General features: G+C 43.0%; 3 protein-coding genes across 5 annotated transcripts; 1 reads left to right on the forward strand and 2 right to left on the reverse strand.

Moving 5' to 3' along the window:
- Window positions 1-503: 503 nt before the first annotated feature.
- LOC135993424 (pre-mRNA 3'-end-processing factor FIP1-like) lies at window positions 504-28,032 on the forward strand. 3 transcript variants are annotated; one of them, XM_065643293.1, is made up of 16 exons: window positions 504-973; window positions 1,746-1,785; window positions 4,779-4,863; window positions 6,130-6,236; window positions 7,317-7,375; window positions 8,437-8,547; window positions 11,167-11,297; window positions 12,066-12,190; window positions 14,204-14,309; window positions 15,734-15,932; window positions 18,072-18,098; window positions 20,573-20,630; window positions 21,193-21,248; window positions 21,953-22,151; window positions 24,082-24,240; window positions 27,015-28,032. In XM_065643293.1, exons 1-16 carry the CDS (start codon window positions 880-882, stop codon window positions 27,145-27,147), a joined length of 1,689 nt encoding a protein of 562 aa, XP_065499365.1. In that variant the 5' UTR covers window positions 504-879; the 3' UTR covers window positions 27,148-28,032. The 3 variants fall into 3 exon arrangements, with proteins under 3 accessions (XP_065499365.1, XP_065499367.1, XP_065499368.1); XM_065643295.1 differs by lacking the exons at window positions 504-973; window positions 1,746-1,785 and adding exons at window positions 3,065-3,090; window positions 3,169-3,216; XM_065643296.1 differs by lacking the exons at window positions 504-973; window positions 1,746-1,785 and adding an exon at window positions 3,069-3,090.
- Window positions 28,033-30,507: 2,475 nt separating this feature from the next.
- On the reverse strand, window positions 30,508-61,724 carry LOC135993356 (ligand of Numb protein X 2-like). Its single transcript, XM_065643162.1, has 10 exons — window positions 61,598-61,724; window positions 48,657-49,119; window positions 45,811-46,037; window positions 44,213-44,409; window positions 42,519-42,887; window positions 40,033-40,212; window positions 38,759-38,933; window positions 38,373-38,583; window positions 33,866-34,024; window positions 30,508-33,416 (listed from the first exon to the last, which is right to left on the reverse strand). The coding sequence occupies exons 2-10, from the start codon at window positions 49,043-49,045 to the stop codon at window positions 33,281-33,283; spliced, it is 2,043 nt and encodes a 680-aa protein (XP_065499234.1). The 5' UTR covers window positions 49,046-49,119; window positions 61,598-61,724; the 3' UTR covers window positions 30,508-33,280.
- A 35,421-nt stretch (window positions 61,725-97,145) lies between these two features.
- LOC135993452 (ras-like protein family member 11A-like) lies at window positions 97,146-107,769 on the reverse strand. Its single transcript, XM_065643340.1, has 4 exons — window positions 107,469-107,769; window positions 105,997-106,053; window positions 103,611-103,693; window positions 97,146-99,868 (listed from the first exon to the last, which is right to left on the reverse strand). Exons 1-4 carry the CDS (start codon window positions 107,611-107,613, stop codon window positions 99,401-99,403), a joined length of 753 nt encoding a protein of 250 aa, XP_065499412.1. The 5' UTR covers window positions 107,614-107,769; the 3' UTR covers window positions 97,146-99,400.
- Between the last annotated feature and the right edge of the window lie 5,739 nt (window positions 107,770-113,508).

The following is a 113,508-nucleotide window of genomic DNA, read 5'->3' on the forward strand; positions in this document are numbered from 1 at the left end:
TGGAAGGGACCTCGAAAGCTCACCCAGTGCAATCCCCCCGCCGGAGCAGGAACACCCAGATGAGGTTACACAGGAAGGTGTCCAGGCGGGTTGGAATGTCTGCAGAGAAGGAGACTCCACAACCTCCCTGGGCAGCCTGGGCCAGGCTCTGGCACCCTCACCGGGAAGAAGTTTCTTCTCGTATTGAAGTGGAACCTCCTGTGTTCCAGTTTGCACCCATTGCCCCTTGTCCTATCACTGGTTGTCACCCAGAAGAGCCTGGCTGCATCCTCCTGCCACTCCCCCTTTCCATACTGATCCCCATGAATGAGGTCACCCCTCAGTCTCCTCCAAGCTCAAGAGCCCCGGCTCCTCAGCCTTTCCTCATAAGGAAGATGCTCCGCGCCGTTCTGTTCGGGGCCGCGCTCCCGCCCTTCCCGCGCGCCTCAGGCGCCGCCGCTCCCCTCGGCGCATGCGCCCTGGCGCCGCGCATGCGCCCCCGCCGGCCCGTCCTGCGCCGCGGCGCTCGCCCAAGGCCCGGTGCGCGGCGGTGCCTTTTGTACCGGCGGAGCGGCCGGCGCCAGGACCCGGCAGCGGCCTCCGCTCCCGCGGCGGGGGGTCTCGCCCTCCTCCGCGCCTCCCTTCCCCCCTCTCCGCCCGCAGGAGCCAAAGAAAGAGCAATGGCGGCGCCTTAGTGAGGCGGCCCGGCGGCTGCGGACCTCCCCGCCCCGTGCCGCCCGCAGCGGATGCGCGCCTCGCCTCAGGCCCCGGCGGGAGCCTAGCGGGGCCCCGGCCGCCGCCGCTTCTCCTCCTCCTCCTCCCCCTCCTCCTCCTGCGGGCGCGGGAGAGGGCGGGCAGCTCGGGGCGCCCCGCTCCCCTCAGCCCCGCGGCGCGGCGGCCATGGCCACCGAGCTGGAGCCGCCGGCGGCTGGCGCTGTGCCGGGCGCGGCGGCGCTGGAGGCGGAGGAGGACGAGGAGCACTGGCTCTACGGGGGTAGGTACCGCTGCCCCCGGCCCGGGGGTGGGGGGGGGCAACGCGAAGCACCCGGCTGCCCCCAGCATCCCCCCGACCCCGCCCGAGGGGCCGGCCCCGGGCTCTTGGGGAGGGATGTGTCGCCAGCTGGTCCCGGTGTCACCCGCCTCTGCCCCAGCCCAGCGGGATGCGGCCGGGAGGGGCCCGGCGCTTCAGCCGCTTTTGGGGGCGCGGTGTGAGGAGGTTATTGTCCTTTTAGCAACGCCGTGATGTAAAGAGGTTAAAATGATGCTTTGTTACCATTTCAGTTTCTTAATCATCCAAGTCTTGTTAGCCTGATCGATGCAGGTGAACCCCTGGCCTAGCAGGGGGGTGTGTGTCTAGGCAAAAGTGTGGGACTTGATTTAAACATCTTTGTCCCCCTTGTAGACTTCCCAACAGAATACTCTTATGTTTCTTCTTCCCTGGTATGTTAAGAAGTCTATGAAGACCTTCACAACTGGCTTCAGTTCCTTATGCAAAGTTTGCCTTTACTGCTTCTGCTCTGAGACTTAAAATATGCATTGTGGATTTTGTTCTGTGTCAGTGGTGTGACACTTCACTTCTACAGAGAGGTTTTGCTTGTTGTTTTTGTCAGTTGGTCTATTTCCAGGTAAACTTTGAAAAGAGAACATTGGGGTTATAGTGTCTCAGTGCTACTGGGTATTTCTGTAGCAGTGGTGTATTTTGTGCTTAAATTTAGCTTGTTTTCTTTCACTTGAATAAATTTCTTTTTTTATTATTGTTTTTGCAGATGACACCACTGGTAAGCAAGAAGATGGACCAATTTCTGGGTGAGTCCAGAGACTCTTTATTCATTGTAACAGTAAATGCTCCTCAGAAGATCAAGCCATGTTAAGCGTAGCTTCATGAATGCTTTAGACCAGTCCAGAAACAGCAGCCAATCCTTTTCCCATCCCGTGGGGTCATCCCCAGCCACTACCCTTGGGCTGGCACAGCATTTATAGATTTGGAAAGTGAACTGGATCAGTCAGCTGATTTGGCTTCACACTAACTTTTTAGCCCTGTTTGCCTCTCCCCAATTAGTTTTAAATCAGATTTGTTTTCCAGTTTAATTCTCTGGAAAAAATGGTGCTTTGAGGATTGGCCTTTGTGCTGACCTGGCATTGGTAAAACTGCAGCCTGTGCTTTAGCCTGGAAAAGCCAAAAACCTTGAGCCTGGGTTAAAATCTCAACACGATCAACAAATTATATGAGATCTATGAAGTATGTGATTTGGGTGAGACTTTCAGATAAAAGCGTTGGGGACAACTCAATGATCAGTTTTGCTTTCTGTGTCTGGAATGTATTGTCTGTCATTGATCATAACGCCCATATATTTGCAGCAGTGTGTTTTATACCAGCAGAGTTTTCTCTCAGCAGAGATATTATCTGTTTGCCATTTTTAAATGTAACACGGTTTTCAGAAGGCTTGATCTTCACTGGACTTCTGTGTGCTCAGCACCTTCAGAAGTTCAGTTTAATATTTATTGTGCTTTAAGTTCATAGGAAATTCAGTATCTGGAATTTCTGAGATTCTTATCGATACTGTGCTACTTCCGTAGTAAGTATCCTGTTCATATGGAATATGAAAACTTGTTCAAAAACAACTTTTAGATAGACTTGGTAAATTTTTACCTAAAACCATCAAATGACCTTTTTGAGAAGCATCAGCTTTTGGTTTAGATAGAAATTTACCGCTAACTTGCATAAATCTATTGTTCCTTGTCACTTCCATCTGAACGTAATTTTACTTTACAAGCAGGATTAAAAATCTGAATTTCCAGCAACTGTCTCCTCTAACTGCAAGACGCACAAAGGAAAAGTATTAGTGGTCATGCTAGCTCTTTTTTTTCTCTTTTTCCTCTTTGTTGTTTTTTGGTTGTTTTTTTTTTTTCCCCTTTTTGCCCAATGAGAATCTTCCTAAATGAAGAACTATGGGCTCTTTTAAGAAAAATGACTTTTTGTTTGCTATGTTGTTGACAGCTGCAGCTCCAGAGATACATTGCTGGCCTGTCCACAGTATTTGTCTCTACCCGCGAGGCAGAAATCAGTGCAGCACGGGATGCAGTGTCCGTTAACATCCCTTAGCCTAAAGGGTGCGTTAAATACCAATGCACAGGGTTACGTTGGCTTTCTGGGGAAATTCAATAGCTGCGACATTTTTTTGCCTGCAGATGATGGCTGTGGACCTGTCAGATTGTTCATTCCTGGGAAGCAAACAGGTTAGGGAAAGACTGTTACTTAGCAAATGTTTCTTTGAACTCCGATTCATAAATTTTAATGCACACCCACAGATACTTCATGTGACTTGAAGCTGAAGGTAATACTTGTCACTCTTCCTTAATTCAGTCATCTTGGATTCTTAAGAGAATTCTGGGGTTGAGGTCAATGTTACGAGTTGCTTGGATTTGGCAAACAAAATGCAACAGGTTTTGGAGCCGTCTGTGAGATTTTTTTCCATTGGTGCATCTTTTGGTCCTTACGTAATTGCCTATGTCTGCAACTTTGAAATACTTTTAGAGGGTGATTGTTCCCTTAGATGTCTTGGCTAAGTTTTAAAACTGGCTAAGTTTTAAAACTTAAAGTGTCTTCAACTGTCACCTCAGGAACTTTGTGAAAATGGGACCTGTGCTTCCTTGGTTAGCTGCTGAACCTTCATCCCTTCTTTTTGATCTTGGCTTGATGGTTGGATTTCTTTGTATATGGGGCTTTTCTAATGTGGGAGCTTCAGTGACTGCTCACATTGTTCCTGTTCATTTGTTCTTTTTTTATGCTCAGTAACTGCTTTCTGAGTTGCCTCAGTGTGATCTTTCGGCTTACTTGTTTGGTGTCTCCTTTCTTGCCACCTCTGAAATGGCTTTAATCTGACCAGTGTTTGGATTCTGTTAGGTGCTACGTATGTTTGGTTTTGAAAATAATCTCTGTACGTTTATTATCCAACATAGGGTTTTAAATTAATAGCAATGGCTCCACAAAGTACTGGTGGCAAATTTGGTTTCCTGGGCATGGTCTATTCTAATTGACTCTTTTGAAAAGACAGAGTTATTTTGAAGTTCTACTAGGTTTTACCTGCGACATTAGAGAAAAATGTTCTCTCTTTGTATTTAGTTTTGTAACACTTAGCATACTCGTTTCTAGCATGTGTATCCCAGTTTGACTTTCTTGCTTGGCTAATGGCAATAAACAATGTTAACATCTGTATGAGCTCTTTAATTGGAGGTAAATTTGAACTGGACCATTGTTGCATCCGGACTAACTCGTAATGAATGAGAAGATTGGGTGGAGAATTGTATCTTTTCTTCTTTGAATTTTAACTACTCATTAATGTAAGCCATTTGTAGAAACATTAAAATCACTTTTTCCTTTATTTCTGTGGGTCAGATGGCCTGACTGGTTACTAAATATATGCATAATTATTAGCATCCTTAAGGACAAAGTGAAGTTTTGCTTACTATGGTCTATTCCTATCAGTTGTGATTGTGCTGAACCACAGCTGAAAGCTTTGGCTCCACTTGTAAATGAGCTGTTGAGTGGTGTTTGGACAGGCAGCCATGCTGTCTGTCAGGTGCTCTTTGCAAGCGCTAAACTGATTCTTTCCAGCAAAAGCAAAGCCAAGCAAGGATGATTAACTTGTCATATAGTTGAGCTAACTGCCAGCAGAATAAACACACTACATGAATAAAGCCATTATATGAAAGTCACCTGGATGAATCCTTTAGAAATGTTTATAGGTGAACCTCTAGATTGGGCTTGTCCACTTTATTTTATCTGTCACGTTTCCTAGACATGCAGAACCCTCTCATTCTTTGCAAGACACTCCTCAGGAGAGCCGACCCGTCAGCAGTGAAGACCGAGAGATGTCACAACATGTACGTGTTCCACTGCGAATGGTAGATGTAGTTATTTTTGTGCTTCTCAATACTCGTGGGTAAAAAGACATAAGTGTAAAGACACTTGTACTGCCCAGTACATTACATTTGTACTGTAGGAGTGTGCTGGTAGTTCCCAGTGGTAACTACAGCCATGGGCTTCCCAGCCAACCTTGTGTGGTGGGTAGTGAACCCAAATTTAAGTGTTGCTTCTGCCCACCAAAGAGGCGGATGAGGGAGGGTCTCTGGCTCTGCAGTCTGGCAGGAAAAGCAGGATGTGATGTTACCTCCAGCTCAGTTCTTGAGGGTCAGTAAAATGTGGGAAACACTGGTATCGAAAGCCCAAAGTGCTGAGAATAAGTTTCGATTTGGCCTCAGACCTTTTAGAATGCAATCTAGTGGCTCAGTGCCGAAGAAGGAGGAAGAGGCTAGCTTCTCCACCCCCTCTTCCTCCAGACTTTTTGATGGGTTTTTCTGCCACTGTGGAGTGTCAAGAGGGCTCACACAGAGTTCTGACAAACCCATGTACCGTGGAAAAAGAGGGAGGGCTATAGGAACACCTTCCTCACGCCCTTTTGTAGCAGTGAGGTGTTAATTCAGCTCATGCATCTTGCGGAACTGCACTGCTGGCTATCTGGAAAGCTTCCTCTGCTTTTCTGCCCCAGCAGTGATGCTGCGCTGGAGTCGAATCGGCAGCTGTAAAGTTCTTATGTAAAGTGAGTTGGGGACCAAGTGTGCTAAATAAGCCAAGCCAAGCTCCTACCACAGAAGCTGTGGTGAGAAAATAGTTGCTCCAGAGTTCTCTAGGTGAAGCCTGGTGAATGTGCATTGGTGATTTTTATTTGTGATTGTATATTTTCACCACAGACCTGTGAAGGAGATGTGTCAGAAAAGCCCTAGCTCTTTCAAAAAGAGTAGGGGAGAGGAACTGTGGCACATGATGACATTCTTAGAACCACGTTAAACCTTCCTTATCTTCGCAAATCTTATCCTGATTATTGTGTAGGGTCACTTCTTCAAAGGACACAGCAGTTTCTTTGTGGGCACCTGTACATTTTTGCTGAAAGCTGGTTAATTCCATGGTTTTTGCCTCCAGACACAACTTTTTATAGCCTTGGAGTGCAGTAGAAAGTTACATCTTTATATCAGAATCATTCTTTCTAATAGTCCTTCATCATACAAGCTTTGTAACATTTAGCTTTCCGTCCTAGGAAATTTATCAGTTGCATGTATTAATGAGCTCCTGCGTGCTTTTGTTGTTGCTAGGCCCTTCCAAGCGGTGAAGATGATGAAGATGACAGCGATAGCGACAGTGATGATGATGATGTGAAAGTTACTATTGGCAACATTAAAACAGGAGCACCATCGTACATGTACGTATTGCTGATTATGGTGCTGATTTTTGATCTGAGGTGGCTCTAGGGGGTTGTTTGGGATTGAACGTGGGGACGAGAGCCAATCTGTCTTCTGGGAGCAATGGGAGTAATGGCTAGAACACCGGAATGGGATTGGAAGCTGATGGGCAGCTCCGTCCTGCAATTGCTTGTTGGAGAATCCATCTGTAAAATAGGAATGGTAATTCATGGGTCTGCTATTGGAAAATTAAGCAAATAATTAATGTGCTTTATTGGCAAAATCAAAGGTGGGAAGTTACATTTAACTCATCTGTGAAAATGTCAAGAACCAAAATCTGTATTGATGAGAATTTGGGTAAGTGGTGAATTTACTGATTTTCAGCTGTCTGATTTTTCATGATTCGGAAATGGTGAGGCTGGATTTGCAAACCAGGAAATTATGTCACCAGCTTAAAATTTTACTTCATTTGCATTGAATAAAAATAATAAGACAGCATTTTTGCTTGCTGCTAGCAGCCCTTCTCTTAAGGAAATGACTTACTGTGCTTTGCAGCATATTCTAATTTTTCCACTTTACAGATAATTGCCTTCTCTTGTTGTAGAGGTGGTTTCAGTCTGATGGATTACTCTGAGTAGCAATGCTCCATCCGTTAGCAGCTCGCTAGATTTTGCAGACGTCCTTTTTGAAATCTGCTTCTCCTACCTTTCTCTCCTCATTCTGTGATCTATGTGCAGCTGTGGTTCCATGTTGCTCAGTTCCATTTAAATAGTAAGTACGTTCCTGGGCAGCATGGTAACTATGACTCTTAGAAATAACCTTTCCCTTCATGTTCAAGACAATCAGACAATCCTCTTGTGTTCTGTTGTTGGTCAGTAAGTGCGTTCGCTGGGTTTGTTTCGGGTTAGAGAAACTTACGTGACAATGAATCTCACTTTTAAGGTGTTGAGACTGAATATTAAAAATCGCAGAGAGGCATGAACAAACCCAAGTGAACTAAGTGCCTTCTGAAGGATGTCAGGGCTTGAATATATTTTGCATGAAAACCTTCAACCAAGTAATTTGTTCAAATACCAACGTAGTGATTCTTTTCCATGTAGGGGAACTCCTATGAATCTAAACTTAAAAACGGGTAGAGGCTATGGAGCATCTGCTTCAGGTATTTCTGTTATTTTTACCCTTTACCTTTTGCAGTATTTCACTTACCTGGCACTGACAGCTGGAGTAGCTGCAAATCTTGGTTTCTGTTTGGAAGCGTATCAAATTAGTGCATCTTATTTAAACTAGGAATAGTAAGTGCATTTCCTAAAGACAAGCACTGCTAGGACAGTCTGGGGCTCCAGGATGCAATGGAATGATTTGATTACCCATCACTGAACAAGCGCATTATAATTCTATTTAAACTAGGAAAGAAAAACCAAAAAACAACAAACAAAACCAAACAAGAACATAGATTCTTACTTTTATAGTAAAAAACCAGAATATTTCTAAACTATATTGTGCGCTGGAGCTAAACATTCTAAATTGTCTGGAGATAGAGCTGCTTGCAGTGTAAGGTACTAAAAGAAACAAACTCTGTCCTTGAGTATCACATATACATAGTTGTGCAGATGACATTTTTCCCCACCATTCAGTTTCATTTATACTGTATATTGTGACTTGGATTCTGTCCTTCCTCATATGTGAGACTGTCCTTTCATGGGCTTCCCTCCATTGATTTCTTTATGCAAATGACTTATCCTCTGATTGGGAAAATAAGAACAAATTCCCCTTGAAGATTCTGTACTCAACACATTTTTGCTGACTCCAGTTAGTACACAATCCACTTCAGACTGATCCTGGAAAAGTCTCTTTACCATGAGAAAATGTGTGTATATTGGGAGGGAGAAATAAATATTTTGCATGAGGAGGAATTTTTTTTTCATTTTTTCATTTGTGGTAAATTTCATGCATGCTCTAATAATTTATTCTGTCTGTGTAGTAGCAATCTGGGTTGAATTTGCTTCTCTGCTATTCAAGTGCAAGTGCTGTATACCCTGGCTATTCATTTAGAGAGTGACTGAAGTAGTTCTTAATAAGTTGATTGTGGTTACCTATGTGCTATAAAGCCAGCAATTAATTCACAGTAGTGCTTTATTTTTGACTGGAGTAATGTGCTCAGCAAATTAGTGGATTAAAGGCATTGCATTAAAAGTAGTAACGGTTTCTCTCTCTCCAAAGCCAAGTTGCAGCCCAAAGGTATTGACTTAGATGCCGCAGGGAATATAAATGGATTGCCTGTTATAGAAGTGGATTTAGATTCATTTGAAGACAAACCATGGAGGAAACCAGGTGGGGCCTCACAGTTTCTTGTGGTAAATATTTGCTGTAGTTGTCTCTCTTTCATTTCACATGTAATTTTTGTCCATTTATTGCTGCAAGGGAACAGGGAAGTCAGAAAAATTATCGCTCAGCCTCTGCCTGTCTAGAAAATCAGTGACACTTACTTATTGACCAAGCCATGCTTCTGCCTAAATTTGAGTTGCCTTTATTAATTTAAGCTCCCTAAAGGGAACAACTATTTTTTTAATATTCTATTTATTAATTCCCTAGTTCCAGAAAACACTGCACTGATATCAATGCGATAACGTTTGTTGGCTTTAAAGTCAACTGAGTAGGATGAAGATTTGGCTGTTGATGATGTGTGATCGCCTCTTCATGTGCAGCAGCTTGTTCTCTCTTGCCATGGCCAAGTTCAGAGTCATCCCCATGCACCCTTCTCGTTTGGGTCCCAGGGATGTCCACTCTTCTGCAGGAAAATACTCCTTGCAGCGGGCAACGATGATGGGAATTATCATATGAGCACATGTCATCATAGGAAATCTGTCTTTTTGTCTTATTCTCCTGCTGCAAACAACTGAATAAAAGGAAGGAAAACACTGTCTACTCTGTCAAAGAAGGCTAGGATTTTTCTTTTAGAAAACCTGCATTATGTGATGTTTAGCTAGATGCTGCCCTTAGGTCCACAACTATGAGTGAGCGGTCCCCACTTATTTCTTCTGGACAATATTATCTAGACTGTGTCCAGACAAATAGTACTTTGCATAGCAGGTTTTAATATGTAGATGGTCTCTTTTGTCTTCCTGATTAGTATCGGGGGATTTCTGTTAATACTCCAAAGCAGCTCTTGCATGACAGCTGTAGGATGCTAGAAATAAACTTGTAGTTTTCATCTGAACTTGATACAAAAGTAAATGAAGGAACCAGAGATCCAAATTTCTCCTGTGCTACTCTCATAAAATGTTCTATGATAAAATGTTAACTGAAGCAAAAAGTCCACTTGCCTCTTCTTAGAAATAATTCTTCTCCCCGTTAGCCCCTGTACTTTCTTTGTCTTTCAGAAATATTGCTGTGCTAAGTAGTGCTTTTAGGTTGTCTGTGGAGTGGTTTTGGTATATCTTGCCCACCTGAAATGAAGGGCATCAGAGTACATCACAGTGCTATTATAATAACTACATTGATGTGTCATGATGTCAAACCAGCACTAAAACACTCTATGATGAAGAGTAGCTGGTGTGGACATTATATAAAGCATAGCCTTTTTTTTGCAGGGGATTTGCCCTTGATTAGTAAGTGAGAAAGAGGGGGCTAGGAAGAAAATAAGTTAGAAGGAAAATAATGAAGTGAAATTTAGAGATAAAGCGTGGAAATCATTGTCATGCTGACATCCTTGCACCCAGATGAAGCCAGCTGGCCTTAAAACAGTGTTGGAATACAAATAGAGGGAATATGTCTGCAGAGGTGTGGTCTGTAAGTTTGTTTTAGATGTCAAGTATCTTGTTACTCAGCAGCCTTTCAGGTTTATATCCTGTACAGTTAATTGTTCGGCAAGTTGTTATTTCTTTTAGGTGAGGGAGAGGAAGAAGAAACACGGTATGGAAGAACTGACAGAGCGATGAAATATAGGCTGATAAAATAGACATGTAAATGCCATGTTGCTGAGTCTGTGGTGAAATTTGCATATTTGGGTGGTACAACAGGAAGAGTGGCCTGCACAGAAGATAAACTTAAACCTTGCTTTATAGATTCAAGCTTGACATGGTCAGAGTGTTTTGCTTAGTGCTTATGTATCAGTTCCCTGTTTTAGAATTGGTCTGTCTAGGAATGCCTGTGTGAGGGAGATGTTTGCGGGACACCATGACAGGGTTGGGAGATGATCCGTGCTGCTCCCCGTTGTGAGGGGTGCCTCACAGAGTTAGCTGCAGCTGTGTTTCTCCTTCTGCATCTACATTTTCTTGGCAAGCAGTTTGCAGCCACCTCTCTTATTCAGAAGTGGTCCTGCTGAACTGGCATTTCACAGAAGACTGTCAAAGCCAGATAACAAACTTGGAAGGCTATAGTTAGAATCATGGCTGAACTGTAGTTACTTGTCTAGTCTGAGATGTATCAGTTAAAAAAACTTCCACTTTAGCCTTGTTTCACGTAATGGGTGAGTCCCAGAATCTCTTCTCAAAACAGCAAAGGCAATGATGATCAAGAGCAGAACGTGTCGGCTTAGCGCTGCCAAGAAAAAGGTTCTGTGGCACCATCCCATTTTTCTGGTGGTAGCTGGAACCATCATTCCTGTGCTCTTCCCAGCACTCAACTCATTTGGACAATTGCAAGAAGCCAGTCTGAAAAAATCTGGTTGGTGAATAAGTGGTTGCAAGCATCTCTTTTAATAGGCTGCATATGTGCTGTATTCTAGGTCCCAAATGGTCCCACTGCCGTTCAGGCTGTAGTCCCCCTCACACCAAAAGATGCAGCCATCTCTGCTGTGGCACACAGTGGCTTTCTGACAGAATGAAATGAAGAGTAAGCTGTGCTCTCTGGAAGATTTTTGTATTCTTAACTCTTCATATAAGCAGTTAAAGGACAATTTGAGAACACACATCTGCTAGAATCTATGTTAACTTCTACTCCCTTTGTCAGGTGCTGATCTTTCTGATTATTTTAACTATGGATTCAATGAAGAAACATGGAAAGCTTATTGTGAAAAGCAGCGACGGCTTCAGCTTGGACTGGATCCTGCTCCTCCCATCAGCACCGAAAATAAAATCACGGTAGGTGACCTGTTACTCCTGCATATGGCTACAATAAAACTGGGACTTTTTTTTATAATCACAGAGATAAGAGTATAAGAGCAGAAGATACCTAACTGTTCTGTGTTCCTTTCAGTGACGAGAAATACAAAAATATATCTTTAAAAATTAAATCTCTCTGCTAAAAATCTTTTCTTTACGGAACAAACAGTTCCGACTGCCTGGCAGGTTTGAACCACCGCAATAGCAAGACTTGAGTGAATTTCCAGTTGCCTTGGAGGCCACCCAGCTGTAGGTCTGGTTGGAAGGTCCTGTGGATGTGAGCAGTGTAGAGAGGGGAGCTGGGCATCCATGGCTGTTTTTCTTGTTGCCGTTGACTGTTGCAGTTGTGTGGCTGCCTTTTATGCTTGGAGGCGGCTTTGACCATCAGCCTTTGCAGGAGTCCATCAGGGGGCCAACAGCGCTTAATCAGAACTTCAGCCAACAAGTCAATACAGCAAATATTAGTATTTCCAGTTTTTGATTTAAGGACTAAATGAAAAACGTTATGAGATTATTAAACTTTTGGAATTCTAGTGGGAGACAGTGGACAGCAGGCTGAGGCTGGAATAGCTGGCTAGTTTACAGAAATATCTGCTGCCTCAACTGAAGAACAGAATGCTTGTTTGCATGTGCCCTCTGATTGTTCTTCAAGGGAGCCCTTTTCCTTTGCTGAGGGTTAATCTCTGATGCTACATTCAGTAGAAAGTAAGGGCATTAAACCTATGTGTTATATATTGCCATCCGTAGGTTCAGCAGGGAAGAACAGGAAATGCTGAAAAAGAAGTGGAAAACAACATCATCAAAACAGAATTCAAGACAGACTTCCTGGCTCTGGTGGGAGGACGCATGAAGGCTGGGCCTCCTCCTAACAGGTAAGAGATGGTGCAGACATGAAGCCTGGCTGCACTGTGCTTTTCACAGGGGTAGCTGGGATCCACCCAGGCCACCTCTGAGTGTCCTCAAACCTGAAACAAGCAGCTTTTAAATTTTACAGGAAGCTACTGTGGTCTTTAGCAGTGCTTATCAGAGGGTTGTGCAACCCCTACCTACCCATTTACCTCTTCTCGGTGATATCCTCAGTATAGTTCTGCATAGGGAGGGAAACTTATCTCCCAGCTGAAGGGACGCACCTCTGGGAGTACAAAAAACAAGGCAAATACCTCAGCTTGGGGGGCTCACATTGCTGGCTGCTTATGCTTATTTAGCTTATTCTTACTCCCACAATGTTTATTTTTGTCTCCTGAAGCAGAAGTGGATTACATTTTTGGCAGCTGATAAGAGAAGCTATTGGTTTCTGAACCTGCGTGCTGCGCTGCTTGGTGTGTGCTGATTAGTTATATTTTCCTGTGAGAGAGAGGATCCACAAGGCTGGACAAAGCAAAACAATTGAGTCATTTTGATTGGCAGCCTCTGCTGGGAAAACAGCTTTGTCCTTGTGACGCTGATGGTTTTTTATCAAAAGCTTCAGAAAAACAAAATTATGTGAAACCAGAAGAGCCAGAGCTTTGGGGTCTGTGTGTTTCTATTGCTTTATTCACATTACATCGTTTGCACACCTGTCTTGCAGAAATCAGTCTAGTATACCAACTTTCCACTTTGTCTGAGAGAGAACCAGCTATATGCTTCATTACAAGCTTTAAAGCTCTACTTAGTCTGTTTGCATTTAAGTATTTTGCTGGCATTTCTGTCCCCCTTTGTAGTACCATCAGATCAGTCAGGTTTGTTTCCAGCTGTTATGTGTATCTCCTGAGATTTCTGAAAATTTACACGACTGCAAATAAAGCTGATGCTATTGTTAACTATACACCATTTTTGTCCATTTTAACTTGCAGTCTGGTTTTGAAAATACTGATGCACAAGACTCTGATCCTGCAGCAGAGCTTTTGGTCAGGACCAGAACAAGTATCTTTATACACTGCAGCAGCATCAAAACCACAGGCTTAGCAATGAGTTGTTTGGGTTGGTTTTTTTTTTTTCTTAAAGTGAGCGTATTTCAGCGCAAAATCTTGCCAACTAGCCAGCATTTTTATATCCACTTTGTCTAAATTTCCTACTGAGATGGAAAATTCTGCAGTCTGACTTGGAAAAGTGATGGCATTTTTCTGTCCTAACTGCAGGAAAACATGTCTGAGGCCCTGCTTACACAAATCCATTGTTGTGTGACTATATATGCGTGAACTTCAGTTGAGGATGCTTCTCTCTCTCACAAACCTTTACTTGTGACCCTACAATGAGCTCCTATAAAAATGTTCTTCCCTGAAGAGTGACCTGGGTATGGAGATAAAAGAACATGGAAAATTGTAGGTTCCATGCCTGATTTCTTGGCTACATCAACTTTTTTTTTTTCAAGGATCTAGCCTTGATTTCATTGAAGACAGTGGAAAAACTTTTGACTATTAGAAACAGAGTAGACCCCGGGGAGGTGGGCTAGAAAGTGTCTGAGAATCTGATTTGTAAATAACTTCAGCGGTATCAGCCACACTTGGAAGATTGGACAGAAAGTAGGAAAAATTTGGGCTGATAACATTAAAGTATTCTGCACTTTTTTGGAGCCTGATCTGGGAATGATTATTCCAATCTGGAGAGTGAGTAAAGGATTTCAGCTTGGAACCAGAGTGTGCAGTCCCTGTTATTAAACCCATTTGTGGTGATTCTTTGGATCTTGTTTCTGGGTGTCAAAAGAGACCTAACTCACCCCTGCTGACAGAGCTCAAATTGCTCAAAAGTGGAAAAGGACTTCTTCACCTCTTGTCCTGTTTGAGTGCTGCCTCTAGAGGTTTGGCCCTGGTGGAAAAGAATGTACAAGAGAAGTCTGTCTAGTAGTGGGGAAAGACTGCTCCTTCTGATGTCTTTGAGTCTAAAAAGATACCTCTACTTTGTACCAGGAAGCTGGGTGGGACAATTGATGTGATCGGTGGCCAGGCAGGCACAATTAGGAGAGTAGAAGGAAGACGTCGTGATAAGCACGCCTCTGAGGAAAACCCCATTCAGGTAAATGTTTTGTGCCCTCTTGACAAATTTCTCCTTTTATTGCACTTCTAGTGACCCCGAAGCAAACATCTGTGCATTCCTGACCTCCCACAACACTGTTTCTGCCTGCAGAGCAGTGGGTAGTTTATCAACCCCATAGAGGCGTATGCATGTATCATTCCCTTCTGCAGAGTGAATTAATCTCTGTGTTAAAAGCTTTTTCTCGCTAGGAGTTAGGGATTATCCTTTAAAGTCTAGCCGTCCCATTGGAATGATGAGGCCCGAGTTCCTTTTCTCATCAGCTCTCCCAAAGTATTCCTTGGGGTGTATAGCTGGGAGGCGCTTATGTGGATTATTCCCTTCTCCTCCACTGTCGGATTGGAGTCTCCAGTCCTGCAGTGGAGGACTTCAACCTGAGGCTTGCGTTTCTTATTACTGTAAAATAACATTTAGTCTAAGCATCATGAGGTGCAGCCCACACTTCAGACTTCAGGTCAACCCGTGTTACTGGATCTTGTCCCTTATAAGAAATAAAAGCTTGGGGTTTAAAACTGGACTTGGTTCTGATCTTGCACGTCCAGTGTATGACCATAATGTCCTGCTTGGGTTCCAGGTAGGAGGGTGCTCTGTGGAGGCTTTGAGGACCATCTGCTGAGATACCTTAACAACATTGCTCCTACCAACCACTCATAATTCACCAAAAAAACCCCAAATATGGAACCATTCCCCTCTCTAGACACAAATCCTGGTTTTGTTTTTATATGTGTTTGTGTGGTCTGGTTTGGATTTTTTTAGTGGTCAGTTTTCCAAATTTTGCCAAAATGGCCCAAAAAAAGAGTTTGCCTAAGAGAAGGCGTTTGCCGGGAAATGGTTGTTGTTCCTCCCACTTACAGGCATTGATAACCTGTTATTTCCATGTCATTCTGGTATCTGCATATTTTTCATTCCTTCAGCAGTAGTGGGTATGTGACCTGCTTTTGTCAGACAGGTGTGAATCCGGTCTTCCTTTGACCTACGTGGGCACAATCTAGAGCAGAATTTGGCCTCTTGCTGCCCTCAGGAAAGATAAATTTGGTTTAAAAAAGGAAGCACTACTGTGTCACCCTCAAATACAGCAGCTTTTAATCTGAAGCCTCTATCAGTAGCCATTCCGTGAACAAAAGAAGTTTGTAACAATGAACTGCCAGCTGCCTTGCCCAGTTGTCTGACAGCTAGAATCTCTTCTCACTGCTCTTCTGCATAAGAGAAGATGCCTTGCTGAGCATATTGATTACTTCGATCAACCTTCCTTCCCAAAACATGTTATCCCAGCATAGCCTGTCCTTTCCACGTATCCCCACACTGCCTGTTTTGGCAATATGCTCCCTTTATGCCAGCGTGGTGAGGTCCTAGCAGCAGGAGCAAAGAGATTAAAACGCTCTCTTCTCGTTTTTCTGCTTTCTAAGGTCCTTGGAGACCACGGCAGTAAACCACAACCTCCCCAGCAGCCCCAGCAGCCGTCACAGCCCCAACAGCCACCTCAGCAGCAGCCGTTCGCTCCACCAGCAGGCCCACCGCCTCCTCCGCTCGCCGGGCCACCTCCACCGCACTTCCTCCACCCTCCTCCGCCCGTTACTTCTGTGCCACCTCCCCTGCATCCACCAGGTACGTGTTCACACAGCAAGATACAGCAGTCTGAGCCTGCAAGTTAGGACGTCCCAGGCTTGGCGCTAATCAAAGGTTTAATGGTTAAATGTGATGGTCAGTCAGTCTTAGACCTGGCCAATCTCCATCAGCCTCTTTAACATTTGCCCTTGAATACTTAAAAAAATGACAGCCATTCCTTGAAAAAAATACCTCTAGGCTTTGTTTCCATGAGAGAGCCTTTGGGGGCTACTGATCATTTGCTTTAGTGATAAGTGTAGAGAAAGGGGTTCCTGTTTATCTGTGGAGGAAGCTGAGAATGCAGGAGTTGCCATCCTGTGTCACATCAGTGGGTTGGTTGGTTCAGGATCCTGCCTGGTTACGGCTGATTCCAAATGTTTCAAGGGTGATGCTGGAATTGGCAATTCCACAACAGCAGTTCTAACAAACAACTTTCCTCTTAATCCACCTCAGTTCTTGGTTTATGCCTTGAAATACAACAATTCATATCTCCCTGTATTCGTTTCTGTGCATTTTATTGTACCAGCTGCCACTGCAGGATGATTCTTCCTGCTCCTACAAGAGGCTAGTGTCCAGTGAAGACATCAGAGCTGTGCTTCATTTTAAAAGCAAAATATAAATAACATAAATTAGGCCTTTACTGTGCTTTTCTAGCCCATTGGGTGTGGTCGGCCCTCAGCATTGGCAAGTTTGTGTGCCCTTATTAATAGCCAGATGGGTTTGTACTGTGGTAAGAGCACTTGATGCTTGAGAAGCCGCTGTCAAGATGAGTCCTGTCTTTGCAGGAGTCCCCTTTGCCCCTGCCCTTACAGACTGAGTCCTGGAATGCAGTGAGATAGCTGAGGCAAAATTCCTAGTGTTATTCTTCTTTATTGTCTTGAGCACCATGTTACAGAACTGTTTGACTGTCTCATCTGTGCATGTAATAACCAAGTTTCCAGGAAGTTTCTAAATGCATCTGCACCATGGAGGCCAGTAGTCGTCCTGGGCTCCAGGCAGTTCAGGGTGATACTGGTGGAGAGAAAAAAGAATTTTCCAACTGAAAGGGGCAAATACGCTTTCTCTGAGAGACTGCAAATAATAAGATGTAGACGTTAACACCTCGTGAATACATCTAACTTTTCATGTAGCTATAGCATTATTCAGCATGACTATAGATAAAGGTAGCAGCAAGCAATCCTTGAAGCTTAAAGAACATTTTTAAAATAAGTACCAAGGCCTCATATTTGTTCTGAGACTCTTTTATTTTCAGGGAATACTATTTAGTTTTATTTTATTGATTCATGCGGAGCATTTTCCAGGGGGCACAGGGTCGTTTTTTCTCTTGACCCTTTTCAGTGCACGTCAACAGACATACCGGCCACAGTGTAAGACACGTTTTTCTGTCTTCCTAAGCCTGGGCATCATCTGATCCAGCCTGAGCCATGTCTGTGCCCCTGTTGCTCCTCGCTTAACTCATACATTGAGGCTGAAGCAGAGGCCACGCTCTGGGCTTCCCTGGTCCTGAGAAAGCAGCCAGACTTGTGAGAAGTCACCAGGAGCACCTCGTGCAGTAGCCCCTGTATTTTGCACTGGTAGAAGATAAAAAATAAAAAAAATATAGTCAAGGCTTTTAATCTGAGGAGGATTATTACTGCAGTAGTTGCTGGTGGACACTGGTAGCTTTTCCTCCTGCCTTTCATTAAAATGATTGGCAAAATCAAGATAAATTGTTCACTCATTCTTTTGGTTGTTGACCAGAGTGTCTGATTTCACTATGCAGTTATGATTGACATTAAAAAAAAAATGGACAAGCAAAAGGACACCCTGGCATCTGCAGCAGGTTCTCCTCTCCAGCTCCTTCAGTTATTCTGAAGGCCAAATCAATTGTTTCTGTTGTTGACACTAGGAAAAAATAATTCTTCAGTGTAAGAGAGCTCTAACATTTTGCATTAAAATATAAAAGTAACGAGATCACCATTTGGGAAAATATCGTTTCTAAGCTAATTACTGCCTAACAGCACCAATTTTTCTGCTGATCTGTTTGCTCAAATATGTGAGGTTTATTCCAAAGTGTGCTTTTAGGTTTAGCTTCAGTTACAGAGTTGACACCTTTACCTGTTGTCCTCACTTGTGTTGCTTGCTTCTTTATTTCTGTAGGTCTGCCACCGCCCGGTCCTATTCCAGGTAGGTCTTCCACTTGTTCTTAATAACAGCAGTGATTGTGGGTGCGCAGGTGGCCATGTCTGAGCATTTGGATTAAGTCGCATGAGACAGGACCAAGACCCACACCAAGACCCATTTTAGAGCACAATTAATTTAAGGGTAATAAACTCCAATGCAGCATTGAACTCCAGCTGCTTATCTTATATTCTGGACCTAAATAGAAATCTGTAGGGCTTCTTAATACTATCCTGTTTCATCTCTGAAGACCAATCTAGAAAGTGAAATGGAGAGCTTCAGATGGCAAAAGCCACTTAGTCGGATTTGAAATGGTTTAGTTCTTGTTATGGCATTTGCACAGTGGAAGTCCGGGGGACAAACTGGTGCTTTGTGTAGGAACTTCGGAGTGTGAGACTGAGCAGAACAAATGCCATTTACATCAGAAGTCTTTGCTCCCTGGTGTGCAATAGAGATGGTGAATAGTAATAGAAAAATCTAACAACCAATCTTGCGCATAAGTTAAGAACCCCACTGATTCAGAGCTACTATACAGCTGAGTTTCCTCTAGCTGTAACTTTTTTTTTCTATTCGAAACTCTGCCTACTCCAGGGCAGACAAATTTTGCTGTTTGTGTAGCAGACTGGAGCGACAGCTCTGAGCAGATGCTGTACATCTGAAAATCCAAGGCTGGTGGTGACCACGTACGTGCAGTCAGGCCGCTGCCTCTGCGTTATACTGTGTATTCGATTCATGTACTTGCAAAATGTCTGCACCCAAAGCACTTTGGACTTGATGTGCTTGACCTCACCGTGTGTCAGATGTGTTGGACTTGATTCACAGCTTTTGCGTCCATACTTTTGTATTCATGCTCTGCCCCAGGCTTCCCAAATGGAAATATGGAAAACCCATACTGGGCTGTCCCTCAGATGGACAAAACTCCTGTGTTTGTTAAAATGTCACTTTTCGTACTTCTCGTAATGTACAATAATATTGCAGAGCTGGTTTTAACTGTTATATTAGAAGGAACTTGCTCATAATAAGCTTGGCTTTAGAAGAAATACATCGTAGTGAAACTAGACGCAAAGTGCTATTGATTGCAGACATTGCAGTGCCCAGTTGCAAGGCAAGTGCGTTTAGACTAAAGTAGTTTGGGAGGAACGAGGTAGATGAAATGACCAGGCTGTTGCAAAGAACTTCAGGTACCTGGGTTGGAAAGGGAAATGAGGGAGAATACCTGCTAATTATGGAGATGATCCATCACCATTAGAGTTAGGTGCTCATAACTGTAGTACTTTGAAGTACTTGTGCTTGATGAGCAAGTGTGAGTGAAATGCTCTAGGCGTTGCATTTTATTGGAAGATCTTAGGAAAAGAAAACAAAACATCCAAGAGTGAGAGGTGTTCCCCAACTTGTTTGGAGCACAGATCTCCACCAGCTGAGTTGGAGACTTCAGGTTACCTCTTTTTGCAGTGAGACGCTTCTAGGGTGAGGTTCTCCTGACCCATCTGGGGTGTTCCCAGCAAGAGGTGATGAATTGGCCCAGAGTTTCATTGACTCTGCTGGCTCAGTCTCCATTGACTTGAACCTGGAGCTGCCAGCTTTAATGTAAATGACCGCAGTTAGTCAGTTGTCTCCTTTGTATCAGTACAGTTTGCTGCTTCTTTTTTTTTTGTTTAATAATGAAAAGAGGAATTTTAATGCAAACTCAAGCCTATGGGCGGTTAGTCTGTTCTTGTTGGCATTGGTAATTGCCTATAGAAATCATGGTTGCTTATAGTTATTGATATGAGTTTCAGAAGTTCCTGTAGGAGCAGTCAACACATACTTCTCACTTTCAGATTGGTCAGGTTTAAGGACTTTAGTTTCCAAGGCTTATGTCACTTCTGGAAGTGGCCGTCATTAACTTCTGCTTAATTCTGCTTTCTGAAGATACTGCCTTGTGATTTTGTATAATGACTCTTTGTGTGTTTGACATTGGGCCCTTTTTTATAGTGTCAGACCTTTCAGACAGCTCTCTGCATCATTAGTGCTATGTCTTCTCATGATTTTTAAATGTATATGTGCTCAGAGAATTGGCTTTCTTCAAAAACAAAATCAGGTGGCTGCTATATTATATGCTTTTTAAGAGACAAAGGTACTCACTTTAATCAGTGGAGCAATGTGTCCGCAACCCAAGAACCAAATTTTTTCTGTCTTCCCCAGGACTGTAAGGGTTAACGTTTAGTCCTTGATGACTCTTATGTTTATGATGAATAAGCCAAAATAGAAGGTAGTTCTTCCTTTATTTTCCTTTCCATACCCCTACAGAACTAACACAGCTGTAGGGTTTTAATTTTGGTAGGAAATAGAACCCTGAAGGAAAATTATTCCCTTTCAAACAGGGCCTTGTTTAGACTCAAAAGATGCTTTAACTGCTTTTAACCATGAACAGCAACAAAATCTTGTTCCTTCATGTCAAACAGTGAGATCTTTGTGCTGACTTACGCTTCTGTGTCTAGGGTTGTTCCCGCCTCCGCTGGCACCACCACCAGCTCTCCTCATTCCAACCCTGGATGGGTAAGACCACACCTGGGCCGAGCCATGGGCAGAGCTGCTCTGTAGCGAGGAAGGGTGGAGGACAGGTCGAAAATCAGAGCCAGTACCTCAGTCTTGGGGTGGGGGGTGAGAGCAGAGTCCATAGGGAATCCTCTGTGCATTTACCTTGATTTGTTGTTTTCATGACACTGGAAGGAGTTGATAAAATCTAGGCATGTGCTTAGGTCTAGTGCAGAGTAGTTGATGCATGTTATGTTACTCCAGATGTTTTCTATGAAGGTTCTCCAGGTACTTTGTAAGCACTTGGTGGTTTCCCAGGAAGCCTGCCTGATGTACAGAAGGGAGGGGTGAAGGGGAGAAGTGACTGAGTTACAGCTGTTTGAGAAGCTGTGGCAAAGCAAGTGCACCTGTATGCATTTCCAGTAGTTTGCGGTGCAAAGTGAAAGAGCTTCACTGAAACTGCAGATTTCCCATGAGGATGTTCCACAGACCTTCAGAAAAAACGGGGTGAACTTGCAGCACAGATGTACCTCCAAGCGGTCACTGATGGTAGTGACTTGCATCCTTTTTTCTCTCTCCAAAGCCAGCCAGCCAGCTACAACAACAGGCAGCCTCCTCCATTTGGCTACAACTCTGCAGGTGAGGACCAAAGATAATAAAACTGCGTATGTCTCTGTTCTCTGGTGTTTGGTAGTTCAGGCTTTTCTTAAGCTGATGGACATAAAATCATATCATAGAATTGTAGAGTGGTTTGGGTTGGAGAGGACCTTAAAGATCATTTAGTTCAAACCCTCTGCCCTGGGCAGGGACACCTCCCACCAGACCAGGTCTCTCAGAGCCCCATCTAGCTTGGCCTGGAACACTTCCCGGGATGGTGCATCCACAGCTTCTCCAGGCAGCCTGTGCAAGGGCCTCACCATCCTTGTGGTGAAAAATTTCTTCCTTATATCTCATCTAAATCTCCCCTCTTTCAGTTTAAAGCTGTTAACCCCTTGTCCTGTCACTACATGCACTTGTAAAAAGTCTCTCTCCAGCTTATAGAGAGAGCAAGAGCTGTGGGAGTGCATAGCGCTTGCGTTTATAGGCCGTGTAGGGGGTTGCGGAGATTTTGCAGTGGTGTCTGTAATCATCTGGCCTTGCTTGCGTCTTCCGCAGGGAAGAGGTGTTCATGTGTTCGTAGCAAACTGCTGCAAGTAAAAAGTGAGAGTGAGGACAGAAGGGAACTGGCCCTTGTTGTCTCCTTGGGTTCAGCTCTATCTCCAGGGAGTATCTTTGGAAAGGGAGGGACAGAAAGGATGCTCAGAATGCTCCAGATGAACAAGGATTCCGCTCTCTCGCTGCAGATTCAGGTTTCATCAGCTACCCACCCATCTCCACGTCCCACACGCCCTGGGTGACCACGGTGGACAAAGGCACAAGCAGTTCCAGCAGCAGCCATTGGGAGTACTCGGGCTCCAGGCGCGAGAGGGAGCGGGAGCGTGAGCGGGAACGGGAACGGGAGAGAGACCGAGACCGCACTCCGACCACCAGTGAATACAACAAGTGAGTGCTGGTTTTGGGCACCTTCTGCTCCCAGCTATCCAGTAGGGAGCCCTAGCCTTGCCCTGGAGCACAAGGTGTTTGATCAAGGGATGGGATTCTACCAGTTCAGTTTTCTGAAATGTCTGGGGAAGGGATACTTTGGATCAATAACTAGAGGACAAACTAGGAGCCAGTGTCACTGGCTGGTTTCCCCTGTCTGCTTTTTTGTTTAAATCCAGCAGAACCAGTTACGCTTGCTCTCCCACCTGTAATGTGAGGCCAGTAAATGAAATAGCCCTTCTCTGTTTACTTGGTATTTCACAGCTCAGTGTGAAACATCAGCCAGAGAAGCTGCTGCTTCTTGTCTTCTAAATGCAACTGTCAGATCAAAGGAAAAACCACCCATGCTTTGCTCCGCTCTCCTGGAGAGGCTTTCAGGGCAAGGAGTGCCATTCACCAGGAGTCAGCCATGAAATGGAGATCCTTAACCCGGCGTTTCTGCCGGCGCTGCTGGGGACAACCACCTGGGTGGGAACTGACCGGCTCTGAGGCGACAGCAGCGCTGGGAGCACTGGGGAGAGGAGGCTTCTGGCCTCCTGGTGTTGATCTAGAGAGCTAAAGTGAAGGTTGGCTCCAAAGACTCTTCCTAAACCCATCACTTTTTTGTTCCGCCACACACAGCGTCAGTGTTTTGCAGGCATCAGGCTCGGAAGTACCAACAGTCATTCAAAACATGATCAGAATGCGCATTCCTGGCAGAGGGGTGCTGCCTGCTGGCAAACTTCCCAGCCCAGGGAGTAAGCAAATAGGACAACATTTTCCTAACCTTTTTTTTTCTCCTCCCTTTTTTTTTTTTTCCCCTTAAGAGTTTGTGGGCACTGTGGGTGGAAGGGGAAGGAACAGAAGACAAACTTGGTACAGTTTGAAGAGCTCAGAGTCCCACACTTCCTCAGCAAGCCCATGCTTAGTCCTGTGATCAGCTCTCCTGAGTGCGTTGTTGGCATTTCTGGGCACTTTCGAGCACACTGACCTCTGAGATCCTTCTTGCCAGAGCCGTGCTCAGTGGAGTCCTGTGGAGCACTCCCAGATGATTGATACTGGATGTTATTTGCCTAGCTTGTTTCCATGAGCATTAGGAAGATGTTTCAGGCTTCCTTTCTCTCAGAATTTGAATATTGTTTCCCACAATGGGACTTGTTAACCCTTTAGATTTTGGCTTTCAGAAGTTGATTAGGGACTGTGAGATGTAGAGGGGAGTGTGGGCTGTGTCTGAATTTGGGGTACATCATGCCCACTCCTGAGTGTGGATTGAATGAGGTGCAGGTAGTTTGGTACAGGCAGAGAGACCGTGTCAGCTATACTCACAATTTGAGGTTTTGAACTCATGGAGAAGAAAATATTCCCTTAGTGTAACTCGCACAAAAGAATTACAGGTTGTCTGGGACAATAGTGCAGCGAGGTGACGTCCAGCACCAGGGGAGGCAGAATGATGAGAGGACCATGTTTCTGTTGGTTTTGAACAAGGTAGCTAGACGTCTTGGACGTATTCCAGACAGGTTGTGAGGGTGAAAGCCCTGAGACATTGGCCACATGCCTGCTGCTGAGGTACTCCCTTAGCAAATCCAGAGAACAAATATTGTAAACCCTTGACTTGAGAGGCCAGGAGAAAACCGTGATAACTCAACTGTTTGGGCTTGTGTAATAGGGAAATGGAGAAAGTTATTTCACTGTGGTTAGAAATTGGGGTTGGGTTGCAGTTTGGGTTCAATAAGCAGCAGCAGCTTATTGTTACAGGTATTTCCAGGAGCACCACGAACACCTCAGCCTGTTGATAGAATAAGAGGTTTTGTTGGTGAGGAATGGGGTTCTACAGTCCTGTAAACGTGGCTCCTGACGTTCAGGTCCACAAGTGGTGTGTTCCTCTGCTTCACTTCTCCTTTCTCTTCTTCAGCGATGATGAACGATACCGCTACTACAGCCGAGAGCGCAGCTACGACTTTGAGCGTGACTACCGCCGGAGTCGAGATCGCAGCAGGGAGCGAGAGGATCGTCACCGAGAGCGCAGGCACAGAGACAAAGAGGAGAGCAGCAAACATAAGTCTTCGAGACGGTAAGAGCTGTCTAGGGCAGAACTGGGCTGGTGGTGGGAACACACCTTAGCTGCAGATGAGAAGGTTGATGTTCTCGGGGTGAACTGTTGCCCCGGGTCATACTGGCTTCCTGTGACCTGCTGGTGTCCCCAGATGTGACACCCAGGCAGAGCAAGTGCTCTTGGGCATGTTACCTGGGCAGGAGGCAGAACTCTGTAACGGAGAGAAGTCCTTGGTGTTTGTAAACTCGTAGTAAGGCAGCTGGCAGGATGTCAAATCGCTGCCAAGAAAATTGCAGCACTGATTGACAAAGGAGAGGTTAACCTGTGCTAAACATTACATCGGAACAGCGTAGCACCCCCTGTTAAGAAATCAACACCCAAAGCAAAATGCAAAACCATAACAGAAGCATCAGCTTTCAGTGTTCTTGGGCGGAAGAGAAGAGCTTTCTTCAGCCTATAATCTAAAATTTCCTCTTGGAGCAGGAGGCTGAGCACTGCATGATCAGAGCTCTGTGCCCAGTGCTTCTGAGTGAGGTTGATGATGATCTGGAGAAAGGTGAAACCCTTTTGGAACAGAGCAGAATGTTCTAAAATCCCAGCTTTTCTGGAGAAAATGTGTTTGCTACAGATAATCTTCCTGTGAGAGCATTTCTCTAGCAAAGTACCAGGTCTGCTCTCGGATCTGAGGCAGTGCTCAGTTGCTGGGTCAGTTTACATCCTGGTTATCACTTGAGCAGACTTGCTCGTTTTTTTGGTACTTCAGCTTCCTCCTTTTAAATGAAATCCATGTCAGCTCTGTAAGTAACTACCCTTATTTTGAAATTAATATCAGAAAAACTCCTACATAGTGACAGGAAGCAAGAGGCTGTTCTCATCCGTAAGGAGATGAATAAGTTTTCAAGGACGAACTTATTGCTGAAGAGTTGGAAACAATGGGAAGAAAGAGCAGGACCAAAGTCAAAATGGAATACAAAACAAATGGCAGCTGAACTGATCCCAGACTAACAAGCCAACAGCTTTAAGGGTTATTTCTCAGCTTCTTCTGCTCAGAATTGAAATCCGGTGTTAGATACCTGACTGCATGAACAGGGTGGAGTTCAAAGTGTCAGAATCCGCTTGAGAGCTCGATTTACAGAACTGGGCTGTTGCGAGAGGCGGGAAGGAGCTACTTTTCCTCTGCTCCTTAAACCACACACAGATGCTCTCTGTCTTGCTCAAAATGGTAGGATGGGAAGTGTTCGTTAGCTCAAGCAAATGGAGGAATACTTTCTGTTCAAGGCCACTTCCAGTGCATTTCAGAGTCCCTGCTTGAGGCATGTTGAGGTTTGAGCCTGTTTAAGGCATTTGCAGGAAGATGAAAGGGTTTCCTTGTTGTTTCCAGTTGATTGCAAATTGAGCAGTCTGAAGGAAATCACTGACGCTTGTTTAAATATTAAAAGACAGTCGCATTGCTCAAGCATAAGCCTCTGCCACGTTGCTGTCCACAAGGTGGCTGAAGGTACTGAGGAGACGCAGCAGCCTTTTTCTTTTTTTTTTTCCATTTTAATGACTATGAAACTGTTTATTAAACAAGTCAGAAAACTACTTGAAGCTGGGAGCTTTTCAGGCAGGGCTTCAGTGGTTCAGCCAGTCAGGTGTCTCTGCCACCAAACTGGTCTCCCAGCTGTGGTAAGAATTTGTCTCTACACCTGACTCTGTCCCCACTCATGGAGCTGAGTGTCTGCACTGTCTGACCGTACGTCTTTCCATGATAAATTTCATCTGCTTTTTCTTCTACTCTCTGCTCTGTTTTAATTCTGCCACCTTCACATCACTGTCAGCTCTAGAGACCTCACTTGGTTATCAACCTGTGAGGAAAAATAATGGCATGTTTGAGAAGCAGCAGAAAATCTCCTCCCAGGAGGGGCCAAGAACCAGAGTGAGCAAAACCAGAGCTCCCACCTTCCCCGTGTCCCTGAGGGGAGCCAGATGTGGATCCCGGGGTGTGGGGGCCATGTCGGGCACAGCTGGCTGCGGTGGGGGGCACACACAACCTCGGCGCAGGTACTTCTGGCTGGGATTTCTCCCGCATGGCAGAAATGCTGTATAAACATCCACATATACATGCTGTATAAACATCCACAGCCATCCAGCCGCATCTGGAAAACAATTCTGGGTGAGGAGGTAGAGGAGTTTTAAAGCACAAAAGTAATGAAGTGCCAAGTCATTTATGCATAAGCAGAAGTAGAAACAGGACCTGCTTCCCATTAGGAAATGCACATTTCTCTAGCTACAGTGATCCTGTTCTTGCCTCAAGTCCAGGGATTTCCTTTAGATGCTTAGAGGAGTGAAACCTTCAAACACCGCTTGGATTGAGGACTCTTCCTCCTCTCAGCAGCCTCAGTTTTTCACATTGAAGCTTGAGATGTGACAAAAGTCATTAGAGCTCCCTTAGGAGAGGGAAGGACACAGAGACGTTGCTTTTAAAAACTATCCAAAAATTATTCTGACAGCAGTCTGTCTAGTATGCTTCCTGCCTAGACTGGTGTCAAGAAGCCACCTCCAGCGGTTTGCATCACCTGCCCTTGATTCAGCGTGCATGATACCAGATCGTCCCAAATAAACACGATGAAGCCTTTCAATGGCACTGTGATGCCCTCAGCACTTGTGATCGCTCTCCCGTTTATTGGAGGTCAAAGCGCTCTGTCCCCGTGCGTGTCGCGGAGCCGGCGCGGTTGGGTCTCTCCTGCGGCAGAGCTGCGCTGGCGCAGGCTCCGCTGTCATTTTCTTCTCCCCTTTCTCCCCCACCACAGCAAGCAGCACGAGAGCGAGGAGGGCGAGAGTCATCGGCGTCACAAGCACAAAAAGAACAAGCGTAGCAAAGAGGAGAAAGAGGCCAGCGAAGACGGCGCCCAGGAGGGAGAGGAGCAGGATGCCAAGGAGTAACCCCAGCCCAGCGTCAGCCCTCGGGAGGAACCCGCTCCTTTTGAACCAGCCTGCCATGGGTGATGTTTTGGTTTGGGGGTTGTTTTTCTTTTCTTCTTGTTGTTTTGGTTTTTTGGTTTTTTGTTTTTTCCAAGGGAAGAGATGCTGCTGCCTCCGGGTGAGCAGTGAAGCAGGTGGCATTGGTTTGAAAGCTGAGGCTGCACATGGAGTTAAACTTTTTTTTTTTTTTTCTTTTTTGATACAAGACAAAATACAGCAGTACTAGTACACAAAGCACTGAGCTACTCTACTCATAAACATCCCTAGGGAGAACTTTGTTGTATCAGATCCTATGGTTTCTGATGGAAGATGGCTTCAGCTGAAACTAACACATTTAGGTAATAGTTTTTGTTTATTTTTTGGTCATCATCATTCCGTTTTGAAAAATAGGACAGTAAGTGCGACTTGAAATTTATTGTCCAAAGACAAGTGTGATTTAGATCCTGAGAGCCAGCTTAGAGTCTGGCTTCTAGTAGTGAAGAGTCTCATCCCCAAATAAATTTCTTTATAGCTACAAAAACGTTTTCTGATTTTTCTGTGGCCAGCCGGGCAGCACATGAGGAGGAGCTGCTTTTACTGGTGGGTCACAAGGTCCTGCTCTGGTCTGGTGGATCTGAGAAGCTGTCGTGTGTTTGCACAGGGTGTGCAAAGACTTCAAACCCAGGGGGTTTTTTAATCTGTTGCAAAATAGTTCTATCGTGTATTATACCTGTAAGTGGGAAATGAACAGAAGACCCATAGTACGAGTTTCTCTTGATTTAGTTTTGACTTTTTTTTTTTTAATAAGTATCTTCCTCTACTTTGACATGTTATTTAAAACTGTCTTAAATCTTTGCCATGAAATAATATGGTTCTGAAATGTTACGTATTTTTTGTGTTGTAATCTTGCAAGTCTGAGTGTGACATGAAGCTTACAGCCTCAGCGACTTGAGCCAGGACAGCACTCTGATAACAGCTTTTATGCAATGACACTGCATTTGATGAGTCATTAACTGCAAAACCTGCAGGGCAAAGAAAAAAAAAAAAGAAAGAGGTTTTTTTGTTTGTTTTTTGGTTTTAATGTAGCTTTTTAAGTGTGCTTTGAGATCATGGGAAATGTGTGTGCACTGAACCAGAGTTAAAGGGCAGGGCCTGGACTCAGGCTTCAAAATATTCCTCCCTCTGCAGCCACAGCGGAGTTGTGGTGGAACAACACCGGGATTTAGGCGTGTGGCACCTCTCCTCGGTCGCCTGTTTGGGCACGAGCTGCAGGGATCCCAGCGCTGAGCGAAGGGAAACGTCCTGGCTCGCTGCTGGGCCAGCCGGATGGGGCTCAGCTGCCGGCGCCTGACAGCTTTCGGGAACCTGGGGTGAACCTGCTGTGCTGTGGGCGAAATCAAACCAGAACTGGTGAGGAGGATTCAGGAGTGCTTGGTACAGCCCCCTGGAAACACACTTGTCTGCGGCGCAAGGAGAGATGTGCCCCCTCTCCTAAGTTTAGGTTTTGGGCCCAGTCAGTGCTACTTCTTCCATTTTTGCATGTGAAGGTGTACGTGGTGCCTCTGTATGGGTGATAGAGCTGTTCTGCATCCACTCCCCTTGTCTCTTGCTCAGTTTGGGGAGGTGACAGAAGCTCTTCAACCTGTAAACAGGCGCAATTAATGGTGATCCCATCCACTCTGCACCTGGGCTTAGGGGTGGTGCTGTGGGAGAGGGGACAGAGAATCCTGTACTGACGAGTCAGTGCTGCAGCTTCCTCGTGCGTTCTTGGAATGTTTTTACAGATGAACCCAAGGCCTTCACTGTTTTTAGCAGGTTTATGCTGCCAGAAGCAGCTGTGGATTTAAGGGAAATAGTTTGAAATGGTTTTGTTTTAATTAAATAAGTAGGGGTGAAATGTTTGCCTTTAATGTATTAGAGAAGTCTAACAGTGGGGCTTTGGAAATAATCTTTACTTGCATCAGGTAACTACTGCAGGTTTCATGGTTGTGTTCTCTGGGGAATACTGAATGGCAGCTAATAATTCTCAGAAAAGAGGCCACTTCTTAGGCTGGGGGCATCAGTATTTGTATTGGACTAAAGCTGGAGGTGAGAAACAGGCCTGTGTGCCACTGAGCGCAGAATGCCCCAGGGGCCGAGCACCTCACACTTGCACAAGTCTCATTACGCAAGTGCCAGCTGTGGAGAGAAGGAGTACAGTGTCTCGGGGAGCCTGGGGCAGGTCCTTTAGCTCCTGCCAGCAGGAAACACACATAGCGGTGGGGAGGAGAGAGGCTGACTTCAGTACGGCCGTGCAGCCTACAGGTAATGCCAGTGATGTCTTTCTCCCAGATGTTTTGTGCTGCCCGCACTGCAGCAGTAGAAATCCCAGCAACAGCTGACCCAGCATGAGCGCAGACATGTGATTCCTCTGGCAGCAACAGCCCCAGCGCTGCCTCGGAGTTGCTGAGCTGTGCAGCGCACTGAATCGGGGAGTTAAGCCTCATCAAATAAAGCTTTATTTATTTATTCCTTGGGTGAGCTTTTTGCTCTAGTCATTTCTGAGCCCCACATGCACTAGTGGGCTGCAGACAGGAGCAGGGGCACAACCAAGGGAAGGGCATGTAGGATTTACTGTCATTCAGGGGTTTTTTTCCCAGTCACAGTGTATTTCAGGACAGGGAGAATCACAGAATGGAAGGGACCTCGAAAGCTCATCCAGTCCAATCCCCCCGCCGGAGCAGGAACACCCAGATGAGGTTGCACAGGAAGGTGTCCAGGCAGGTTGGAATGTCTGCAGAGAAGGAGACTCCACAACTTCCCTGGGCAGCCTGGGCCAGGCTCTGGCACCCTCACCGGGAAGAAGTTTCTTCTCATATTTCAGTGGAACCTCCTGTGTTCCAGTTTGCACCCATTGCCCCTTGTCCTATCACTGGTTGTCACCCAGAAGAGCCTGGCTCCAACCTCCTGACACTCCCCCTTTCCATATTGATCCCCATGAATGAGGTCACCCCTCAGTCTCCTCTTCTCCAGCTCCAGAGCCCCAGCTCCTCAGCCTTTCCTCACACGGGAGATGCTCCACTCCCTTCAGCATCTTCATGGCTGCGCTGGACTCTCTCCAGCAGTTCCCTGTCCTGGAACTGAGGGGCCCACAACTGGACACAACATTCCAGATGCGGCCTCACCAGGGCAGAGTACCAGAAGCAATACTTCCTGCCTCACAAGATCACTTTCTTGGAGAAGTGTCTCTTGTTGAGGTGGCTTGTTCTGGTGGTTGTAGCAAATACACTGGAAGGAAAGGTTAAAAAAAACCCACATGGGACATGTTTTTCAGTCATATTACAATAATTTATAAAGGCATCAAAACAAATTCAACATCTATTAACAAGCTGATCTTGGAAACAATACTTAAATTACTAGGACATTTTCGTGAAGTTGAAGGCACCTTGAAACAAGATGGATTAATAGCAAAAATCACGCTGCCTTCTGCAGCATCCTCTTGGCTTTTTCCTACTGTACTTTCTCCGAGCGACATTTGGTGCTACCCAGTAGGAATCGCCCTCTCTCTACCTACAAAAATATTTACTGTTCCATACCAGGCACAGATTTTGCACATTGATTGGAAAGAGACAAAAATTGCTTCAGGCTTTTCTGTTCCTTTGTGTCAGACAGAGGTCGAGTGACTAGTTTTCCACAGGCACCTTTCTGACTTTGGAGTTATTTTGCTTTCAGCATTCAGTAGCAACAAGAGGAGGGAAAAAAGGTCCCAGGGCCCAGCTGGCCAGGCACTGTTCTGCTGTCAAAGTCTACAGCGGTATTTATCGACCAAACAAAGAGGCCACACCATGTGCCAGGGAAGTTTTTGTGACAGTTGGATCCAAAGTTGTTTCTGTGTAACAGGCTCTGTTAACAGGCCCTGCTCTGTGCTGCCTGAAGCCAAGAGCCAAAGAGAGTCGAGTCACTGCATATAAACACCAACGTCATCAAGCAAGGAACAATTCTGCTCTGCAGTAATTGCTAATTACGGAGTAGCCAGCCCTAAGAAAAGCACTGCTTAAGACAACGACAGGCACTTACCTGCAGCCAGTTTACTACAAGAAGGAATTAAACATTCATTCTAAGTAGCATTTTTACAGGAGAGAGAGAAACTTCTTTGATTCTGATAAGCTGAGCTGCCTCCAGAAAAGGGACAGCAGAAACAGCATAAGATGAAAGATCTCTCAGTAAAACCCGGTTTGAGAAAGATCTGACATTTCTACTGCTGATTAACAACTGCTAATAAAGGAGGGAAAATCAGTTCATGTGCAGTTTCCGGGTAGGCGCTCAGCAAATTGTCACAGGTCAAACCAACCTGCCTCGGCTTTAATTCTTTTGCTCTAAATTGTAACAATACTGTGGATTTGACCTGGAGCCAAGCTGGGCACTGTCCTGCAGGTCACTTAGTTCATGGAGTTGGTCCCATGCGGCCAAGGTGGCCAACGGCCCCTGGGGCTCGCCCTGATCCAGCGAGGTGGTCACTTGCTCCAGCTGCAACAGGGACGAGAACAGAACTGCAGGAGCTCAGTGCACGTGCCTGACACTGATGCGTCAGGTATGTCCTCCTCCCCCCGCCTTCATTCTGCATCTGATCTCTGGAAACTGGTAAAAATAAGCATCCTGGGACAGAGGCATCTTGTAACAAGCCTGTTTGCTTCATCATCTGCCTACTGTAGGAAAACTTGGTCATTTTATCAAGTCATAAAAGCAGGGAAATCGAGCTGAGGAAGGGGATGAAAATTAAACAAATTCCTTTTCTCCGGCTACTGTGACGGATGCACTTGATTCCTTAAAAAAACTAGTGGCAATTTGGTAGAGGCTCCAAAGGAGGTCAAGGCCTAAGCCGTAACCAGGCCAAGAACTTCTCTAGTCCCAGGCCGATCTCTGAAACCCCCCAGGGACACCGTGAGCATTGATGCGTATGAGCTTGGAACACCCATCATGTGATTAGCACATGAACAGCAGGTGGCTTTTCCATAACTCGTTTATCAAGGACCAAAGGTGTGGGCGCAAAGAGTCTCACGCGCACCCGGTCCATCACGTGCAATTTGACCACAAGCCAACCACTTTATTCCATAAATACGACATCCTAAGAGACCCTGCTCTGAGCTCTCCTGCCAGGCAGCTGGTGCATGGTGGTGATCGCCCCTGGAGCTGGGACACCTCTCAAGGTTCCTCCTCAAAGCCGAGATCTTTGGGAAGAGACCAACATCACACATAACTTTGTTTTATGAGAACTTGGATTCGTATCTTGGGAACTTTGAATCATTGTTATATCCTTTGTTCAATAAGAATGTTAAAGTCGCACTTATACAACATCAGTGAAACCACTTTTGCTGATACATTTGACAGTGGTTCTTTACGCAGTCTAAATTGCCCATTTGCGACAAATTGGCATATTCAGCGGGATCCTAAATTGGGACTCACAATAGCTACGTGCTGGTAGGACCTTCATTTGGGTCAACACCGCTGCACCCTGCTAACCTCACAGCTCTTCTGCTGTCAGCCCTGAGAGCTACAATTGGGTTTTTATTGTATAAACACATTCATTGGGTGTAAGTACACCTAAGAATATTAACACTGGGGTCTACAGGAACAGCTTAATTAGGTCCCCATCCTTACAGTTTTATTATTGGCTTTTAAAAGCACATATAAAATAACTCATTGTCCAAGAATGGCAGTCAGGTCAGTAGCAGAACCGCATTACACTAGCAGGGGAAATCAGACAGTCGTGCCTGTTTTAACCTGATCATAATATTGAAGGGAAAGCAGAGCTCTAAAACTGAGCAAAGCGCCTCAAAGGCGATTTGTAGAGAAACACTGGAAAAAGAGCTTTCCCTGCAACACCATCCTAAAGAGCTTTAATGAGCCCAGGAAGCCACAACAACTGTTCAGATTAACCGTTTCTTGGAATCCAACCACCAGATTTGTTGATAACCTCAGCACAGCAAAGACACGTTTTCTGCAAACAGGACCCCCAAAGTCTTCCATGGCAATTCACTGCGGAGCAGGAGTTCAGCAGTCCCTTGGTCTGTCACATCTTTAGCTTTGTGGGATGGCCAACTGGTACCTGCAAGTGTTGGGTGTTTTATTTGAGGTTTCACACAAGGCTTCCCGGCCAGGACACCACAGTCAGCGTCACTTTGTTCCGTTGTTCCTTCAGCATTGGGATTAGTTCAGAGTTGCTCATTCCTATCGCTGGCACTCCGTTTACTGCCACTATTTCATCTCCACACCTAATCAGAAGATGAGAAACATGCTTGTCAGGACTTAATTATTGTTAACACTGTGCCCTAGGACCCCCAAGGTCATCTAACCCACCCTGAGCTGAGATCATCAACTCCTTGTTGAAGCAACATTTTCACTTCAGAGTCTGAGATTCATCTCAAACATTCCCTTTCCACTTTTATCTAATTACTCCATTAAAACATTACAGCCTTTTAAAACAACTGTTAATTCCTTTTAGTTGCACCTTTATAGAGAAACCAAAACACTCATTCATGTAGAACTTGTTTTGTTACAACTTTGTAACAGCATTAACTGCACAAGTGAGTGTCTAAGAATTAGAAGTCGTTAACTTTTAGCTCGGCTTGTTAAAAGGGTAAAAGCCAGCCCCTCCATAAAACACTGACATAAATACCGATCGTGTTTCCGACACAAACACCAGGGACCTGCTCATACGTACTTGAGTTTCCTGTCTCGGAAGGCGGGAGTCCCCGGCACGATGGTTTTGATGAAGAACGGCTGGTTTCCTTTGCTCTCCTCAAAGCCTCCAACAATGCTGAAGCCCCAGCTCTCCAGGTTCCCTTTACTGAGGACAATATCCTGACAGCAGTGGAGGTGGCTGTGAAGACAGGCACGGTCAAAACCAGAGAAAGCTTGTTAAGTGTGTTTCAAAGACTGCCTGAGCAGAAATTTATGTTTTCCCTTGTGGAAAGCGCAACTAAGTACCAGTCTCATATTTATTTGGGGTTTTTTTAAGGATTTGAGGCAACCCCTTTGCAGGGCAGGCATCCTCAAATCTAGATATGCCTGTCCTCTGGAAATCTGCTTTCAGTATTGTCAGTGCTAGCTTAAGAGTCAGCAGAAAATTACCATTACCTGAAAGATTAATTAATAACTTCATGAATTCTGCTAATGAACATGCACTGTACTTGCGACAAACCCAAATTGATCACAAACAGCAGTTACACCCATGCAAATAATGAGAACGGAGCTGTGTGCTACGTGCTGGGTACAATGGAGGCATTCAGCAGCTGTGTATCACTGATGGAAAGCAAACACAGGAGGTCCAGCAGCGTTTCCTCTACTAACAAGCAAATCAGAGTGTGAAAGGTCTTTCCTGCAGGACCTACACCTGGGATCGTTGTGTACAGTTTAGTATTGGACTCCTCGGAGATCCCAGGCTGCTGGTTTTGAGCGCCAGGCACTGAGGAGCGTCCTCTCACCAAGCCTGGGGTGTTCTGCAGCGCTCGGGCTGCCTTGGAGAATGCGATACACAACTGCTAAGAGCGCTTGCTCCTCGACTTTGCAGCACAAAGACACGCGAAGCCTCTGCAAAGAGCTCGTGTACTCTGGCTCGCAGGTCACATTCGCTGGGTGAAACTGCTCCCACCGAGCTATTCCAGCAGCTAAACTTCTCCTAATAAACGGTTTTGCCCCAAGGGCTTTGTTTGAGCAGTTCGCAGATGAGTTTCAGATTTCAAAAGCCTTCTCAGTTAACTTCTCACTAGGAGAAAGATCTAATTACCTACTTTGAAACTGTAATTTACTTTTGTAGGAGTTCTTCACACATAAACACTGGAAGACCCAGCTCCAGTTTGCCGACGGTTTTCCTCTGCTGGCACCACACAAGTGTAAAACCACAGCTATGAGAAGTGTATGTGGCAGCTAGTGCAAATAAATAAATAGCCCAGGGAGCAAGAGGGGTAAGCACCAGGCCAGCACAGAATAGACATCAAAACATTTTTCTTCAAGAGTTGGAAAAGGCTGTTAGCTAGAAATCATTTTTCCATGTGAAAAAGGGTTTTTAGGAAGAGAAACATTAATTTATTATATTATGACTGTGGGAAAAGAATTTTAGGCTTCACAGAAAGGTGAAGTTTTGCTCCAGATAAACCTCAAGGCAGGAGGAAAACTGCTTTTCCACCCCCTCGGAATTATCCCTAAGCCACACTGTGCACAGTTATTGTTTTTGAGAGTCAAAGCCTTTACAGAGAAAAGATAAGTTTATCTGTAAACTTAGTATTTCTAGTATCTTTGGGATTCAGCGTGCACTGAGTTGGGATGCACATCCCCTCCAAAACAGCATTTGGAGATGGTATTTCTTACTACCAGTAGATGGGATTGATTTAACGTAATCCTATGGAGAAATCAAGTAAAGTTCATATGCTGTCTTAGGTGACATATACAGTGATGATGATAAACATTCAGCAGCAGTAAGTCCCAGCCTATGATTAACTTTGAACACTCACCCCCACCAATTAATAACAAAGCAAAGAATGGAGAAGGAGTAAGTTTACAAGGACAGCAGAGCTACCCACAGGTGTATTACAAGACCAAAAATGCAAGAAAGATACTGGCCAGCTGGTTCAGTACAGCCAGTACTAGTTGCCTGAGGTCAGACTTTCTGGAAAATATTACTACACCATCCCTCTTATGTTTGTATCTTCATTGGAAGTGTGGAGCACTGGCCGTGGTCAGAGGTGGAGGATACTCCAAGCTTACACACATTTCAGAAACAGCACATCACCAAGAGAGCAAACAGCATTTGACATAAACAGAAAACCACAGACAGGAGAATCAAGACTGGAATCAAACACCGTGGGCTCAAGTGTTGTAATGACCGAATACACTTCCCTGGCCTGGAGCGCTAACTTAACTCCAGCCTTTCAGCAGAAAAGTTCAGCTTCAAACTAGAAATACCTGGGTTTCCTCTAAGGAGGAAACGATGTTTCTGCTGGATCAGAGTATTAACTGCAAAAAGAAGCGGAGCAACCCCAAAATCACACATGCCATCAGCAATAAGCTTTAAACTTTCACGCTGTACTGCCAAATGCTCTGTAATAGCGTTCTGAGGCTACGTCTTTTTTAGCAGGGTAGCCTGGAAGGAACAGCTCGGAGTGAAACAACTGGTGCTGAGGACACAAGGTCCAGTTTGGGTACATTTCAGGGCATTTTCTGTAATCTCGTGTTGCACATGGGGTCTGTTCGTGCCAGACTGCAGTGGGCTTTCCTCTGCAGCACTCCTGGTTTAGTCCTGTTGAAAAGGAACCCTGTTTGTGCAGGTCAAGGCCTCTCTGTAACCTGAACTACAACAGCAAGTGAGGGCATCTGGGATTCTCTCTTCAATGGCACGTTCCTGAGCCAAACTAAAATGCTGCTGTAGAGGCATCCTGAACATTTCCAGGTGACCAAGGATGGTGCCATTTCAGTTCACAGATTCTCAAGCAATAATTGAAAATAATATGATTATGCAAGCCACAATGTCAAATATAAATACTTAGCTGAAAAAGGCAGATTTCTTAGTGGCTTTAGGGAAATCATTCATTCTGTGGATGACCAGCTAGTTGCTACCAGGTCTTACTGTGAGCAGGTGGAAAAATGAGTGAGGAAATAGAAGAATCACAGCAATTTTTATTACTAGAAAGAAGGAGGAAGATTATTGTCAGATTCTGAAAAGAAATAACCTTGCTTTGTGCCTCCTGACCACCCTCACAGCCACTGAAGAACAGCAAATTCAGATGTATGAATACAGGGCAGAGTAAGAAAGGAAGACCAAGGAGCAGAAAGGGCACCTGAAATCATTGCTCCTCCTCCAGCAAGGTACAGTAACAGTTAAACTAAGGGGAGTCAACATGAATACCAGCAGCAAAAGAATTTCAAGCCACATATTAAACAGCAGGTAATGTCAGGATGCTCTTGAAATGAAGGCAGGTGGCAGATGAGCAAAAAGCCTCTGTAGCAGAAAGTATGGTGAAGCTGCAAGCCACCAGACATCCAACAAATCGGAAAAGGAAGAAGGGAGAAAGCACAGCCAGGTTTTGCCGTGCTGTGCTTCCCTGCAGGAGCACCCGTGAGGAGCAAACAGCAGCCAGCATCTGAGGGTTGGTGCTGGGATTTGGGCCGTGCAGGTGCAGCTCGGGCTAGTTCATACCAGGCCTGCACAGAACAGGCTGATGCCCCGGGCGAGCGGAGGAAATTTGTAGGACACTGCTGAGTACGAGCCAAGTTACTGTCGCTCGAGACAAAAGGCACCTTCCCTGGGCTGTTTTGTTTAGCATTAGGCTGCTAAGTAACACAAGGGCAAGGTAACAGAGGCTTTGTTAGTATTTCTTTTTTCAGGTGCCTCAAGAAACAAGGCTGTAAATAATCGGAGCTTCCCACCAAAGGGTTTGGCTTTGCTTGTTCCACGTGCCTTTCCTGCACGATCCTCCTCCAGTCAGCTGGAATGAAAACAGGCTCTGCCTCTCACAGCTGAGTGCAGTTTGATGAAACTGCAAAAGTGAGCAAACCAGAGGTTCACCTCTCCAGAAGGAGACAGAAATTCAGGCTTTCAAAGTCTCAGCTGTGTCGTCTGGAACTTACCATGTTGCCGCTAAAATCTGTGCTAAGTCTACAGTCCAAAGCTTTGCAGAAGGAAAACTTAACTATCCAGAATAATTTCTGCTCTGTGCTATAGATGACACAGTTTTGACAGCCAAAACGAATTAGACTGAAATAATGCCTGCCCCTAACTGAGGTTATCAGATCAGAAACTATACAACAGCACAGGTATCTGTTGGCTTCTATTATGCGATCCAGAAAGAGCCAGAGAGTGATTTCAGTTAATGATAGTTTGACAGAGACTGTATCTGTGTTGACTAAATGTCAACTCAGTGCCTCAAATGCCAGAATCTAAACTTCTTATTTTCTGTGTCAGTTCTCTTAGAAGAAAAAATGGTTTTCAGGAACTTCTGAAATACGGTTATTGTCCAGCGGAAGCGGGGGAATGATGGGTCACACCATAAAAAGCAATGGAAGTTCCTTATGCATTCATAATACTATGATCTCATTGACAAAGAAGGCTTTCCAGTGCCTTAGCGCTAAGTGAGAATACCAGTAATGCTTCCAGGTCAACCAACAAAGCAATTATTTTTAGTGTTTAGTGAAAGTCAACTCTGTGATTGAACAGAGTCACCAAACAAACGTACCTGGGCAATCCGAGCCATGTGATCCAGAGGGGAGACCAGCTGAATCCTTGCTCCTTGATGTCCAGAGACGGCTCTGCCGAGTTCACTGAAATGATTTCCAAGGCTTTCAGTACGACTGAGTGGGAAGCAGCATTAGATTTCAGTGCTGAGACAGCTTCATAGTAGTTCAGGTGAGTCAAATCAATGCCGTTAATGCTCAAAAGTACATCTCCTGTTGATTAAGTAAGATAGGATTATTACAGACCTTTTGCTATGAAGCCCATTTCTGCCTTGGGGTCTCAGGTGGAACCCTGTTCCAGCCTCACTTTAGTGTCCAAGTCCAACTTTCATTAAAAAACCCAAACCAAAGAGTTCATAAAGGATAAAGGGTCTCAGAGCCTCCTTACCTCGCTTGATTCTGCCATCCCTGAAGAGGCATCCGATGGGCTGCACACTCGTTACATATATAGGGAGCTTGTTTTTGTTATCCCTTCCGCCTCCAATTGTTATTCCTAAAGATTCCTTTGGTTCCTTTTTTATTGCAACTGTCTTTTCATGACTTACATATCCCTGAGGTAAATCCTACAAAGGAATGACAGTACAGAATGCAGTTTTGTTAATGCAATTAACATGAGACGCCCAGATCTGGAAGAAAATAACAGAATCTTTATCTATAACAGAATCTGTATCTTTGACCCAGAACATTTCAACAATATTGCTGGGTGGAAAAGTCAGCTTCTCATTTACTTGTTCGGGGTAGAAATACTACCCCGTGTTTGCAAAGTGATACCACGACTGAGGCACTGCTCTCCTAATGATCCACGTTAATTTGCTGTAGAGAGATGCTCACCAGGGAGAACAATTTGGCACTGAGGAACAAGCTATGAATTCATTTCAAGGCCATTCATATCAAGCAATTATCCTCTCTGTGACTACTACTAAATGTTTAGGTTGCAGTGGAAGCACATGTTATAGCATATGCTATAGAAACAATATTCTAGGATTTAAATCAGAGAACCACACTCGAGCCGTTTATGACAGCTACTTACTAAACCCCAGAGGCATTTAGACACAGAAGTCTAAGCAGTTTTAACACGTTTTCTCACTCAAAAGGAAGTTCTAAACAGAGCAAATCTCTCTTGGTACAACAGGCTGGTGATTCTCCTCTTGCTCATACTGTTTCATATAATATGCAAACAAATGGCAGATGCAACACTGAAGTCACAGGAGCACTACGGTGTAATTTGTGTAGTTTGTGCTTCTGTGCCATAAAGCCCTCCAGCTCCAAAGCAAAGGCACAACTCAGTGTCATGTGCAGTACCCTGAACGTGTTGTGCTTGATGAGTGTCAAGGAGTCAGTCCCAAGCGTCTCATGGATGGTATTAGAAAATTCCCATTGCCCTTTCCAGACAAGAAAGGGTGAAATGCTGGTTCGGCATCAACAGTAGAGACATTAGAAGAAATTTCGACACATTTCTCCCTAAAAAACTCTGTTTCCCAGAAGGTGACCAATGTGCAGTTCTCCAGTACCAAAAGCCACAAACCTGCTGCTTTTCAATAGCTCAAGAAGAAATGGAGCTACTGATCCATCTTAGATGACAAATTGCCATCACAGAACAAACATAATAGATCTGCTAGACCAAGAATAACCAGCGCTTTTGCCGTTATTTACCAAACTCACCTTCTGGTAGTTAGATTTTCGTCTGTAGTGATTCTGGTCTAGTCGTCTCCGATGGTGCACAGGGCTCCCTCCGTTGCTACTGCTGCTGCTGTTATTTGATGTGATGCCATCTTCTACCGGGTCTGAGAGCTGTACACCTGGCTGCCTCAGGACCACAAAGTTCACTCTGGATTCAGTGGTCTGCCAGGAGAAACAGAGAGTGTAAATAAAATAAAAAAATAAATTAGGAATTCGGGACAGTCCCTGACATTTTGTTGGGGAGAGAAAAGGGTTGGCAGCGGTTTCTACAAAGGGTCTGAAACGGGGCTATGACACGCGAGGCGATGTTTTTGGGAAGAGCCACAGAATCCTACAGAGAAAAGAAAAAAAGCAATTAGCACATGTTAATCAGAAGGAAGAGGAGCAGAGGCAGGCTTCACTCATGCCTCCCTCACCACACAAGTGCCAAACAAAAAGGGATGATTCATTCCTCCACTTCAGTACAAATAACCAAAATAGCGTATTGTATTGTGATACAAAATGAACAGAGCTAGAATGCTAACTGGTCCACATGATGGATGACCGTGATACAAGTTGGAAGCTTTTTCTTTTACTGTAAAGAAACTTTTAAAGCTCTTTCCCTCTCAGCTTATGTACCACATCTATTGTTCAACATCTCCCACCTTTTTTTTTTTTTTTCCCCAGAGTACCTGAAGACATGACCTTTTGTCTGAGATTGCTGCCAATTAAGCACTTAACCAGCTGGATGTCTGGCCTTGGCAAAACTACAGGGAAAGTATTCGCTATTGTTACTGCTCTTCTAATTTGGTTTGTTCTTGCAGATAATTGGACAAAACCTTATTGTGAAGGACTCCAGTGGGGTGAGGCTTGTGTGCTCACTTGGGGCATTTCCTGCAGCGGATGAGAGAAGTGCAGGCGCTGCTCTCGCTTCTTGACATGGGACGTTGTTCCCCTGGTGCCACCGCACCGAATTCCCTCACCTCTGAAGAGGGACTGCATCAACTGTTTTTTTCTTTTTAAACTAGTACAGGAGAGTTTTGTCTTCTGAAACAGAATTTAAAAGCCTCTTGCCTCCAAAGTCACTTCAGATAGAGCAATTTTTTTTGCAGACAAGTTGGCACACATCCATGTCTTCATCAAATATATTGTAAACATCATGTCTTAAGGTGGGGATTTGCCATGCCCTTCAACCAGGAGTGCCAGACTATGTACAGTGCGTATGGCTGTGCATATATATGTAGCTGTAAATGGTACTTTACAACGCAGGTAGAAGGACTCTTCTGCAAATGGTTTGCAATCAAAATTAAAATATGTTTAACTGAGAATTTGAATTAGTCTTCAGGAGAACAGATAACGTATGGAAGACTGGCACAGTTTTATACAAATGTCACTTGAAAAGGAATTCGATCCCCAAACCTACTGAAGCTGGTTCTGAGACACTGGTTACTAATTTCAGTGGGATCAAGACAGAGTTCCTCCTATGGGAGTTATGTTTGCACATTACAACAGAAATACAGCAACACTTGTGGGATGCAAACAAAATTCTAAGAGGCCATAGAATGGAATCACACACATAACATTAAAAAGGAGCTTAGTGCTGGAACTCTGCTCTTCTGTTCTCCCGTTCCACTGCACTCCTCTGCTGATGACCAGGAAGAGAATGGTCTCTCCCTCACTCTGCTGACCTCAGATCCTTTCCGGAATATAAACAGTATGTGATGAGATGTATTGTGTCAGGATCTTTAGATAAAAACAGAAGCTGGAGGTCACCGCCTAGGGAAATGAAAGAATTTAAACTGATCTACATGATATCTGCTGCACATGCAGCAATCCTTAATCCTTAACCAGAATTCCTTGCCTACTACTCCTTTCACCAAAACATTTGGCATGCTGCAACAGGAGCACCCTTCTATTGCACAGGGAACAACCACCTCTCTTCTACCCATTGAGCATTTTAGAATGTTTTTAGTCTGCGGTGCCTCACATTGTTTTCTAGACTCCTTGCCCAAATGCATGTAAAATGGTGAGAGAGTACTTGAAATCAGTCAGAAGGGTTCTATTTTGTGCTGCCAGCCTATCACATCTCCCAGCAAACATCTTTAGGTTGACTGCTTGAAGCACAAGCAGCTGCCCTGGTCTCTCTTTGTTGCCGCTGCACGCATTTACTCAGGGCACACAAATATTCACTCTGCAAAAACGGCCTCCACCCCGCAGCCTTGGTTGAACTCAAGTGCCATGAGCCACTGCCTCGCTCCAGACTTGTCAGAGATGACTCACGATGGATTCCCACTCTTTGTGTTTATCTTCATTTGGAAGCAGTGCTTCCCACACATCTGCAGGGAAGTAATTTTCCCAAAGAGATATTTGAAGGACTGCAGTTTGCTCTGGTGTGTTCTGTTAGCCCCCAGGTCAGAACAGGAGCCCTGCCATCACCACAGGCAGCTGCACAGTCACTAGCCATACAACCTCACCATGTCATAAATTACCTGGATTATCTGTGCAGCAGTCTCAGGTGTTCCTTGCCTCAAATCCTGGCCGTTTATCGACAGGACTCTGTCATTCCGACTCAGCTTTCCATTTTTGGCTGCCAAACCTCCCTCTAACATGTCTAGAATAAAAATCCCTGCCTCGTCTGTCTTCCTGATCAGTTTGATTCCCAAGGGTTCGGATCGGTCTCTCTTTATTAAGGTAACGTGGATCACTTCCCGATTCATAGCAGAACTGGAATCCTGCTGTGCAGTCTTGTTGGAAAACCCCTTCTCCTGCAAGACCATGAGGTGGAGAACAGGACCTGGGTGGCGCAGGAAGGAGACAGCTTGGCAGTGAGTCACGCTGCTGATGTTGACACCATTCACCTAGAAAGACAAACAAACCAGAGTCACTAATCAGAACCTACATAATTTAGGTACTGTCCGCAGTGTGGAAAATCACAAAGTTGGAGACGGGATGTACGACTCCCTGTGCGACGCTGTGACTGAAGCAGCTGCTTCTGATGCACATTAGAGAGCAGAGCTTTCTAAAAAAGAATGCAGAAGAAAGATTAAATTAGACCATAATTGATGGTGAATAGCTGAGGATGGGGACAAGACAGGACAACTCACATAACTAACAAACCTGAAAGTGCAAAATATTAAATCATTACATCCCCCCATGGCCATGCAGAACTGCTTTCCCTTAACTTCCAGCTTTCAATACACACTTGGAGGAGAAGACTCAAATTGGAGACTACCTGTCCTCACTTTTAAGTTGAGGAGTGGTCCATAGTCTACAAGCTTCTGGAATCACCAGTCTAATCATGCTTTTACCAAGGTAACTCTGAGAAGTTACTTTTCACTTTGTCTGTTGTCACACAAGACTACGTGCAGTCTTCTTTTAGGATGTTAATAGGGCTATTAAGCAAGGGGACCTGCCCTGTTTACAGCCCAGTCAAGACTGAGACATGTACAATTCAACCGGATAAAACAGAATTTAATCTATTGGTCTCTCCAAGAAACCAGCCCAGAGACTGCATCAGCCACTTGTGCACATGGGTCCGCCTGTCCGTACCGAAGTCCACAGTCCAACAGGATAATTAGGTCTTTATGGCTTGTGAAATGATGGGGCAGCCATTGCCAGGAGGTGCTAACAGTTCCCCTGCGTGCAGGCTTCACTGCCATGCGCAAGCCGCTGTCATCCCCAGCAGCCCACTGCAATGCGGCGTGATGAATCTGGAAAGTGCATCTGGCCGTGGGTCAGCACAGTGCGAGGCTGGTGCCCTTCATTACTCACAGTACATATCTGATGCTTACTTCAAGTCGTAAGGCCGTAAACTTTGGACCTGCCCACTGAGAATATGCAGCTTAAGCAACATAGTAGAGCAAGCAATTATAGGACTTACTAACTAGAGCAGAGCAGTGGTGCTACCGGCTGAAATTTATCAGATACAAATCTTTTTGATTTATCTCAAATGGTATAAATCTCAAAAAGCCATCAAATCTGCAAGGTAAATATGACTGGAAGGAGCCTCAAAAATCTGCTTCTCAGCCCCAGCAGATACACAATGCTACTGACATACAAGTCCCATCAGTGCTTTAAAACTCTCAGCTGCAGAGATTTCCCAGTTTTTCTGAACAACTCTCCTCCCTCAGCCCTTATGCCAAGTCAAGAGAAGCAATGGGACTACCGGTGGGGTTTTACATACCTCAAGAATATGGTCCCCAGGTGCTATTCTTCCATCCGCAGCAATGACAGAATCCCGCAAGACTTCCTGAACAACGATGTTTCCTAGCGGGGTGTCTTTACCGCCAACTATCCTCATCCCCAGCTCTTCCTCCAGGTCTTCTCGGTGAATTTCAATTGTGTTCGTTTCAGCCACAAGACTAGTTCTCTGAGGAAGGTCTGATCATGGAAATGAAGCAAAAAAACCCCAACATATTAACAGAATTTTCCTTCACATAGCACCATAATATTTGTAACGCTGGCAGGTTGTGTTCAAAGTAGTGTCTGGAGGGAAAGCAGCTATCAGGAGAGGAAAGAATAGGTCAGATTAAAAACTTTAAAAGCCTGTTTCTTTACAGTTTCTCCAGAATGTTTCCCATCTTCTCTTAGCTTACGGCAAATTTAAACTCTTTCATTATTATTTCTTGAGTTTTATTAAAGGGCATTCAGTGTGTTTCGCTTAACATTTAGAGATTTATTTTTCTACTGTGACAGCTGGACTACCAGAAGCGCACACATAACAAATGCCAAATTCCATGATGCCCATTAGAAAAGGGAACTCCTGAGCTGTAATTACTGGTCTGCTGTTGCGGTGACTTCACTGCAGGCAACTTCCCTCCTCTAATTTCCGTTTCTCCTCTTTTCCCAACCCCCCGTTTTAAAACAGGAGTGATGTTTACCTATTTCACAGCATCCTGAAGACGAAGCAATGCTTCTCAGACACTTTGAAGATGAAAGTCGTTGTTAGCAAGTCATAATAAATCTACCAGCACTGCAACTCTGAGGCAGGCCCAACGCTAACGAAGCCAAGCGTGCTGCCTGTCAGGGTGAAGTGCGGTTGTCACACGGGAGAGGCACAACCTGGCCCGGGTGTACTTCTTGAAAAAGCCAACAGAGAAGTATACTGACCTGTGTATAAAACCCAACACGAGCACAGCAACTGCCAGCTCCGGCACCAGAGCACTTGGAAACTGAGACTAAGTGTGAAACAAAGGACCAAGATTTCCACGCTGCTGCCTTCTAGCAGGGGTCGAGACAAGGGGTTCTACACTGAAGTGGAGATGGTTACTTTTATCTGCAAGGCTTTAATCCAAAAACTAAGTTATGCTATAAAAACACACCTCACACCATTAGGGAGGCACTGACCACTCCAGGAAACTGACTGTATATTTAACTTAAGATTAAGAAGAAGCTGGAACACTTCCTAGTCACTAATTATTTGGCTTCTGTAAGTGCTTGAAGCACTCCATGTTCACGCTGACAGGGACTGCCTTTGTTCCTACAAATAATACTGCAAACATTCACTGCAGTCTAACAGAGATTCTCCACATCGTTTTGCACAGGCAGTTCTGTGCTTGTGAGCAGATCCCACCACACCTGATGTGCGTGAATGTGTCTCCCTTCTGCTCAAGGACAAACTGAGGAAAGAGATTACTGCAATGGCTACTAATGGCTGAATAGCATTGAGGGTATCGAAGAATGTTGGGGGATACTTGAAAAATCGAATTGTCTGAGATAATTACCTCATTTTTATATTATAAAAGTTAATTACGTAATTACATTTCTGTATCAAACTCTCACCTTCTTCAGTCTCCTCAAAAGCTGGATTAACCAGCCCAGGCTCTGCAGTCCCCAGCGACACCACAGCAGCTGCGGAGCTTTCTGCCACAAGGGATGACCCTCCGCTTGGTACCTCTGGGTCCTTGGCTGTGTTTGGCTCCACCTTGGCAGGAGGATCTTCCTTCCCTTTGGAAACGGGATTCTTTTTCCGCTGTAGTTCAGATTTGTATTTCTTGAAACCAGGACACCTAGAGAGAGATTGTCAGGGACTGTGAGAGTTTAGTCTCTGCCTGCGTGGTTAACCCAGCACATGCAGGCTCTGACTGACAAAGATATGTGAACAAGCACGTTCAATCTCTCGTCAGATGCAAAGCTCGTATCATAGATGCTAAAATTTATTCTCATTTGACCTTCAGCTTCTACTTTTATCAGCTTAAGAGCAGGCTTGTTATTATATTACTTTCAAAATTATTAAGCAAATTATTTTTAAAAGGGGAATGCAATAGGAACCAGAGTCTCCCTTGCTAAATATTTACCTGGCAAACACTCAGCGAAGAAAACAATACTTCTTAAAATATAAGCAAATACTTAGCTTGGGCCTTCTAGAGATGACTGTGAACTGTATCTTTATGCAAAGGAAGTGGCTCAAGTTTCAAGCTTAGCCTTGAATCAGGCTTTGTTTTTAACAAACCAGTAACATGCAAGAGCAGCAAGTCAGGCTTGCCTTTTGTTGTTGTTGTTGCTGAATGAGATCTGACCCTCGGACAGCATTCCACCTCCAGTCCATGCAGGTGGCAGCTCTACTTGAATCGGGGCAACTTAGAGGAGTTTATAATCCCACCGACTGCTCCCCACACAGAGGTTCAAGACGTAATTCTCCATTCAACACAATGCGCTCTGTATGGAGCGACACCACAGCCAGTCTATCTCAGCAAAACGAGTGAGGAAAAACAAGCTCTTTTATCAAGAGTACTTATAAGAAAAAGGTGTCAGGTGAGGAGGGTGATGAATGCAAAAGCATCACTTTCAGAGACATGAGTAGTATTGGGTGTTTACCAGAGTCACTTTTCAAATTAAACTTGTCTATTTACATTCTGGCTCAACAAGTCTCATGCTGGTATTACTTCCACTGGTTTATTTCTAGTCATTTATTCTCCAAGCAGTAAGATGACCCTGAAACTTAAAGACAGAAGCTGATTGACTGACTTGTGCACAGGTCCCTCTTAAGATGTCAAGGAACAAATTCATTTTGCAAAGGGCAGAGAAATCCCCCAAGAAAACAAGTTGCAAGGTGCTTATTTCCATAAGTCTCTTGCTATCAAATAATCTCACTTAAAACTAAAAAACCAGGAACACTCAAATCTCAGTGTTTTTTATCTTTTCGTTTGTTTTTTTGTTTTTCAGCCTAACTATTCTTACAGGCCAGGTGAAATAGTCTCAATTTTCAGAACACACTCCCCCCTAAGGATGATACAAAGAACTATGAAACGTATAAGAGCGTGTTTCCAGACAGGTCTCTAACATAAACATTTCGGGGTGCCTCCCTCTTCTGTGTTTAACTCCCCTGCCAAAGGGATTACCAAGTGACAGCAGTTTCCTGGTACCAGGGTAGATTTTTGGAGCAGAGAGGAAGGCTCAGCCCTGGTATGGGCCAAGGCCCCAGCGACAGAACAGCTGCACATCTGGGCAGCCCTGTCCCTGCCATCTGAGCCTTCAGCCCTGCCTGCTAACAAGAAAGCAGCACTTAGAGTTAGCTCAAGAAAAAAGGACATTATAAGCTTTCATAGATCAAGGGAAAAGCACACACAAGCATCTTCCGTCACTTCCTCTGGCTCTAACAGCTCTCAGCTTGTGGGTACCAAAGACGAGCAAGAACCGCAAGGACACATCCTTGGCTGGAACTGCAAAGGTATCCTGAGCGCGACTGCTCCCTGCACACTGCCTGACCTATTTTTACAGTATGTCATTGCCACAAACAGCTACAACACAGCTGAGGGGAAACAAGCGTGTTGCATTTCTCCTTGCCCACTGACAAAACACACAGTGCCAGTGAAGGTCTGCTTCCACCTGCAGCAGGGCTTGCACTTCGCTCCCTCTCCTGCAATCATTAACTAGGTAGGAACACGTGTTCTTCAAGCGCCATGGCGAGAGCTCTTTGTCACTTCTTTGAAAGCTACAATATTCTGCCTGCCACCAGCTCAACCAGCAGTGGAAGCACCAAAACACATCTCTGCTGACAAGAACAAGAAAAAAAGTCTCCCTTCCTCTGCTCAATGGGTGGAAAAAAAAAAAAGAAAAAGTATTTTTCATATGCTTCTCTTTCTCAGCAAAAGAATGAGGGAAGTTAATAGAACTGTAAGTAGATGATTCAGCAATGGCATAACGTGCAGCTTGAAGGGACTTACATGATTTGGATCAAAGATTTATTGTATTGCACATCTTAACTGGACCAATTAAACTGGCAACAGTGCACCATCCCTTGCTTTCAGAGTGCTGACTTTGTACCTGTCTTTCTTCTCTGCGCAAGTGAAACAAGAATAAGCATGTTTGTAATAATTTTCAGAGTCAGGTGCCCCAGATCAGAAGACACAAATTTATACACATTTGATAGATTGTGTGTCTGCGGACAACTTGCACGGCAGTGGGGGAGCACCTCACCCTGCACCTCTGCAGCACGAGCTGCCCTTCCTAACACACACATAATTATGCTGTCTTCACCCACCCACCTTTCTGGCCTCACCCTCTCTCATCTCTGGTGTCCCACCTTGCCCCAGTTTAAGTTCTGAGAATGGATCTTTCTGGTCAGAAGCACAAGAGACAGATGGCATTATACAACGTGCAATAACACAATGTAAATGGGAATGCACCTGTTCTGCAGATGAGCTTCTAGTTCACACCGCTGCATTATCTGCTGGCACTCTGCCTTGAAGGGACACAAGACAACCAGCTTATCCAAGAGGTTTCGTACTAGAAGGCTGGACTTGTGGCACTGCTGGAAAGAGAGTTTCTTCCGATCCATGGGACAGAAGTTGTACTCCTGCATGAAGTTTTCAAGGCACTTGAAACAGTACGTGTGTCCGCAGGGGGTGTCCATAGGCTGGAGCAGAGGCTGAAGGCAGATGTGGCAGATGAGTTCATCATCCACTTCATCCTGGAAGTTGTAGAGGTGATTGTCCAGCAAGAGGTGGAACTGCCCGCACTCGCAGCAGAGTTCATTGGCTTGGGACGCGTGTTCTTCTGCCAGAGGATCAGCCATGAGAGCCAGGAGCGGGCACGCTCGGCCCAGCAGCCGGGAAACGTGTCACGGAGCAGCTGTCGCACAGGGGACCTCTAAGGAAAGGGAGAGAAAGATTTCCAGCCAACTGGCCACTCTAGTTCTAGCCCATTAAAAATTAAATCGTGTTCCTGCCTTCAGTTCCCCCCCGGTATCTTCACCCTCACCTTAGGGTTCTTCCAGAGTGACCCTGGGAATGATCAACCCAGGGATCAGAGAACGCAAGGACCTCATTCAGCAAAATGTTTAAGCACATGGATAAATTGAAGCTTATATTAATATTACTTTATGCCCACCAGTGACATAGACCAGATAAAACCCAGCTAAACACAGGAACTAGAAATCTGAGACAAAAGCTGCAGGTTTTCCAGGAAAAACAACCCAGAGAGGGAAGGGAAGGATAACCAATGTAGTGATTTTTAAACAGACAACTTTCCTCTCTGGCTTTCCACATTATACCAAATAATTCGAAGATATGTTATGGTGAAACATCAGTTTGGGGACTTCTAGCTGCTTGGATTTTTGTTTCGTGTTTTGGGGAGGGATGAGGAAAAAGAAGAGGAAGAAATTTCAAAAGAAACTTAAATCTAAACCACATTTCCTTCCTTTTAAGCCCACTCCCTTCAAAAAAGTTCATTTTAACAAACAATGCATTGTTCCCCACTCATCCATGCCGAAGTTCACCCATGGAAACAAGTTTCCTATGAAAAGACTAGAGCTTCCTAAGTGGAAAAAACGTAAATAATTGTCCACATCATGGTTTGTTGTAACATTACAGAAAGGCTTGAGCTTCAGCTTCTTGCAGTCAGGGAGAATAAAATAAGGGGCAAACTGAGCTCTTTGTAGCTGCCACTCTACTGATTTTATTAATAACAGAGATGTCTCCAGGCACATCCATCTTGAATCTTGCCTATTGTAATTAAATATTAAATTCACTTCAGTTCGCTAGCAGATTACAGGCACAGAGACTAATGCAGGAAGGATTTTTTTTTAACCTCACAGTTATTTTAATGAAGTAGGAAATGTGGTACTAAATGAAGATAACACCGTATTACACAGCGGAGGGTTTTGTTGCGGTGGTGAGGTTTTTGGGGGAGATTTGGTGCATTTTTTTAAGTCTATGTAAAAAATCCCAGAGCCTTTTAAAAGAAAAAAAAAAAAACACAGAACTGTGATGAAATGGAAAAATTCTGAAAGATGACATGGAAAATATCTGAAAACAATTGCTTTGTCTGGAAGAGGTAAAAGCCTCAGCAAGAGCGAATGCAGGTCTGCACCAGTGCCCGCAGGACATGGCTGGCACGCAGCAGCTTTGGAGGAGGGCAGGCAAGAACAATGAGATAGCGAGAACGGCAAGAAAAAATTAGTCATGGGTTTCTAATAAAAATCACACATCACTCCAATTAATTGTAAAGCGTAAGTCAGCTATTTAATTAAAGGGATAACATATCACCAAGAGAATCAAGCCGTTTTAGAGGCTGATTTTTACCTAGCCATAGAAACTTGTTCGCTTCAAAAGATTAAGACGTTACTGTCACGGTTCCAGGTGGGCACCAGGCAGGAGTTGTTTGCTTCTCCTCCTGCTGTTCCTGCGCCAGAAAGCATCTTCCCCCTGAGCAAAGCACTTGGGCTGGACCTACAAACCTGGCTCTTCTGTTCGCATTTACTCCTTAACTCTTGCATGACCGACTTGGTGCGCCCCAAAAGAGAACACACGGTTCACACACAGCACCCAAGCGAATCAAAGCAGCTGTTTCCATGCAGTACCCTCTTAGAAATACCCCTGTTCTTTGGTACGTACCCCATTTGAAACACGCGTTCCTGCTGTTTGCCTTATAAAAAGTCTTTATTTGATCTTGAATGATTTTACAAGCAAAAAGGAAACATTTCGACATCAGACAATCACTGAACGTCACCTACCAATTCTAATCAATCAGCTCAGCACCAGCAGTTAAAGAAACACCATGTTTCCAAGGCAAACATCTACCCATCAGAAATACCTCTGCTTTGGGTTGTAGTACTTGCATAAAACTTTGGCAAGTGATTAAAGGAATCTACTTTCTCAGCAAAAACAAACCCCACGGTAATTTTCCTGATAAACTACTTTTATATGGGGTTTTTTTGAGATTATTTACCAAATTCATTTGCTGCTCTCTGTGTTTAAAGGTTATACAAGATGAACCCTATTTATGAGTAACTTCAAAACTCATGGAAGATAAAAGTATCACCAAGATCTTGCTGCTTTTTTCTTCCCTGTAACTCTAAGCTGTTCCACCCTCTCACTTCTAGGTCCTCGAAAACAAGGGGCGAAGATTTAATTCAAAAGCGCCAAGGTGAATTCTACTTTTACACCACTGTCCTTTCAATAAGGAAGAGACAGACACCGGGGAACCTAATCCCGACACCTCGGTGATGAGAAGCAGCCCACACCCTTCGGCAAGGCAGGAGCGGCGCGGGGAGGACAGCAGGCTCCAACACGCCTGCCGCGTGTTCCGCGGGGCCGTCAGAACACACGTGTTCTGTAAGAGGAAAATTGCAAACATCTTATTCAGCAAAGATGACTACTCCAGCACAACAAGACAGATTTTAAGTGGCTTAGAAGAGGCATCGTTTCAACATAACAGGCACGGTTCCCCTCAGCCTAGTTTGAAACAGATGAGTTTCAAGAGTCTGTCCAGAGTGCCCAGGATTCCAGCTTTAGGGGGGAAGTTGGATATATACTCAATCTTTTGCAGTTTCCAGCAAATTTTGGTTATTTGTTCTAACCTCTGAAGGTCAAACCAACCCCAACAACCCCCCTTGTTCTTGTGTTGCTCTTTTTGTTGGACCATTCCACCTCTCCGGCTTCCTTCCAAAATGCCACCTTAAGTGGCACATTCCCTTGAGCCTCACACATAGTGTGATGGAATCATAAAATCATGTGCACAATGCACATAGTATGAGGGAATCAGAAAATAAGGATCTACCTTGGTCCCGAGTTACTACTTGCTGGCTACATGAAAATGTTAAAGCCCAAAATATACACATGTTGCTGTTCTAAGGGACTCTGCTGTTCTAAAATATAATGCAAGGAGTGCCTCTGGAGTCTCAATTATTTAGAATGTAATACACCTATTCCTATATATGACAAAGGACTGAAAGAAAAACCAGCAGAAATCTCTTTATATTTCCGTGTTTCTTACACTGTGTGGTGCAAAATAAAATATTTCTTTGGGATCACCTTTATCTTTACTGTATTTTTTTTTAATCACTGTTGGCTCTTTTTTTTAAAGTATGATTTCTTGTACTGTAACACTGACTCAAAGAATAGACTTTTTTTTTAAAAAAAGGAAGACTTATCAGGTTGTCTAATCTATTTTCCTGACAATATTAACACATTGTCTGTTCTTGTTTTAACTCTGCTGGGGCACAGATGTACACCCCTCTGCACATCTACAACGCTGGTAACAGCTCTAGTAGGGAGGATGCCAGAACCACCCAACGGTGAACCACCCAGCACCATTCCTCATGGACAAAGTCCATTCAGTTCTCCAAAGCACCTCGGACTTGTAAACACCACTGATGAGATACTCTACAGCTTTACTAGATAATTATGCTTTTTAAAAATTTTTTTTTTAATAAATCTTTCCAACACGGTGCCTTCACTTGAGCTACAGGCACCGAAAAGGAACTGTGTCTGAGGCACCTGGCTGCCAACCTTATCATCTGAAGCCTCAGCATTTCCAAGTGCACCTCGTGCTCCTTGTTTTTAGGGCATTTCACTCTGACGTTGTTAGTGGGGAGTACAAATCAGGGCACAATTCAGTCCAGCCCTGTCTGCTCCTACAATTCCAGCTTTTGATACCAGTCACTTTCAGTCAAGAACATATTTCCCTTGATGACATCTCTGCAAGGTATAAGCATTGTTGCTAATCCCATTTAAAGACCGAGAAATTACATCACCAGGGGATAAAATACAAACCCACAGAGGCATCAGCTCCTGGGAATTTAACACTTTAGTATATCCCCGAATATGATCTCAAGTGACCTACCTCAGATCACATAGAAAACTCCTGGGAAAAACAAACAAGAACAACCAAACCAAACCAACAAACAAAACCCCACAACAACAAAAAAAGAAAATCAAGACCGTTTGTATTAACTAACTGATTTATAAGACAAGTATGGTAAGTGAGCCAGAGCATATTCCTTATTGCAAAATAGAAAAACATGTAGCCAGTCTGCAATAAGGACACAAAACAGAAGTATAAAATTTTTCCTAACAGATTAGGATGGCTAGAGGAATGTCTGATGCTGCTTTAGTTAAAAAATAACAACATCAATCTGTCAAATAACTAGTTCTTAATATTAAAAAAAATTACTTGTACCATGGAAAATATTTTGGAAATACAACGGGTTTATGTTTTTATGCACCTGTAGGTTAGCACTTATAGACTGTGTTATTGAAAACCCCAATATAGAAGTTGGCTTTGAAATTGCAGGGCGCATGCCCCACGTATACTGCTATGTAATAGTGCACTACATTAATTATGCCAGTTATTATATTTATAGCTACATTCCCCTGGGAGACTGGAAATGCAACATTCCAACTAAAGGCTAAACAATTAATTAATTTTTTGGGGGGTAGACAAAACAAAAACCAGGACATTCTGGATTAAGATGACTGAGGGCACGCACCAGTGAGGCACCAACCCCAAAACCATCTCCTTACATAAAAGCAAGTTCAAGATGGGCCGTAACGTAGAAATCTGGTGCTCTAGCAATAAACCATAAGAAAAAGGGGCAGAACTTTTGCTAAACTTTCCTCCAACAGTTTTCACTCAGTTAAGAAGTTTTGTGTTTCACAGAATGGCAATTTTGTTTATTTCTAGAGTTGGGAAGAGTACATTGTGGCAGTGTTCTGTAACAGGGCTTTTTGGCAAATGTCATTGCTATTTTGACTGAGGATTTCACACAGGTGAAATAGGGCAGGTTTTATACAAAACACACTGATGTCCTGAGCAAACACTCCCCGTGTGGCTGCTGCAGCGTTTCACAACCCTGAGTAAACTGTCCTGAGTTTACAGGAGCAGCACAGAGAACAGTGGGGAAATATCAGAGGATTTTTAACTTTTACAAAAAAAGCACAATACCAAACCCAGGAATAGTTTCAGGTGGTGATACAATATCCTGTTATCTTTATTATTTTCTGATTTCGCTGAAGATCGGGCCACTGAATGGGGAAGTGGGAAGTCAAAGCTTCTGGAAATGGTAAATTTATACAGCTAAATAAGCAGCAACCCTTTCACCGACTGACCTTGCCTTCAAGCCAAAGGGTTCCTGATAAGCCACCTCCACGACCCACTGCTCCACACATTTATGAACACTTCAGTTAAGAAACTCTAAATCAAAGCAGCTTTACTGTGCTCAGTACAAAGGAAGAGCAAAAATTTTTAAAGTTTTGATTGCCCACATCATTTATGCCCTTTATTTAACCACAAATTTGAAAATAAATTGTATTTTAACTCCCTGGTGTTTCTGTGCTCGTTGGACAATTTTGTGTCTTCTCTGCTTGGGCTTCTGAGCAAGTAACCGTTTTCTCAACTAGAAAACAGAAAATCAATTGTGTTTCCATTAATTATGATCAGAGACATTATCCTGTTATACTAGAAAAGACTTATTATTCCAGGAAACCCTGTTTGAGAGACGTGCCAAAAGGCGTGGTTGACTAGGGCAAGACTATCCCAAGGAGTTTTCTCCTCAGCAACTTTTGCAACATCAGCTCTCCAGCGTGGCATATGGATTGCCATTTTAACATACTGCCCTTCAAGATAGATTTGAAAAAAAACCAAAACCAAACCTTGTTTTATTAGTCTCTTTGAAGCTCAACATAAGTAATACAAAACTAAGCGATCTTTTCTTATTTTTAAAATCTTACTAGCAATCAACAGCTTAAATTGCAAATATACACCTAACTTTAAGAGGAAGAAAAGCTGACATGAAAAATTAAGAAGCTGGCACTTATAATTCATTTCTCTCACTACCTTTGCTTCTCAGCTCAGTTAATGATACCACAGAACAGTAACTGTCTCACCAGGGACCCAGCAGTGGGATTATTCAAAAGTAATTTCAACAATTAATCCCAATTCTTTCTACAGAGCAGGAAATTCTGGTGTTATTGTTCAATTCATATTATCTAGGTAAGAAGAACCAATAAATTTCCTCTCTCCTCCCTTCTTCCTAAGGAATTAAGTAGTGGTGCAAAATGTTTTCTACCTACACTTTTCTTCCAAGGGGATTAAACAGTAACTATTTTAACATACTGCTCTGAAAAATCAATAAATTAAATGGCCTCAAACAGAAGTGAAGACAAGTGCTGCAGAAAAAGCTGTTTTATTTATATTTCTTCCTGCTTTCTCACCATTGCTAAATGCTTCTGCTATATCCACCATCCTTTCTATACACTGTCTTCCACTCAACTTGATGCTCGCAGGAATTCTTCTGTTGTACCACTCACTTAGATCAACTTGCTTCTTTGCAGAATTTGACCCAAAGACTCCTATGGAAGTTCCACCACTGGCAGCATGCGTGGATTTTCTTCTGTTTCTTCTGTCAAATTGTCTCTCTCTATGAAATTAAATACCCCTACCTCCACCCTCACATCACCTACAGTTTGAATTTGGCAGCTATCTGCAATTTTTATCCCTAAAAATCAGTTTGATGTTTGTGGGAGAAGCTTTCTATACCCAAAGAATCCAATGCTATAATGTAAGCATAAAGGACCTAATCTGTAATTAATAACCAAAATTTCTTTGCAATTAAAGCAAAAAGCCCAAAACCAAACCAAAGAGGGATTAGGAGATTTGATGTTAAGATTTAAGTTCATCTAAATATCTGGAAGCACACTTTCCAAAGAGCTGGGTTAGCTTTTGAGGACAGGAGGCAGAGATCATGTGTCTATTGGCTATATATGAATACTAGATGCTCTTACCACATGTGTCAACCTGTAAATTTCTTGTCTGTAGAAAGAAAATAGCACCATGTCTTATAGAATCTGAAATAAGTATGTGATGTGTAGGGGTTTGTCTCGGGTATAAGGTTCCATAACTAGCCAGCCCTTATAGCTATTATTCTTGCAGTAGCCTGATGAAACAAAACCTCTGCATCATGTCCGTTTGTGATCTGGGTGTTGGATTTGTTATGTAGGTCAGAAAAAAGCAGATGCTTTCTTATCACAGAGTTTCCAAAGCATAGACGGGAAGAAGCAGACTGTGCATTATAATAATATATATAATATATATTATAATAACAGTATGTTTTTAAATGTCACCGTTCAAATATCGTTACCATGGTAGTCATTATCAAATATATTTAAAAGTAATGTGAGAAGCAGGGAGGGGGAAGAGAGAGACTTGCTTTTGGTAGGCATATGGTATTTCTGTAGCTCTAAGCCTTGCCTGTCTCGTGAGAAAGTCCTACAAAGCTTTAATCTCTATCACACTCTATCAAATGTTACTTTAAACTAAAATTAATTTCAGTTTACAGAAACTAATCTTGGCTATTCTCAACCTTAAGCATGAAATCACTTGTTTTCTATATAAGTTAAAATAAAAACCAACCAACCGAACAACACTTTTGCAAATACTGTTGTCTACATAACTTTACCATAAGCGATCCAACAGCATGAAAGCAGTTTCGCACCTGGTGATGAAATATTTCCCATCGACAGACAGGTAGTTACAGTTGTTAACATCAGAAACATCAGACCAGGGCTTTACTGCAGGACAAACCAGCACAGAACTTTTCACTACCCACACCAAGTCAAATTCTGGTCCCAGTTATAGCAGTGCAATTTGGCTTTTTTTTTTTACGGTTCTCTGTTTTAAGTTAAAGAGTTTAGCGCAGTCTATGACAGCATCCCTTTATATCAACAGGCTCTTGGAATTTAAATTCTGCAAAATAAAACTAATAATCAGCAACAAGCATGCAGCACGTCAGAGAGCACTATTCTAGAAGGACCAGCAACTTTCCCCAGTCCTGGCTCTTTTTACCCCTCGGTGGCCCCAGCCTGTGCTTGATGCCGTCAGCAACAGGAGGACATATCACTCTGCTCAATAAATGATACCGCAGACTTCTTTTCATGGGGTAAAGACATTTTATCAAAACCAGTGCAAAGTACTTGCTAGCCCAAACTTGTTCCCACTGACTAAAAAAACTGAATTAAAAGATAATTAAGTCTGTAATTCCCTTTTACGCTTCATCTTACCGTTAGATCGCGGTAAAGGGGAAAGAAATAAAGCAAGTTATCTTCATTTAAACAAAAAAAACCCAACACCTAAATCCCTAGCCCACATCTTCTCAAGTTGCGGCCCCTCGGGGTGTCGCGCAGCTCAGTTTGAATTTAGTTTAAACTCCTGCCAGTGCCTGTGGGCAGGCAGAGCTGCGGCTGCTGCAACCAGTACCTGGATGCCCTTCACCACAGATGACAGCCAAGTAGTTAAAATGCAAGGAAAAAAGCACTATAGGAAAAAGTTTAAAAAAAAACCCAAACAAACAAACTCAGGATTAAGACTTACATTCCCCTAGAGATTTACAGAACAGTATTATGGCTCATTTTTGAAAGACTTGAGACACGTTCTGCTGCTTAGGACATCTGTATTACAGGTTCATGAGCTTAAGTGCAGTTGCACTTGTAATTTAAGACGCCTTTTCATCATACAGTTTCTCCTAGTGTATCTTGTTGACCTTAGACTTAACCAGGGGGAAACAAAACTGCAAGAGGCTTTTTTTTTTCCCCCCCAAATCTTATCCTGATTTAAAGCTGCGTCCGAGCTAGTATCAGAAACAAGTCTTTAAAAACCATCGTTACCTTACATTATTGGGCACACATTCGCAGTATATGTAAATTGAGAATTATATTTTCCCTTGTTCTAAAAATAATTTTAAAATAGGCGTGGCTGCCTCACCAGTTAAAAGAGCTGGAACAACAGACCAAAGTCCTTCCACTATCCACAAATCAGTGCAGCAACCACATTCTTCCTTAGCCACCCGTGAATGACCTTGAGTTGTGGAGACAACAATCTCCTTTCTCTGCTCGTTTTCAGCCTGTTGAGATTAACAAATGGCCTCAGGTGTTGATCTCATAGGGAAGTTTTTTTTTTTAATCATATGTACAAAAAGGCCCAGAAGACCCATTATGTTTATTTTTATGTATCCTACTCGAAATAATCATACAGCAATTTTTGCCCACTACCGATTGAGACCATGTAAAAGAGGATATCCTCAGATCTAAGGTTCCCAGGGCAGGGACTGCTTTATTTATTTATTTTCTATTTCAAGACCTGCAATCATGCTTACTAGGTGAGAAGAATTTATCTGTTATTTATGAGCCTAGAGGTGGTAGGTTAATAAGTCTGAGAACTTTACAAATAGGGCCGATCATGATTTACTGGAGTTTCAACAAGTGCAACACAACTGATGTCACAGGGGAGCCCCTTAAACTTGCAGAGGAGCAGGTCAATTTTTATCTCAACCCCTTTTTAACTGTCAGAAAAATCAGCTTTTAAAGAGAGAGTCTGCTGCAGCTGTTTACAAAACTCACATGAGTTAAAGCCCAGGCAAAGAGCAGACAGAGCTGTACAACACGTTTTTTCAGATACATAATCCCTTGCAGTGCATCACTTCCAGAATATTCAAAATAAGGAATAGTACAGTCTTCAAACAAAATGTGCAGAGACCCTCTAAGCTCATGGCACCACTATATACACAAAAAATCAGCCTTTGCCCATGTGCTGCTGATTGTCTCTCCAAATCCCTCCAGCTTTATTCTGTTTCCCTCCTTCCAGTTTTGAGTGCTTTTTCCTGGACCAGCAGAGTAATTCCTGCTACGCATGTTCATCTAAATCCTCTCTAACACTTCAGATGGTTCATGAAACACTGGCTCACGGGCAAGTTCTTGTCCAAAGTATCAAAAATATTGCCAGATATTTTCATATTTTCAAACTCAATTCATGTCAAGAAATTTCTAAGCCAAGAGCAACATTTTGTGTGTTATAAATCAGGGAACATAAACTGACCAGGGACTGTCAAATACAATTCCTAACAACTGTATGAACAGTCCCACTAAAGTAAGCTGAGAAGGAGAAGCCAAACAAGAGGGTTTTGTATTAAATCAGCAAAACATACTCAGGCCTGTGAGTAAGACAACAGCTGCAACTACTCTGGCAAGATATACACAATCAGAATGAAATGATGCAGCTTGATTTCCAAAGTTAAATCAATATAGCCATCTCAGCAGGATTTTTTTTTTTTAATGCAGAAACAAGAAATAGATAGCAATGCACAAGGAAGAGTAAGAAAATACAGCAGGAGTTGCTTTGTGGACTACAGATACTGTACTCTGGCATTTTTAAAGTTTATTCTTATTATACTATTAAGTCTAAAACTCCACAATGTCATAAGAATGTGTTAATTCATCTATTAGCCATACTTAGGGAAATACAGCACTACCAGGGTTTACAAAACCATTCATTACAATTTCTAATTGAAGTTACAGGAATTGCCATTCAGGTAGCACTAATGTTATCCAAAATAATCTGCAGCCTGTTTCGTCAGGTATCTTTGAACTCCGTGGGGGTTTTTTTGAGGTCATTTAGCTGCCAGGTCCCTTCTGGAGCTTATTCCTTCCACCTTTTACAGCTCTCACACCCCAGGCCATGTGGTTTGGTTTTTAACTCTTGCTCACTTCCCTCACTATTCATTTGGTTAGAAACTTTGAAAGAAACTTGTCTTTCAACAGATGAGGTTCCTTTTTGCTGTATGCCACAGGCCTTCTCTCCATTTCATTGGGGTTTTATGCTAGTGCACCTCTGTTATTTAAATGAGTTACATACGCATCGAGCTTGCATACTAGAGCAGACACATAAATCAGGTGAATGAAGGGGTGGATTTACAGCACAGCTGAGTTTTCCAACAGCTAGAGAACCCCAAGAAAAGGTTGGCCTCCTGTTTATCATTTCACTGCTTCATCCTCAGCCATCTGACCCCTTTGTTTTTCCCTGCACAAGCACTGATACTGTTCTGACTTCATGAGCCGGTTCAGAGAGCAAATAAATCCCTTTGGGGGAGGGAATAAATATTACCACTGCCTTAGGCCCTTTTCAGCAGCAGACACGCTACATCTGCTTAGTTACATTGTAGAAGAGTTTGAGTGTGTAACTTAAGAGAAAGAAGTTTTGTTTTGAAGGAGGCATGTGCACAATCTGCTTTCTCTGTGCTGGGGAGCTGCCAAAAGAGCTCTGGCCTTCAGGAATCAAGGACAAACATCAGTGCCGTCCCTCAAAGGCAGAGCACACAACCGGTGTTGCTGCGGGAGGATAACTACAGTTCTTTAAACTACAGCACGCCACCCAAACCTTGGGCTGCTCTGGAATCTCCAGAGGCTGAAGGATTAGACCGGACAACTCTGGGGCCATGTGACAGTGACAGAAACTTCCCCAGGCTGCTTATTATCTCCGCAGGCTTGTATGCTGTGACCCTGCCCTGACGTACCCTTTGCACAGCACTAACACTTATTATCTGCACTTGAGCTGAAATGGTGTTTCCTATGGAGCATCCATACAGTTCTGATCCTTTTGCCTTGTCTAAAATACTGGAGCGGACAGTGACAATATGACCCGGTTTGGTGAGCAACAGGGAAACACTCATTTTGCATTCCTTACTTTACCACACTAAAGTAGCACCGAAAAAAAATTGTTCAAGGAATTGAAAGTGCCATTTCAAGCATGGCTTAAAGCAAACCAAGCCTGCACTGCCGCCGAAAGGGGCAATCCTGCTCTCCCTGCCACCTCCTGTGCTGGCACCAGCTGTCTGTGGCCTCTTCTCTTGGTTTTCAATCAGATAACGAGGGCAATGTCAGAAGTAGAGCTGTCAAGCGCACACAACCCAGCAGCGAAGCAGAGTGGGACGGTCCCTCCAGCAGCACACAGCCTCACCCGCTCTAAACCCCTCATGGAAAACTTCTAGAAGAAAATAAAAGCATTCCAGTTATATAGCATCCCTTTTTTTTTTTTTTTTTCCAAGCCTCTTACAAGCCTTTCCAGAACATTACCTCATATTTAACATCACCTGTATTTCTTACCTTTAAGGCATTTCCGAAACATCCCTCGCTCTCCTTCGCGTGTTATCTCAGCTCCTATTTATAGGCTTTTCCTGCATTAATTACCAGTACAGCGCCAGAAACTTGCCAACTTAGTACCTCTCCATCCCCCAGCGAAGGAATTTGGCGCGGCCGCCTCCCCGGCCCGGCTGCGGGGTGGCCACGGGGGACACGGCCCCGGTCGCGCTTACCGCCCTGTGTGACGAGAATTATCAAAGCCCGACATTTGCTCCCCCGCTGCGCCCGGCCATGGCCGAGCAGCCCCCGGCTGAGAGAACCGCCCGCCGGGGCAGCAGCTGCCGCCCTCGGCCGCTCCACAGCGGCTCCGCGACCCCCCGCGGCCTCCGGCCCCTCAGCCCGGCGGGGGCCCCTCACACGCCCCCCCGGGTCCCGCTCACCTGCCGGCGCCGGGAAGGGGCTCGCTCGCCCCCAGCAAGGGGAGGGAGGCGGCGAGGGCAGCCCGGCGCCAACTCGGCCTGCGACAGCGGCGATACGCGGCTCCTCCACCAAGTTTCCGGGCGGGGAAGAAAGTCGAAACCTACGTGAGAGGAGGAGGCAGCGCAGCCGCCCAGGTGTCTCCTTCCCGCCCTGCCCGCCCCTCGGCGCCGCGCTCCCCTCCGCCTCCCCCGCCTCCTCCTCCCCGCCTCCCCGCGGCCTCCCGCTCCCCTCAGGCGCTGCTGCGCTGCCTGAGGCTCCGTGAGCCGCGGGGAAAGGAGCTGGGGGCGCAGCTCTGGGAAAGCCCCCGGCCGCTCATCCCGGGCACCTTGGCCCTGCTGGGAGCAGCCGCTCCTTTCGCTTGGGGCCGTCTCCGCGTGGTTTCTGAGGTGATGCCGAGGTGTTTCCTTTCCTTCTGCCGGTGTCCCGAGGCCTCTGCCTTACCAAAAATCCCGTAAAACATAAGAAAGAGCAAAACCTGATTCTGTTCTAAGGAGAAAATTGTAGTTGGGCTGGCTGAAAAAAAAAAAGAGAGGAAATTATTTACATTCTGGGCAATAAACAGAAATACTGACAATTCAAAAGTATCCGGCTAGCGTTTGCGTTTAATTTGTTGGCAAGGCAAATAATAAGAGCCAAGGAAATTAGTGCCAAACCAGGTGGGGTCTAAAAGCGGTCAAGCCGTGTTAGTACCGCAGGCAAGCCAGGGATTCCTCCCGGAGAAAGAGACCTCCCTGGGTGGGTATCGTGCTTTTCTTTGTACCAGATCACATTTGGGCCCACGCAGTGAACTAGAACTGTTTCAGTCCTAAAAAAAAAAAAATAATAAATAAACAAAAACCAAAACCAACTCGTAGTATTTTCTGGGTTATAGTTTCTTGCTCTGGATTATCTCTCAGCCTTGGAAATGCTCTCACTGCAGTCGAGACGGTCATGAATGATAATAAAGAAGATGACATTTCTGCCAATTAAGAAAAAAAAAAAAAAAAAGAACATTAAACCACAGTTTTAGAGGAAGAAGGAAACCTTTGTGCATTAACATAGGTAACAGGAATTGCAGGTGGACCTAGCACACACCTGTCTGCATTTGATCATTTAGGTATGCCCCATATTGAAGCAGACCTAGATGGAGAGAGGAATAAGTGCTTTCAATGCCCTGAAAACTTCGGTAGGGCTGGGGATCTGTGTTACTCAATTAAGACTATTCAAGAAATGTTGGTACAGAGAGAAGGTATTGCCTTTTATTTCAGACATGGGCTGATCTGGCTCAATTTTACCCATCCTGTGTTAAATTTCTTATGTAATCTTCTCGGTTCTTTGCTACCTCACTGAATTCTGTTCCCTCTTTTTGTCTGTTGAAGTCTGTCAGTGAGGGGGTTTGGGCTACGCTTGTTAGCGTGTGAGAAGACCTTTGTGTTGCAAAGGTGAGACCACAGGAGATACACCATGTACCAAAAACGCAATAAAGCACTTTCTTATTTTCATTTTTAGATCATCGTTGGAAATTTAATGGACCCGAGGCACACCAGCAATGCATCTTTGTTCAGTGAGATCCATGTTACCATAGGACATGAAGTGTAAGGTATTTTTGAAGACCTTGGCTGAGAACTTGTGATCTAGATTTGTAAAAGCATTGACTTTGGTTAGACTAAGTTAATTGTTTGATAGGATTTCCTCTGAAGCACCAAGGCTGAGATGGCTGAGGAAGATGGGTAGCGTCACATCCTCAGACCATTCTGAACAAAAAAACATTTTGGCAAGAAAGTTTTGGTCTGAGACTCTCTGGAATTAAGCTCTTTTTCGGGGAAGGAACAGCAGCCAACATCAAGTCAGAGCTGTGTAATGACTAGAGCTTGGTGTGGGGACATCAACCGGTGTCTGTGCTGTCAGCCAACCTCACACCAGAGCCTGTTACTCATTGAAGACTGGCTTGTGTGTAAACCAGCAAAGGCTTAAGCTAAGCTCTGTGGAGCTGGAGCACTTTTGAGGGGAGAGGTTTAAACCGTAGCAGAGAACCAGTCTCTCCTTTGTGCAGCCTGCAGCTCAGTTGGTGAGGACAGGAAATATGTGGGTGAACTGGGGGTATTAGGAAGACAAACCCCAGGGAAATTTCAAATGGATGCAAATCTTTAAAATTAGGAATTCTGTCTTGTTAGCACTCGCTGGAGATTTTTATCGTGTACAATGACCTGTTTTCCTGAGTGGACAGTGTGCCCATATGTAATTAAGATACGGTGAAAGTTTATTGTATGAGTGTGCTGGAATTTTGGTTTGGCTTTGCAATAAAGGAATCACACTGAGTCATGGTTACTAAATGGACTCACGGAGGATACAGGTCTCTTCTGCAGAGGTAACACAAATGTGAGTAACTGAATTAATTTCTTTCCTAGTCTAGGCAAAAGCAGCTACGTGGTAAATAAGGCTGTGGCTTGATGACATGAAGCCTTTGCTGTATTACTGGTTCCTACTCGCTCCTTGTTCCTGCCCTTGCAACACCATGCACCAGCCCTTCGCTGTGTCTGCAGCTCTTTGTGTGGCTCAACTGTGAATCAGATCAGGATACTAATCCACCTGAAAAATCAACAGGGTGGAAATCTCCAGAAACATATTCTATTTGAAAAATATAAACATACTTAAAATAGATGCATATATTTTTAAAGCCGCATAGATCAGTTCTCCAGTCTAGTTTATAATTCAGAGGTTATGGAGGGATGACATTCTTCCCTACTAGAATGGAAGCAAGAAGTTAGAAGAACAAAGTGGCTAAATACAAAACCGATCCTGGTAAAGAAGGATCCCAAACCACAGTAGAATATTCAGTCTGCAAAGCATAAATGGATTGCTTCACTGGATTGTTGTGCCAGCAGTTAATGTGTTGTGTGAATTTGAACAGCAGCTCATGCAGTTTCAGATGTAAACATTTTGCCTGAAAACATCACAACATTTGGGAGAGAAATAGTTTCTTGGGTAACACTCAAATTATAACTTTGGTTAACCTTATGTCGAAGAGAATCTCAGTCTGCTCTCTTCACTGGCATCTCTTGCAAATCCCACAATCTGTTGGTCTTCACTCTCTATTGATTTTGAAACACCAAAGTTCTTCTGCAGAACTCAAGGACTTTTTATTTGCTAGGAGTTCTGTTAATTTTTTGGTAACTGAGAAGACTCTCTATGAAAAAATACAGCAATCTGAGTTGGAGCTTTTATCTGCTCTAACTGCTGATTATTTCCTGTGTGTGATGTTGTCATTTGTACAGTAACCTCTGTGATACTATGTGGAGAAAGATTATGGGTCACATACCTGTTCAATGCATGTCAGGATTAAAATGCCACTTTCTGACAAACAGAATTAGATATATCAACTAAACATACCTGCATGTTTACAGATTTTTTTTTTTTTTAATTTCACATTACGATTTGGAAAGGTTTTTTTAAAATCTGAAAAAGAAAACAGAAAATCAGTAAGCAAACAACAGGAAAAATAACAGTAGGTAAATTGAATGGGGGAGCAAAATCACATCACAAAAAGGTTTACAGGTTAGTTTAGCCCCATTAATGTTGCATAAAACTTAGGAACTGTATGTGTTTCTATCGTCCTTGTGTGGGAAGGTGCAAAGAATATACGACTGCACAGTATTAATTTGGGACTCACCTTTGATGTTTCATTACAAACAAACCTAAATTCTCAACCCACACACAAAAATGTAAACACAATTAAGAAAGAAAAAAACCCCACACAACAAACAAGGAGGGAGAGTCATCCCAGGAATTTATGATTAAATGGCCTGGAATCTCCCTTTTGTGGAAGGCAGAGCAATGGAAGTATGCATGCATGAAGACATAGTGGATTCTGGTAAATCCAAGGCCCTTGGCACCTTATGTGGATTCATTCTGCCAGATTCTATAGGACATTTGTTCCTTTTGCAGTATTTTGTTATGTTTGCTACAAATTATTGCTACATATGTGTTGCATACTTTAGATTTATAGGAAGCGGCTGGATTCTCATTGTCTGAAGTTTATAAATGGGCGAAAAAAGAATATTAAGAAATAAAAAAAATCTTATATGTCTTAGTAATGGCTTAGGACTATTTTACATTATCTTTCCTTGTGGTGTTTTATTAAGAGTGGTCAGTTATTAACAATGTTGGAGTACTTTATTTGATGGATCTGTAGAATGTTTTCATTAGAAGTAAACAGTTTGATTCTCTGCTTGTAGAAAAGCGTGTTGGCAGATATAAAGAGGACATCTGGCTTTTCTTAGGAGAGGAATAACCCATCTGGCTTTTTATAGTGGAGCAGATATGATAATATAAGAAAAAACCTACATGAAGAAGATTGCTTTCCCAATTTGCTGTTGTGAACAATATTGATGGCTATTTCATAATTTTTAAATTACACTGTTGAAATGTTGCAGCTGCTTTGTAGCCAACCCAGATTTCTTTTAATCACAATGCTTCTGTTGCAGCATTTTAAATGAGACTTCAGAAATATAACACCTATCAAGTGTACAAATAGATAAAATAAAATTTCATTAGGCCAATTTCAGGTCCCACTGAAATTTCTGTTATTATTTTACAGGATTGGATTTGATCTTTTGTGATGCTGAGCTGAACTGCCTTGACTCCCCTCCCTCATTAACTTCTTGAAGAAAAGAGATGAGGTACAATCAGGTTTCTAGCAATTATTTTTATAAAGTAAATATGATGTTCAATTTACTTTATAGCCTGTAATTGCAGCACTCTTCTCATAGTTAAAACTGATAACAGGTACTGAGCAGACTTGATCCAATTATCTGCATAATTTTGTGCCGGGGAGGTACTGCTACTCTCTGATATAGAATATTAACTAAATAATTTGTTTCTGCAGCGTTTAGAATTTGACCTCTAACCACTTTTGTTCTGTTAACTGTTTAAAAACAAATGCTGACTCTCTGCCGCCTGTGTTTTCGAACACTGCTTCTTGGGCAGCTGGGGCAGAGGAAAAGGCTGCTTATGTCAAGGGGTATTATCCTGTCCCTAACAGGAAACTCTTCCCCTTCAAGTCCCCGGTGGGACGGTGGCAGCTTGCTGTGTCTTCCTGGGGAAGCAGGAGTGACAGGAAATCTGCAGCACTACTCCTAGTGTATGTAAACTCCCTGCCGCAAGGATTTAGTAGCAGCAGCAGCGAATATGTCTGGGTTGTAGCATACAGAGCATTGGTGTGGTATTTCTGAAGTACGTTCAGGTCTTGCTCGTTAATTATTTCAAGGTTATGGACAGAGCGCCTTTATTTCTCCAGCATAAGTGTAAAATACTTGGTAGATATGAGTTTGGGGATTTTTATTCGCCTTTCATTTTGAATTGTCTGCTTCACTTTGGATAACCATAAGGCCAGTCCCCTTCCACTCTTATGAGGTGTGCTGTCTGCTTCAGCAAGGTTATTTCTAGGACAAAAGCTGTTTGCATTCTGCTTGGCCGTACCCTGTTCTTTGCTAGCAAGACATCTACATCTAGAAAACTAAACCAGAGATGCCCTTGGTCCATGCCACCACAACATCTATCAAATATTTTTCCAGAGCGGTATCTTTCAAAATGTCTATTTTGGTTGTATTTCATCCAGCCGTACAGATGCAACCTACATCTGGATTCACGAAATTACTGCATCAAGTCCTATGTGTCAAACTAGCTATAATCCGTGGGACAATGTACTTCAATAGCTACACAAAGAATGTTGAAGAATAAAAATGAAGATTGTAAAACTCATTAAAATAGGCAGATTACATTCATCAGTTCTCTACCAACAGCTTGCTGCAAGTCGTTTAGCATAGCAGGTGCCAAAGCAATTTAAATATGTATGTAGAAAAGATTTCCATAGGGATTTCTGCATTGTTGCCTGATTTGTACTCACTTCTGGAATGGAAGATGAGACTCAGTGTCCATTTTTTTAATAATATATAACACCACCCTGCAAGAGAGTGAAGAAGCATCTCAGCGTCAGGTGTTAGAGAGGTAAAAGATACCGAGACACCTTGGAATTTATTTTCTCCCTGGTGCTTTTATTTACTAAAATTGCCCTGGAATACCTTCAGTATTTACAACAATCAATTTTTAATAACAGCAGTATACACCCAAAGGGATTGAAAAGAAGAATGTGGGATGGCTGCAAGTCTCATTAAGATCTAACACGGATCTGGACCTGTACTAGTTAAACACACTTGTTCTTCAAAACTCTGTTTGGGCAAAGTGACATATTCTAGTGAGACGCTTCAGTCTACACCAAGAAAAAGACACGTCCTGAGGAAAACCAAGATCCATCTGAAGTAATTGCTATGTGCTGCAGCTGGAGCTCTGTTTCCAGAAAATAGCTAAATATAAACATTCCTAACTGAATGGGTGGGAAGCCAAGACTGCTTTGCAGCAGAGATCCCTAATAAATAGGATTACATATTAACAAGCTAATCCACAAGAATTCCTTCTGCCACAGCACTGAGAAAGAGATCAGAGAAATAAGCAACCTAGATGCTTAAAGTGCAATTATACCATTAATCGGATTTTTCTGAGAGTGCCACTGTGGCATCCAGTGTGAGTTATCCCTCACGTTCCTAGACCAAGCCACTCCGGATCCAAACCATGAGGTTACATTTTTTTAGCTGACAGTTAGGAACTCTGCAGACCCTCCCAGGGGACCTGCAGCTCTAGCTGTTTTCTTCTGCTTGTTGCAGTGCCACTGGAGATGATGGGAGGAGAGTTTATGGACAGCACACACAGTTTCGGTGATCATGTCCCACATTCTAGCTTGGAAAAGACACCACAACCCTGACTATAGGGCTTTCCATAATCTTGGTACTTGTAAATCACTTCTCATTTTTTTAGGTGAACTCTAGAATAGAAATCTATGGTGTCACAACAATAACACAGCTGTGAAAATAGCATAGACCTTTCCTAGGAATACTTTATTTTTTAAAATAATTCTACGTCAACTTGGAACTGTAACCAGGCTGGTTTTTGGCAGACCTAGTTGTTAAGTCCTACATGCTTCTGTAATATGTACTTGAGGCTCTTTTCTGGAGAAATGTAATTCTGCAGAGTTGCCGCCTTAAATTCTGGACCAGATGCTTCAGATTTTCTGAGAGTTTTCACGGATACAGTACACAAGTTTCTTGACCATAATTATGAATCTTTGCAGTAATGGAAGTCCTCTGTTGTGCTTCCCCATTAAGCTGAATTCTGATGCAGGAGATGGCAGTAAGTTCAGTAAAAATAAGATACCTCCATTTGACACAGAATATTCCAATACTAATTATTTTCCAGCCATTTCTCTCCCCGAACCCTCAAGTAATGATTTGCAGAAGCCGACATTTTTGTGTTTCTGTACATAAGAATATTGACCCGTATTTCGTAGGCTCATCTTGTCAAACAATGTCAGCAGCCCTGAGAGACTGTTCTGACCAGTTTTAGCAGTCTGCCTTCGGTTTAAGCTATGCATGACTTAGGGAGAAGAACCTTGTTAAATACATTCCAGTGGTGACTTAACATAAGAAAACGTGCATCTTCCACACAATTTTAGCAAAAATGCTACTAGGTCAGGGGTTTTTTACTATTAATAATTTGCTTGACTTAAGTTATTAAGACTCTGCAGTCTGAACATGATAAAAGAGTTTTGGGTAAGGCATGACTCCCTCCAGCTCAGTCATCCAGACTTGTATGAGCTTCAAAATGCAGGAAGGAGTAAAAATATTTTTATTTTTAATAATAAAATGGAGGACTCTGACCCTGCCATGAAGCAGCTACTTGCAGAAATAGAATACATCTGTGGCTGCAGTCAGATATTTTAAGCAGACCTTCACGGGAAGAGCTTTCATTTGTGTTTTGACAACCACGTTCCTGTGATGGACCTGCCTCTGAAAGGAGGCTGCTCCATGCCAAGTGGTGGTATCAGTCCTCTCCTGAATTAGATTCATTAGTGCATACAGTAAGAAAAATCTTGCTGCCTGTACTCAAGAAATACCTTTAATAATCACTTTAATAAAAGCTCAAGAGATGTCAAGTGAAACAGAACACAGATCTATGGTATAATATTTGTTGAAGTACATACCTTGTATGCAAATTAAAACTGCTTTTTTGGTAATAGCCCACTTATAACATTCACTTTTGTTCGAAATCTGGAGACCTACTCTGAATTGGTAAGAAATGCAATAGCTATACTGTTGGTCCTCCTCAGAGAAGATGTATTTAAGAACAAGCTGCTATGGGAATGTTGCATGGTATATGTGCTAGTGTGTTTTCTGACTTGAAGGGAACTGATATTAAATCTGTTCAACTGTCAAGACCAAAAAACAGGGCTCACTTCTAGTACTATCCTTTTTACATCTTTCAGAAGATTCAATGGTCAAAGTAGTGAACCTTCTATATTAAAAAAAACAGAAAAAGCCAAACCCATAAATGCTGCATCTCTGCTTGAGTGAGGGACATCCAAATTATTTATCTGCATCTAGAGTTTAGCTAGTTAAAAAGAATTTCTTCAAGTGTAGGAGCGAAACATATGTCAAAAAATGAATTACTAGAAACAATAATTTCAACTGGCTGCTCCTTCTCATGGATACAACAATTCTCTCCTGTGGTTGAAGATGCTTCTGTTTTTGCAGCTCGCATGACATCTTTTGATTTCTGGTCTAACTACATTCCTCATCTTCCATGAAGCTCCCTTTTGCTGATGAGTCCACTAGCAAGTTTGCCTTCTGTACTTATAATATGTGGTCCTTCTTTATTTCTTTTTACCTAATCATCAAAAAGTAGTTTGCAGATATTAATTTGCAGATTTGCCTCCTGGCAGTCGCACAGTTTACAATCCATATTACCGATTTAGAAACTGAGGCACGCAGAAGTTTCATCACTGTAACACTACAAAGAAAGTCTGTGTTTAATAGAACTCAAAGGGCTGCTTTTATTCTTATTTACATCAGCTTGTATATTTCTTTATTCTTTTGATAATTGTGAAAGCTGGTCCAGTGGTCATCTTGCTTTCTACAAAAAGGAAGGCTTCCTGAATGGTTTTGTTTGCTGCTGGGGAGAGGAAGGCTTATGTGCGGAATTTTTTGAAGAGTTTGCCAGATAAGGCCCCAAGTCCAAGACAGGCGTGCTATATTTATCTCTGATGTGACTCTTAAATTGCAGTACTGATGTTAGAGTAGCAGTTAATTTGGTGCTTAGGGTTCAAAACGAGGTAAAAGTCAACTTGGTACTCAGCAATTTTGTGTTGTTAAATACTGGTGATGAAGTTTAACTTCTTAAAAGGCTGTCTTGTAAATGTATCATAAGGAAACTCCTTTTTCGGGGGTTTCATGGTCTCAGGATGTTGTTTCCATGTATGTTAGCACATGGAAGCAGTGTGTATCTATCATGTGTTTGCAATCTAAATTAAGAACAAAGGTGTGGAGGAGGAATCCAAGTAGTATTTTGGTTCAAATAAGATCATCATAAAATTAAAAGGGGACAGCTCTATTAATTATGGTTAATTGTCTATGCACAAACAAAAACGCTGATACTAATATATTCCCCTGCTCTTCTTTCCAGTACTGGATGTTCAACAATGTTCTGGTATTTTTAAATTACAATTTCCTAAATTGTTCCATACAGTAGTACCTCTGCAACGGGTATGTTCTCTGCTTGACTAAAACAACATTGCAACCAAGTTAAGGAGCAGGTTAGATACCTGTCCTTATATGACACCAAGCGAAGATAGAAAGAGCCCTCGAGCTCTTACCATGCGTGGCCAGACTACAACAAATTAAGAGGAGATTACTCTAAATATGGCAGCAAAAGTCCAAGTTGGTCTTAAAGGTGTAGATCATGTGATAGTTGAAGCATGAAGTTTTCTTGTTGCTCTCTGCTCTCAAGCTGCCCGTATAACAAAAAATCTCAGTGCTTAGTTTCCCTTTTCCCCGAGGAATGGCTGTCTTTTTGGGGCTGTCTTTTTACTGAATATCCTGTGTATTCCTCGCTCAGCCTCTACCCTTGCGGTGGAAGCGAAAGTCTCGTAAAGACCAAGCGCTGCTCAAAACTCAGGTTTCATAGTGGTGTCACTGCTTCAGCAAAGAGATTTGAGGTTTTGGTTTGGTTTTGGTTTATATCAATTAATGCATGCAAGCATATGCAGGTAAAGTGTGCTTATATTCTATTGTTTATTTTCCGATCTTGTATTGGTATGAGCATGTATACACTGATAATATTACTTATACTTGGACTTCTATTCACTTAGCTGTAACCTTTTAGCTACAGAACTGTAAAAAATATGTTTATGATAGTTTCATCCATCTAGCTGGTTTGTAATAGAGATGACCTTCTGCTTGTCCTGGAAGACTGAGAGTTAAAGAGCAGCTTTTTGGAAACAACCTATAAATCATTGTCTTTGGCAACATTTTCAATGTTTGATTTATGTTCTTTTTCTTGCTGCATTACTCACAGCTGCTCCTAACGAAGCTCTTTAGTGACAGGAGGGTGGTAAGCAGCTATGGGCATTCTTCATGTCAGTACTTCAGTTATTCTTGAAGGTCCCCTGTTGTCCTCCAGTGCTGTCCCTCCAGCCCTCGGGAGCATTACAGTGCACCCGGCGCTGGGATGTTCAAAGTATGAGTACCCTCTGCTGGCATGTTTTTGTACTGGGCTCTGTCCTATAACTCTTCTGTCTGGTCGTATTAGTTGCATAGTACATTATCCAGCTAGCCTTATCTCCATATGTTAATTTTGGAAATTTATTTCAGTAACAAAAAAACATTCTATTGCATTAGTTCAAAATCCTGGTGAAAGATGCCATTCAAAATAATGTGAGTGTTCAGACACAGAACACTGTTAGGAATAGATGTCCCTTCAGAGGCATTTTTATACTTTAGTAAGTTTTACTATTCTACGTAAATTTTCTTTTTTTTTTTTCATCATAACGTGAGACACACAGGTCATTGTAAATAGGTTTTTTCCCTGCTTAGTGTTTAGATCTTTGACATAAATATTTTCCCCAACAATCAGCACTTGGAGGAAACATACTATGATTTGGTTTTAAGTACTGCTACACTTGATACCATGCATGTTACATGCAAATTGATAGTTTGCAGGGATCACAGGTCAACAGTGAGAGTCTTGTGGAGGAATATGGCAACAGAAATATAAGGGGGTGGTGGCGAGTATGATCTTACTTTCTACCAAGAAAGTAAATAGCAAAGAAGAATCACTCTTCTGGAGAAAAGACTGGGAAGAAAAAACTGTCATGGGCTAGAGGTAATATTTGGCTGGTGGATCCAGACCCTGCTTGGTCACACTTAGCTGGAATTCAGAGAGGAGACCCTGGGACCTGAGCCCTTTGGTGAGTCTTGAATGCAACAGAAAGTCAGCACGGATTGAAGAAAGGAGTAACTGCAAGTCGAGACTAGGAATCCCCTGCAGAGCAAGGGAGAAAGAGACAGAGATTGTGCTGACTGCAGTTTGCCCCGTATCTGGTTCTGACCATTCCCTCTTGTAAATGGTTCATTCCATCTCTAGTAAAGAAAAGCCCAGGTTCCCCTGGGCCCCTAATTGTCCTGCTATGTTTAACTCGCCTGCTGTCTATGCATCTGTGGCATGTAGGAACCAACTGCCTTCTCTGGGGCCTCTCACAGATGTTTTGTAGTCTGCTTTATAACTGGACAGCTGTTGGAAGTTCATGGAAACCCACATAAAACCATGACAGTTGCTTTTAAAGCTGTTTTAGTGACCATTGTCTAAAGCAAAACCTGGTACCTCTGGTTTCTGTAAAACATCAGACCCACCTGGAACAATAAAGCTGTCACTGAGCAAGGAGCACAGAAGAGATTCTGAAATAACACTTTAGGCTGTACACAAAATACTAAACGAATGTATTTGTTTTCTGTGTTCATCTCAAATAGTCCTTTGGGACTGATTCCACAGCTTCACCACTGCATCCATCAATTGTGTAACAACTGAAGAGAAAACCAACACAGCTTGGTGTCCTTTCCCGTCCTCGACACCTTGGGGATCCCTGGTGACTAGGGTGGTCCTACTTGGATGTATTTGCAATTCTGACAATAATAACCACTCCAAAATGCTTCGGCATCTACTTTTCTGGAGAAATGAGACCTGTTTTCTTTTCCTGATAGGTCTGTGAAACTGTGAACTGTAGCTGTGAAATACCCATGGTTTGCAAAGTCTGCAGCTGTGTGATTATTGCAGATGGAGAAGTCTGTTAAACTATTATAATATATTTGGATTTTCATTTCTCTTTCTTGCAGGGAAGTTATCCTGTTTGGTTTGCTTTGCCTTGCTGCTCTGATTCATATTTAGAGCCACACATCAAGTATAGCTTGCCTCAGCCCCTTTCTTCTTTCAGGGGTGACCTTGGATTCAAAATCTTCGTCCGTAAAGTTGCATGTTTGTCACTTAACATCATTTGGCTTCTTTTCTAGAGTCTTCTGATTTGAATTATTTGTTTCCAAGAGGCTTTATCTGTCTTAAATTGTACTTGGTAAACTGAGTGGTCAGATCCAGCTGAGATCAAAAAGTTCCCATCAGATTAAGGGAGTAGGTAAATAGCTATTCTGAGAGCCCTTTCAGAATTCAGAGACACAGACAAAGCTGTCTCATTAGCAAAGCAGACAGTTGGATTTCTCTTCTCCAGCCCTAACTATTGCCCCTTTCGCACTTGCATGTGATTATCAAACAGGGGCCTTGTACCGTACTATGATGCTAATATCTGATCCAGTGTCCTGCTCTCATTTCTGTTGGACAATTACAGACTACACGGAGCATGTTCATCTGAAGTATGGAAAATAGAAACAGAAAATACCTGTTAAGATATCAGTCCAATAGTGCATTTATTAGTGGTTTGTCAGAAGAGGGTAGAAAAAAATTTGGTGCATCTTGGCTTGACACTTTCTTTCATCTCTCTCTTCTTTCTCATCCCCCCAAAGACAAGCCTCACATCCAAGTGCTTTGACTGCAAAAATTTGCAACCTTGAAATACAATTCCATGATTTTCACATTTCCATCTTCAAAAGTCTCATCCAGATCACCTAAGCTGTTTCCTAAGCATATGCAGCCCCCCATAAAGTAAATGAATACTGCGGATGTTCAGCAAATTTAGAGATTTGGATCAACCTGCACTTTTCTGTGCTTGTTCACAATATAGTGTCAAAACTACAGTCGATATTTATCGTTCATTTTCAACTATCAAAAGGCAGTCACAATATTTGCCCAACTTTTAAAAGTGATGTGAAATCTTTCAATGCTACGCATTACATAGCTTATTTTACTGGGTGTGTGGTAATTGAAATCTGTGTAACTGCACTGCATATTGTCCAAGAGACTCACATGATTGCCTATACATTAAACAAGTGTTCAAGTGAGGCTTCAGCCCAGAGACAGAAAGCATGTGTGTGTGTCTGGGAGAGGGTGGGGTGGAATATTCATGCCACCGAAAAGACTCATGTTGTTACTTAACAACTACATTAACCTCATGTCACAAGTCATGACCTTGTGCTGACCCTGGCGAGCGAAGCCGCACAGCTCTGAAGTACAAAACATGAAAGTGGGACAAGTAAGTAGCAGAGGAGGAGAAAAGATCAGCTCTTCATGGAAGAGGCTTCCAAACCTATTCAGGCAAAATGCCAGACAATAGCTGCAGCGGGGCTGTGCATAGGCTGTCTCCACCCCATCACTCACTCACTGCTGCAGTATTTTCATGGTGAGCCTTTCATAGCCAGCTGCAGGCTGACACGACCTTTAAACTGTGAGATTCCTTTTAATGTAAGGCGCCTTGATAAAGCAAAGGGAAGAAGCCTGAGAGCGTAGGGACAGGAGCCTTTAGATCTCTTGTTTCTGCCTTTCTCCTTTGCTTTGCAGGAGAGCCCTGTTTGCACAAGCGGCTGCATTCAAAGAGGAGCCAGGAGGCTCGTCCTGCCTGAACTTTGAAAATTTGGGGAAGGGAAAATCTTCACTAACCAAAGATGCTTTTTCTTTAGCTTTTTGGTACCTGGGGTCTTTTTGGTAGCGGTGGTGGGATTTACAAGACCTGCTCTGCAATGTCACTATCAGGAAATGGGCAAAGTGACCTCAGCTTTAAATGAGAATGAAGAAAGTGGGATTTGATTGGAGAGCAAGGGCAGGAGGGCAACAGGAATTTGTTTTGCAAAGCAAGAACTGTTGTGAAAGTTCTGTGGGACCTGTAAAAAGGTACTTTAAAGGCAGGCTGGCAGTCTGAGTGAGGGCTGTGGAGAGTCTGTGGCATGATGAGAAATTTCTCTCGGTGAATGGCTCTGGGGAGAAATATTAACTCACAGAAGCTCAGGCCAAGTGGTTTTTCTCCCTTATTTTCTAACAGAGTAGCCACAGGATTGAGAGGGTTGGCTTCAGAGAGCCTGTCGAGGAATTATTCACACTGTTTTGCTGACCACATATTTTGGTCAGGAGGCACCTTACTGCTTGAGGAACCACAAAGCCATCTGACCAGTGGTTCATTTGCTCTTGTTTGCCATCTCCAGCAGACGTCAGGACAGGGTGTTTCAGAGGAATTTCCATAAAGAGCCTTTCTAAATAACCTACTTCAAAAAGAAGCTCCTGGTGCAAGCAGAGATTGGCTTACGTTCTGAAGCGCGAGGTTTATGAAAATGGATGTTTCTTTTTGATTTGTCAGTGGTAAATAATTACAGGTTTGACACCCTCAAGCTTTTAAGTATCATGAGTCAAGCACCCAACTATGAGATGTTTCATAAAATTCTTGCTAACCTAAAAATAATAAACACTGGGTTATTTTTGCTTTCTTCCTGGATTTGCATCCTTTAGGGTCACAGGTTTTGGTTTTTCTTCTTTCAGCTGTTTCAAGTGTATTCCTTATTACTCAGGCTGAGGACTCTACCCATGCACAGTGAATTCCAGGAGCGGAATCATTCAGAGAAGCCGGTCAGCTCTCAAGAATTGCAACAAAATCCGGACAGCTAGCGATGGGGGTCTGGCACGAAAATCCTCTATGGTAACCTTGTGCCAGGCCAGGAAGTTCCCCAATGTATATAGTCATATATTCTCAAAGGGGCTGTATCTTTTGTTTGATCTCCAGGGACCAGCACCAGATAGACCTTCCCGTTTGACAACAGCCAGGCCAGGCCAGCTGTGCCACGTCCTCCTCCCACTTCCCTCTGCGGATCCTGCATTCGGCTCAAGGCTGCTGGCCCAGCTCTCTGTTTACATGTTTCCAAATTCAAGGAGGAAAAGTGAATATCAAACAGACCTGCGCTCTTTTGAAGTGCCTAAAGGATGCTATCAGGTCTGGAGGGGTGTGCTGTGCCTTTGAGGCTTGTTTGTCTTTCCCTGGTCCTTCTATGCAGGCCTTTAACCAGCCATTCGAATTTTCAAAGCTGCCCTAACCGCGATGGCGCAGCTTCCTCGGAGCTGGCACCATTACCAGGGCTGGGGTGTTTTGTGTTGAACCGCTTTTCTGTGTGGTTTTCAGACATGAAAGTTTCTTTATTCTTTTGAAATAAATAATTGGACTGAAATTAGTTGCTGTCCGGCAGGAAGAGAATAAGGGATTTGTTTTGTTTTCCAAGTAGGAGGTTTTGTCCCTCAGCAGTAAGCTTCCTTCTTTCATGTCAGCTGCAATGTTTGCTATTTGGAGAGCTTGTAGTATACTTACTTATTAGTAAGTGACGGTCTTAAAATGCATCCTACTCCTTTTCTCAGCTTTACCACCTTAATTAACCAAAAGCTTTAGGGCTGTAGCCTCACATTATTGTCAGCGTCTGCCCTCTACTGGTAAATGATTGAAATTGTCACTTGAACACATTAAATCGTGTTGAAAGGCGAAACTCAAAGCACCTAGGATTTTTTGTGTTTTATTTTAGGACCATCTCACTTTGCCAAACCTTTTTTAACGTGAAGAAATCTTTCCTTTTATAAATAAAATAAACGTTTTTGCTAATTGAAAAGTAGTGAGGAAAACAAAATTTTGAAACTCCAAATTCTTGATGTAGTTACAGTTTTGAATATCAATATTAGAAAAAAACAACAAAATAAATATTTTCAATTCATTACTAAGAGCCTTCTTTTGTCCAGGATCTCATTCATTGAGTCTGTTTATAGGTTTTCCAAGAACTGGACGAAAAGCAGCTCAGACATAGAATTATAGAATCATGGAGTAATGTAGATTGGAAAACACTCTTCAGATCATCAGGTGCAACTGTTAACATAACACTGCCACCGCTAAACCATGTCCCTAAGTGCCACAGCTACGCGTCTTCTAAATGACCTCCCTGGATGGTGACTCCTCCACCTCCCTGGGCAGCCTGTTCCAGTGCATATAACACAAAGTTGTGCTCTGCCTATGTGCAACCAGCAAAAAGCTGGAGTACCTTTACTTTGATCTGTGTTGTGCTATCTGCAAAATAAATAAACAAATAAGTTAAAGTTAGTTTTAAAAAATAGTCTGAAAACGAAAATAATCAACAATGTCTCTCCAGCAAAAATAAAAGAGGAGGAAAAAAAATCTGGACATTTATCTAAGTTTCATTTTTCCCCATTTGTTTTTCACTTTAAAAATACCAGAAATATCACTTCTGTTTATATGAATCATCTTAAGTATTTTTGATTTCTAGACAGCTACAGAACTGCTATTTTTGTTTATAGGTCAATTAGTTATGCCTAAAATGGAAAGTTGCAGAAATTTTGCATTCTTTAGTATTCCAGTCAGTGAGTCCAGGTAACTGTGAAAGGTGGCAGGGTTGAAGTTTTAGAGGGACAGATGTTTAGTATCTTATCACAATCACCTTTTTGCTTGTCTGATAGGCCTGGTGAGGGCAAAGCTGGCTCTCAGCTCTCTGTGCTCTGACTTGCCTGATCTGTGGAGCAGCAGAAACCTGCTTTAGATGTGGCACCTCAAAATGACCCCCTACAAAGACATTCTCAGCCCAGATGATCTGTTTATCTAAGTTACTCTTACTGCCCATGAAAGCTTCCTCTCGCTTTGGAAGCTGCATGTGAAGATGGTTTCATCACAGAAGGGGAATCGCCCTCCTTGAGAAAATGCCCTTTTAAAGAATCTGTTTGCATTTGGCTCTTTAGAGCTAATACCGTGGCTGATGTGGCCTAGAATACAGCCCAGAAGATCAGGTCTCTGCCTTCTGGAAGATCATTTTTCTTTGGTTGCCAGATGCCTTGGACACCACTGCAAAGTTTATAGTACAGCAATAGGGGGGAAATCATCTTTCTTTCCTCTGCTAAAATCAGTTTCCACATCCCTTTCTTTATGTAGTAAGAGTTTTCACGTGTTAAAAATCTATATTGGGTACCATTCAGCTGATTTTCATGTAGGAACAATTTTATAAAGGTTTAGAGACCTGGTGATTGGACAGGGTGTCTATGACAGACATGGTCTGCAAGATTCAGATGTTAAAATGGTCAGAAATCTTACTGATATCTTTATGTTCTGGTATGCTTTGTTCTTAGATTTTGGTGCATGATGCTTGGGACGAATGGTTGGAAGCAGTCTGAGAATGGCCAATCTTCCCTGGACTGCATGGGCTGCCCTATATTGAATCCTACAAAAAGTGTCTCCTGTAGATTGCTAGATTTTGTACCTGCCTAGTTGTAAAGAATGGGAAGATTGGAGAGTAATCTTGAATTGGATGCCTTTTAAGGGTGCAAAAACATCGTGTGAATTGTTTTTCCTTGTAAGTATTGTCTTATGCCAACATATCCTCCTTCTTTATCTCCTGTAATTTGTCATAAAATTGTTATCCAAGTCTTAGGGACATGGTGATAATTTCCATGACAACACAGAAAGATTTCAGAAACAAAGATTTCTGACTGAATATATGAAGGCTGTCGAAAAGCACAACTGCAAGATTTCGGCCTACCCTCTGTGAATAACAGACAGAAAAGTTAAGGTTACATCATCTTGTCTTTTGAAACTGAAATTTTCTTAACACCATGTCGATTTTCTTGATGCTGGATTTTTTAAAATTGAGTGAACAAACATTTCTCCAAACAATAGCAATACGCTCTTAATATGCAGATCTACAAAGCCTAGTTATGTGTTATAATCTTAAATTGGTCCTGGTTCCACATAAAAATACACAGAACAACTCCCCACAGAATTGAGGCTTTATGAAAAGATGGCTGGAAATAATTGAAACACTTCTAATCCAAAAGTTGATCCAAACGTAAAACTGTGCTTATATCTTAGCCTGCAGTTCAAATTTCTCCACAATAAGCAAAGTCCTAATGTGTCACATTTGGAAATGTTCAAAAGTAAAGAGACTTTGACCTTGAGCTGTCACTTCCCATATTGGCTGTTCTACCTTGGGCGGAATACCCGCTTGTTCTGACGTCACGTGGGTTCCCCCATCATATTTATAGCAGTAAAATCCTGGGATTTTAACTGTCGTTCTCTATTATATGAACACCAACACTGTGCTTGATGTGCTCCGAGACGGGCATCAAGACAAACCCTGGCTTCAGCAGGCAGCAGCTTAAAAAGAGAATTAAGTCACTGTGCCTTGCCCGGGGGTGGTATCAGGGTCCATGACATGCAAAGCAGTTAGTCTTTGCACTGGAGTTCCAGTGTTGGGTAAGGAGCTAACTTTTTAATAATTTTGTCTATGGATTTAGCAGATCTGTCACTGAAAGTGATCCTGATGATTCTCTGTGTCCTGCACCCCCATGTTGCAGTGACTAATGGTTTCTAATTCACACTAACAGCTCCTCAGAGGAAAATGGAAACGGTTGGCCCTTCATACTGCATTGCTCTTTTATTGTGGTGCCTCTTTATATATCAACAAGCAATGCAATTTAACCTGCTGCGCGTTGCTCCTTGGAGAGAATTGGCTGTTCCTGCCTCTCTGCTGGCTTGATGAATTCTCCATTTGCATGGAAAATAATGCAAATCAGTTGTTGAATTTTTGCATTACTTAATTGCAAAGCTGGTTACTGTTCTGTGTAAACAAGCTGATGGTGTTTTGTTTGCTGACAGGAAAAAAAAAAAAGGAATGGGGACAGTTTATATTTGGCAATGTTTATTTTTGTGGGTGGCTTATGGCCTAATCCTGATGGAGACATTTGGTTTCTATTGTGTGCTCAAAAATAACAAGATTTTAGAAAAAAAATCTGAATGCTCTTGGTGTGAAGTATTTGATTCAGCTCTGACCCCCTGGTTCTTCTTCTGTTATATTAATAAAACCTAAAGTAGCAAATGAAAACAGATTAATTGCATACTGGCATCCGGCAGCTTTGATTCTCTGTTTTCCAAACCTTTCTGTTGCTACTTACCTCGCTAAAAGGCTGTAAAATGCCACAATGCTGTATTGGTGAAATTTCGTTTGTTTCGCCTTTCTTTATAGCATTATAAATAATCATAAAAGATGGAGAAAATGGGACTTTCCCATGCTGGGTTTTTCTGTGTCAAGTCTCACACACTAAGAAAGTCTAGAATCTGCACATCTTTGTATATGGCAGCATGCAGGGACACCAGCCTTCTGTCTACAACAAAGTAAAAGGATACTGCTCAGGTTTGGGACTTGAGGGGAAAAATACCTGGAAAGGGTTCTGGTCTTTGCTGAGTGATGTCCAGTTCTCCTGAATCCTTTCCTTGTTTGTTTTTGTAGCGTGTCTCAGGATGCTTTGCCGTATTGCCCCAATAAGACTTTTCACAGAGTTTCTTTGGAGGTGTCTGCCACGTTCCAGGGCACATAAGCAACGTACTCATTTTCATTGCAGCCTTTGTGTAAATGCTGATGCCATGTGTAAATTAATGAGATTAGCATCTCCTGGTTATCCCAGTCATGTGCAGGGCTGGTAACTGGGAATGCCTCTGCTTATGTGCTTCAGACCTGATCCACGAGAAACACCTCTGCAGTAGTGTTATAAAGAACTGAGCTTTTCCCTCACTCTTTGACATCATTTGTCCTGAGGAGTTTTGTGTGAAAGATCTTTGTCTCCTAAACCCTGAGAACATTAAATTCACATCTAGTAGATCTCTGGAAAAAAAAACTTTTCAAGGTCTTTAGCTCTCGTTGAAGTGACATCAGGACTAAATTCACTATCTTTTCAGCTGCCTGACGCAGCTAGCTCCCTGTCACACTCTGCTTTCACTCACGTTTATCTAGTGATCCCTGCAGTGACAGCAGTGGCTCGTGCAGGTACCTGAGCTGGTGTAATACTAACCCAAGCCCTGTCCCCACGTTAAGGTGTTGTCCAAATTCGTTGGTCCTTGGAACTTGCACCAGCTAGGCTATTGGAAAGGTCAAGTGCTACACACAGTGGGGATGCAGAAGCTTAAGTTGTAATAGCTCATCAGCTGCTAATTCAGTAGGGCTGCTAATCCAGTCTTGCTGTACAGGTAATCAAATCACACTGTGTATCTCAAGTGTCTTTTGAGGGTGTCTGCGCGTTTTCAAGATAACTTGCTGTGAAAAGAAGCGTTGGAATTCTGGCAATTCGTGCAGGTGAGGTGACAGGTAGCGTTATTCTTTTGCCCTTCAAGATGCTATCATCTTAGGTGGCTAGAAAAGTTTTAATGATAATGTGATTTGGGGGAAAAAAAAGAAATCCAGCTTTTCTTAGTACAGATGCTTAAATTGGATCAGTTTCTCAGATTTTCAGTGATCCAGAGGACATTGGCTTAGCCTTGTGACTCCATTCCATAACAGCTTGTGGTGTTTTAGTGATAGCAAACTGGGAGGAGCTACATAAGTCTTGTCATTCTGGGCCAAAAATATTTTCACAAGAAGCGACTCCTGCCAAAGAATTGGTTCTCTGAAGTTGCAGACTTTGGCCTCAAAGTGTTGTGGAATGCCATGAGCTCTAAATGCAGGAGGAAAAACATATTTGCAGGCAGTGTTCTCATTGGATTATATCAGTGGGGGCGCCGAGTAGTATAAATAAATGAATTTCAAGAACAGACTGTATTTAGCTCTAACTAAAGGAAGACTTCAAAATTTGCTAAATTAAGTAAATACAATATTATATTTCTGTGTATTAAAACCATGGACAAACTAGTCCGTTTGGAAGTTAAATTGTTTCCCGGAGACATATAAAAAGATAGTGTGCTCTACAGGTTATTTTACCATAGAAAGTTTTGCTTGAGCAAAATGCTACTTAAGCCCAAATTAAGGGCTCAAATGATGCTCTGCAGTCTGTGATAGTTTTCTGTGCTAGGGGGGAATTGCCTCTCAGTGACTGGAGCTATATAGCTCCCAGAAGAAATGTGCTTAATGCAAAGGAAAACTTATAGGAACTGCTGTAGGAAGTTACACCTGGGTGCCCAGTCTTGGACCATCTGTTGCTACGGGAGTGATTTGTGTCATTTGCATTAATCAAAGAGGCAAACGTAAGAGTTACTATATGTGGGCTAATGTGATCAGAAGATATCACAACGCAATACCTACTTCAGTTGAAAATTTAATCAAAACATCTTAATCCCTTCATAAAAGGAATTAACAAGGCCTGTCATTGTGCCTTTGTAGTACAAGTTCAGGCTATGCATAAGAAAGGCTGTTGCAAGAAGGTCTCTCTCTTAACATGAGGGGAGAGAGTTCATTGCTTCACATTAGATATTTGTGAGGTATTTGCCACACCAGATAGTTGTCCAGACTCTCCTTCAAGGATCTTTTATACAAGGTTTATATATATATATATATATATAGTATAACGTTTATATATACGGTGACTCCACATAAGGGAAAAATAGGTTCTTCTCTGAGGCACAATTAATCTCACCCTGGGAGAGATATTTCCAAATGTCTAGCATGAGACAAAGTGTGCCCTTCAAGTACCTGTTTCTCTTAGTTGCAGAGAGAAGTTGGAAAACTAGCCTTCAGGTATTTATGTCTAGTCTGTAGATATCCAAAGCTAATGAGATTAATCTAGGCTGTGTACTCCTCAGGGATGCCAGCTGATGATCTGTCTGCCCAGCTCTTTACCTATTCACAAAAACAGAACATTCTCACTGCAGATTTGCTTTAAAGCAAATGAATAATTCCAATCAGCTGCTACAGTCTCAGAAATAATTAAGGGAACTTTCGTTATTTATGCATGGCTGTAATGCCACCCAGAAATATGTTAGAAAAAGACAAAGGAGACAATTTAAAATTTGGGACAAATCCAACGAATTCAGTAAGAAAATCTCATGCAGGATTCCTGAGTCTAATTACTTTGCATGTATTTTTCATGAGATTTATGGCACCCTGTACAAGCGTTAATCATTCTGCGGTGTTCCAGCGGACTGACAGAATGCACATTAAACCCCTTCTGACTTTCAGAATATATGCAGTTTCCCCTTTCCCACTCTTCCCTTTCTTTCCATGTTATTTCTTCTAGGTTAGAAAGTCTAATTCTAACTCTGAGCTGAGGACTGAGACACAGTTCGGTCATGTCTCTTGCCTTCCTTTGGTTTGTAAAGGGCTTAGAATACCATCAATCCTCCACGGATTTGCTGGTTATATTTTGTCAAAGTCTTCATTCTAAGATGAGGAAACAAAGGTTTTTGAAGGAGATGTACTATCCCTGGCTCTCAAACTTTCCAGTGTTAGGTTCTAAAACCAGACTTTTATCAAATACTGTTGGTTTCCCTTGCTGTCTGCCATGGGTCTATTTCATTTGAAGTGATGCTTGCTTCATTTCACCAGTTCATGGGTGATCTTCTAGGTGTTATTGCTGACAGCTGCAGAAAAAGAGGGTCACCTTTCAAGGCTTTCAGAGAGCAGGTAATTAGGTGCAGTTTAAGGGCAACTCCTGTCCTGTAGGATAAAAAGGCCAACAGCATCCTGGCTTGTATCAGGAATAGTGTGCCCAGCAGGACTAGAGAAGTGATTGTGCCACTGTACTCGGCGCTGGTGAGGTCCCACCTTGAATACTGGGTTCAGTTTGGGGCCCCCAGTCATAAGAAGGACATTGAAATACTAGAGAGAGTGCAAAGGAGGCGACGACACTGCTGAGGGGCCTGGAGCACAAGTGTGATGAGGAGTGGTTGAGGGAGCTGCGGCTGTTCAGCCTGGAGAACAGGAGCTGAGGGGAGACCTTCTTGTTGTCTACAACTGCCTGGTTGGAGCATGGAGAGTGTTGGTCTCTTCTCCCAAGTAGCAAGTGATAGGACAAGAAGAAATGGCCTCAAGTTGTGCCAGGGGAGATTTAGATTGGATATTAGGAACAATTTATTCCCCAAAGGGTTGTCAGGCGTTGGAACAGGCTGCCCAGGGCAGTGGGGGAGTCACCATCCCTGGAGAGGTTTAAAAGGCGTTTAGACGAGGTTCTTAGGGACATGGTTTAGTGTTAGGGTTAGGTTAGGTTACGGTTGGACTCGATGATCCTGAGGGTCTCTTCCAACAGAAATGATTCTATGATTCTATAACAGAACTGTTAGTGTGGAAGCATAGGAGTGGGCCATGAAAGGTCCATGTCATAGACAACTGATAGACGTGGCCCAAGGTGAGAGGAGTAACAAGGCCCCGTGCCCACAGACATTAGGCACACACACTGATGTATTCCAGCCTGGGTTATTCAGCTCAGAACAGAAAATAAAAATGGTAAATAAGTGGTTTTCAAATAAGCCAGGCTAAACAGAGCCCAGCTTCCGGCACTAGAATGTACAAAACCACTGTGGAGAGCCTTGATGATGGAAAATAAATCTTTTTGATCTTTGGAAGCAAGCAGGCTCACATTGGTCATAAGCAGGAACATCTTGGATTGGTTACCAGTAGGTGTCATTGCAGGTTTGCGTACCGTGGGATTCATTGGGGCCCCAGCACTTGTGCCATGCACCCAGGCCATGGCCATGCTTCTTGGACGGGCACGCACCAAAGCAAACCTCTGCATCATCCCAACTTCATGCTGCAACTTTAGGGTGGGGCAGAAGAAAATCCTCTTTTATTCCTCATCTATCATTTCAAGTTGAATTTTTCTCTGCTTAGGATCAGTCTTCCTCATTGCAACAATTTATTTTTAGCCATAGTGGCCAGCTCCGCTTTTCTGTGTATTTTAAACACTTGAAGTCAATCTGCCCAGGATGGAAAACTTTAACATTAAAGTGGAGAATGATATGGGGATGAATGCAGTGCAACAGTTCAGCATAAGATATTAGGATATGCCCTTCTCCTGCTTACTTTAGGGCTTGTTGCTTCCAAGACGAAAGTCTCTGAAGCCTTGTTCTCCTGTCTTACACATTGTGTGGTTGATGTGCCTTGAGATATTTGAGTGAAAAGTGCTCATTAACAATACTGGTGAAATTTGCACTGTATCACAAAGGTACAAAGTGGAGGGAAATGGCCAAGATTTTTGTGTGTGTGTGTGTGTGTGTGTAGACAAATGTGGTGTGGTTTGCCACACATTTATTTTACTGTGTTCTGTGACAAAGATTGTTGGAGGAGGGTGCTTTTGGCTCTGTGTGTGCCAGGTCACTGGAAAGGACCTCCTTGGACACTTCCAACGATTGCAAAGCTGTCTTGTACAGTCCCTAAGGGGCAAACCTCCTCTAAAAGCAGTTAAAGTGTTTGTTCTGCACTGGAAGGCTCTTCCAGAATTTCACCTGCTCTCGTGGACAGAAACCAGCTTCTAATTCCCAGCCTAGTGGGATTCACAGCCAGTTTCTTCAGCAATCCCTGCTCAGTGCTGTTTCTTAGCTAACTAATTTTTCTTGACTGCTCTAATGGGTGTGTAGCGAGTAACTTTGTCTTTTCTCAGGATACTTTCCACAAGCCCAAATAGGGCACCCTTGTGAAGCCTTGCCGCTACAACAAACATGCCATTTCGCCAGGGCTCTCAAGTCACCATTGACTGAGCAAACCTCAGATTTCAAGAAGCGCAGACATATTTGACTGTCTATAGACTTGATCTTGAATAATTAGCTTTTTATTGTTGCTGCATTGTTCTTTGGGTGGATCAATTTTCTGACTCTGTTCCCAGGTGACTGCAGAAAAGTTTGTGTCAGCACGATGGAGAGAAGCAGCCTGGAGGGCAAGAACAAGAGGCTGGAGGCTCCAGCAAGGGCACAGGAGCTTGTGTATGCAGCCCTACCACCAAACATCCGACCACACCTGGGTTAATATTTCTGTGCCTAATGTGCTATTCCATGTGGACTTGAAAACACATTTGGAGCCTGCTCCAGGATCCTTGCAGGTCAGAGGCATAAAAATATAATCACAGCTTCAGGCTCCTTTGATATGTCAGGTTTCCAACCCTCAGTAATTCCTCCGCCTGCACCTGTCCCATAATGAAAATGGTGACCGGGGCTGTGGGCAGCGCTCAGGGGAAGGTCTCAGGCAGCCTGTGTGCAATTCCACTCATACACCCAGCCTTTGCTGTAATTATTTTGCCCGACACATCCTCAGATTGCTTTTCCTGTTTCACAGCTGCAACACATTGATATCCATCCATGCTACTGTAACATGCTTTGGCCTTTCTCTTCCTGTGTTGCTTCTGACTGATTAGGAAAGAAATTCTTGTTCTCGGTCCCTAGGCATTTGCTCTTGCATCCTATTACAATGATTTAACTCCCCAGAGGAATGTCATTCTCCCTTTAGGGCGCTCTGATCCTCCTGTATATTGATGGTCCCTCCCAGCTTTACATTATCAGCAAGTTTTACTCGCATATTCTGATGGTTTGTGCCAGGGTCATTCATAAAAATATTTAACGAGATTTGTTCCGAGTCTGATTCTTCAGAAATTCTAGTATTATATTCATACCAGTCCAGTCCTCTTCGGTCCATTCTGTTACCATTTCTCTTTTAAATAGTTTTCTATCTACAGCAAAATCCTTATACCAAGCCCTGTTTTCTGTGGTTTAACCACTATTTTCCCAGCTGATATTTTGCCAAATTCTACACTGATGTCCATATAGCCTAGGTCAATTATATGTGCGTGGACATCTGGTGAACAGCCACCCTCTTTCATTAAATCCTCAGCTGCTTATTTGGATGCCTGGGTGGGGGCAGCTAAAGCACATAGTTTGGGACTTCAGTAGTGGAAAATGTTGGCCATAAAGTCTGGTATAGAGCACACCCCTGCACACAGCCCTTCTGCTACTCAAAAGTGGTACAATATAAAACTGAATTTTGAATGACACGTAACTGCCTCCATGGAGCCTGTAGAGAGAATATTAAAGAAATGAGATACAAATGAAGAACTGAGAATAGTCATTTATTATATAATGTCTTAGTTGGTTTAGTAGAACGCAGAAATAACTTGCTGTTATCCTTCCTTTAAAATTTAATCTAGCCCAGAGTACTGATTCCCAGATTTGTGGGGCTGCAGAGTGCTGTTAGCTATAAAGAAATGACTGCAGATTGCTAAGCACCTGCCTGACATTTTCAGTTGCAAATTTGAAAAAGACAGTGTGGTTCTGCAGGGCAACTGCAGGTCTTTCATCATGGCCTTGTAAACCATCAGTGATCTGGAACCCCAGCTATAGTGCTAGACAATGTTCAAGCTCCTTTTCCCTGCTTTTTAGAATTGAGGTTGAAGTATCTTCCTTAAAGGAGGCTAGAATCTCAAGGCAAAAAAAGTTATTCAAGCTGATCAATTGAAATCAAATGGAAAATCTCCTGCATGCAGAAGTATTAGTATCTAAAAAAACCCCAGAGTTTTACAGTGGCAAGGCTGGTGGGTTTTTTTTCTTTCTCTACATTTGCTTGGAATGTGCTGGTACAAAGTTTATGTTTTGTTTTTAAAATTTCTGGACTTCATAAAACTCACATAATGGACCTAGGCTGAGTGGCTCCTTATAGTTCATTTTATTTCCTGCTTCTTACTTTACAGATAATGTTTTTTGAGGCACCTGGACTTACTGGAACATTGAAAGGTAAATTGGGCATGGATAGTCAGAAGGGCACTCAAAGATCTTGATGCTTCTGTAGCTGCCATCATCATTAGAAGCAACAGTAAAACATAAGGAGGAAAACACACTAAAGAAAGAACATAACCATAAAACTGAATTTAAATAGTATGACCTAAATTTTCCATGACTGGTTTCCTTAGTATCTCTTTAATTGCTTTTATGCCCTGCTAAATCACTGGACCAGAGAGTCCTGTTTATTTTTATGTGATAGCTCTTCTTTAGACCCGGATTTCTGGGCATGAACTGCAGTGGCATAGCTACTGCCACCACTGATGTTATAATAAATGAACGTGCTTTGTGAGCTTAGATGTTTACAGAACACTGTCTGTCACATCCCCAATTCACAGCACACTAAGTGTGCAGCAATTGTGAAGGCTGCTCATACCATAGAGCATTTATTAAACACTGCTTGAACATTAAAGGGAGGGAGATGATACCGCTGATGAATTTAGGCTTTGTTTTGCTCACTGAATTCTGGTGGTAAGATTATTTACTTTTTTGTGCTATTCAAAAGCAGTGGGGAGGTAATTACTTTTCTGTGGATTTCTCCAGTGATGTTGAGCAGTGCTGCACGATTATATGGGTCGGGCTTTGTTAATTATGACCACTTAGAAAAAATCACATTGCATTGTTTCTGGGCCGAGTGGGTGAGCGTATGAGCATTTCCAGAACAAATACCCAGCTGCATAACTCTAAGGGCACGTCCACATCACACAATAGAGTGCGGGGCAGCAAGTCCTCAGTTGATGCCGACCAAACCAGCTCCAAAACTGGAAGCAGCAGGGCTGTGCCAGCATAGTGCTACATTTTTGCAGTTAAGCAGGGATTATTAGCTAGAATGCAGCTTTGTGGGAACAGAGCTATGCAGCTTTCAGAGCTGGGTCTGGTATGGCTGCGGAGGCAATTCCTGTGCTACCTGGATGTACCAGTGTAGATGTACCAGCGGTAGCTCACGACCTTCTGTACCCTGCTAGAAGGTACTGGTGCATCTATAAATAATCTCTTTGGTTGTCGCTGTAATATCATATTTGTTTTATGATAGTCTGGTAGCCCACGGGTGGATCAGGACTCCCACGTGCTTCGTAGCAGCCTGATGCTGCACAGCAATGCAATCGATATCATAAAGACATCAATCCTAGTTGCTAGGAACTCTTGTGCCAGGATAAATCTCACCGGGCTATTCCTGGAAAGTGAATGCAAAATATGCATGAGGAGTTTAAAGCAAATCAAAAGGCCACTAAACACGCAGAGCTTTTGTTTACACAACTCTCAAAACTTTTTCTGTGTGACTCAATGGAGACAACCAGTAGATACCACAGCTACCTCTGCAAAGCTGGGCTTGGAAAAGATGACTGTCCTACACTGTCTGCATACGTGAAACTGCTTTCCTGGCCTCAGAAATCAGTTTTGCTGTGGGTGATTTTTAGGCTGGGTTGAATCCTCAGCCAATAAAAACTGACAGCTGGATTTCTTTTGATCCGCAAGACTCTTATGATGCTACGGCAATTTACACCACTTGAAAATGCGGCTTAGGCACATGTTAAAAAAAGTCCCAGCTGCTTGATGTGGAGGCTGCACAGAGCATTTGCAAGCGGAAACCCCGTGTCAAAGCAGTTATGTTCCAGACCCGTCCCTTGGGGAACATTCACAAGGTGAAGAGGAGGCAGGCTGCCAAGCCTGACCTTCTTTCAGTTCAGCTCCCTTTGAGACATCAGTCTGGGTTTCTACTTCTGGGATTCACTTTCCTCACAAACAGTTGTTCATTCCTAGGTTTACCCAGAAGCTACAGAGCTCTTGTTTGTGATTAGAGCTTTTGTTTGTGATTAGAAAGCAAAATTTAATCCCCACTTCCTGCTCTAGTAATAACAAACCATCCACTCTTCTCCACAGCAGCAATGGAATCTCGAAAACAGTATGACACCTAGCTCACACACAGGAATTTAATCAATAGATCTCAAAACACTTTACAAAGGAAGGAAGTATCATTTTAATTTTATGGAAACTGAAGCATAGGGGTGGGACAACCTCAGCAGCACCCTGCAGTGCTCTTGGTCCCTTAGGTTACATTATGTCTTGCACTAGCAGGAAAATGTGCCTGAGAGGCAGGGAGGGTGAGGATATGGGCTTAGAGGGACTGGTAGTGTCCCACAGTACACACAGTAGCATTAAGAAAAGAGACGTAAATTAGAATCTTTTTGTTCAGTTCAAAGGGTGAAACTGCATGCTGAAAACCGTTAGGTCTGACCCAGGGAATTTTCATGTGGCCCATTTTAGAAATAAAATGTTTGGAGCTGTGGGCAGGAGTGTGACCTTTTCCTAAATCATAAGAAATTGTTTTCATGTAAAACTCTTAAAAAGAGTTCTAGAGTCCTCCTCCTTGGAGAAGCCTGCTTCTTTATCCTGAAAGCATTAGTACTCATGTTTGCCTGACAGACTTAAAATAGGATTTGTACCTATCAGCCCACAGAAATGCTTGCTGCCCAGCTTTTCTGGCTGTATCATTCACCCATCAAAATCTATTGCTAGTGGCTCAGTTATTTAAATCTTTCTGAATCCTGGTGACAAACTGGCCTGAGGATTTCCTGCCATGAAACGAGTTTGGTTCGTTCATGCAGCTTAGGGGTGAGTGGCGTTGAGCAAGAGGATTTGTCGGCTGATTCTCTTCAGACATTTGTTATCCTTTGGTGGGAAGATGCAGAATTTACTGTTCTCGGCAGAAGGCTGATCTACCAAATCTCTGTGTTATTGCTATCATTTGGGCAGGGGGCTGTCCTTATCTTTGCTACTTGGGAACACCCCATTGCATGCCCGAACCTCATCCCGCCAGAGGAGCACACGATGCCCTTCCTCAGTCTTATTTAAGAAAGGGAAGAAGGGAATTGGGGTGGCCTGAGTGTAACCCAAGCTGAAAACAGGGAGGTTGAAACTGTTGTGTTTGGCTTGAGGGAGACGGGTTTTATTTGTTTGTTTGTTTTCTCAGTCCCTGTATCAGTGCTTAGAAGTTCATATTAACTAGCAAGAAATTAAATAGGTAAAAATTCCCCAAATGGAAACTTTTACCCATGGCAGAGAAGGTGGGAACTACAAGGGAAGCAGGCAAATATGTGATGAACTGATCTGTTGAAATACATTTCTGACATCATGGTAATCATGAATGAGTGATTACTTTGTCCTTGCAGGAAGGCCTCCAAATGGTATCAAACCAGGCCAGTCTCTCTCTGTGTGACAAGTGATCTGAGATCAGGTTAGTCCAAAAAACCAAACTGATTTGAAATCTGATGAGTTTTGAGATTGAACTTTGCTGCGCCAAGTAGAGCCCTTTGGTGTACAGAACAGATCTCGTAGCACAGGAAAAGATCCACAGAGGCAGGAAAAATAAATATAGCAAGCAGTACCCCCAAAGGAGTCCCACCTCCTGAATTTGCAGGGTGGAGGAAGGACCGAAGCTGCAGTTAGTGTCTGGGCAGCGATACTGTGAGAAACTCAAAGCGCATTTTGCAATGTAGCGTGGGAACTGTGCCCAGAGCAGAAACACACACATGGGAGAAGCAGAGGCAGCCCCGAGCAGGAAGTCCTTAAAGTCACAGATTTTGCCTATGGCTCCACCACAGCCCCTTCCAGCTGGGCTGAAGCTGCTTGAGAAACCACCCTTTTTATTTCTCGGGGTTTCTGTGTGTTTCTCTGGGTTTAGTAGCTCACCACTCCACGCTCCCCCTCTTTTCTCCCCATCTCTCCCACACTTTGACCTCACACCATGAAACTGTCAGAGTGAGGAAACATTTTGAGCTGAAACATTCATTCCACATTACGTGATTCTAGATTAAAAGCAGGAAACATTTAACCCTTTGACAACCTTCTCCCCTCATCCTGTGAAGCCTCAGTTTTAAAGCTCCTTGCAAACCATGCGTAAATAGGTGGTGAGCACTGATGCTTTTCAGCTGTATATTCTTGTCTCACCAGTGTCTCTTACCAGTAGCCACAGCAAAGGGATTGAGGGGTGTCTGGGCTTTGCAAACTGAACGTATTTTCTCAGCCCTTTTCATGATTATTGGTTCTTCCAGTGCTGAGACATATTCGCAGTGTGGGGAAAACGTGCATTGCAAAACATATAAAAGATGAAACTTTGGCTCCATTTGTTTTTCTTAATTCCCCGTTGCGAGGTTCGTAAGTGCAAATGGCTAAAATTAAAAAGACAAAAATAGATAAAATGAGGAATCTCAATGATTAGCCCTCAGGATTTAGAAACAAAACTTCTTGCTTTCTGTAAAGCTGCCTAATAAATAATACTAGCAGAACAGCACTTACATAGAAAATGTATCATTTCACAGTCCTGACACAAATATGTATTCTGGGCTTTAAAAGCTGCTCTTTTGGCAGATTATGGCTCTCCTGAGAGCCAGTTACAGCTCTCCAGCACAGACTGATGAATGCTAGTCAGATATATTTGGTACTAGCTCTTGGACTCTGGACTTCATAGGTGGTCTTGGCAGTGAAAAGGTGGATAAGAATGGCAACTCAAACCCGCCGTTCATTGCTGGAGCTGTACCAGTGTCTACACCGAGACCAGCAATACTGCTGTGGTCCTTTAGGAGAAGAAGTGACTTTGACATGGGCATAAGGGCTGCAATGTGACAGAGATGTGGGGTTTTTGCTGCTGCTCTGAAAGGATGTAGAAGGGAAATGCTAATGCCTCTCCAAGGCCTGGATTCTGGTTTCCCGTTTCAGCAGAGCACCTCCAGATGTGTAGTTCACAGAAACGTCATTTTGGTTCTGCCTCAGAGAACCCGTAGTTTCCCAGTGACCCTTTTTTGTGCACTTGGGAGGTTGTTCTCACAAATGTGACCTCCCCCACCATTCCCAAACGGAGGGACTGGAGCACAGACTGTTGAGCCAGAATTGCCGTCACTATGTTCATCATCATATTCTCTATATTCAGCACTGTCACCAGCCTGTTGCCTTTCCCAGTGCTTGAGGGGGAGTCAGTCTCTCTTACTGAAAATCAAATGCACACAGGAGCATAATTTAAAGATTTTATGCCTCTCTTTCATTTCCCTATCCCACTCTTCTTTACTGACAGTCACAGAACAACAGTGTACCATGTTCTGCTAGTTAAATAATGAAGTCTTGTTCATTTGAAATGATAAACACCTTTGCTTATAGAGCATGAGTTCTAGTCCCCAACAAATGTAAAACCAGCTCAGATACCCACGATCTTGATCAAAAATAGTGAGGCAAGAGAATAGGCTGTTGCAGTTCAGTGTGATATTCCAAAGTTGTTTCTCTTTTTCATCATGGCACAGAAAAATATTGAGAGTTTTGAAGTGGAACACAATGCGGAACACTCTGAAGAGTGGTGGCTCCTGCAAGCATCTGGAAACCTGGATCACTGTCAAAAAGTGATATAATTCAGCTTGCTTTGTGAGAGTTCGAAGGCTACATCAGAAAAAGCCCAACCCGTGCTTATCTGGTTAGCTTTCTAACCAGCAGAGAAGGTACAGTGCGTCTCCAGATTCATCAAACAAAACTAGTATCTTTTCAAAATGACCACTTACTGCTTGCTAGTGTTCTGCATTATTGCCCAGAAAGAAGAAAAACATTATTCTTAGGAACAGTCTCCACGAGCATCACTAATAACAGCACAAGGCACGCATACTTTCACCCATCGTATTTAGAAAATGTGCAGCTATCCCTTGACCTGCAGCAGAGGAGGCAGTAAGTGTCTGTGTGACGAGATCCAGAGCCTGTGTCTTGAAACCCATTTGGATAAAAAGGAAAATGTAAAAAATGTATCTTCTAAAGAAAAGAAGATTGGTATGACAGCTCCTGAATGAATTGGATCCCAGGGTTTACAGAGCCTATCAACTCATCTCTCTGCTTCATATTTCGTGTTTTTTTCCAGCTGTAGGAACCCATGCTGAAACACTATCATTTTGGATAAACTTTGTCCACTTTGCGATGAATACAATTATTGTCACCAAAGGAGGTTGACAGATGAAAGGAGACTAGAACTGGGTTTGCTGCATTGCTCTCCATGCTCCTGTTTATTCCAAAATCTTCAATAATGGGCAAATATCTGACAGAGCAGAAAATCACCAGCTGTTCTGAGCTCATCTACCGCTTGCACAGCTGCTCAGAGAAGAGAACTTGCTTGATTTAACCAAAGAGATTTCAGGGAAGAGCAGCAGAACTTTGTAAGAACTAAACAGGTTTAAGTAAGGAATGACTATGCAACTCAAATGAGCTCAACACTGTAAGCACAAAACAAGGGAAGGAAATATTGGGCTAAGCCAGTGAGAGCACTTGGGGAGAAATAGCATGAATTCAAAGGTCTGTCTAAATACAGAGTTGTACTGACTTCATTTATATATGCTTTAAAATGCTTTAGGTAAATAAGGTCAAAAGGCTAAGTAAACACTTACTTTGCTATGAACCATGTTTGGAGTTAAAAATATACTTCTAAATCTAAAGGAGAACAATTGCAGCAGTTTTTGCTCGCTAAATTAAATGAGCACAAAGGCATGAATAGAGAGGGACAAGGAAGGGCAGAGCCAGTGAGAACAGAGGTGAAAAATTATGGAAAGAAGAGCCTTGCTTTGCCTCCAGAGGTGATAGATTAGATTGTCTTTTCTAGCACCACTCTCCCTGCTTTTGAGATTTTTAGAGTGAAACTGGAGAACTCTTTTAACTTCTAATTGTATGGCTTTCCTGTGCCAGCCCCAAAAGAGACAGAGACATCTTATAACAACTCTGAAAATACATGAATAACTAAATACTAGCAAATAAGTCATTATGTTCTGCTACCTCCGGGTCATGTGCTGGCTCTGCAAATGTAGCTGCAGCTCAAGCACAGTCAGTGTGATTTTGACCCCAAGTCTTCTAGCTGGGCAGAGGGAACTCCAGCAGTAACAATAAGCTGGCAGCCTTCCCGTTTGCCCTGTAAACCACTTACACAACTGTTTTCTGGTGCAGACTAAGCTTCTTTCAATGTCTCAGAAAGTTACTCTTTCCTCTTCATTTGTACACCTGGCATAAGTCCTGTAGGTAGCCAGGTACCCCGGATACAAATATTCCTGTTGAGCTGTTCCTTGAAAGCAAGACCTGAATTTTCCATTTTGTTCCTGAGTTTCAAATATAAATGTGAGATCCAAACAACTTTTGGTTTAAGGAGTCTGGAATTGAGATCTGAATTCAGATGCTAAGATTTAAGCCATTCCTACTACAAATGCGGGCAATTCCTTTATTTCTCACTGGTGATTCTCTCCTGTACATGGCAAAGATGCGACAATATCCTTCCTCTTACTTAGGGACACAGTAACTTTGGTTAAGAGACCTGGCCAAGATCATCAAGCAACTCAGAGGACAAGTTAAAAATGGCATCTGATTTTCCCATCTCCCAAATGACACTGTATTTCCACGAGGAACCACTAGAAACGTGTGAAAAATGCAGCCGACAGAAATACTGCAGCAAATAACCATTTACAGAAATCTTCAATAACTCCTGAGCCAGTCTTGGTACTACTATAACTGTGCACAGTGCCAGCATGTCAGTAATACTTTGCTCAGTCAGTTCCTAACATAGCTTGTAATTTAAGCTACATTTTCCAACTTTTAATTACATTCTTGTGTAATACACCTCACTGTGCTTTGTGCATACCTTGAGGGAGGTGGTATGGTCTGGTAGTTATTGTAAAGAGTTTGGAATTAATTACAAAGGACATAGGTTTTGAGTTCCTCTCAAGTACTTGCTCAGCTGTGTAACCTTGGGGCAAATCACTCAACTGCTTTGTGCCCAAGTAAACCCAGCTGTAAACCATCTTGAAAACCAGATGGTGCACAAGATTTAAACCGCTCAGGAGAATGAAGAGGGATGAAGAAGAAAAAAAAGTGAATTCTACAGCTTGTTGCTATTGGTTTTGCTTCCAATGGAGTTAATCTGGGCTTAACAAATATAACTGAGAAAAGAATTTGCCTTGATATCAAAAAAACCCACCTCACTCTCAAATCTTTTTTTTCCATTCGTCTCGTGACTTTATGTCAAGTACCTTCTCTCTAGAGGTTTAATTTTAAACCTTCAGTAGAATACATGTTTTTTCCCTGGCAGCCTGAAGTTTCTAATTCAGGATCAGGTTCTACATGACTAATCTTTGATATTTTACATGATTATTTTTAGGCACTTAATTCTACAGTGTTCTCTTCTCCCTGCTTTTCATGCTACCGTTCTCCTTGCTTTGCTTCAGTGGCACAGCTGTGTGTTCTGGTTCTTAAGCACTGCACTGCTATCATAATAAAAATGCTGAGCTCTATTGTCTTCCGTGGATGGTATATCCTGGCTTAAAACCAGGATCAAAGCTATTACAGGATTTGTTTTTCTGGTCAACGAACAAAGGAGAAACTATACTCGACTTTCTGCAGCAGAATAAACGTTTGCCACATGTTAGTATTTAGGAGAAGACTTAAATGTTTCAATATTTTTTGGCCTTAGCTAAAATGTAGATTTTTTTTTTTGTCCTCCACCAGTGCTGCAGAAACATGGGAATACATACTGATGTAGGAGTACCAGCGCAGGAAAACTTGTGTATACTTCCAAAGCAGGGTGTATTAGGTTATAAAAATGGGAAAAAAATATATTTATAGTATAAACAAAGAACATTTAAAGATGTGAGACGTAAAGGAGCTATTTTAGATGCTACTCAGGAAAGACCTTGCATGTTTTATTAATTACTATTGAAAATAAAACATTGACAGGTTTGAAATTCATTGAACTTTCTTCCCAAATAAGAAAGGGTTAGAGCTGAAAGAGTAAGTTGCAAAAAATTTAACAAGCTAGAGCACCTAATTCTCTGAGGCTCTTATGAAAACAAATGTCAGCAAATTTTCTTCAGCAAATTTAGCCCTTGCTATACAGTACTGGGATGGTAAAATATTTAATTGCTATTCAAAATTAGTGATCATTTTTCCATGTCAACAATTTTCAGTTTGTTTCTCTCCTGCAAACTTTTTGCTCTATTTCATGTTATTGAATCTTTAGATTTGATATTTGAGCTATGCTATTATTAATTTAAAATATTGAAATTGTGTGCTAATAAATGCCATACCAAAGTACCTGCAATGAATAATGACACTGCTCAAACATCAAATCATTAATTAGACGTAAGCTAAAGGAGAAATCCTCTGATATTGTTTGACTCCCTGTTTGGATGATCTAACTTTCTTTTTCCCCTCCTACTACCACTTGAAACTAATAAAAAAAAATGCAGTTCTTTTGTGTGAACAAAAGACTTTTAAGTTAATCAGAACTTGTGTTCTCAGATGACCAGCTGTGGAAAGCAATAAATAAAACAGAAAGTGAGCTGCAGACAGAGCAAATCCAGGTGATAACGAAAATCATTATTAGAGTTGTCTAATAAAGGGACAAGAAAAAGATAAAATACATTTTCAAGCCCTGAGCTATATAAATACTCATCAGCCTCAGTTTACAGTTTCGCTGCTGATAATAAGTAAAAGGTTGATTTAGCTCAGCATTGCCAGCTAAAACCACAGCTGGGAGTATTTTTCTGTATCCATCAAACGAGGGTTTCCCCTTCTGCCTTCCTGAGTGTAAATCATTGAGTTTTCCTTCATTTCACGGTCCTGTGAATTGCTCAGAGGGTCTGTTTAAAGAAAAGGTTGTTCCTTCATGACTTTGGTATGGTCCAAGCCAGTTTCTTCCCGCTCGCTTTGGAAACAGCGTGATGGATGCTCCACGTTGTTGTCACCATTAAACACACCGGCTCACAGGATGCGGCTTCCAACCCCTCGGTCCGTGCTGAGACACGACGCAGGGAGATGCTGCCCGTGAAACACGTATCGAGAGACTGGTGATTTGGATGTATTGCAAGGTATTGAGTAAAGGTTGGTTTTAAGACAAATGACAAAAGGGTGAATTCCAAAAGCCAGAAATTTCAGGCATCATCAATCTTTTTCTTCTTAAAAAAAAAACAGCCAACACCACCACCAAAAAAAACCCCCACTAATGAGTTAAATTTAATTTATGTGATGACCTTGTTTCTTTTAAACAGCATCTTGAACTTGAAAGCTAACTAGTTTGGAAAAAAGAAAAAGTTAAATAGTTTTAGGTCACCTCCTTGCTCTTCATTAATACAGTCAATTTTTTTTGTAATTTTAAACCACGCTGCTCTGTTTTTCCCTCTCTCATTGCCATGTAGGAAACCTATAGAAAAATTAGAAGTATGCCTACAAAACACTGCTACAAGTATGTATTTTGTCCGTATAATCACTTCCAGAAATAGTCAATATACATTTAAAGAAAAATAATCTAAAAAAATAGTGATTTTTAAAAAAATCTCCCTTTGAAGAGACACTGTAAGGCCAAAGCTTGCATATGAACAAATCTCTCCCCAAGTTTCTAAGAACACTTTCTAAACTGCAATGTAAAAGTGTTCTATTACTACTTTTCACTATTTATGCTCTTCATTTACTTTTTGTCTTTATTTTCCATTCTTGTGTCTAGGCATATCTGGTAAATTTTGCTTGCTCAGTATAGTTCATGTCACTCTCCTCTTGTCTTGCTGGAGCTTACAGCCATCCCCAAGAGAAGTCACTTCTCTTCAAAGAAGACTTGAATTATTTTTATTAATAAAATCCACATTGTAAGCCTAGACTATTTGACTTTGTCCCTTTCAAAAAGGAAATTACTTGGGACAATCTACTTTTTAAATCACAGTTTCTAAACTCTCACCCCAAAGAGCAAATTCTGCAGGCTCCTTTGCTGAATGAGCACGGGATTTTTAAGGAAGATGTAAAGACAACATGGAAGAGCCTCTCACACAACCTGCTTGCTGAATTTCAGCGGTGCCCCTTATGAGCAGCTTATTTTCTTGCCTTTTTTTTTTTCCAGGGCTGCGGAAAACAATTTCTGTCGGCTACATCAAAGCGTAGTGGCAGATTTTCCTTTGGAAGTCAGAGCCTGTTTCAAACGTCTCTTTAAGTCCTGCATATTCGGGGACTTGGGCCGGACGAGGTGGAGGCCTCTGCGTTTCTCTCCGTTGCAGCTCCCGATCATCCTGCTGACCTCCTGGCAGAGCTGCTGGAAGGCTTCGTGCACTCCCTCGCAGTTCTCCCGGGCTGAGACTTCGTAGTAAGTACCTCCCAGTTCACTGGCCAGCTGGAGTCCTTCTTTGGAGGACACCTGCCTGGCTCGCAGGAGGTCTCCTTTGTTCGCCATCAGAAGCAGGGGAATGTTGGCGTTGGGGTGGATCTTGCGGATGTGCTGGTGCAGGGGACGGATGACTCGGTAGCTCTCATAGTCTGTGATGGAGTAAACAAAAACGAAGCCATCTGCCCAGTAGATTGAACGGTTTATCTGCTCTTGGCAGCAGATGCTGTCAGTGTCATCCTGCCGTCAAAACCGAGAGGTGTGAGATTAGAAAACTGAGAAACGGGAGCAGAGAGAGCAAAGAGTCGTACAGCACTGTTAGCTACTCAGAGCTTCGTTTTAACGGGTGGCTGTTTCTCAATGTACAGGCAGAAACCCCTCTGACCACTGGGGAATCTACCAGGGACAGGAGAAATCTCCACTGTGACAGTAATGTGATTACAGGTAAGCAGTCCAGGAATGGAGAGGGGTCAGAGCAAATTGCTTGAAAATAAGAGAACAGCTAAAATATTCATATTGAAAAGTTTGTTCTGTATTCTGTTGTGCTAAATCAGTGTGACAGAAACCTGTGCTTTTATTGTGGATAAAATAATGATGAGCACCATAAGAGCCTTATAAAATTCAGCAGTCTAGTCACACTGCTGCAGATGAACTGTTGTCCCCCAAGGTGATTTTTTAGGGTTTTTTCAAGTTCTGTGCTCAATGTCTCCATGGACAGGAGTTCTTGCTCACTCTGGTGAAGCCTGACACGTTTTTCTACCATGTAGGTCTCCAGATAGTCAAAGGCAAAGCTCCTTTGAGAAAGCAATTTGTTACAAATAACCAATTCCTGGAACTTAAAAGGAGGTGAAATCTCATTGCTCATTTGTAGAGCAGCAATGGGTTTATGTTATTATTTTGCTGCTCAGAGGTTTTTCAGTCCATCACCACTCCTACTCAGACGGCCATAACAATCAGCAGCGCTGCGAATATAAAACTGAATACAATAGCGTGGGGCTTGAAAAGAGATCAGCTCACTTTTCAAGATGAAGCTATTTTCAGCTAATCTACTCTTTGTTATCCGTGCTGGCGGGTAACCCAACGAGACAGGGAGATCACTGCTTCAGTTATTGCCAGTATGCTCAGTCTGTAAGAAGTGACATTCCTGTCAATATTACAGGTTTTCTGGAACTTTGTAATTTCTTCCATATCCATCAAGGCCCTAAGCATATTCAGTATTCAGCTCTTGATGAGGCTGGTAGGAATTAGCGGCTTTTGTGTGGTGTAGGGGGAGCTCAACATCATGAATACAGAGCCCAAACTTTTATTATTATTGCTAAATTCTATTCAAGAAAACTTCATCAACTTCAGTAAGTCTATTAGAACATATGTTCTGTTATCTATTTATCTATAGAATATATATCAGCCATTCACACTCATTTTAACAGAATTTACGTATGCTCAGCAATCTCCCAAAACAGATCACTTTTATTTAGACACCTAAATATGAATTATAAAGCCTAACTTCAGGAAGCAGAGGTGGGAAAGAATGAGTAAAACCGGTCAGTTCTTTTACGGTAGATCGGATAGTAAAAAAAGGATGAGCGACAAGGCTCGTGGGAAGCAGGAAGCAGAATTTCTGAAGGCTCAGAGTATAAATCAGGCTTACAACTTTCAACAGGAGTTCTGCTAACTGCCCTTCATAAATATTTCAGTATTGCCCACAGAGACATTGGCATATTGTACCTAGTAGTTCTTTGCCCTTGCCAGCTCACAGTTAACACTAAATCCTGTTAGCAGTGAAATTGCCGGACAGATGCTCTTATCACTCCTCTCCCTCCCCAAAACCCTCAAACCCCAAACCCCAACAGAGTTGCTCATGGAATCAGAGGGATCCTCACTAGCAGCCTTGTTTGAAAGGCTAATGAGAGCGAACTCAAGCCAGGACAGGGCAGGCTGTGGGAAGAAGGGCAATTTGCGCTGTTGGTGTCTGGGTTTGTATCCAATCTGTAGATAATTAGCCACCCTTCATGTCCTGCTAGCCTCTTTTCACCAGCAAACTCCTTTCATGGGGGAAAAAGAACTCATTGCTCTGGCAAGCGTTTGAAAATGTTTTTTGGAGAAGGTGTACATTCAAACAGCCCTAATGAGCAGAAATTCTCAGTTACTCCAGCTAGGCCCACCCAGCAGTGAGATGGATGGATAATCCCCAATGGAATGCTTTATTCAGGAAAATCAAAGGCTAATGGGCTACTTTTTAAATGGAAATCTCTGCTCCAGAATTAATTTTGAAACACAGTCATTTGCCATGTATAGACTAAGCAGCAATGAATGGCCTAACAAAATCAGTTATCTATTTGCTTCTGTTTCTCTCTTAAACATTAACATTTCCGATGTGGCTAGAATCCTGAGGGCTTCCACATGACTTCCTCCTGAAACACTGTGCTCAGCCTGCAGAGCACAAGAAATTCTCTTCCTTAAGGTTTTTAAAAGAAAATCCAACCTATTCTCAGACTTAACAAGTCCTGTTCAGGAACAGTCCCTTCAAATGATTTTTAGATGCACGATTTGACGCAAAGAGAGATAAGGTGAAGATAAGTGTGTCTGTGGGAACTATTGAAACAGTGCAGATCTTTGACTGGGACATAGAAAATGAAACTCCTTCCTAACTAAATTAAAATTGCTTCTGACTAAGAAACCTCAGATGTTGCCATTACTGAATTTTGAGGAGCTCGGGCTACAGTCACTGAACTTTAGGGCACAGTCTTCATTAAAACAGAAAAACTGGAAAATAAACACATATCTGGTGTGAAAGGGGGGGATTCCCTTTGTTATGTGTTCATCAGGCCGTCCCAATTGTGCCTAATGATCGCCAACAGCTTCTTGTTGCAGGTCTTCTCGAGCAAGCTGGCATGGCCTTTGTATTGTTAAGTCCTACTTGAATATTTGGAGGACTTCCATAGCAGGTTTTATTTGCTTTTTAGCATTCAGAGTAAACGAGGGGTCCTCTCCACTGCCCTGTGCACCCCTAGCAGCAGGAGAGAGTGTGGAACTTTGTCAAAGATTTCTGCTTAAATCTACTTCCAGTCATCAGAGAAAATGGAAATGGAAAATGAAGCTGCGGGAGCTTTGCTTATTCTGTTCTGGAAGCTCAGGGCGGAAGAGTTCTACAGCACAGAAATGAAACCATGTTTGATGGTGACAAGAGTATACCTAATTTTATCATGAAATCTCTGGTGTTCTCTGGGAATTATTTATCTCATGAGATTTCCACCATTCATGTAAAAACAAACTTCACTACATTTCCTGCTGCGTTCACACTATTTTTATCCTCTTGTTCTGCATGTGAAGCAGAGCTTCAAAAAAAGACATCTTAATCTTAGATCCTCCTTGGAAAAATATTTCTAGAAACAGGTTCCTAGTCAAATATTAAATCTAGAACACTGATAGAGAAAGGGGTATAGATAAATGTTCACACCTTAAACAGGAGGAATGAACGAAATAACAATTAATTAATTAATTAATTAAAGAGACCACTGAAAAACACCCTGGTTGGAAATGATAACTGCTGTAAGGCCTGTCCCCTTGGAAAGAAACATCTTTCTAGAGAAGAAAGATTCTGGATGTGTAGAAAGGTCTAAGCTGAGCCAGCAGCTCTTCTAGGCAGGTGAGTTTTCTGCCATGCAAGGACAGAAACCATTTGACAGGAAATAAAACAATAAAGGAGTTGGCAGGAGTGAGCCAGGCTATGATTTTACAGCTCTTTAGGCTCCAGAGGCAGTAATGTGTTTCAAATAGATTTGTTTTAATTCTGACTTACTCTTAAAGGAGCCTCTTCAAGGGCTCATTTTGGCAGGGCTCAAGGTACCACCGTTAGTCTTCATTTGGATTTGAGCCCAAGTGTGTTTCTGCAAAGTGGAGTTACTTACAGATGGAAGTGCTGGCAACAAACAAGAGATAGTAACTGTGCTGTAAGGACCGATGCACTGAGCAGATGTTTTACCTCCAGTGAAACAAAAGGAGTATCCTGCACCTGTAGAGAGATCTGTTCCCCATCTATGGTGAACTTCCTTGAATACAAAGCACCTGGTGGAAAAGTAAGATCATAAGAGTCAGTGATTGTAACAAAGAAGAAAGAGAACATAAAGGTAAAATGGAACTGTTGAAATCCAGATTTTTGAGGCTTATGATATGTACCTGCTTATAGAAAAGTGGATGGCAGCAGAGCAGTTGTGTGGCTGTTTACTTCGGTAAAGTGGTTTTGTATTTGCTGTGTGGTCGGATGTTTTGAATATATACCTAGGGTGGTATCTGGGAAAGGTGGCACCTTGTGTTGAATCAAATAGTCAAACTCGGCGCATAAATCCCATTCAGGGTTTCAGTCCATATTTTTAACTTCTTAAAATGTGAACTGCATATATTTTTAATCTCAAACCAAGATTTACAGGTGTTGCCTGTAAAAGGACTGATCTGTTTCCTATTCCTATTCTCTGAAAGTTTTTTAAAAAGGAACATATTCCAGTTTTGGACACAGAGTGACTGTACATGAAACACTCAGATGCTGTTTGGGATTTGTGTGACCTTAGCAGTCAGAGGTCAGTTGAAATCTTAGAATCTGACTTCTGATTTATCTGAATGGCACATATTCAGGGTGTAGTGCAAGTTCAAAACATCTAGGATCGATCCAGCTCTAATAAGACCATCATTATTCTGGGTTTGAACTTTGTTTCATTACTGGACTACGTGTTAAGTGATGATGAAAGTTTAAGTTTTGATCTTATGAACTACCCATGGTTGTGATAAGGACAGCTTCAGAGATTGACGCAATCATCATTTGTCCTTAGAACTTGATACAAATCACATGGATGTGTGAAGAAATGCAATATCCACAGCTGTTGAGTGCAGCCTTTCAGTCTTGTCCAAATACAATTGTCACTGCTACATCTAAAACAATGTATTTCACCTCAAATGTAGAGAAATCCCATCTGTTGGAGAGTAAGGAATTCAGATTAACAGGGAGGTCAGTGACAGTAATGCCATTGCTTCTGAGTTCATAGAAACATTTACAATATAAAGAAATTTAGTATGGCAAAGTTTGCTTTACCTCAATCTAGCATTGCCATGTTATGTTTTAATACTGACTCTGTGAGGTGATAGAGCCCTTCTGGGATATTAAAAAAAAAAAAATCAGATTTTAAGATGAAAAGATGGTACTGTTTTATGGGAAGCCAAGACTGGACAACATTTTATTCCCACTCTGTAACATGTTGCAGAAAAAAACGCAGGTACTTCCAGAGATGACTGTGCTCTGCCTTATACCCAGCTGAAGGAGAAGCATGGTTGAATGATCACAAATACACTGCCACCTGTTTCTTATTTCTGGCCTATTTGTTTCTTCTACAGCGTGGCTGTTGGGCTGCTAGCTTAATGAGAAAAGCATGTGGATCTCAGCAATGTCTCTGGCAGCAATTCTTTGCAAAGCTCAGAAGTCTAACTTGATATACAGTCTCCCATGGAAGAGATGAAGGAAAAGAAAGAGAAATAGCGCAGCCAACCCTCAAGGTTACTTGGGGTCAGTGAGAGGGAGCTGTAAGGAGGAGCTTTCAGATTGTGTTTTGTCAGACAGGCGGAGATCAAAGGTGTCTGCCATCTCCTTTCCTAACTCATCGTTAGAAATTCAGCATGCGTCTCCAAAGTCAAGCAATCACTGCTTTAAATCCTGTCCTCCTTCACCCAAGACCTGGGAGACGGCCTACGTGCGGGATGTGCTGGTCGGCTTGCTGTACGTAGATCCTTTCTACAACACTGGCCAGTACAGTTGGCACTTTCTTGGAACAGAGGCTGTGAATTAAACAGCTCACATGAACACGTCCTCTGAGGTGTCAGGATTAAACAAGAAAGGCAGTAGAGGCACTTCGCGTGGTTCACTTTGCTTATCTTATGGAAAGAAGACTTTGAGTTAGAAATCTCTCCTAAGTCTCCCATAAAAGCCACTGAAAAAAGGGAATACACAGGAAAAGTTCTGAACTGCCTTTTACGCACTTTGGAATCCCGCTGGCTTCCCTGGGGTTGCAGAGGGAGCAGCATTGGGTTTCCGCGGTTTAGTCGATACGCAAGTTGTTCCTTGGGTCTGTGTTTTAGTACAGGTATGTCTCCAAGCAAACCTTTTACTCGGATCCTTTTCCATCAAGTTGGACAAAAAATAGCTAAAAGGATCATAAATAATGAGCCTTTGATTTATTGCTTTCATAGCTTGAGGCTATTAACTGAAAATATGCACCTTATGGACATCTAACACTGCCTGGCTTTCCTGTAATATGCACCAGTCACAAAAGAGAGCAGATTTCTTTTCAAGCTCTCTGCAGTACTGCAGTAGAAAGCAGACTCACCAGTATTAGCTTCGTAGTCTCCAATAAATCTCTTTGTGAGAAAGCGCACAACCAGGGCTGTAAAACAATGAAAAAAATATGGGTCTTTAATGTGAACCAAAATCAGTCTTTGCAGAACACATGTTACTGGAACACACTCTTACTGGAAGAGTTAGTATAATATGAAACCAATATTTGAATTGTTCGTATATTATTCTGCAAAAGCTTCTCTCAGCACTCACAGAAAATGATCTGGGGCCAGGCTGTGATATTTAATGCAGAGTTTTTCGCAACTTGTATTGGAAACTACCCCTTAGATTCAGTGTGGCTGTTCAGTGTAGGATACGAAGGTTTGTTTGTTGAGATTGCAGCTATAACAATCTGACCTTTGCTTTGAAATAATTTAGAAAAAGAGTAACAAGCCAGTAAACCAAACCTAATCCCAATACCACACTTAAGACCTCTGTGTTTTATAAGAAGTGAGGCTGTAATGGTTCTTCCCAGCCTTAAAAATTCTCAGTCCTCCTCATGGAACCCATTAGCGGTATCTAATCACATCCAGCAAACAAACTGCATGTGCTCTGCACACATGGGTCATGCTCCAGCTCCCTGGGCTGCCTTCTTCACTTTAACCTGCAGGGCCGTCTTACGCTGTTCGATTAGAACATTTTCGTTTTTCTTGATCGCTTTAGAACACTTAAAAGCCTGTCATGGCAACAGTAACTTACATTCCTGTAGTGCTTTCATCTCAGCAGATTCCTTATCATTTGCAAAACCACTTCGTTAATAGCTAAATAAAAGGGTTTATTCTGCAAATAACTCTATAATAGATTTCATTTAAAATAATCATTTTTCTTACAGTGAATACCACCAGGTCATCTCTTCAGTACTCTTAAAGGAAATTGACCGTGCAGCTATTTGCAACAAACTACTTAAAAATAATATGAAAATGTGGCTGCTTCAAATCCAAACCAATCAGATGTTTCACTGAGTGCCATGTAACCTCAGATGTAGTAAAACAGATTTGGCCTTAATAATCTGAAATTATGAACCATATATTAAAAAGCAATAACGCTTGCTTTATCCTCTTTTCTTCTCCTCCCCTTTGGAGAACAATACAGGAAGACACATGTACGCTGTTATTTCTCTGCAGAGCATCGAACATTTACAACGGGAGAATAAAAACCACTAGCCCCATTTTTGGGGTGTGGAAATTTAGCCACAGTTAAATAATTTGCACAAGACCGGGTAGAATCATTTGAGTGTGGAGCTCCCAACACGGTGCCCTCTCCTCTTAACTGCCACCTCACGTTGGCTGCTCACGCAAACCCACAAATTATTCAGTGCATTTTCAGAAAAAAAAAAAAAAAGTAAATTAAAATGTTCAAGCTGCAACAGTTAAGAATTTTCACAGCCTTGGATCTAACTGAGCTGCAAATTAGCTGGTAAGTGCAGCAGCAAGAAAAAGCATGGAACTACACCTGTGGACTTACCTGTCTTGCCAACGCTACTGCCACCCAGTACCACGAGCTTGATGATTTTGTTGGGCACGCAGTCCAATACAGGATACTCTGGTATGGGGAGCAAGAGAAAGTTAGTAGAATACTGTGACATAGTATCCTGAGAGATGAGACGCATGCCAGAAATGAGAGCCGTTCAACTCCAGGAGGAGTTGGGGGAGAAAATAAGGAAAACAGCTTCCCGGAGTCAGTTCTTGGCTGTATATCCTTGGATAGAGAAGCCTTTTCATTTCATTTAAGTCGCTTTCCTGCGGAATGCTAGAGCGCCTGGCCTCCTCTTCCCAATGCCTCTGCTCAGACAGCAACTTTGGGAAAGCAAAAGGGAACTTTTTGATCAGCCCCCGTGAAAACTGACTCCTCCGTTCCCCAGCCAATCACAAGGGAACCCAGGACATTCCTCCGGCTGGGCACCGAGCTGTGCCTCCATCCACCGCGCTCCCCACTCGCTCCCCGCTTTATCTCCCTGCTGCCTGTTTGATGTGCTGGCCCTTGGCTCTTTGCTAAAATGAGATTCTTCTGTTTTACAGTCATCGTGGCAGCGTTTTCAGTGAGATACAGTCACCCCCATGCTCTGCTCTAATTCCACTTTGAATAATCCCGTTCTGCCTGTCTAGTTTCTTTGCATTTTCAATTGGCTCCAGCTCCATGCTCTGTTGTTCTCCCTGTCCTATTGTATCCTGCAGTTGGGCCCCTTCAGAGTGCCGAAGCTGATGGGACACTCCTCTTCAGGAAAGCAAACACATTTCACACACACACACACACACCCCCCTCCAGTTTTCAGGCAGCTGTGCGTTATTCCAAAATACTAGCTCACATATGTATCCTCCAGGATACATTTGATCTGCTGGTTTATACATGTTGTTAGTCTTAATGGCCCACTGGAATGTGGGTTAGCATTGGGTTGGGACCCTGCAGTTTCTCCAAACATGGAAAAGTGAATTTAGGGCTGGCAACAGACTTGGGAAGGCTGCGGAAGGACTCAGTATCCTTCAGTGGGGCGAGACAGGCAGAGGAAATGAAGAAAGAATGACTTCTATAGGAAAACCCAGCATAGTTTTAAGACAGCTGGTGGCTGCGACGTCTGTAGGGATGACAGCGTGTAACCGTACACTGGCTGCAATCAGCTCTCAGTTATCAAGGATAATGGGGCGGGAAGAAAAAGGGAAGAGCAGTGGGGAGGGAATGAGCCGGATAAAGCAAAACTGCAAATAATATAAACCAGATGTAAATTAAAGTACAGAAAATAGAGTTAGAGCATTCAACTTTGAAAAACCTCTCAAAAGAGGTCTGGAAGGGGCAGGAGCAGCTTCAGGCAGCGGGGGGAAGAGGTGAGCCTGGTGCGGGCAGCATAGTTCTGAGCTGTGTGCTCTGTCACGCTGTGTAGGAGACAGGGATATTAACAGAAAGTGGCACCGCAGCTAATCCACCCACAGATCATGGAGACCTGAGGATGCAGATTTTTCTCGTCTTCTGTAGCCCCTAGCAAGTAGAAGGTAGCCACGGGTCATTGGTCATTATGTAGAGGCTGCAGCCACCAAAGAGACTTCTTCTGCCCAGCTGCTTTCACACCACCGCTTTTAATCACAGCACACACGAGTTCTCCCCAGAAGGTTTTAGAGCCGAGGGGTACAGTTGCGAGTGAGCACAAGAGGAAGGAAAATCAGGCCAGGTCTCTGGATTATGACCTCTTCCTGAAGCACTGGGGACCATGTTGCCAAATGATCTCAATTTCCACGGCAGCATCACAGAGGACGTGCTGAGTGTGAACTGGTTTTAGAAAAATCCAGCTTTGGTGCGCAACAGTCCAGTGAAACAAGCACAGGATGCAGAAGATTTATGGATGTGTCACTTTTCTAAGACTCTGTTTCCCCTCTAAAAACTACTTCTGAAGCAGTATTTGTGTAGAGTTGCTGTGTAAGCACCAAGTGTTATTACTTTGAGCATCATGACAGTCAGCTGAAGAGGTGGAACAAAATGTCTGGAGGGGTCCCCAGCTCGTGGTACTGGGAAAGAGCTGCCGGATCATGTGTCTTTTGGGACATGGCTCCTGTGTGAACGGTTTTCAAATTTCCAGTGTAAATTTGCTTCCAGATTTTTGCAAACACCCACAGACTGAAAGATTTTTTTTCCAGGAAATTTCATTACCAGGGTGCTTTAATCTCACACAAGTTTAAGAACAGGGAAAATGAAAGGAGGAATAGGAAAATGCTCAAAATCTTGTGGTCAATTAACAGGGCACTTTGAAATGTGTTATTGAATTGGACACATTATAAATTTGGGGATTAGCTATCAGCAGTATGTAACTGTCTGCTTCTCTAAATGTGGGATGTTGGAACCTTTGCTACCATTTGCTATTAAAAGCATAGGTTAGTGAGTAATATAAAAGTATTCATCTGAAGAGTCCCCCTATAAAAACTAACAGTAATGTATCTATCAGCTTTGAGGTGGCCAGAACAGTTTCGGCCCAGGAAAAAAAGCCAGGTAAGTTAAGGAACATCATGGAGAATATTCTATATGAGCAAAGACATTCCTAGAAGAATACAGATCTCCTGGCTTGCTCCAAAAGAGAGGCAACACAATCAACAGAAACAAAAGTTCAAGTCCTTTTGGGTAACCAAATGTTGTGCCAGTGCTGAGGAACTCCGGAAGGGTCTCACAAAAGCAAGTGAGTGCACATAAAGTTGGCAGGTGAGCTTTAGCCTAGATGAATGCATCCAGAGAAAATGAGTATCAACTATGCTTAAATGATGCAGAACTTGGACGTGGCACTCATAAATTAGGAAAGAGACCTTGGAGTCGTCACTGGCAGTTCACACTCATCAGCTCAGAGTGCAACAGCAGCAAAAAAAGCCAACTAAATGTTCCGTATCCTCGGGAGGCGAACGGAGAAGGAGACATAGGGGAACATTTTGCTGCTGACACAAACCCTCAGAGCATCCCCGTCACCAGGGCGACACGCAGTTCTCTGCATCTCAAAAACGTAGCAGGGTCTGCAGAGGCACAGAGCAGGGCACCAGAAACGATCACAGCAGCTGGAGGAGAGACTGGAAAAGCTGTTTCCCATGTGCTTGTACGGATGCTGGTGCTGACATGAGAGGAGACGCGTGGGGGCAGAAATGAAAGACCCGTGGTGGAGGAAATGTTGAACTGCTTCTTTTGGCAGCTGTGATGGCTTCTGGTTGCTTAAAACAAATGTGAAAGCAGTTTTAGGCTGCATCTTGGAAGCAGACCAGTCGATTTCTCGTTCCTTTGCTAATATGGTTCAATCTAAATTTCTTATGCACTTGGGCTTCTTGTGCTTCTAACCAAAGCTTGTTTCCACTGTGTGCAGAAACCTCTGTCCAGAGAGAATGGGGTTTAGTAACAATAAAAAAGCAGCATATTCTCCAAAAGTTTTAAATCTATTCTCAAGTTCTGCTCCCCCCCCCCCCCCCCCCCGCCCTTTTAGGCTCAAATTCAAGTTAAGATATAGAGTAAAAGCCAGAGGTTTTCAAATCTGATCCTTATCTGATTTTCTAGATGGTCAGAATAGTCTTTTCACTGAGGGAAACCATGCAGAAGGATTCACACTATTTGAGATTGTATAACCCTTGGCATGTAGAATAAGAATTGTTTTTAAAAGAGATAGTCATTGTTTGTGCACAATGGACTTATATTTAGCTAAGAAAACCATGTTTTAAATTCAAATTCTCTTGGAAAAACAATAGTTTAATTTAGAGGGAGAGTGTTTGCAAAACTCAGAGCAGCTTTGAAAACATTTGGATGATTCTGGAGATTTCACTAACCACTCCTTGGGTTGCTCCATGCAAAGATATGTGCCTTTGCATGCTGCACAGAGACGATGTTATTTCCACACCATTTTTTTTACAGATTTATTTATTGGTCTGTGTTGCTTTGGGCTATGTTTTTAACAAGATTTTATGTTTTTATTATTGTTGGCACTCCTACACATCTGCAGAGATGAAGCATTCTAAAAATAAAAATATTTGCCATTACCATAGTGCTTTTCATATGAGGATGTCAAATTGCTTTTAAAATTGGGTGTAATTATTCCTCATACATTTTACAAAAGGAGTAACAGATGAGCCGAGCCAGAGCGATCATGCTAAGATCCCAGGATGCTGGGGAAATGGTGATTGTTGTCACTCTTTCTCTTCTGCCCAGCACTGGCAAAAATCATCTTTCTTCTAAAAGTCTATTTGCGACAGTCACATTTCCCTCCCGTACATCTCAGATGTTTTTGTACAGCACACTGATGTTACGGCGACATGGCTGGAGAAGCACAGCTCATTTCTGAGCAGAAATGCTAAACGTGGTGCTGGGGAAATGCCAGTTGCTTTGGCAGATGCTGTGATAAAACTCGTAGCTGGCAGCTCGTGTACACATCCCCTGCTCCTGAACGTATTCCAAACAACAACAGATCCATCTTTGCAGCTTTGTCTGACCGTTCTTTGCTGCAAACTTGGGGTCCAAAGGCCAGTTCTCACACTGCGCTAAACACAAGTAGTGTTTTAACCACCTTTTTGCTCCCTCATTGTTGGGAAAGGCAAATAAAAAGCATCTTTGCAGGAGGTAGGAAAGGAACAGAACAGAACGTGATGTGCACAAGGAGCCAGCCTTTCTTTGGGCACTTGGGATTTCACCTTGCGCAGTGCCTGATCATGGGCAAAATGTGTTAAAAATTCAGCCGCATGCTCCAGCAGTAACCTCAGCAGATGTTGTCTGGGGACAAGGCTGCTATTTTAGCACCATAATAGTACCCAGCACAAAGTTGTTCTGATCCTGAGGCCAAAGGGGAAGGAAGTGTCCTCAGATACTATTGTGACAGCTGTGATAAATCATATTTGATTCTATTTTGAGATGTAAGGGAAGTGATAATTTAAATATATAGTTCAGTTCGGTTAAACTCTGTACAAATTCCACTATTTCTGTATTTCCTGTCCCTAATTTCGTTGCATTGCTGTTCATGGAAACCCTCTAAGGAGCACGTGTCCCTATTCACTTTTAGCATATCTTGTAAGGAATTTTTTTTTTTTTTAGGTTGCCAACTACTCTCTCTTGGGAGCCTGTAGTAGATGACGTGGAAAGTACAATGTGTATAAGAGAACATCGCTGCAGGCAAACACCTCAAATAGAATGGAAACATCTTGGCCTCATAAAAAAAAACTTTGTGCTTTGGAAACTGAACCATCCTCCCATCCCCGCAGATATTGCCACGAGGTCAGGGCTGGAGTAAGGGACGGCATGTGGAAACTGTCCTGTCACGGTGACGGTGTGCGTGGTGCACAGCAGGACCAGGGGATTTCCAGCCACCTTCATCAGCACTTTTCAACAACGCTCCATTTCTAGTTAGCACGAAATACAAGCCGGACTCCATTCAGGTTTGACACAATTCTGTAGATCTTAATCAGCCAAATGACAAACATTTCTACCCATCCCTGGCTCCACGAGGGATGTTTTCCTCCGATACATATTTGCTTTGGGTATGCACTGCGCAAAGTGCTTTATGGTGACACAGCGACATTTTTCGCTCCTTTTCCTCCTGGGTTTACAATAGACACTGTTGTCATTTGTAGTGCTGTGCTATGAAAGAGCCCTTTTTGTGATTTTGCTGAAAGGAGGACATGTGGTGCAGAACAGCAAAGGATTACTTGCTGCAAAACCGCTCTCTGACTCCATGATTGCTCTGGGCATCGCCGTAAAAACCCATTTGTGGACAGCAGGGTGACCATGAGCCAGCACTGGGCCCTTGTGGCCAGGAAGGCCAATGGGACCTGGGGGGGATTAGAAGGGGGGTGGTCAGTAGGTCAGAGAGGTTCTCCTGCCCCTCTACTCTGCCCTGGTGAGACCACATCTGGAATATCGTGTCCAGTTCTGGGCCCCTCAGTTCCAGCAGGACAGGGAACTGCTGGAGAGAGTCCAGCGCAGCCACCAAGATGCTGAAGGGAGTGGAGCATCTCCCGTGTGAGGAAAGGCTGAGGAGCTGGGGCTCTGGAGCTGGAGAAGAGGAGAC

Source organism: Caloenas nicobarica, chromosome 12, assembly GCF_036013445.1.
Source record: "Caloenas nicobarica isolate bCalNic1 chromosome 12, bCalNic1.hap1, whole genome shotgun sequence".
Lineage (NCBI taxonomy): Eukaryota > Metazoa > Chordata > Aves > Columbiformes > Columbidae > Caloenas > Caloenas nicobarica.

Excerpts from the sequence above, each read along its gene's own strand:
- LOC135993424 (XM_065643293.1), top strand. The coding sequence starts at position 880 with ATGGCCACCGAGCTGGAGCCGCCGGCGGCTGGCGCTGTGCCGGGCGCG. Across the intron at positions 6,237-7,316 it reads ACAGGAGCACCATCGTACAT|GGGAACTCCTATGAATCTAA; the intron begins GTACGTATTGCT and ends TTTTCCATGTAG. Across the intron at positions 14,310-15,733 it reads CTGAGGAAAACCCCATTCAG|GTCCTTGGAGACCACGGCAG; the intron begins GTAAATGTTTTG and ends CTGCTTTCTAAG.
- LOC135993356 (XM_065643162.1), bottom strand. The coding sequence starts at position 49,045 with ATGGCTGATCCTCTGGCAGAAGAACACGCGTCCCAAGCCAATGAACTC. Across the intron at positions 38,934-40,032 it reads GAAAATCTAACTACCAGAAG|GATTTACCTCAGGGATATGT; the intron begins GTGAGTTTGGTA and ends ATTCCTTTGTAG. Across the intron at positions 33,417-33,865 it reads TTCCGAGACAGGAAACTCAA|GTGTGGAGATGAAATAGTGG; the intron begins GTACGTATGAGC and ends TCTTCTGATTAG.
- LOC135993452 (XM_065643340.1), bottom strand. The coding sequence starts at position 107,613 with ATGCGTCTCATCTCTCAGGATACTATGTCACAGTATTCTACTAACTTT. Across the intron at positions 103,694-105,996 it reads AGACTACGAAGCTAATACTG|GTGCTTTGTATTCAAGGAAG; the intron begins GTGAGTCTGCTT and ends CTTTTCCACCAG. Across the intron at positions 99,869-103,610 it reads CTCCTTTTGTTTCACTGGAG|GATGACACTGACAGCATCTG; the intron begins GTAAAACATCTG and ends TTTTGACGGCAG.